The sequence below is a fragment of the Cyprinodon tularosa genome, unplaced genomic scaffold (genome assembly GCF_016077235.1).
Source record: "Cyprinodon tularosa strain WSP-4 unplaced genomic scaffold, ASM1607723v1 ctg282, whole genome shotgun sequence".
NCBI classification, from domain to species: Eukaryota; Metazoa; Chordata; class Actinopteri; order Cyprinodontiformes; family Cyprinodontidae; genus Cyprinodon; species Cyprinodon tularosa.
In genome coordinates, this window is record NW_024038988.1 from 433646 (window position 1) to 555092 (window position 121447).

Consider the following 121447-nt stretch of genomic DNA (forward strand, 5'->3'; position numbering starts at 1 on the left):
TCATGCTCAGGTACAGATAAAGGGATTGTGATTAACTCTGTTTGACATGTTTGAGGAGAGAAAACGGTAACTTTCAGATTTTAAAGCTGCGTATGATGAGCAAAGACAGTAGTTAGTGTTTTTCTCCAGTTCACCAAACCATTGTTCATAAAACAGATGTAAATATCAATTACTGCATTTATAAAGTTGATTTGTAAAGACAATTTAAAGTTGTGTACATGAAAAGAAAAGTACATATCAGCAACATAGGGGCAAATAATTAAAAAGGAATTAGTGAAATAAGATGATTATATTGAATAAAGATGAAATATTTGAGAGAAATTGAAAGGAAGGTTGGAATCTAAACTTAAATAATGTTTACATAGCACAGTCAAAGGATTGGATTCAAAGCAGATGAAGGTTTCAGCAGTTTTATAGATTTCTGGGAGTTTTTTACAGATTAGTGGGACAAAAGATCTACAAGCTGCTTCTCCAAGTTTGGTTCAGTTTATGCAGAATAGACCGTAGAGGTCTGGCTGTTGATCCAATGACAACAATGTCTGTAACTTATTTTGGAGCGAAGCCATTCAGTGATTTATAGACCTACAGATGTATCTTAAAGTATATTCTCCGAGATACAGTACAGAGAGCCTGAGGAAGAACCACAGAAAATCAGGTTGGATGATGTTCTCACTTTCTTAGTTCTAGTGAGGACGCAGGCAGCAGCTCCCTGCTGGCAGATCCTCTTTTTAAGTGAAGAAGTTCCTGCTGAGTCCATCACTACACTGAGATTTAGAGCCTGATTGGTGGTTTCTAGCTTGGTTAACTGAAGCTGTGGGCTTTCAAATGCATATTTGGTCCAGAAATGATTACTTTACTTTAGTTTTGATTCAGGTAAAGAAATTGTTGTCCCATCTGTGCATTGATTTCTTCTCTGCATTTTTCCAGCACTTCCAGTGCTGCCAACATTTCCTGATGCATCATGTTTATTTAGATAGAACCAAACTCTTCAGAATGATAGAATAAATCAACCGTTGCGTTAGAAAAATTTGGCTTCCTGTGGCCTGAGGCATCCTCAAGAAACTTTCTGCTGCACATCCTTGTCAGGCACTAAACAGTCAGGCAAAGGACAAAGGCGCAGTAAAAATATTTATTTATTCTTCCATAGTTCAGAATAAATGGGCCCAAAAGAAGATATACCAAGGATAACGGACCAGAACTGACCTATTACAACGAACACGGGGATATTTAAACACATAAGCTAGCCTACAAGTAATAACTACGACACAAATATGAAACTAAGACATTCAAACACAAAAATGCATTTTAAAACAGTGAATCTTTGAGTTGACAGCTTCTCCAGATTTAAGTCCCCCAGTGTCAGCTGCTTGTTGGATTCCTCCACTTCCTGGTGTTACACCATACTTGATCCCCCAGCTAGTTCTGTCAACCTCAGCATAAGAAAGACAGTTAGTGATCTTCAAATAATGTTCATAGGGTGTTTACTAAACGTATGCGTCCATATTAGCAAACATCCTAAAATAGATTTGCTGTGTGAAAGAAACATTAAAATACTGACACTGAAACACAAGTCATCTCAAGACACTTTACAGTTCACCTGATCATACAGTCAAATTGATTCAAAGTTTTTTTTTTATCTAAGTAAAACCAGTTGATTGCATTGACTCAAACTAAGCATTCTTGTAGCGACAGTGGAGAGGAAAAAGCTTTTAACAGGAAGAAACCTCCAGCAGAACCAGGCTCAGTGTGAGCGGCCATCTGCTGAGGCCGACTGGGGTTCAAGGAGACAGAAGCAGAGACACAACAAGCAGCTGTAAAAGGCGGCCCCGTCCAGGAAACACACAGCCAGGCAGACAAGCTCCGAGCCAGCTTCCATGTCAGAGGATGAAGAGAGCACATCCAGTTAGTCACAGCCAGAGAAACAATGACTTCACTGAAAAACAGGCCAAGCTCCAACATCTAGAAACAAAGGTGTTGATGGCAGCAGCACAGCTGATATTTCTCTCCAGGATGGAGTCACAGCCAAACAGGAACAGACCAGATGAAGCTACTATGAGAAAAAGCAGAACGTTAGAGATTGAACTAACGGATTCTGCAGAGTGGGAGAATAGAGATAGAATGAAGCAGAATGATGAAAAAGGGGTCCCTATGTCCTCCGGCAGTCTAAGCCTTTAGCAGCATAACTACAGAGGTAGCTCAGGATGGTTGGAGGAACCTCCACAATCCTTATTCATCTACTGAAGCATTGTCTTTACTCTTTTGATTTCCTCCTTCATCTCTTCTATCTATGTCAGGTATAGAATTGACCAATCAGTGTTTGCTCTTAATAAAAATGTCCAAGCAGGACGTAAATACAGTAGAAAAGTGAAAACGGTCAGATGGGTCGCAATAGAAAGATAATTTCTGACTTAATGGATCAATTCTTCATTGAGTTAGATAAAACAAAATGAAACCAGAAGCAGGCGGGGAAAATAAGATGATTTTTGAAGCTTTGGGTTTAGTTCAATCAGTGCTTCTATAATTCTCAGTGATCTCACTCTCAGCACCACAGAAAGGTTTTGTTTTTTTGCTTGGTTTTGACAATTATTTGTTTAATTATGATTACATTTAGTGACGATATCTGTATTGTTACATTTAATTCGGTTTCAGTCATTAAGCTGAGTTAAAATGCAGAAAAACGATATTTTAATTCAGTCTCACAGGTTTCAACATAATTCTCTTTTTAACTACCCGCTAATCTGAGGTCCGTCTTTTCTGCAGATCTCGGACCAAAACAGTCCATGACAGGATCTCTTTAGCTGGTATCAGCCAGCTGCCCAGTGTGCCTCAGATTGCAAAGGTAAAACAACCCTTTTTCTAATCTTTGCATTATTTCTTATTATTAGTGAAGCTAGAAAATTATAAACGCACCTATTGTTACATTAAAGTGTTATTGGAACGGTCCTGTTTTCCTATCCTCTGACACGGCGATAGAAACATCTTTGTTTAGCTCATTAGGACCCATTATGCATACTTGAGCTATATTTAATTAAAAGAAATACAAGATATAGCAGTAATTTATAAAGAAAATACAACAGAGGAAATTATAAAGACTAACCAATCAATAAAACATTGTTTCTACTTTCTTTTGAAGAAAATAGAAACAGTTGGCAATACCTGTTGGCAATAGAAAAAACAACAACATTGTTTAATCTAATTAATAAATCGATCAATCTTCATTTGCACAGAACTTTTTATCCAAATTGTTTAACATAAGGTGCTTTGTATATATTACAACAGATGGAGAGATAAATATGTCAAACAAAATCTAGACTGATGCTTGGAAGCTGTTTTGAGAATTTAAAGAAACCACTAAGGAACAGAGACATGAAGACAAACCAAGGACCTGATGGAAACCGACAGCAAACTAAAGCTAAATGGGGGGCTCGTTAAACAACAAACACATAAGGAGACACAGGGGAAAGGAATCTGCTAATTAACAAAAGGATATGATTGAGATAAAAATGATTAAACAAGGAAAAACACAAGAAACAAACCAAGGAGAATGTAACCCATGTCTGACTGTTTCAATGCGGTCAGGTCCCTCCTTATGTGGTGCTAAATCAAAAGGTGTCAAAAGTATTAACGTTTACAACTCAGGGGGAAGTATAAATCCTACTGTTTTTAATCTAAAAGTGTAAAAGAACCATTGTTGGAACTACTAAAAGTTTAAAAGTTAAGTAAGGACAGAAGCTTTACCGCACTACACTATTAAAGGAACATTCATCTTCAATTCTGGATGTGACTTCCTTATGGTTAACCTCTTAACATCCACTACATTTTGGATAACCCTCACCTATTTTGCATACCCAAATGGAAAAGCAAATAATTTAGGAACTGTACGCCCAAATTTCATGTGCAATACATTATTTGAAAGCTAACACCCTCCAATTCCCTAATATATAAATTAAATTGAGTGACTAGAACAGAGACCAACCTCCATCAGTTCAAACATGACTCAAAGTTGTTTTTTTTATTCTCAGAAATGATACGTCTTTTTGAACAGCAGTAATAAAGACATTCTTGAGTTAAGGCAGGTTTTATTGTATCATATTTGTTCTACATCATGTCAACCACAACTGCAGAAAATTTCAGACCTCTAGCTATAACAGTTCCAGAGCTGTGGGGTTTTGGAACTTTTGGTGTCAGCTTGGAGCTGCGCACAATGGCTCCACCAACCGGGTTGCCGGCGACCCGGTTGGTTTTTAGAGGTAAATTTTTTTTTGTTTTATAATTAATGGTAACGAAGTCAAATTTAACTTTGCATCGTCTAGAAAAACTATTTATTTTGATATGTGGTGAACAACAAGTTGGGGCAGCACCAAGTTTAACCACAAAGAAATTGTTTAGATGAAAGAAATAATTTTGATGGTTTTTACTTTTTTTTAAATACCAACAGTCCAAAATGAAAATGAGCTTAAATGAAACAAAACTAACAAGTCTACTTTTAAACTAAATATAAAAATAATAATTTAACTTAATTGATCTCAAATTTTAGAAATGTATGCCTGCATTTAACCCATCCCCTTGGGGAGCAGTGATCTGCCATTGTGTGACGCCCGGGGAGCAGTGTGGGGTTAAGGGTCTTCCTCAGGGACCCAGAGTGGCAGTCTGTGGGAGTGGGGCTCGAACTCAGAACCTCTGGATTCCAAGCGCAATGCCCCAACCACTAGCCGCCTCTCCCTCAAAGCAGGCATTAGCATGAAGAGTCTTCCCAGCGTTCCTTTTTGCAGGACAGGCGACTTACTTCTTGAGCTAGCCAGCCGCTATTTAAAATATAAGGAGTAAGGAGTAAAATTGATTATTGCAAGAAAGTATAGCCAACATTTCTTCTTATGTAACATGACAAAGTATTTGTACTTTTTTACTTTTATACCTCTGTGAAGCAAATACATGTCTGATAACTTGTTTGAAGGTCATTTCATATTATCATCCATGCTCTGACTTCTCAAAAAAAACATGAAGTTACCTGCATGACCAGACAAAAGCATTCTAATGTAATCCATTTGAGTTCAATTAATAAAAATACTTGAAATTATTATTGTTTGCCTAATTATTAGCTATTTGAGGAGGAAAAACTTTTATTTATCATTTTATTTATTACTTTATTATTTGCATAACTTTATTAAGGTTCGGTTCAGAAATAACTGCATAGGTCTATATTACAGCAGGTCTGTGTGCCTCTGATGGCAGACATTTTTTAAGTCCTTTGAAGCGGATGCTCATTGGCGTGCACTATGGGATTTTATGAAGGGTCTCTTTTTGTATCATAAAATAAACCATTATCACTAATTATTAACATAACTTAAAGATTTAAATATTTGTTATAAATGATTTGAAAGATATAACTACGGAAGAGGATTAGGGCCAGTGGAGAAAAAAAAAGTTAGCTGATTTTTAAATTTTATTTCAGTTTAGTAAGGAAAAAAGTCAAAATTCTGACTTATTTCTTAGAATTCTGACTTTAATCTCAGAATTCTGACTTTTTTATGATCAGAATTCTGAGAAAAAAGTCAGAATTTTCCCGTACTAAACTGAAATAAAATGTAAAAATCAGTTAACTTTTTTTTTTTTCCCACTGGCCCTAATCCTCTTCCATAGTTATATCTTTCAAATAATTTATAACAAATTTAAATCTTTCAGTTATGTTAATAATTAGTGATAATGGTTTATTTTATGATACACAAAGAGACCCTTACGGAAGAGGATTAGGGCCAGTGGAAAAAAAAAAAGTTAAGTGATTTTTACATTTTATTTCAGTTTAGTACGGGAGAATTCTGACTTTTTTCTCAGAATTCTGACTTTAATCTCAGAGTTTGAACTTTTTTCTCAGAATTCTGACTTTTTTATATCAGAATTCAGTCAGAATTCTGAGAAAAAAGTCAGAATTCTGAGATTAAAGTCAGAATTTTGAGAAAGAATTCAGAGAAAAAATTCAGAATTCTGAGAAAAAAGTCAGAATTCTTCCTTTTTTTTTCCAGTGGCCCTAATCCTCTTCCATATATAACAACTGTTTAAGTCCAAGAAAAAAAAGAAAGAATGACGATGTTATGTCACATTTTTATATTTAGAGCATCTATTTAGTAAAAAGAGGTTAAATTGCACTAAAAGTGGGAACAGATATACATTTTTTTACGGGCAGAATATTTATGAGCTTCATTTGAAGACGGTGATATTTGTTTATTTCAGCTGCTATGTGACGACGCCACAGGACTGAAGTTTAACCCCGTCCTCTACCCTCGGGTGAGTTTATCCTCTTAAACACAACTTTCACCTTCAAATTTTTTTCCTTTTTTTAGATGTTAATATTTAACATAAGTATTTCTACCTTTAACTATAACCCCTCACTGACCACATCACTTTATCTGACCCATTATCAGCTTGTTGTTTCACTTGCTCTACCAATAACCCTCCTCATCCACTCTTAAGTTGATGATAAAAGTAACAACTTATGTTGAAACGACTCGACATGATGGATGTGCTGCTCCTACTGTGTTCCCGGTGATGGAGCATGCTTTCAGCCTGCACCTCAGGGGAGGAAAATAAGCCATCTGTGTCTCTGTATGCAACAGATAGAGCTTTTTCCGCCACTGGGAGCCAATGAGGTTTGTCACATGTTGGCCCTTATGTAACATGGAGCCCATAAAGTTGCCCCAGAGGCACATTGGAGCAGAGGAAAATATGCTGTCCTGCTGGCTTCAGGACGCAAAAAGTGTCTCACAAGTTAAAAGAAAAGTCATATAGACGTCTGTTTTTGTTTTGTTTTTTATATCCTTGCCCAGGCCTCCCAGCTGATAGTTGCCTATGACGAGCATGAGGTGAACAACACGTTTAAATTTGGAGTCATCTACCAAAAATTTGGACAGGTGAGTAGTTTCTCTCCAAGGCAACTTTATTTAAGTACCTGTTGGCAAAAAGCACCTCAAATTGCTTAATTTAGATAATTGGATTAATTGGATTAATCATGATGAATTTGTTATTGAAAAAATCATCAAATAATTTAGTAATAGATTAATATTTAGCATGAGTGATGGACTCTAAAACATGCCTTTAGCAGACATTCAGCAACCTATTTAGAGCAGTAATTATTTTGCATTTAAGATAAAAAAAAAAACATTTTCTTCTGTCAATATGCTCTATCCAGAACTCCTAAAGTGGAAAAGTTTTAGTTTTTAGCTGGTTTGATTTTGTATCCACTTATTAATTGATCAAAAAAACAATCGTCAGATTTTGCTAAATAATTATTAGATGCAGCCCTACTAGATACAAATACATAGAAGTTCAACATACCATTTATTACCTTACCTTTATAGAGATAATTCGGTCAGATCATACAGTCTAATTTGTTCAAGGTTTTCGATCTAAGTTCCAAAAAAAGAAAATTAATAACAATCCAGTGGACTTTGTTTCCAAGTTTGAAGACATTTCGCTTCCCATCCAGGAAGCTTTTTTAATTCAGAATTTTAGGAATAGAGATGATCATCATTGCAGCCCCAGGCCCTGTACAGGACAGCGGAGGACCTCGCCTATTCAGCCAGGCCAACAATTCCCTTTAACGACCCCCCTTTCAGAGACATAGACAGGTATGGAGTATTGCAGGCTAACAAAAGAAGCCAAACAACCCCCATTCCAAAGGGGTGGACCCGTTAGTCCGTTTCTATTTGCATGTTTTCAAAACAAAAACAAGGTTTTGTTGGGCTACTATATAAAACCTCAAACTCAACATTATTCCTGACATTTTGAATTGAAAAGCTTCCTGGATGGGAAGCAAAACGTCTTCAAACTCGAAAACAAATTCCAGTGGATTGATTTTAATTTTCTTTTTTTGGAATCACTATGACCTGGATGACTGATAATCTTCATCAGCATATTATTCTATCTAAGGAAAACCAGCTGATTGCATCGACTCATTGACTCAACAGCAATTCCTCACAATAAGCATGCTTGTAGCGACAGTGGAGAGAAAAAAAACCCCTTTTAACAAGAAGACCTTCAACCTCTCAGTGTAAGCAGCCATCGGCTGAGACCGACTGGGGTTCAAGGAGACAGAAGCAGACTAAGAAAAATAACATAGAATCACTGATTTATAAATGTTTTATATGTTAGAAAAGTCAACATAAACTAGTTCCACAAGGGGCTCTGTCTGGGTAAGAAACAATTAAGCAGACAAGCTACAGTATGTGCTGGTTTTCATGTCTTAGGGGTGAAAGGGGGGACATCCAGTTTGTATCAGTAAAAGCTGAGCCCATAATGTCTAGGAAAAAAACAGGACTGAACACTAGAAATCAGGCTCAACCGTATCATCGCTATTCCAAAGAGAAGACAGCAGCAGCCCAGCTGATATTTCTCTCCAGGATGGAGTTACAGTCAAACAGGAACAGACCGATGAAGCTACTATGACAAGGAAAAAGAAGAGCGAACATAAAGTTATGAGTCAAACTAAAAAAATTATGAAGCAGACTTATGAAAAGTTGTCTGTATGTCCTCCAGCAGCCTAAGTCTATAGCAGCATATCCAAAGAGATAACTTGTGATAACCTGAGCCACCTTAACTATAAGCTTTATCAAAAAGGAAAGTTTAAGCCAACCCTTAAAAGTAGACAGGGTGTCTGCCTCAAAGACTAAAACCGGTAGTTGGTTCCAGACTTTACAACTTTTAATCCAAGAACTTGGAAAAATCAACTTATATTTAAATGGTTTTTATCCTTATTTCAGAATGGGAGTAGTTCTGCAGTGTTTCAGGAAACTTATTATAGTTTTTTGGAGCATAGTTTTCTGCTTCACTGTGTTTTGTTCAAAGATTGACTTAGTGTATCTAAAAGGTCTTGATGGTTTGTAGCTGTGGAGAGGATCAAAGATGTAACGATGGCTTTAGCGAGTGCTGTTTATACCATTAATGAGATTTGGAGCTCTATTCGCTGAGTTACAGGCATAGTTAGGCAAAGTACCCAAGCATTTTACTCAAGTAAGAGTAACACTTATTTCACCTTCTTTATGGTACCCTCAGAAGAATATTGATTAATTATGTGGTCTTTAAAATGAATGAAATAGTTTTTTTAAGATTTAGATACTGGTGCATGACACCTCAAGATTTCTAACCTTGTCGGAGGTTTCCATGTCAACAGACTGAAGATGGAAACTGATTTTTAATTTTTGTTCCTTTGTTCCAAGAACTAATACTTCAGTTTTATTTTCAACTGAAGAAAATTTGCTCACATCCATGGCTTAATTTTTTCAGCCCATTCAATAAGTGACTGAAAGTTACTGTGGTCTGAAAGAAAACCACTAATATACATCTGTGTGTCATCAGCGTAACCATGGTAATCCATTTCGTTACTATGTAGAAAAAGAGTAACCTGACTCCGCCAGATGGATTTGCTCCGCATATCCATCTGGAAACCTTCCGTTGAAGTAATTTTGGGAAGTGGCGAAAATACTGGTTAGCTGATTGGCCTATGTTGGTGATAGACGGGCCAAATAAACCAATCAGATCAACGAAGCATATGACGTACTAACAGAGCGACGACGAAAACACAACCACAAGCCAGGGTGCTCTTGCCGAAACCAGTCGGGAGAAGAGCAAAAACATCTTTTCCTCTGAGAAAAGCCTCCAGAGCAGTGTTTTGCTCTTCTTTCAGTGAAGAAATACTCTGTAATTCCGATAAAACTTGCTCGATAGCCACGCTAACGCTAGTTTCATCGGCTGAAGCCGCCATGTTCTTTAGACTGAACTGTCGCGCTTCTCGTTGCGTCACACCTCAACCCGCCTCAAAGCCAACGCTGATTGGACGTTCGTTTGGTGAACGGCTCCAAATTTTCTTTAACGGAGAGTCTCCAGACTGATTAGCGAGTGAAACCTTGAAAGCTCGCGAGATCAGGATGGTCTCACGAGGCTAGAAAAAGAGTGGAAGCATGTAAATATTGAAGAGGTGAGGACCAAGGATGGAACCTTGGGGAACACCACGCATAGATTTATCTATTTTTTTTTGTTTTGTTATTATACACAAACATTTCAATCAGAGTGACCTGATTTAAGCCATCTGAGCACTGAACCAGAGGGCTGGTCATACTTGGTCTTTACTGACATCAAGTAGCTCCAGTAAAAGATCAATACTTTCCAGAGAACAGTTTCAATACCCTGATGTTCACAAAAGCCAAACAATACAGCCTTTTCCCTCAACCGAACGTCTGAACATGCTGCCTATGCATATGTCCTCATCTACTTTCTTTTTTCATGTTTTGTGTTTGGACCACTCAGACATCGGAGGAAGAGTTATTTGGGAACAACGAGGAGACCCCCGCTTTCAAGGAGTTCCTCAGCGTCTTAGGAGACACGATTGAGCTGCAGGATTTTAAAGGGTAAGAGCTGGTTTAAATTAGGACGAGAGTAAAACTGATATTATTATAGCAAATAAACAGTAGAAAGAGAAAAGGTAGTGTTAGGATAGAAAGGAATAGCAGGATTTAATTACTGTAATCTTGTCCTGCTGTTTCAGACTCAGCAGGCAAAAAGGGTAGAAGTGCTTAGTGAAACTGATCTGAGGAAAAAAGTGCCACATGGACATGAAACTGGAGCTTTGGATATTTTTTTTTTGCACAGATAATTTCTTACTGGTCTAAAGTATACTCTTACACCTTTTTTAAAGGCTTAGTCAGCATTACACAAGAATATAACAAGTAGATGACAGTTTATCAAAGGGATGGTTCAGGATTTTCTTTTTTGCAAAATTGAAACATTTTAAGCAGTTAATAATTCACCCACTTTTGGTAATTCGCTTATTTATTTAGTGTAAATCTGTATTATTTGGTTCCAGAAGCAGAAGATAATCCTCAACCTGACAGGGGCAGAGACGTGCAAACAACTGTCTCACAAATAGTCCAAGCAGTTCATGTAAAAGCTGCTTCAGAACCTCTAATCCACTGTTGTTTGCAGTGGCTGCTTTTCTGAAACGTGTTTAAAACGTGTGATGCAGTCATCCAGATCTTTGAAAGAGGTTAAAAAGAGAAATAAAACCTCACTTCAAACAAAGGAGGGTTCAGATTTCCGTTTTGTAAAACAAAGAGTTCAGCATTAAATCTGATGCACAGTCAGTTTTAACCAATTCAAACCTAAGAAAACATCTGTTGGTGCAATCTGTGGGTGAAGTCCATCTGCAGAACAGCACATTTAAAACATTCCTCTATGGGTCTGCAAATGAAACATTTTCAGTATCAAAATGGAAAAATCCAGATGTTTTATTTTTATTTTTCAGCCTTTTATGGAGCAAATATAGTGGATTAAGGGCCTGACCTTCAAATATTCTCAATAAGGAAAGCTAAATTGCATAAGCAATTGTTTTTATTATGCGCCACAGTATAAATAGGAGTTGCAGGTATTCCACAAAAATTGCTGCACAACAGACGTGGATAATCGAGGCACAGAGAGTAAAAACTCTGCCCAGTTTTCCTTCATCCTGTCCACTTAATCAGGTTGTTAGCCCTCAGTCTGTGTTTTAGAGCTGGAAATGCTACAGGTGCTGGTCATAAAATTAGAATATCATGAAAAAGTAGATTGATTTCAGTAATTCCATTTAAAAAGTGAAACTTGTATATTATATTCATACATTACATACAAACTCATATATTTCAGATGTTTATTTTGTTTAATTTTGATGATTACAAATGACAACAAATGAAAATCTCAAATTCATCATATCAGAAAATTAGAATATTGTGAAAAGGTTCAAAATTGATGGCCCCTGGTGCCACACTCTAATCAGCTAATTAACTCAAACCACCTGCAAAAGCCTTTAAATGGTCTTTCAGTCTAGTTCTATAGGCTACACAATCATGGGGAAGACTGCTGACTTGACAGTTGTCCAAAAGACGACCATCGACACCTTGCACAAGGAGGGCAAGACACAAAAGGTCATCGCTAAAGAGGCTGGCTGTTCACAGAGCTCAGTGTCCAAGCACATTAATAGAGAGGCGAAGGGAAGGAAAAGATGTGGTCGAAAAAAGTGTACAAGCAAGAGAGATAACCGCACCCTGGAGAGGATTGTGAAACAAAACCCATTCAAAAATGTGGGGGAGATTCACAAAGAGTGGACTGCAGCTGGAGTGAGTGCTTCAAGAACCACCACACACAGACGTATGAAAGACATGGGTTTCTGCTGTCGCATTCCTTGTGTCAAGCCACTCTTGAACCACAGACAGCGTCAGAAGCGTCTAAAGAGAAACAGGACTGGACTGCTGGTGAGTGGTCCAAAGTCATGTTCTCTGATGAAAGTAAATTTTGCATTTCCTTTGGAAATCAAGGTCCCAGAGTCTGGAGGAAAAGAAGAGAGGCACTTCATCCACGTTGCTTGAAGTCCAGTGTAAAGTTTCCACAGTCAGTGATGGTTTGGGGTGCCATGTCATCTGCTGGTGTTGGTCCATTGTGTTTTCTGAGGTCCAGGGTCAACGCAGCCACATACCAGGAAGTTTTAGAGCACTTCATGCTTCCTGCAGCTGACCAACTTTTTGGAGATGCAGATTTCATTTTCCAACAGGACTTGGCACCTGCACACAGTGCCAAAGCTACCAGTACCTGGTTGAAGGACCATGGTATCCCTGTTCTTAATTGGCCAGCAAACTCTCCTGACCTTAACCCCATAGAAAATCTATGGGGTATTGTGAAGAAGAAGATGCAATACACCAGACCCAACAATTCAGGAGAGCTAAAAGCCACTATTAGAGCAACCTGGGCTATCATAACACCTGAGCAGTGCCACAGACTGATCGACTCCATGCCACGCCGCATTGCTGCAGTAATACAGGCCAAAGGAGGCCCAACTAAATACTGAGTGCTGTACATGCTCATACTTTTCATGTTCATACTTTTCAGTTGGCCAACATTTCTATAAATCCTTTGTTTTTATTGGTCTTCAGTAATATTCTAATTTTCTGATATGATGAATTTGAGATTTTCATTTGTTGTCATTTGTAATCATCAAAATTAAACAAAATAAACATCTGAAATATATGAGTTTGTATGTAATGTATGGATATAATATACAAGTTTCACTTTTTAAATGGAATTACTGAAATCAATCTACTTTTTCATGATATTCTAATTTTATGACCAGCACCTGTAATTGTTGGTACTAATCTTTAAAGAGAAATTTGACTTTCTGGAGCTGTATTATCCACCTCTGCTGCACAGATGCTAAGATGTGCAAACTGATTTTGTTCTGCCCATTAGAATATTGTTCTACTTGAAGTTTGATAGCGGCTATGAAAGGAAGATGAGGTTCAAAGCCATGGAGATGAAGGTAATAATTATAAATATATTAAACCAAATAACACTAGATAGTATTTGAATAATGTCTCAGAGTGCTACAAAAACAAAAGTACAACAAAATAACAATTTTGTTACATCAACATTTTTTTAAACATTTCATTAAATAAATGGAAGTGTGAGGGACCAAACTTGAATAAGGACAAAAGGTGTTCAAAAATAAAAAATAAAAACTTTCATTTAATAGTGTCAAAAATATTTAACAAAGGCTCAAAAGGAATAGAAATTAGCTTAAATAACAAATAACATGGATTTAGGCCCAACTCAACTGAGATCAACTGAACAGAAACTAACTCAAACAAAAACTGACCTACTGATAAAGAACAGAGGCGGCTTAAATAGGGATGGAATAACCTAAACGTGCCACATGAGGGAGGCACAATAACAGAGAAGCAATAAATACCAAAAATTTTAAAAAGTCCATACAAAGCTAAAACATTAATTTAAAAAAAATTCTTCTTCTCACAAATAATTGAATATGAAGGTGAGAGAATAACTAAAGTAAACTTCCCCACTAAAAGCCCCCCCTCAGTTCTTGGAAAGTGGTTTGTTCCTGGATGCTTCCACCTCCTGCTGATCTGAATTTGCAGAACCTCAAAGAAAAGAACAAGTGTGAGTTTAATCATTCGGACATTATTAAAGTTTGCACCTATTAGAAAAATATACATCTAAATAAAATACCAAAGTAAATGTGGAACTAAATACGAACTATGAAACTATACAAACACTTTTTGGTGGATGTAGAAGGATCAACCACAGGAGGAAAAAACTTATTGTGACTGGATTCACTCCCCCATGTCTTTTTGCCCCTTTTAATATAGTATTTTTTTTTTTTTTGCTTTTTTATAAACACAGCACAGTATTGACATTCAGTCATTTTTGTCTAATTGTACAAACATTGCCTATCATCCAGCAAAATGAATTTCTGCTCGCCTGCATAGACGGTTTTTCATTATCAATGTTCTTCTGCTATTGTTATTTTTAACTGTCTCATCATGTTTACATGCACAAAGAATGGCTCTCCATCCTCAGGCATTGTACCAATGCCTCCTCTGTGTAATTATATGGATCTTTTTCAAGTCAGAGGACTTCTCAGTGCTTTAAACGACATTCTGTCATTCACCCATTCACTCACTGGTGGTGGCAGGCCACATTGTAGCCACAGCTGCCCAGAGAAAGGGCTGCCGTACTGGAAATAACTGGGGTTCAAACCACAGAATCTCAGGTGGAAGGGCGAACTCACAAATCCTACACCGCTGTTGTAACAATGGCCGCCGATATTTTTGTTTCTCAGTTTATTTTACTTTTGAAAATACTAAAAAAAAAAAAAAAAAAAAAACACTTTTGATTTGGAAAATAACTTACACAAAGTAAATATTAACATTTGCACATCCTCCACCCATGAAAATGTGCAGTTAGAGTATGATCTGCATATTTAATAAGGCACACACGGCTAAAAAGCTGCAAATACCAATCCATTTGCACCGTCTATGAAGATCTGTGCTGCAAGCACAGATATGTTAGCGCCTGTTTTAATTCAGGTAAACCTGTTGAGGATTAGGCACTGATTAAGCAATTACATTTTTTTTATTGCATGCATTTATTTTTAATTATTTGCTCTGTTTGTGATTTCCCGGTTTTCTGTCCATGTCTCACAGGAAAATCATTTTTGTTGAGCCAATTCCCACCTCAGTTTCCAATGCAAATAAGATGCTAATATAGTGAAAGTTTTAAGTTTAAGAAAATATATGAGAAATAAATTTCTGCTTTTCAATTAATGGCTAAAAAATATGAACAGAACCTAACTTAGAGATTTCTGAGCGATTCCTTTAAGAACAAACTTTATGGAGGCAGATTGATGACTGAATGTTGGATACAACACAAAACACGAGCTTTGATGGTGTTCCAGGTTCCGCGGTGGGTTGGACGTCTCCCATGGACAGACGGGATCTGAATCCGTCTACACCGTCTTCAGACAAAGAGAGATTATGTTCCATGTATCCACTAAGCTCCCCTTCACAGAGGGAGACGTGCAGCAGGTACAAGGCTGGAATACCGGCTCTAACTTCTATCTCAGCTCTTTCAATAAACTTTCTGTTTTAATAAAGAAATGATCTAGGTGAAAAGTAAAAAATAGTTTTTTATTGATCAAATCCTCTTTAGCTCCAAAGGAAAAGACACATCGGAAACGACATTGTGGCTGCAGTCTTCCAGGAAGAGCCCACGCCATTCGTTCCAGACATGATCGCATCCAACTTCCTGCACTCTTATGTTCTGGTGCAGGCTGAGAACCCCTGTACCGACCACACAACCTACAAGGTAAAGGGTCGGGTTCGGGTTTGGACTTTGATTGCAACACCTTCGCTCTGTTTTCATTTCCCATTCTGTTACGGGTTTGCTGCTTTGGACTGTTGCATTACTGATGACCCAGTTTCTGCCAAGCCTTAGCTGGCTGACAGGTAGCCTTATGTTGAGGACGAGAATACCTGGTGGTACACGGGGGAGTTCATGGTCGGTGAAATCAGGATGCATCTTTCACTAAACAGCTGCTGAAGCAGGCCCTTTACAACTGACAGAAATGTAACTTAGAAAATGCAGCATAGAGCTAGAGCTTACAGATTAAAAGTCAGCTTTAATTGTACATCTATCTATACTTTTCTATGCTATCTTTGTGTTCTTCAAGCCTGTTAGTAAATCGAGAGAAGGGTGAGGATAACAACAGTGTTCACTAATGACACACTCAACACCTCCAGTTGAACTAGTTTAAATTACCATCACCGATATTTATTATATCAGACACTAATAACTAAAATAGCTGTAATATGTAGGATTAAAATGGTGTTATGTCGCTCAAAATCCCTCTGAGATCTGTCTGCTTTGTTAACCATGAAAAAAAACCTTTTCACTATAAAAAAAATTGGCCAGTTTTCTTCCCTGACGTCACGTTAAAGCTTTTAATGAGGACCTGCAGCATTTTTTATCCCAGTATAGTGATGCGTTTCTATTCTGTTTCTCCTCAGGTGTCGGTTACAGCGAGGGAAGATGTTCCTCCGTTTGGGCCCCCCCTCCCCAACCCGGCCATCTTCAAGAAGGTGAGGAGTTGATTTTAGCATTGATGTTTTTCCTTCAATACAGAAAATGTTAAATATCAGTTGCACCAAACACTTTTACCGCCAAGTAACTTTAGAAAGAGTACAGCTCGGCTTGCCTTTATGGTCACCACCATGGTGGAGCCATTTCTGTGAACCGACCAGACAGGAAGACAAACTGTTTGTTTCATTACTCACATCAAACTCAGAGTGACCTCAGTATGTAGAACCAGGGAGGTTTTCCTCTCTGTGTTCCCGGCTCGTCAGAGAGACATCAATCTAGAAAGAACTCAAAACTTAAACATTTTACGCTCTAATGTAATTTTGTGGGAAATTACTCCGCATTAGTTCTGCAGCATTAACTATAAGATGGGGAAGCTTTTTGAAGTGTAATTGAAGTGTAAAGTATAAATAACCATTATTTAAATGAGGAAGAGTGACAGTTTATAATTGAGGAGTCAATCGAGCCACATTAACATTTTTTAACAGTTTTAGAATCACAGTTTGCTCCAAAGCGAGCCTTCTTCTGTTTAGCCTTTAGCTGAAATGCTCTACAGCGTCTCTTGGTGGTTAAAACAGAATCAAATTATCCTACAAATAGAATCAAATATCTTAAAGGGAACCTTGATTTTATGTTGGCTTTGGTTCATTTAAGGTCATTTATTCTAAATATAAATTGAAAAAAAGGAGTTTGACTCCCTAGTAGACAATTATCTTAGAGTAACTAAATATTATTTTTTTCAGTGTATTGAGATTAGGATCTCATAATTAATTCAATTAAATTCAATTCAGTTTATTTATATAGAGCCAAATTCACAACACACGTCATCTCAAGGCACTTTACAGTTCAACCAGATCGTCCAGTCAAATTGATTCAAAGTTTTCTATCTAAGGAAAACCAGCTGATTGCATCGACTCATTGACTCGAAATCAATCCCTAGCGACAGTGGAGAGGAAAAACTCCAATTTAACAGGAAGAAACCTCCAGCAGAACCAGGCTCAGTGTGAGCGGCCATCTGCTGAGGCCGACTGGGGTTCAAGGAGACAGAAGCAGCTGTAAAAGGCGGCCCCGTCCAGGAAACACACAGCCAGGCAGACAAGCTCCGAGCAAGCTCCCATGCCAGAGGATGAAGAGAGCACATCCAGCCAGTCACGGGCAGAGAAACAGGACCGCACTGGAAAACAGGCCGATCTCCAACATCTATAAACAAAGGTGTTGATGGAAGCAGCACAGCTGATATTTCTCTCTAGGATGGAGTCACAGCCAAACAGGAACAGACGAGGAAATGCTACTCTGAGGAAAAGCAGAGAGATTGAACTAACAGATTCTGCAGAGTGGGAGAATAGAGATAGAATGAAGCAGAATGATGAAATGGGGGTCCCTATGTCCTCCAGCAGTCTAAGCCTATAGCAGCATAACTATAGAGATAGCTCAGGAATAATGAATTAATTATTTAATTAATTAATAATTAATTGTAATTACGAGATACCGATCTTGTTATTATGATATAAGCTGTCTGATATTTTTTTTTTTTTTTTTTTTGGTGAATGCAATGTGCTTCTGTATTGTTCTTTTGGTGATGTTTTGCTAATGTTTTCATCAACATCTTTTTTTCTATATTAATTGATCATTTCTATTCATTTTAGCTGATGTGTCTCAAATGTTTGTTGTTCTGTAAAGGAAGAAGACAGGATATGGGATTGTGTTCTAGAAAAAGAGGATTTTAGGATTCAGGAACTCACTAAGACATGAGATTTATTGTAACCGCGCTGATAAAGGTCACATTTCTTCATTCCTTCCTCAAAATGTTTCTGTTTTTTCTGAATCTTCCAATCAGGGTCCTGAGTTTCGTGAATTCCTGCTAACAAAGCTGATCAACGCTGAGAACGCCTGCTACAAATCGGATAAATTTGCCAAACTGGAGGTAACGCACGCCACACACTCAGCACACCTTCGATTACACCCCGCCGCCCGGCAGCCGGAGACCCTTCATCTAATCTCTGTGTGTGGCTGATGTGATTGCAGGGACGCACCCGAGCTGCCCTGCTGGACAACCTGCACGATGAGCTGCACAGACAGAGCCACGCGGTGCTGGGGCTCGAGCAGGTGGGGGAGGAGGACAAGCTGGAGAACGGCGGCCATGGGGGTCTGCTGGAATCGTTCAAGGTGAACAAGAAAAAAAAAAGGCAATCTTTTCACAGCCGTGTGACATTTCTTTAACACCATCATTACAGCACCAGGTCACATAAATGCCAAAGTAAGGTGTGAAACTCTCAGTATCGCCACTACTTCTGCTTTCCTGAGTCCTCAGACTCAGAGGAAATCAGAGCCAATCTAACATCCTGAAATGTTCTTATTTCCTTTCTTTGTTGCCTCGGTTTTCCAGACGGATGCGGAGATGACAAAATGGTGTGAACGCTGTGATGATTTGGCTCTCTTCTACTTTTTGCAGGAATTGTGGACAGGTGCTTTGCAGTTTCTGCAGACAGTCCCAGGAGGGGCTCTCCTCATTGCTTTCATTGCACTGGCAGTTTATCACCTCTCTGTATCACTGTGAATGAATGAGAAGATATGTCACAATAAAGCAAAAGATCGTCCTGTGAGGTGTTGTTTGTGTTCATGCTTTCTAAATATATGAGAGGAAAGATGAAAACATGAAAGAAATATTTGTTTGAAATATTGATATATCAGAAAATCAGAAGATTAGCTATTAAGATTGGAAGTTTACAATAAAATCAACTAGATTTAAAAAAAATAAAACCTATGCTTCCAACTATTCTACGCACTACATCTTCCATGGTGAATGCTGCCCTCTAGTGGACTTAATTTCTAACTACATGGATTTCAAAAAAGTAAAAAAAAAAAAAAAAACAATCTACTGGACTTTGTTTCCAAGTTTGAAGATATATTACAGAAATAGAGTTCGAGGCTTTATACAGTAGCCCAACAAGCCCTTGTTTTTCTTTAGAAAATATGCAAATTGAAACGGACGAACGGGTCCTCCCCTTGGAACGGGGGTAATTTGGCTTCTCTTGCTGGACTACTGCACAAAGCCTCGAACTCAACTCTTAATTCTGACATTTTGAATTAAAAAAACCTTCCTGATGGGAAGCAAAATGTCTTCAAACTTGGATGCAAAGTCTATTGGATTGTTTTTTTAAACTCTTTTGGAATGACTCTGAGAATCTTCACCAGCGCCTAACTACATGCAGAGTATTTCACACCTAATCAGATAAAATTTCCTTTTCGGTTTTTCAGTCACAGTTTTCCTGTCCCTTTTCTTCTCTCCCTTCCAACACCTTTTGTCCTCTAACATTCCTCTCTTTTCACTCCCTCTTGCTGATTCACTCGTTATTCGCCTCCTTTCTCCTAACCCAGAGGGCCATGCGTGTCAGGAGCCACTCCATGGAGACGGTGGTGGCTTCCCATCGTCACCGGAGCCCCGGGGTGGAAGGTGGGGTCCCTGCCAGCCTCAGCGGAGGGGGGCTACCACAGAGCACCAGTGAATGCACAAAGAGCACCTTCACTGTAAGTTGCCTGGACTAATTAGGCAGAGAGAGAAGAGGAAATAAATACGTTTCTAGCTTTTCTTAAGCTTTCATTCTCAGACTTTTATGTGTTTATATTGCAAACATCTTTTGGATATGAGTTAGACCAAATAAGAGACTTTAATTAGAAAGAAAGAAGTCCTAATCTGCCATCTTGGATCTTTAGCCTCCTGCTCTGTCAGCCAAGTCTCCTCTAAAGAGTCCAGTGAAACGGCGCTCAGGCCTCTTTCCACGTCTCCACTCCAGCACAGACACCCCGTCAGACAAACACACGCGCAGGTCAGTTCTTTATGCTTTTAATGGGTGTGTTCGATTTCAAAGGCTGCGTCCTCCAAGGACCCGGTCTATCTGGACTCGATCCTTTGAGCTCCGTGAAAATAAGACCGGAAGAGTTCTGGCTGTGGATTCAAACAGGACCAGCCTTCCGTGGCTTTTACCACCGTACGATCTGTCGCCTAGCAACCATGAGAGTTGACACACAAAGCAGGAAAAGAATGAATACTGAACTTCTCACTGTTCCGGGTGTTAATAACATTTTCAAGGAGCTTCAACAGCAGTACCGTACCAGAAATAATAGTCCCCACACTGCAGATATATTAGAATCTGTCCTTAAATATCAGCCAAACCCATTTACACAGGGACGGATTAAAACCTTTCAATAAACCAAACATTACCAGCCACATATCTGACTCAATAACTAGTTAAAACAACTATTTTCATGCATTTCAGACAGAAATATTCACATACTTATTCACCACTGTTTGGAGCTAAGTAGGCCTATATTTTCCCTTTTGAGCACAGAGCAGCCGGCTTGCTTGAACTCGCAGTGAATCATGGGATACCCAAGGCTACGTAGGAAACCCCAGACCTGTCCTTTACAGCAGGCAAAAGGAAGGCTGCATTTATCAGCCGCATAACGAGGAGTCTTCCAATCCAAACAGACTGCGGTGTCATGTTATGACGCAATCAGCCAACGAATCTGGCATTCAGACTCTACATACTTCTCATTTTAGCCTTCCTATTCCAATCATTTGAATGCCCGCTGTTTACTGTTATTAGAGCATAAACTCTTTTGAAATATCTCTACCGGTTTTGAGACAAATGAGAAATCATGTAGGGACGTTTTTTTTTAAACTCGACACAGACTGATAGTTGGTATTAAGTTCGGACTTTAATCCCTTTCCACAGATTAATCTCCTGACAGCCACATGTTTTACTCCTCCCGGCCACTAAGTGGCGCACTCGCTTTCCCCTCTCTGTTTGCCAGCCGGTTGCTAGGCCTGCTAAAGCTAAAAACATTAAACTCTGTTTTTAAAAATGTCAGAAAAATGAATACTTCAGATGGGTTTTATTAGTTTTTATTTTTGAAAAAATTGTTGCTGTTTGATAAAAAAAAAAAGTTTTTCCTGAAGACCTGAAATCGGTATGGCCATAATATAAGAATAGACCCCGCATGGACTGTCGTGGCGCAGGAATTACGGGCGCCATCTTGGGGAGGTCGACCTGCTCATAGATATCCTACCCTAATCAGCTGGTTTAAGCAGAACAGAAGAAGGATACCTCAGCATTACAACGTATTTTTGTTTAATTCAACAGACTGTGAACATCAAGGCTCAAAAGGATAACTTTGTGAAGGCATCAAAGCTTTGTAAGACATTGCTAAATAAACAGCAGATATACACTACATAGAATAGAAACTCCCTTCAGTGTCCCACAGTGGAGAAATTGTGGTGCTGCAGCAGCAAAAGATCGCAGCAAGAGTGTTCACACAAATCTGGACCTTGAAAAGTGTATAAAAATATTAGAATAAGTGACAGATTTAAAGAAAATTTCAAACCTATTTTATTTGTTAACAACCACGGCTGACCGAAGTGCTGTAAAGAAAAATAAATAAGTAAAACATAAAACAGTATAAATAAAAAACAAAACAGCTAAAACATGCATTTACATAAAATGCAAAATATAAATAAAAAAAAAAGTAAAAAAAAAAAAAAAATATATATATATATATAAACGTATTCATTAATGTCTCAATGTATTATTTAATTTCTGCCTATATTTATTTGTTTATTGTATTTTTGGGGGCAATTAATTGTATGCTTATTTTTTATTGAGCATTTATTTATTTACGTATTTATTTTTATATATGGCAGAGTTGGTCCTCCATATATGATATATGTTTACATTTCTTATTGGCTGCATCTAAAACTATGAAAGATATTTTCAATTTAAACTTGGATATGAAATAATACAATATAACCTACAATAAGTTTAATTATATCAGTGAACTAGGTCATCAAATCAATTCAGTTTAGTCTGTCCAATAAGCTGCCTGTAGTGTCTTTAAATGTCCAGCAGGTGTCAGTATTCTCTGAGACAGTATCAATGCAGCGTCAATAAAGTTTGGCAAAGTGTGGAAAACATTTAAGATGCCTCATTAACTCATCACTAGTATATATATATATATATGAATAAAAGAATTATAAAAATGTATGATTGGCTGCGATTTGCAACATGCATAGATCCTATCAGAATAATTTATTACTCTTAACCCCTTTAAGAAAATGTAAATACACTGAACCATTTGTTTGTTTTCAGCAAAAATAAAAAAAAATAAACTGTGAAAATTAGTTAAATATTCAGAACTTTAAAGTTGATTAAAATTGATTCTGTTCCTATTGAACAAATTACTCTTAGGTGAAAGTGATCGATGCGGCGTCTACTCTTATATTATGTCTATGGATATATCTGCAGCCTGGAGACCTCCTATGTCATAGTGCTCACCTCATGATGCTCATCTGGTGAAAATGTATTAAAAAGAGTTTATTTACTCATAATTTGGGCATGTAAATAAGATGATCTGCCAATGGAATAAGTGGTTTACCTTAAAATAGGATAATTAGATATTCTGCATTTGAAATAAGAGAAAGAAGCTGTTTTTTTTTATGTAAATAGTCTTATTCCATTGGCAAAGTGTCTCAAATTCCTGTTCATTTATAAAAAAAAATGCACTTAGTTAGATTTCAACCTTTTGTTTTTGAATTAGAATTTTTCACAAATTTAAAACAAAAAAAAATCTTAATCCGTTTCCTTTCACTTCATAATAATACACGCTTGTTAGTAAACATATTGATTTTGTTTTTCGTATGTGACATGTTGAAAGTTTTGAGCCATGTGAGTAGAGCGTTGTATCTGCTAATAGGAGCAGAGTTTGATCTCCTTCATGTTTTGTCTGCAGCGACCATAAACCAGCAGAGATCTGTTCGCATTCCCAAGAAGTAAGATCAGAGACGTCGTCCAATCCCAGCTCACCTGAGATCTGCCCCAACAAAGAAAGGTCACCTGCAAGTTACTGCATTCACTTAGCAAAAATACATATCAATTACTTTGCAGCTTCAGATCATTATCTCAACATGTTTGTCCTGCTATTGTTCTTCCATCAACAGGCTGTTTATTAAGCACAAGGAGTGCAGCAGCGGCAGCAGCTGCAGACCCAACATCTCGCGCTCTTCGTCAAGCACCAGCAGCTTCAGCAGCACCACGGGAGAAACGGAAGCTCTGGAGGAGCTGGAGACGGTGGGTTTGATTTTAGCCCGCTTTATTGACAGGGAACACGGGGGAGGAATTTGGAAAAGGGATCAGAGAGATCAGACGAAGGACACACATTCAGTTAATAGCATTGGAAAAAAGCCCATAATTGCAAAGGTTTGTATAACAGTGGAAAAAGTCGCCATATGTAGGGAGGAATGCTCTCACTCCTATATTGAAGACACCAAACAGTAATTACAAAAACATGGAGCAAGATTCAGCTGGATACCTTTAACGTAAAAGAAGACACACCTTTAATGACCAGAATGTTACGATTTTGGACAGAGAGGACAGATGGTTTAAAAGAGGAGTGAAGGAAGCTATCTTTGTTAAAAGAGAAAGAAACGGGCATGCAGGTGGCGCAGTGGTTAGTGCGTACGGCCCATGTACGGAGGCCTTGGTCCTAGATGCATCCTTTGTTGCATTTCTCTCCTCCCTCTCTCATACCCCCTTTCCTGTCAGCCTACTGTCAGAAAAATGAGCAACTAGTGCTGTCAAAACTCAAAAATTAAAGAAAGTACAATTGTAAAAACTACTTAAAGTATTAAAGTAAAAGTAATGCAGGACAAAATGTTAAGGACAGAAGCTTTACTGCTCTATTAAAGGAACATTTTTCTACAATTCTGGATGATAATTTCCTTAGTCTTCATTGTCTTATCACTAACAGTGTAAAATTAAACTTTGCATCATCTTGAAAAATGACTTATTTTGGTATATGGTGAAAAAGTTAGTGCAGCACCGAGTCCAACCACAAACAAATTGTTTGGATGAAACAAATTATTTTGATGTTTTTTTGTTTTTCATACTAACTGGCCATAATGAAAATGAGCTTAACTGAAACAAAACTAACAAGTCTATTTTTAAAACGTAAGGAGTAGAAGTATAGATAATTGCAGAAAAAGAAATTTTAGGAGTAGAAGTAAAAAGTTGTCTAAAAATAATTACTCCACACTGCAAAAATATAGAAATAAGTCCAAATGTCTTAAATTAATTGTATTTATCCTAAATGTGAGAAGGTAAATAAGATGATTTGCCAATGGAATGAGGATTTTTACTCTTAAAATAAGGCAATTAGATAATATACACTTGAAATAAGACAATGAAATAGTCTTTTGTAATTTTAAATGTAAATTGTCTTGTTCCATTGGCAAAGTTTCTCACTTATTTCCTCAATTCAAGGAAAAATGCACTTATTTAAAAAAAAAATGACTGATCTAGATATAGATTTTTTACAGTACAGTAAAGTATAGATACCCATCATTTTTACTGTGAGTGTTATTTGACTCCTCCGGTTTTAACTCTCACTTTGCCTGCAGGATGTTTGTTTCAGCCAAAAGCTGCAGCCGCCTCTCATCAGACTAATTCCTGGTTTTGCTATTTTCTGATAGGCCAGCCATCCGTCCATCACATCCTCCTCTGCCTTCAGCCCCGCCCTCAGCATTGACAGCCAGGGTTCGGGTACGCCTGTTATCATGTGCCGCAGTCCAACAGGTCAAATGCTTGTATTGGATCTTCGTACGAGTTTGAAAAAGAAATAAAAGGGCTTTTCTTCTGGTTGTTGTTTTTGGTTTAATCTTGACACCTTCTCTTGTGTCCTGCAGATGGGAAAGGCAAAACATCACCCAGGTCCAACTTGAAGTTTCGCTTTGACAAAATGAGCCACTCATCCACAGCTGTGAGTCTGATTCTGCTTCCCTGGACTGGCGATTTGTTTATCAATGTGTAACTTAGAGGAACTTTCTGTCTTTCTCTTCTTTCTTTTAGTCTGAGTAGATCTGAAGGAAGGAAAAGCAGCAGACTTTCTTGATGAAGACGCAGTGAAAGCTGAAGAAATCACAACAATCACCAGAAAAAGGAGGAAAAAAAATCCTTCTTTTTTTTCTCATAACCATAAGCAAAAGGCTAATCTGACTATAGCTGCACCGGAGACCCCGCACACTATAAACGTACTGATATAACTGTGAGTGGAAGTGAAGGGAGGCGGTATGACTGATTGTTCTGATCACTTGAAGGTCTCAGCATGGCTGTAAAACTGTGAGCGTAGACCCGGCTGTAGACTCCGCCGCAGCTTTTCATCTTCCGTATAAATGTAGAAGTTTATGGCCGAACTGTTAGTCCTCGTCCAGTCGAGCACTTTGTGGAAGATCTACAGAGAGCAGCAGGTTCCTTTTACCTTTACCCTTCAATGGTACGTCTGCAAACCGTTCCTCTTCTGCATAGGCTGCATTCACACTGCAGGCCTTAATGCTCAATTCCAATTTTTATTTGTGAAATCCCATTTTTTTGCGGTAATATATGCGACTTGTATGTGATCTCCTGTTTGAACTGCATTCATACAGCTTAAGTGTCCCGCATGCGCAGTAGAGGCACTACGGCGTCACAAGCAAGCGTGCTCCAGAGCATGTGAACGGAGCGCAATTCCTGCTCAGGAGGATGTTCGCTCATTGGCTCCACTGCTCAAAGTTGCGCTAGGACGTTCAGCTCAAAATCCGATCAACTTAAATTTCCTGCAGCTGCGGCGAAATCGCTCCACGTCCGCTAAAATTTTCAGGAGATGGCATTTTCTGACATTTTTTCTACATGTAAATGATTCCAGGGCCCTGGGACACACGGCGTTTGATTTAATGATGTGACCGATACATGTGGATTGTCTTATTTAACTGGCTGTTAAATTATCGCCCTGTTTCCCAGCTGTGAACACCTCGCTCCATTCATGTTGCCCAGGGTTTCCTATCTAATTATTAATTGTCGAAAAAATCACACACAAATTGAAAACCACTCTGCGCTAGCTCCACGCTCCGCTCACATGCTCTGTGTTTACAGAAGTAAACATGGATGGCAGTGCTTGGGAGCATTGTCGCTGTCACTATCCGATCCGTCCTGGAAACGTGATGCGTTCTGGCCATCCAGATATATATCCGTGTTTCCAAAAATAATGTAACTATGGTACTAAAATTACTTTTTCTATCCTTAACTCTATAGAATGCTAATAGACATCTTTAAAGAATGTTTTATGACTTTTGTGTGACCATTTTGATGCTTTTTACATTTCGTTCGTTAAACTGCTTCTGTGATGTCATCACGGGACATGCTCAGAGCAGTCACAGTAATGTCCGAAAGGCTATTTAAGTGGGTTTTTTAATGTATTCGTTTTTGTTTTTGTTTTTAGAATATGCAATATTTCGAAAGGAAATCCCCCGCCCGAAAAAGACAAAAGAATTAAAAAAAAAAGGATGAAAAACAAAGTATTGCTTACCCGGATGTTATTCTGTTAGCAAATGCGCAGGACGGGTCGTGATTCCGGGACGGATCGGGTAGCGACAAGCATTTAGCGATCTTTCCCAACCTTAAAAATTCAATCTTTTAAAGATGGTTAAACATAAATACTGCTCTCCGCATCATTTTCCGCCATGGTTGTTGTTTTTCTTGCCGCTTCTGTGTAGCAAGATGCAGAATATTGGCCTATGTCGGCTAGTAATGGCGCATGACCTGGCTGTTCAGACACAGGTCGCATTTGAAAAGATCAGATTCGCATCGGATTCAGGACCACATGGCCAAGTGGCCTGGGTCCCATTGGAAAAAATCGGATCTATTTTGTTCGGACTGCCATGATAAGGTCAGATACAGGTCGCATATGGGCAAAAAAATCGGATGTTGGTCACTTCAGGCTGCTGTGTGAACGTAGCTTTAAGAAGGCTCTCTACAAACCTAATGTACAGTCTGCTTAGAGTAGCTCTGCCTTCAGGATGGCAACACTGGAACTGTGGAAATGTCTTTATTGCTTTTTCTTTTAGGAAACGGCTTTGATTTCTGGAGACGCTTTTGTAACCTCGTTAGCCGCTGCCTTGTGTTCACAGCACTCTTAAAATGTCTCCCAGCAGAACATTTCTATATCCGTAGGGGTGACCCCGGTTAGACACAGTAGGAGACACTGCCAGCACATTTTAGCCACAAGCTTCATTTAGCCAAAGCTGCGCCTTACAATCTCTCCAAAGCCCTTTTTGTCTGCTAGCACTTTCAGTCTCTCACTGTGTGAGAGGAAGTGAGGTTCCTGGATCTGGTTACACATTTACACATTTACTAAGGGTACTGGTGTCATGTGGGTCAAAATGAGTAGGTCAAAAGTACTTGAAGGCCAAAAAGATCTAATGTGATTAAATAAAAATCAAATTACAAACAGAAATAATATATAGTGAACAATAAACTAATAATTTATTATTTGATTCAATAAATGAATCTATGTTTTTTCTTAAAGGATGTTTGTAAATCATTGTAGGTCCAAAGCATAAAAAGGTTTTATTATGAAATAAAAGCATCCTGTTTTGAAATTTGTTCAGGCTTGATTAAAATAACCCCAAAGCAAAATGAAATGTAATCAATTCTCAGCAATAATAACTCAGTTTGGATCACATGCTGTGTTTATTAAAGTTTAATCCATTGATTAAAAGCAGATTTGGGTAAAAGTCGCTGGATAGATGTGGTCCTATAGACTGCAATTAAAGGGGCATAGTGTCGTGATATGACTTTTCAAATTTAATTAAATCAATTCAGTTTATTTCTAGCGCCAATTCACAACACATGTCATCTCAAGGCACTTTACAGTTCAACCAGATCATCCAGTCAAATTGATTCAAAGTTTTCTATCTAAGGAAAACCAGTTGATTGCATCGACTCATTGACTCAAATACAATCCCTCACACTAAGCAAGCTTGTAGTGACAGTGGAGAGGAAAAACTCCCTTTTAACAGAGAGAAAACCTCCAGCAGAACCAGGCTCAGTGTGAGCGGCCATCTGCCGAGGCCGACTGGGGTATATATTTATATGCCAGTTAGCTCGTTCTGTTAGCATGCAATGTTTTTCTAAAGAATTACCATGTCCTGCTGCTGCATAATTTGTTGTCTTTTGGTTTTAATCTTTGGTTTTGTCAAGTTTGTAAGGCCTCTGTCACATCTTGCCGATTTAGCCAGTGTATGTCCAACGTCCCAGAATCTCTTAAAACGCTGGCCTACGCTGAACTTTCTATGTATATTTCTTAATGTTGGGCGTATAGAGTATTCATAACGAGTCTAGAACTTATGTACAGCGACAGCCTAACTTCTGCATAACGCACAGCAGCATAATGCCCATGATCTGATGTTCAAGCCAGTGTCCTGACGGGGGCAGCGATGCACCCGGTTTGCATAAAAAGATTTATTTGTTTGCGGAATTAACCTAGCCGAGATTTGCCAAAAAAAAAAAAAAAAAAAGAATAAAGAAAAAGAAAGAACAAAGGTTTTCAGTCTCAGCAGATTCAGCGTCATGCCTGCTAGGAAGTTTGTTGGTGGGCGTGAACCTGGGAGGATCCGTCACTCACCTTCTGGCTCCCCCTATGATGAGGATGAAGTCTGGATGAGAACTGATAGTTCTGGAAGTTCTTGATAAGTTACACATCAGTTATGCACACGTTACTCATAGGTTTTGGATAAGCTAGACGCCACAAGTAACTTACACTTAAAGGTATACTATGCAACTGGTGTTTATTTTCCAGCGAGGCTCCCCCCAGAGGGCGAAAGTAAAAGTGCACTGTCGTAAATATGCTCAGCTGTTCTCCTGGTTTCTCCGTCAAGCCAGGCGCGGTTGTTTTGAGCTTAGCAGACAGGAGAACGCAACAAATCACCATGTCTACTGCGGGCTTTCGCTGTTTTCTCGCTGGTTCCGCCATGATAACTGCACAAATATCGCCACTGCGCTAGCAACGAGCATGCCTTTCACTGGGGGCGTGTAGCAGTTCTCGCCGTAAAGCAAGACCGACTCTCGCGAGACTTCTGAGCCTGTGGGTGCGGGCTGAGGGCTCCTGCAATTAGAAGTACGGTATTTCCCCTAAAGACCACCTGGGCGGCCGAGAAAACCTTTGTTCGACTTGAAATGACTCATTTAATCATCCAAAACGTTATGGAACACATTAATTAACTGAAAAATGTTGCATAGTATGCCTTTAGCGTATGTCAACGATCAGATAACTTACCTGTAACTTATGACATAGGCTGGCATACGACACACAATTATGCCGTATGTCGATGTGTTCCAGCGTGCTCATAAGTTATACAAAATGCACCCATAACTTATCCAACGTATGTCAGCATTTTTGCCAGATTTTGACCTGGTCTAAATCGTCAAGATGTGACTGGCCCTATATTAAAAAAAGCCCTTCTGAATATATTTACCATAACAAAACTGCTTTACCAGAGGTAAGACGTTGCAGATGTGTGCTTTGGGTAAACAAGGAAATGTTTGGGCTGAGCAAGGCAGCCATTACTGAGGAGGAGTAAAAATAAAGAGAAATCCAAGCAGAGGTGGATAATCCAGGTGCAAAAAGTAAAAGGCCTGTATAGACATCATAGAGATCTCCAAAATGCAGATTAATCACCTGAGGGACTAATTATCTTGTTAAGTGAACAAGATGAAGGAAAAAAAGGGGTGATTTTTACTTTCTGGACCTGGATTTTCCACCTCTGGATCCAAGATCCAGTGTATAAAAGCACAGAAAATATTTGATTCCAACAGGGAAAAGACTTTAAGAGCTTAGACTACAGTCTGAACGTTGGTTTTCTTTGTTTCTATAGTCTAAGTAAAAACGACATTACAAATGGATTGACTGGCTTTTACCTCGATGCTGCGTCCCTGTTTGCTTTTGGTAGGAAAAGGATTTTTCTTTGTTTTTTGTCCTAATGTTCTGCTAAGAGTCTCTAGATTCACTACAGCTGCTTTAGCTGGGCTGGTCTTAGACCTTGCTGTTGCATTACCATGAGGCTCTCCAAAAAAGTTAAAAAACAATCCACTGGACTTTGTTTCCAAGTTTAAAAACATTTCGCTTGCCATCCAGGAAACTTTTTCAATCTAAAATGTCAGGAATAGCGTTGAGTTCAAGTCTTTATACAGTAGCACAACAAAGCCTGGTTTTTGCTTGGTAAACATGCAAATAGAAACGGACAAACGGGTCCACCCCTTTGGAATGGGGGTCGTGTGGCTGCTTTGTTAGCCTGCAATGCCCCATACCTGTCTATGTCTATGAAAGGGGTGTCGTTAAAGGGAATTGTCGGCCTGGCTGAATAGGCGAGGTCTGTTCTCTCATGGCGTTACTGCCATCAGATGCCGCACTCGTCTGTTAATGACAGTTTAGGGTAAAAAAGGAATAAGCTTGATGTTGTAAATACTCTTATTTTATTGTTTTCTTGTTATTTTTTAGTAGACATATAACTTGACTATGCCCCTTTAAAGAGGACACAAGAAGCCCTGGTTTTTAAAAAACAAATGTTTCAAATGTAACATGCTAACATGTTTCAAATGTAAAAATTTTATTTGATAGAAATAAAAAAGTGTCCCACTTTTTAAAACACTATTCTTAAATTGCAGTCGGGGGGGCATACAAAATCATTGTTTGGGCACAAAATCAATGTTTGGGCAACCTGTAGCCCCCGGGCCACAATTTAGACACTTCTGGCTGAAATAATGGTGAAGCCCTGAAAAAAATCCCACACGGGGCCTTTGAACCACCATTTGATGAAAACACTTTGAATTTGAATTTCAGTCTTTTCACCTGCTCTTTCATGACATGTTAGCTCTGGTTACAAAGTCAAGTTGCAAAGCTATTTTCTCCCAAGCACAACAAGGCCCTTCTCCTGCAATGGTTAGCTAGATGACAAATTAGCATTAGGTGCAAATCCTTCCTCTTTCACAGCTCAGTGTGACCAAATTAGATTTTACTGCACAGGAAACTATTATTGAAGATGACGTTGTACATTCAAGTTTTACAGTTGACCCACATTGCACACATCATCTGTCACTGATCGTTAACATTCTGGGAAGTCGCGCATAAAACAGTTACTTGAAAAGAACCATTTTGATATACCTAGACTAGCACAACGAAGCAGAAAGGTCTGTTTATTGTTCGGTTTTTAGAGGTATTGGCCAAAAATGCCCTGCAGCCTTTTTTCTCTGTTGACATGCTTAATTTGTTATATTTACTTCTTTTGCATTGATGTGATGTACAAAAAACATACTGCAGAATATGCTATTTAAGTAAAACCATTAAAGGAAAATATAATTTAAGAGATGTCTAAATAACGTATATGTATATTTGGTTATGTAATGTGCCACTGAGAATTTATTCTACAATAAAATGTTGTATTTTGTGCCATATGTGTTTTCAATTCTTCCAAACTGTGTACAGAACATGTTTCTATAAAAACACGTTTTCATTCAGAGTTGGAATATGTTACAAGAAACTAAACATCAAGTTAAAGGAATAGTACCCCCAAAACATGATTAGCCTTCATTTTCTACTCACCCCCATGCTGAACAACACTCTGGAGTACTTTTTTGATATCTCAAATGCATCTGGAGATCTGGGAGGCTTCTTGCTGTCTGCTGACATTCAAATAATGGAGGTCTATGGCGCCCGAGACAGAAAGGTCCATAAAAGTCCACAAAAAACGTGTCAATATTCCTCCATACTGCTCGTCCAATGTATTCCAAGTGTCCTGAGTGGGTAGCGTCCAGTATTTACTCGAAACTAAGTCATTTAGAATGTTTTTAGAGCATAAACAGTAGTGTATAGGACTTCCTCAAAGCGCGCGCATGCGAGTTCACGAGTCTACGGAAACCGCGGCAGACTTAACCAGATGAAAGTGCGCATTCAGCGTCTGCTCTGCCGATAATGCAAGCGTAGAAGAAGAAATGTGCTGTTTACCTGTGCAAAGAAAGAAACAACGAAAGAAGAATGTCTGAGGACTTCATTGTTGAGGAAGAGCATGAGTTCTTTGCCGAGCTGAATGCGCACTTTCATCTGGTTTGGTCTGCCGCGGTTTCCGTAGAGTCAATTCAATTCAATTCAGTTTATTTATATAGCGCCAAATTCACAACACATGTCATCTCAAGGCACTTTACAGTTCAACCAGATCATACAGTCAAATTGATACAAAGTTTTCTATCTAAGGAAAACCAGTTGATTGCATCGACTCAAATACAATCCCTCACACTAAGCATGCTCGTAGCGACAGTGGAGAGGAAAAACTCCCTTTTAACAGGAAGAAACCTCCAGCAGAACCAGGCTCAGTGTGAGAAGCCATCTGCCGAGGCCGACTGGGGTTCAAGGAGACAGAAGCAGAGATACAAAAAGCAGCTGTAAAAGGCGGCCCCGTCCAGGAAACACACAGCCAGACAGACAAGCTCCAAGGCAGCTCCCATGCCAGAGGACGAAGAGAGCACATCCAGCCAGTCACGGTCAGACTCGTGAACTCGCATGCGCACGCTTTTAGGAAATCCTATACACTACTGTTTATGCTCTAAAAACATTCTAAATGACTTAGTTTCGAGTAAATTATGGACGCTACCCACTCAGGACACTTGGAATACATTGGACGAGCAGTATGGAGGAATATTGACACGTTTTTTGTGGACTTTTATGGACCTTTCTGCCTCGGGCGCCATAGACCTCCATTATTTGAATGTCAGCAGACAGCAAGAAGCCTCCCAGATCTCCAGATGCATTTGAGATATCAAAAAAGTACTCCAGAGTGTTGTTCAGCATGGGGGTGAGTAGAAAATGAAGGCTAATCATGTTTTGGGTGTACTATTCCTTTAAGCAAAATCAGTAACTTTGGATAGGATTGCAGTACACATACAGATGTTACAGTACATAATACTACAGCCAGTTGGTTTGAAACGTCTCTTTGATATCAGTGCTGATACTCTCTGCCATTCGTATTTTTTCAGTGAAAAGAAATCATACAACAGCATTAGGGTTTTTATTCTGTAAAGGGTTTAATCTGTGAGGGCTGTAAAAATCAACCCTTTTGAAGAAGCTAACCACAACCTGTGTTTCTAAATAAAACTTTAGCTGAAGAATATAATGGATTTATGCTAAACTTGGATTATCTCTCATTCCTAGAATGTTAGAATTATACAAATATATACAAGCTCTAATATTCATTAAAATGTCCTTTAGAAGACGCATTTCACTTTTCTTACTAGAACTGGAATTGTTCTGTTAAAATGAGCTTGATTCCAATTAAAGGGAGTCTATAATCAACTTATTTTATTTATACCCTAATGTATTTAGATGTGAGTTTGGGATCCTGGTCCTGCTAAAGCACCCTGCTGTGTTTCAAAATATATCCGCCAGTGTTGCCAACTCCTCAGTAAGGAAAGTAGCTATTGGCTGTGCTACAAGTCGCTAGAAGTCGCTGAATGACTTCATTGCCTAATTTGCAAAAACTTGTAAAAACTTCTTATTTTTTCCCTTGTGGTCCACAAAGGAGCTTAAAAAGCATGGTAAAACATGAACATTTTCAACCATACATTTTTTTTTACATTATATTAACAACAACAAAATCTAAATGGAACAAAAAAAGACTGCAAAGAATTAATGACAATGTGAGCAAGTAATTGTAATTATTATTATTTTTTAAACTAACTAGATTTCCCTCCACACATACAGGCTGTGCTTGCCTGCTCACAGAAATACACTATATTGCCAAAAGTATTTGCTCACCTGCCTTGACTCACATATGAGCTTAAGTGACATCCCGTTCCTAATCCATAGGGTTCAATATGACGTCGGTCCACCCTTTGCAGCTAGAACAGCTTCAACTCTTCTGGGAAGGCTGTCCACAAGGTTTAGGAGTGTGTTTATGGGAATTTTTGACCATTCTTCCAGAAGCGCATTTGTGAGGTTGCACACTGATGTTGGACGAGAAGGCCTGGCTCTCAGTCTCCGCTCTAATTCATCCCAAAGGTGTTCTATCGGGTTGAGGTCAGGACTCTGTGCAGGCCAGTCAAGTTCATCCACACCAGACTCTGTCATCCATGTCTTTATGGACCTTGCTTTGTGCACTGGTGCACAGTCATGTTGGAAGAGGAAGGGGCCAGCTCCAAACTGTTCCCACAAAGTTGGGAGCATGGAATTGTCCAAAATGTCTTGGGATGCTGAAGCATTCAGAGTTCCTTTCACTGGAACTAAGGGGCCAAGCCCAGCTCCTGAAAAACAACCCCACACCATAATCCCCCCTCCAACAAACTTTACACTTGGCACAATGCAGTCAGACAAGTACCGTTCTCCTGGCAACCGCCAAACCCAGACCCGTCCATCAGATTGCCAGATGGAGAAGCGCGATTCGTCACTCCAGAGAACGCGTCTCCACTGCTCTAGAGTCCAGTGGCGGCGTGCTTTACACCACCGCATCCGACGCTTTGCATTGCACTTGGTGATGTATGGCTTGGATGCAGCTGCTCGACCATGGAAACCCATTCCATGAAGCTCTCTGCGCACTGTTCTTGAGCTAATCTGAAGGCCACATGAAGTTTGGAGGTCTGTAGTGATTGACTCTGCAGAAAGTTGGCGACCTCTTCGCACTATGCGCGTCAGCATCCGCTGACCCCGCTCCGTCAGTTTACGTGGCCTACCACTTCGTGGCTGAGTTGCTGTCGTTCCCAAACACTTCCATTTTCTTATAATACAGCTGACAGTTGACTGTGGAATATTTAGGAGCGAGGAAATTTCACGACTGGATTTGTTGCACAGGTGGCATCCTATCACAGTTCCACGCTGGAATTCACTGAGCTCCTGAGAGCGACCCATTCTTTCACAAATGTTTGTAAAAACAGTCTGCATGCCTAGGTGCTTGAATTTATACACCTGTGGCCATGGAAGTGATTGGAACACCTGATTCCAATAATTTGGATGGGTGAGCAAATACTTTTGGCAATATAGTGTATATGGCAGGTTCAGCAACTGAGGGAGCTGACTCAAGCGTGATCAACCTGCACTGTCAACCCGGCGCATACGCGTGGTTCATTTGCAGTCAGGAAGCTGAGGGAAAACATGCTGTGGCTCTGAATCCATAGCCTGGGTGCCATTCCGAACTTAGTTGATGGGACAGGTGTTGTTAGCGCGAGTATGCTAGCACAATATCTGGCGGGCCAATCAAATTGTCAGGGCGGGCTTTATACGATGATGGACAGATGATCAACAGTAACGTAATCAACCACGTCACCAAAGCGCGCATGGATGACAACAACAATGGCTGCCGCTGCAGAGCTGCGGTGTGTAGATTCTGCTATTAGGTCTGTTCTAGAAGATATAGACACAAAATTTATTTTAAAAGAGGAACAGAGAAACCCGATCAAGGCTCATCGTCTTATTCTAGGCGTGCAACTGCACGCTTTGATTTTTGTTGACAACAAGTGTGCCTGGCTTAACATATGTCACGCACTCCATTGCTCTTATTGGTTGTAGGTCTATCCAATTGAGTGCAGAGGCATTTTTTTTCCTGGTTCGTTCGAAACACGCCCCATAATCACAGCTCCATGGAGCAGCATCAGACTCATATTCTGACTAGAATTGAGTAGGACTACGTCAGGCTACTGAATCCAGCGCTGAGAGGGACTCCTGTGGAAGTGGGGGAACGGGGTTTGGAAGGGGGAGGCGCCCCACGGCAGACACCAGAAAAGTCGCCAGATTTGTCTCTAGTTGCTTTTTTTTAAAAGAGTCACTGGAGGGTTCTGAAAAGTCGCTAATTATAGCTACAATGTCGCTGAGTTGGCAACACTGATATCCACAACTTTCTCCCCCAGAAGAAAGGCAGATTGGATATTTGGCACCAATCACCAAGTCTCTATTATTAAAAGGTACGGTGGAGGATTTTTGCAAAATTTTGTAAAGACCCGCCCTTTGCACGTTAAAAAAGGAAAATTCATGTGCACAGCCCCGTACCCACTCCTGAGAGGGAACGTCTATTAAATGCCTGCGAGGGCATGCACAAGCCCATTTCTCCTCGCGCACGCTCTGTTTAAAAATTTCAGTTTGCCACTCTCAAAAAAAAACACACTTTCTAAAAGAATATTGGCAATTTGGCTCACCTGCACAGAAAAAGATTAGCCTGACATAGTCCTACTCAATTCTAGTCAGAATATGAGTCTGATGCTGCTCCATAGAGCTGTGATTATGGGGCGTGTTTCGAACGAACCAGGAGAAAAAATGCCTCTACAACCAATTGGATAGACCTACAACCAATAAGAGCAACGGAGTGCGTGATGCATGTTAAGCCACGCATAGTTGTTGTCAACAAAAATCAAAGCGTGCAGTTGGACGCCTAGAATAAGAAGATGAGCCTTGATCGCTTTTCTCTGTTCCTCTTTTAAAATTAATTTGCTGTCGATATCTTCTAGAACAGACCTAATAGCAGAATCGACTCACCTCAACTCTCCAGCGGCAGCCATTGTTGTTGTCACCCAAGCGCGCTTTGGTGACGTGGTTGACTACGTTACTGTTGATCATCTGTCCATCATCGTATAAAGCCCGCCCTGACAATTTGATTGGCCCGCCAGATATTGTGCGAGCATACTCGCGCTACTGTTAAGCAATGCCAGACCGAACTTCCCGACCTCAAACGTTGTGGGCGGGACTAAGTTCGGAATGGCACCCAGGCTAGAAAAAGATAGCCATCTAGGGACAAGCATGTAGGATGGCCTTACGTAAATATATCACCAGGATGATTGACAATTAGGAGGACCACTTATTTAGATGTTCCACCCGGAAAAAGAAAATCCTCCACTATACCTTTAGAGAAGGAGATGAAGATAATAATAATAATATTTAATAACAATAATGATACGTTTTATTTAAAAAGGCACCTTTCTGGACACTCAAGGTCACCGTACAAAAGCATAAAAAACACAGTATCAGAAACAAAATAAAAACATAAAAAAAATACAGAGGCTGTGACAGTGAAATTGATATTGAAAGATAATACACAATCTCAAACAGTTTTAAGCAGAGGTGGAAAGAGTACTAAAAAATTGTAATTGAGTAAAAGTATCTTTACTTTGCCTAAATTCTACTCAGGGTAAAAGTAAAGTTACCCATCTAAAAAGTTACTCAAGTAAAAGTACAAAATTACTTCATTTAAAATGTAATTTGAGTAAAAGTTACTTAGTTACTTTGAGTTATTTAATGCAAAAAGAAAGGATGAGTCATGAATCGAATTGAGCACAAGGTGTTTTAATCGATTTCAAGGCGTATTTCAGTGACATCCACACTGGAAAAAGATCAGCTGGGCTAAAGAACATACTTCCTCACAGCAGGACAGTCACAACCTGAACCATAAAGTGCAAATTATTTTCAATCCTACTGTCCAACAGGCAACACCATGATAGGAATAAAGAAATTTGAAGTACGTTTTCAAGTTTTCAAAATGCACACAAAATTAAATGCCCAAAAGATACCAGAAATCAAACTAAAACGCAACAGGATGCCACTGTTATTAACAAGCTCCTCATTTAATGATTTTAACTGACACGTGTTTTACTTTAAGAGTGATTTTTAACTGACACTTGTTTTACTTTAATAGTGATTTTTAACTGACACTTGTTTCACTTTAATAGTGATTTTTAACTGACACTTGTTTTACTTTAATAGTGATTTTTAACTGACACCTGTTTTACTTTAATAGTGATTTTACCTGACACGTGTTTTACTTTAAGAGTGATTTTTAACTGACACTTGTTTTACTTTAAGAGTGATTTTTAACTGACACTTGTTTTACTTTAATAGTGATTTTTACCTGACACCTGTTTTACTTTAATAGTGATTTTTACCTGACACGTGTTTTACTTTAAGAGTGATTTTTAACTGACACTTGTTTTACTTTAAGAGTGATTTTTAACTGACACTTGTTTTACTTTAATAGTGATTTTTACCTGACACCTGTTTTACTTTAATAGTGATTTTTACCTGACACGTGTTTTACTTTAAGAGTGATTTTTAACTGACACTTGTTTTACTTTAAGAGTGATTTTTAACTGACACTTGTTTTACTTTAATAGTGATTTTTAACTGACACTTGTTTTACTTTAATAGTGATTTTTAACTGACACCTGTTTTACTTTAATAGTGATTTTTACCTGACACGTGTTTTACTTTAAGAGTGATTTTTAACTGACACTTGTTTTACTTTAATAGTGATTTTTAACTGACACCTGTTTTACTTTAATAGTGATTTTACCTGACACGTGTTTTACTTTAAGAGTGATTTTTAACTGACACATGTTTTACTTTAATAGTGATTTTAACTGACGCTTGTTTCACTTTAATAGTGATTTTTAACTGACACTTGTTTTACTTTAATAGTGATTTTTAACTGACACTTGTTTTTATATCAATTGCTTATATGTTTGAATTGTGTAAATAAAGTGCTGTTAAAAGTCAAAAGTCTTCTTCTATTTTTTAATGGCGATTGAGTGTCGGTTCCGTGACACAGGGGTTTAAATTTCCGGCCGCATTTAATTTTTTCACTATCAGTATTTTATTTAAAAAGGCACCTTTCTGGACACTCAAGGTCACCGTACAAAAGCATAAAAAACACAGTATCAGAAACAAAATAAAAACATAAAAAAAATACAGAGGCTGTGACAGTGAAATTGATGTTTTACTTTAACAGTGATTTTAACTGACGCTTGTTTCACTTTAATAGTGATTTTTAACTGACACTTGTTTTACTTTAATAGTGATTTTTAACTGACACTTGTTTTTATATCAATTGCTTATATGTTTGAATTGTGTAAATAAAGTGCTGTTAAAAGTCAAAAGTCTTCTTCTATTTTTTAATGGCGATTGAGTGTCGGTTCCGTGACACAGGGGTTTAAATTTCCGGCCGCATTTAATTTTTTCACTATCAGTATTTTATTTAAAAAGGCACCTTTCTGGACACTCAAGGTCACCGTACAAAAGCATAAAAAACACAGTATCTATATTTTTTTTTTTTACTGAGTAACGTGAGGGGGTTTTAAATGTAGCAAAGTAAAACTACTTAGGTTCAAATTTACTCGAGTTAAAGTATAAATTACATATTTCAAAAACTACTCAGAAAATTACAAATTACTCATAAAAAGTACTAGATTACAATAACGTGAGTAAATGTAATTCGTTACTTTCCACCCCTGGTTTTGAGTTGCATTTTAAAATGGAGAACTGAGTCCGTGTTTCGAAGTTGGGGTGGTAGAGAGTTCCAGAGGTGGGAGGGCAGAGCGGCTGAAAGCTCTGCTCCCCATGGTAGTGAGACGGGCGGAAGGGACAGACAGGTGTAAAGCAGATGAGGATCTAAGAGCACGGGAGGGGGTGGGAACATGCAGGAGGTCTGACGGATATGGGGGGGGAAAGGTGGTGAAGTGCCTTGAATGTCACCATGATAATTTTGAATTGAATGCGGAACTGTACGGGGAGCCAGTGGAGCTGTCGACTGAGGACCGGAGTGATGTGGTGGATAGAGGGAGTTCTTGTATTGATGCAAGCAGCTGAGTTCTGGACCAGTTGTAGTTTGTGGAGTGATTTCTGAGGAAGTCCAAAGAGGAGGGAGTTGCAGTAATCTAGTCGGGAGGTGACAAGGCTACGCACAAGTATGGCAGTAGTGTGTGGGGTAAGGGAGGGACGGAGGCGGTTGATGTTTCTTAAGTGGAAATAGGCAGATAGTGTGCTATCGAGGATGACACCCAGACTCTTAACCTGGGGGGAGGGTGAGATGGAGGAACTATCAATAGTAACTTGGAAACTGTCGGTTTTGGAAAGAGTTGATTTGGTGCCAATGAGGAGCAACTCAGTTTTACTTCTGTTTAATTGAAGGAAGTTGTTGGTGAACCAGGCTTTTAATTCACAGTTGCAATTTGTGAGGTAGGCGGGCGGAAGAGATGACGATGGTTGCATGGTGAGGTAGAGCTGGGTGTCATCGGCATAGCAATGGAAGCGGATGTTAAATTTGCGGAAGATATTGCCAAGGGGAAGGAGATAGATGATGAAGGACAGGGGCCCCAGGACAGAGCGCTGGGGCACACATGAGGTGTTGGGGGAGGGGGTGGATTTGAGAGTCTTCAGTTGAATGAACTGAGTGCGGTCAGAGATTTTTCAATATCAGCACTAACATAAATCTAAACACAGCATCAGGGGCTAAGAAGGGAGGTCGCAGCATCATTTCGTGGGTTTGTTTGTCTTACAGTTCACAATGTCCATCAGTTTGCCTTTGTTTCGACTGTTTTTGTGCTGGCTGGCTGCTGTTACTCCTGGTTCTGCCACTGATAATTGGAGAAAATAGACACACCTCCTACTTTATTCCTTCCAGCTGTTATCCTGCCTAATCATACCTGCCTCTCAAAGTCAGTCTCTGCCAGATTGTCTTGTTACCTGTATGAGGTTTATTCCCAGTGTTTGTGTACACCTCCTGTATTCCTGACCTCACTGGGTTATTGTCTGCTTTTGACTTTGGTCACAACTTTGCCTGACAGCAGCCTGTTCAGCCATCCTTTACATTTTCAGGCCTCTCGCCTGCTGGTTAGGCAATCACCCAACTTACCAAGCCCGTCACCAGCCTGTTCCAAAACGAACCGGCCTCTGTGCTGCACTATGACCTAATCGGCCGAAGAATCTGGCCTTCAGAGGACGCAGCCACTAAACTCAAACTCAGCATCAGTAACTTTCATACAAGGAATCAGTGCTAACTGTGATAGCTCAGTGAAAAATACAAACTTTGGACCCACTTAACTCTCTTTTATCAGTGAACAGCCCTCCCTCTCATTGATCTAGACAGTCAGAAATTTGGTTACACTAATACTAAGCTGATCCATTGGCCCCCAAAGCTTGTTACTTTTGACAATATGTGGACCTATAATTAAAACTTGACTAAAAACAAGGAAACTATTCAGTTTAAATAAGCTACTATTGCTAATGAGAGGTTTTATATCAAGTCAGTTAAATGCCAAGACCCTTGCTGATGGCTCAGTTTTGTGGTACATGATTATTCCACCATGGCACAGCAAGTTAGAGTGGATTATTGAAAGGCCTAAATTATTCAGGCCATAAGTTAATAGACTGATTTGAATATGATAGCTTCATATCTCTTTCTTTCTTTCAGTGGGAAAACCTGACGGATGAGTAGATAGTGGGCTGAAGTGGCTCTCTCCCAGCCTTTTGTATCCTCAGGGCATCCTGAGAAATAACTGCATACAACAACTGTAATATAGGATGAAATACAAGTTAGGAAAATATTTACAGGATCAAATGCCCTTAGGACAGAGATCTTCAACGTTTTTCAGGCCAAGGACCCCTAAACTGATGATGAGATGGAGCGGGGACCCCCTAATTATATATATTGTATGAAATTGTGTTATATCAAACTTGTCCTATAGTCTCTCTGTTACAGATGGAGTCATGTAACGAAAGTTATTTAGCCCTGGGATAATTAAAGTATTTCTGATACAGATTCCTGGTTGATGGGACAGGTGTTGTGAATGAAACGGTGCCCAGCTTGAAAGAGCTCCTGTGTGTCGCTGAATGTGTGCATTGATGACTGAAAGACATCTTCTGCCTCCATTTATCTGTTTAATACAGTGTGTTTAATTCATGTTTATGTGTATTTAAAGACTTTTCAATTAGTGGAAAAAATTGCAGGGGGGGGAATATAAAAAAAGTCTAATGAACCAAAACTTTCGCGACCCCCATGCAGTACCTCCATGAACCCCCTAGGGGTCGCGGACCCCCGTTGAAGACCTCTGCCTTAAGACAAAATTCTAATGCAGTACGTTACAAAAGAAGGAGTTCTACTAACCTCAGATTTCTGTTGTGATCCAGAGGGAGCTGAAAAAGTTAAAGCAATAAAAAAGGTTAAGCTCTGACAACATGAAAGGCTCACCTGCTCTGTGATTAAAAGAAATATTAAATACCTTTTTGAGGAGGAGTGTTACGCTTCTTCGGTACTGGACGTCGGGGTAGAGGCTGCGGAGGCTGATGTGATCTATCTTTGTGTACGGCTTCATATAACACCTTTTTCCTGGGATGTGCCTGGGGCTTGACCTCTGAACTCAGGCAGCGAGCCAGTCCCAGAATTACAGGAAGACAAAGAAAGGCACCAGCGCAGACCAGAACCCTGTGCCAGGCTTTCCTCTGAGATTCAACACCTAAAGATGCACAAACACAGACGTCTAAAATATGTCAGATGCACATTTGTTCAGCACAGGTAACTTAGTATATACCTTTTGTGACGTTCACTTCCATCCAGTGGCCTGAGTCCTCTTCATTATTCCACCATTTCACTTTACATGCATAAGAGCCTTCATCTGCCTGGATAACACTGGCAATCTTTAAAGATACTTTGGTCTTATTGGTGTTGAGTGGGACGTCGGTCAAAAAGTGTCTTGCACTTTTTTCAACAGTGCTGGTTGCCCCTGTTGCATTAAGCCATGTCCAGCTGCTATCCCAGGAGTTTCCACAGTGTTGAACCACACAGGACAGAGACAAACTGCTCCCTGCAGGCACGAAGAACGTACCACGTTCCCCAATTACACTCCAATCACAAGCAGAACAAACACCTGGAGGACAGAAGATTTACATGGATTATTGCGTGTTGGTTTGACGGTATTACTGCCAGTATTAAAGTAGGAAATCAAGCAGTTGGTGGCGGTAATGCACCAAAAGTTGTTTGCCAACCGCCATAAAACACAAAAAGAAGAAAACGAAGAAGGAGGGAATCAGGCAAATCAAAATGGCGGCGCCCGTCACATTCAGAAAGTTATGCTTGATTATTATTGCTGTACTTCGGTGTTATTATTTAAAATCCCATTATTTAAAATGTTGCGTGGAGAAGATTTCGATTGTTGTTTATAGTTGAAGAAGAAGTTGTTCTTCTGTTTCTGGAGGGGCATTACCGCCAACTACTGGAATGGAGTGTGAATCGGGATGTGCAGCCAGACGGAGATGACGCGTTCTGCTCATGCGCTCTTGTTATCAGAGAACTGGTCTGCAGTTAGCTTGGTTCGGTTATGTCCAGCTCGGTTCAGTTCAGTTTGCTTTCCATTTACACACGATAAGTTATCTCAGTTACTGAGCTCGGACCGGTCTCGGCACGGTTTTTCAAGGGTAGTGTAAACGGGGTATATATGTACTAGGGGTCCAGGAGGGGGCCAGTGTGTTTTCATGGGGAACAGAAAAGCATAAAATCAAATACAGGGAAGGGATTAAAATAAAGTAAGATAGCTGCATGAAGTGAAATTTCTATTCAATTAGGTTTAATTAAAATTTTATGTCTTATTAGGTCAATTTACATTCATAATTTAGGAATTTTACATATTTCTGACTTAATTTAAGTTTTTTTTTATTTGTTTAAAAACAAAACATTTAGCAGATGAAAACTGGGATCCTATTTCAATACCACAGAAGCTATCACCTTATTGTTCTTAAATGATTAGTAAAACAGAATTTGTAAAGAAGAAATAGATCAGTAACTATGTCTGTTCCAGTGCATATCATCATCAGAATTTCTTTGAGTATTATGTCTTCAGTACAGGTTCCAGGACATGACCTACAGGGGAACTGACCACCGTTGACCCCCTGTCTAGAACCGCCCATGGTCTGAGGTGTGCCAGGTGTTGTGGACGACGCTACAGCCAGAGATTCTGCCATTAGGTACCAAACAGAAAATGTGCATAGTGTAGCAAGGATGTAGAATTAACCAATCAGAGACCTCCTTTCTCTCCTGCCTGCAACGCTATCTGCGGCCCTGTTTGCAGCCATCTACAATTTTGGGGAGGGGGCATATCTGCTTTAACTGCGACACACGCAGACGACCTGGTTTCTGAGCATAAACCAGGCTTTAGTGTAATTTTACAGCAGTGCCAGCAGCTGCACGGCTTTCTACTAGGACAGCACTGCCAAGAGAGTGCAATAAGGCAGAGATAGTGATGGTGTTAGTTGTTCCCTAAATAATGGTCTTATTGACCATCGGCAGGTCTTCTAAATGGGAAAGATTTTAAGTTATGGTCTCAGTTGTAGCTTAAGAATCGGTTTCTCAAGGATTTCTTCATTTCAGCTCAATTTTGTTGAGTTGGTGTCACCCATGATATGAAGCAGAATGACAGTAATTCTGGAGGTTGTCCATAGCAGTTTAGATATGCGATAAAAGACTTGTTAGGAAGAGCAAAATATTCAGAGAATTAATTAATTTATAGTTAAACTATATGAATAAAATAAACCTTAAATAAGATACTAAATTATTGCATTGGGCCTTTAATGATGCAAAAACAGGCGCTAGGTCTAATATTTACTCAAACCAAGACTTATCGTCATAATTTACTTCTGCCTATGATTTTAAAACAATATATTTTGACTTTTTGAATCCTTTTGTTGCAAATATGCAACAAAAAGTTTTATAACACACACAGCCAAGATGGCGGCTGCACAGAGCTGCCGAATCTCCGGTTTTGGTTGTGAAAATACTGCATTTTAGCCCCTTATCCCATATTATCAGTCTCCCATTGGTTTCCCATTCTAGTTTTATTATAAAGTTAGATTTAAGGAAGAAAATTTGATCTGCTTGTTCAAAAAGAACTATCAGCTGCAGTCAATCAAAATTCCAATAATGATGAATACAATTGGTTAACAGGTGTTTATTTAAGATTTCTGGTGCATATGTTTTGAAATATAACCGATACAGAAGCTTGACTGGATTAGTCGATAAAATTTCCCTTATTTTCAAACTGCAAACGCGTGTGCATAAACCATTACACATTCATTGCAGACCTAAAAACATTTGGCAAGTTTTTTTTTCCAGTGTGACTGCTCCTTGACTGTGAAAGAGTCACCATCATAACTTTAGCAAACTTGTTACATGTATATATTTCTAAGTTTTTTTTCTTCAGGTAAAAATTTCAGTTTGGCAAATACTTAAAGGAAATTTACAACATTTTTAAATGCATATAAATTCAGGGGCAAAGGAATTAAATTAATGATGTTTCAAAATGGTTCTTAAAGATTATTAACAAAGCATATGCAGGACATTTAGGTTTAAACTCATTTCAGGATTATATACAGACTTAAAGAGGCAAAAAAAAAGTAAAAAGGAATAATATTAAACAAAAACTAGAAAAGAAGCAATTCATTTAATTTTTCAGTAGATAATCCACAGTTTGAAAACATGGAGATATTTTGGATGGAAGGTTGATGTTTCTTACTTTTATTTTACCAGAATAGATTTTAAACCAGTTAGAAGAACAGGGCAAAGAAGGAGTAAAGCAGTATTGTAATGTCTTGTTTATGCCCATTAATACAACGCTTTTAGATGAAGCTTCCAATTAAATTGAAAATAATTTTGAATTTTTACAAAACTATAAATGAGGATGATTTATTATCTGCTGTGATAAGACATAAAATCTTTGTTCGGCATGTTGAGTTTGACAGAACGGTAACAAATTGCTAAAAAAAAAATGCAATAATTCTGTATTTCCCAACCTGTATGATGGTATAATCTTGTTTAGAGTATTCAGTATATACTGAATATACTTTTCGTATTTCAAATGAACAATTTTGATCAAATTCAGTAGAAATGGAGAACATCCCTTCTTCATATTTATTTCTTGCTTCTTTTATTATTTGATCTTTTTTGCTTTGTCTCTTTTTTTATCTCTTCAGTATAAAGTTGAATAATCCAATTAAAATCTCTGTTTTTCCATTCATAGAACAATAGTTTTTAAAAGTTTAGACTAAGAATTTAACTCAGGGGAGCGTTTATACCAGACATTACGGCATTTAATAACCCAGCTGTTAACCTCAAGCAGCTTTAGCTTCTGGCCGAGGCCCCAAGAACCAAAATATGTAAAGAAAAATATACTTCTAGATTTTTTTTTCTTGTTTTATTCCTTCTCATGTTAGTCTACAATATGAACTAACACATTTTTAACTTTACTTTAGATTTTCAACAACCAAACTTTGGAAAAACTGTTGATAAGAACAGAAAACATTTTCAGTTTTAAATCCCCATTAACACATTATTACAAGTTATAGTTTTGAATAACGAATAAAGCAAATATTATGTGGTGATGAGAAAAATTTATAATCTTTTACAATTGTTTTGCATATTTATGATTATTCTTGCTTTTCTTCCAGTTTACTAAGGCCTCCTTAGTCCCCCCCCCCCCACTTTCCAGAACACTAAAGGAGAGATGATCAGTTATTAAATTGTACCAAAAACAATAGAGTACAAATGCTACACTGAAAAAAAATAATGCAGTTTTTGGCATTTACTTAATCATATTTAATTACTTTAACACTATTGTTTTATGCTAACATGAAACAGTTAAAGTAACTAAATATGATGCATTATTTTTTTCAGTGTACTTTCCCCTCAAACCTCAGTGTCACACCTGGCAAAAAAAGTTTCAGCTCTTTAAAACCTAAGAAATACATCAACATTTAATGAACTATAATCTAAAATACATCAGAAAATCTAACTATTACTTAGGAAAGTCACCCAGTTTTATAAGCAGACGATTTTGTAGCAAAGTTTTCAGATTTGGTCTAGTGAAAACTTGATCTTACCTCCCTGAAGAAAGCAGAGACAGACGATCGCTCGCAACAGAAACTCAAACATCTCTGGTGTTTTTCAGTAGAACTAAGTTTTCCTGTAAAGCTTAAGTCTCCATGTTAAAGTGTGTTACAGAAAACCGTCCCTGTTTGAACAAAAAACCCACATAGTTTCTCTTTCTGTGACCATCGGCGAACACTCTCACTTTTTCTTTTTTCTGCCTGTTTTTTTTTTTTTTTTAGGGGGAGTTAGAGGAAGGAAGTTACCATTAATCTAATTTATCCTAACAAAACACGAACACCAGGAGGTTTATTCACAGGAAAGCGTTGATTTTATGAGCAGAAACACTGACTTTGAAACAGGAAAGGGAATTCCCTTCCCTTTCCTGTTCTCACTTCTTAAAGGAAGTGAAATATCCAGTCACAAAGGAGATCTTAGCAACTGAACTGTTCTTTGCATTCACTGTAGTTCAGCTGATCGTTTATTCATATATTCATGTTTAGCTGCAGTTAATGTTAGTAGATTTTAGTAAAGACTCTTGTCCAGATCACATAAGAATATGAAAAGAATGCAAGTACATAAAAAAAGAGGATTCCAAAAAAGTAAAAAAAAAAACACTGGACTTGTTTCTCAAAGTTTGAAGACGTTTCAATTCAATTCAATTCAGTTTATTTATATAGCGCCAAATTCACAACACGTAATCTCAAGGCACTTTACAGTTCAACCAGATCATACAGTCAAATTTCTATCTAAGGAAAACCAGTTGATTGCATCGACTCAATGACTCAAATACAATCCCTCACACTAAGCATGCTTGTAGCGACAGTGAAGAGGAAAAACTCCCTTTTAACAGGAAGAAACTTCCAGCAGAACCAGGCTCAGTGTGAGCGGCCATCTGCTGAGGCCGACTGGGGTTCAAGGAGACGGAAGCAGAGACACAAAAGTAGCTGTAAAATCTCCCATCCAGGAAACACACAGCCAGGCAGACGAGCTCCAAGGCAGCTCCCATGCCAGAGGACGAAGAGAGCACATCCACTCAGTCACGGTCAGAGAAACAGGACCGCACTGGAAAACAGGCCGATCTCCAGCATCTATAAACAAAGGTGTTGATGGCAGCAGCACAGCTGATGTTTCTCTCCAGGATGGAGTCACAGCCAGTTCCATTTCCCATCCAGAAAGCTTTTTCAATTCTAAATGTCTAGACCTGTTTTTCTGTTCAATTTGCATGTTTTCTAAGCTAAAACAAGGCTTTTGTTGGACTATTATAAAAAGCCTGGAACTCAATGCTACTCCAGACATTTGGAACTGAGAAAGCTTTCTGGATGGGAAGCAAAAAACGTGAAAAACAAGTCTGCTTTCAAACTTTTTTGGAATGACTATGACCTGGAGGTTTGGCTGTTCAGTGTCGTAGTGGGTAGCACTGCTGCCTTGCAGCAAGAAGGTTCCAGGTTTGATGGGTTCTCTCCGGGTACTCCTGCTTCCTCCCATAGTCCAATAAAATGACTGTTAGGTTAACTAGCTTCTCTAAATTCTCCTTAGGTGTGAGTGTGTGCTTGAATGGTTGTTCGTCTCTGTGTTGCCCTGCGATGTACTGGCCCAGGCGACCCCAGCAGGGATAAAGCCTCCTCCTCTAATCTTCCTAATATTTCCAATATACAGACATGTATCTTACCCCACTATATTTAATGTTAATAAACAGTTGGATCAATATTTTATTAGACTCATTTAGTCAACAAAAAATGTGTACAGAAGTTTCTTTAAAGCATCCAGAAAAGAGATGAGACACAAACAGCTGACTGCTCCCTCTGGGCTTCTTCAACAAAAGTCTTAATGCGTCTTTATTGGCCTCCTTCAATCTCTGAAGGCTGGATGTTTTATGACTGCACCAAAAGTTTGCAATCTGATATAAACAAGTTCAGTTTAACTTAAAGGAAAAGTCCGGTCATATTCAGAATTCAAACTTCTGAAAATACTTTAAATATGAAATTATTACATGCTGTTCAATAAACGATAAGTGTTTTTAATTAAGAATAATTTTTATTTAAATGTGCTTTACTGGAGGCATCCATGTTTGTCAAAGAACACTACTGCCACCTACTGGTTAGTGACGTCAGGGTGCGGTATCGGCTGTTGATCAAGTCCCAGTGCTGTATCTGGTGTTTGTCACAACGCGCTATTATCCAAGTCATCTTGAAAACATTCTTCTTCCAAATGTTGGCTACATATTACGGGTTTTTTTCTCTGGTCAGAAGTTCGATGGCAAATCCTCCCTCTTCAAGTTGGCGATCCAACGACCAACCCGTCCGTGGAGGATCAGGAATCAGAAAGGTGGAATAACTCATTTTCTTTCACTTTTACCAGATTTATTTCAACATCCAGCTGCCATGCACGTGGGCATTGTCAGTTTCACTATAGCTCTGGTGAATTTCAATGGTGAAGTCCTCTGGAAATCTTCAATAATTGTTGTTGATTGCAGATGTGTCTAGTAGTTCCCATTGATTTAGCTTGTAAAGCAGGGAGAATGGCGCTAGGCTAACCGCACCGTGACGTCACTGCTGGAAGATGGCAGGAGGGAGGGGCTACTATATTTGGGTAAAAATGGCCGCTCCCAGACTCAGTGTTTGCAACGAAATATTTATTTATTTATTTTTTTTACTGATTAATGCTAAATTCTTTAAATCACCACAAACATATTAGATTTAGGTATAAATCCTTCCTGACTGGACTATTCTTTTAATTGGACAATATAGGTCCTCATCATCGGATAGACGGTCTGTCAGCACATGACCAAGATATTTCACATTACTTAAGATGTTCAGTAAGATCCCAGACAGCTTTAAATTGGCAAAAGATTGTGTTTGTCTTCTTTAGTGCGACATATCAGAATTACACTTTTTGATGAGTTGAATTTAACATCATGAAGTAGCAGCTTCTGAAGACCAGCTGAGCTTAGACTGAAAACCACCATCATCACACAGAAAGTATTTACTACTGTGTTTCCAGACAGTTTTACAAATATTTACCTGTGTGAAAAGGTTGTTCATATAAATATTGAACAGGGGAGATGATTCCTCCTTGTCTGACTCCATTACTGACCCTGAAAGGTGAAGAAACACAGTTGTCCCCCTTGACCTGCATGCTTTGGCCAATATACCAATAAAACACACGTCTCACTTTATATTGAGGCTCATCAGCTTGACTCTATTTCAGAAATAGCTTAATGTGGTTTACCCAGCAAAGGCCTTTGTGGCGTCTAAGAATAAAAAACAGATCGAAGAGTTCTTGATGTTTCATTTGCTCAGTATTTCCTTTAGCATTTATATTCACAGATCCGTGACATTTTTAGATTTAAACCCAAATCAATTACCTGTACACAGTACTATATTTCTAAAATCTTGGCAAAATAATTAACTCAATATTTTAGGTGTTTTACTCACCCAATTTTTATGACATGCAAATATTCTGAAAAAAAAAATAATAATAATATATATATATATATATATATATATATATATATATATATATATACAGTGGGGCAAAAAAGTATTTAGTCAGCCACCAATAGTGCAAGTTCTCCCACTTAAAAAGATGAGAGAGGCCGGTAATTTTCATCATAGATATACCTCAACTATGAGAGACAAAATGAGAAAAAAAAATCCAGAAAATCACATTGTCTGATTTTGAAAGAATTTATTTGCAAAATATGGTGGTAAATAAGTATTTGGTCAATAACAAAAGTTCATCTCAATACTTTGTTATATACCCTCTGTTGGCAATGACAGAGAGCAAACGTTTTCTGTAAGTCTTCACAAGGTTTTCACACACTGTTGCTGGTATTTTGGCCCATTCCTCCATGCAGATCTCCTCTAGAGCAGTGATGTTCTGGGGCTGTCGCTGGGCAACACGGACTTTCAACTCCCTCCAAAGATTTTCTATGGGGTTGAGATCTGGAGACTGGCTAGGCCACTCCAGGACCTTGAAATGCTTCTTACGAAGCCACTCCTTCGTTACCCGGGCGGTGTGTTTGGGATCATTGTCATGCTGAAAGACCCAGCCACGTTTCATCTTCAATGCCCTTGCTGATGGAAGGAGGTTTTCACTCAAAATTTGACGATACATGGCCCCATTCATTCTTTCCTTCACAAAGATCAGTCGTCCTGGTCCCTTAGCAGAAAAACAGCCCCAAAGCATGATGTTTCCACCCCCATGCTTCACTGTAGGTATGATGTTCTTTGGATGCAACTCAGCATTCTCTCTCCTCCAAACACGACGAGTAGAGTTTTTACCAAAAAGTTCTATTTTGGTTTCATCTGACCATATGATATTCTCCCAGTCATCGTCTGGATCATCCAAATGCTCTCTAGCAAACTTGAGACGGGCCTTGACATGTACTGGCTTAAGCAGGGGGACACGTCTGGCACGGCAGGATTTGAGTCCCTGGTGGCGTAGTGTGTTACTGATGGTAGCCTTTGTTACTTTGGTCCCAGCTCTCTGCAGGTCATTCACTGAGTCCCCCCGTGTGGTTCTGGGATTTTTACTCACCGTTCTTGTGATCATTTTGACCCCACGGGGGGAGATCTTGCATGGAGCCCCAGATCGAGGAAGATTATCAGTGGTCTTGTATGTTTTCCATTTTCTAATAATTGATCCCACAGTTGATTTCTTCACACCAAGCTGTTTACCTATTGCAGATTCAGACTTCCCAGCCTGGTGCAGGTCTATAATTTTGTTTCGGGTGTCCTTTGACAGCTCTCTAGTTTTGGCCATGGTGGAGTTTACAGTGTGACTGTCTGAGGTTGTGGACAGGTGTCTTTTATACTGATAACGGGTTCAAACAGGTGCCATTAATGAAGGTAACGAGTGGAGGACAGAGGAGCCTCTTACAGAAGAAGTTACAGGTCTGTGAGAGCCAGAAATCTTGCTTGTTTGTAACTGACCAAATACTTATTTTCCACCATATTTTGCAAATAAATTCTTTAAAAATCAGACAATGTGATTTTCTGGATTTTTTTTTCTCATTTTGTCTCTCCTAGTTGAGGTATATCTATGATGAAAATTACCGGCCTCTCTCATCTTTTTGAGTGGGAGAACTTGCACTATTGGTGGCTGACTAAATACTTTTTTGCCCCACTGTATATATAAAGTTAACTGATTTTTTAATTTTATTTCAGTTTAGAATGGGAAAAAAGTCAGATTTCTGACTTTTTTATTGTCAGAATTCAGTCAGAATTCTGAGATTAAAGTCAGATTAAAGTCAGAATTCTGAGAAAAAAGTCAGAATTCTGAGAAAAGAGTCAGAATTCTGACATTTTTCCCCATGTTAAACTGAAATCAAATTTAAAAATCAGTTAACTTTTTTTTTTTTTTTCAGTGGCCCTAATCCTCTTCCGTAGAAACAAGACGGTGTTCGCTTTCAAATAATGTATCACACATGTTATTTGGGCTTACAGTTCCTAAGTTATTTGCTTTTCCATTTGGGTATGCAAAATAGGCGATAATTTCCCAAAAAATTAGGTGGAGATTAAGAGGTTAAAGAGTCTGGAATAAAGACATGCAGCATAAAACAGTGTAGCGCAAAGCAAGAAGAAGAAGAGCTAACCTTGTACAGAAATAAGATCCATTCCAGTAGATTTATTTGCAGACAAATTTTGAATTGCTTGATAGAACTCATTAGTTGTGATAGCTTCTACAAAATGAAAATTGACAACCTGGCTGGGTCTTTTAATGTAAATAAGTTGTTATAGTGTTGTTGCCTATTATCAACATTAAGATTCACACCAAATTAAAGGAAAAGTCCAGTCAGCAAGGAATGATCAATGGATCATTATTGATAACTAAATCTAATACGTTTGTGGTGATTTAATGAATTTATTGTTAATCAGTAAAAAAGTACAAATAATTTTCATTGCGATCACTGAGTCGGAACGGCCATTTTTACCCAAATATAGTAACCCCTCCCTCCTGCCATCTTCCAGCAGTGACGTCACGGTGCGGTAAGCCTAGCGCCATTCTCCCCGCTTTACAAGCTAAATCAATGGGAACTACTAGACACATCTGCAATCAACAACAATTATTGAAGATTTCCAGAGGACTTCACCATTGAAATTCACCAGAGCTATAGTGAAACTGACAATGCCCATGTGCATGGCAGCTGGATGTTGGAATACATCGGGTAAAAGTGAAAAAAAAAGTTATTCCACCTTTCTGATTCCTGATCCTCCACGGACGGGTTGGTCGTTGGATTGCCAACTTGAAGAGGGAGGATTTGCCATCGAACTTCTGTAATATGTAGCCTTCCTGTCAATTTCTCAGTTTGCATTAAAGAACTAATAAAAGCAAGCCTACTGAGATATTCATCCTCATTATGTAGACCATTAACAGGATTGTACACATTCAATATAACGATAATTTGTTATGCTGTGGTACATATACCAGTCTACACCAAGTCTAATGACATTTATCACTCAGTCCATGTGTTTTTCCACACTATAGCCGCTCCTCCTGGAATCCTTCATCGTAATTCCCAAACTGAAGTCGGCATCAGACTCTCCCGCACCAAAGAAACTATCATAAACAGAGTTTAATCCTTTTAAGTCTTGCTTTGGCTTGGGAAAAAATCTATGTAAAGCGGCATCTGAAAATTTAGATTTCTATTCATTTGTTCTTTATATATTCATGTATGCTATTTACTCTCTAAAAAATGTTTTTAACTCAGTTTGCTTCACCTTCAAGGCCACGAAATGTCTGAGTCGGGGGTGGTTTTAGACAAAACATACTTATTCCCATAACAAGCCAAATTATCTAATAACTTATCTCATATTTACTCATTTCTAATAACGTTTCTACTTTTATACTGAAATATCTATTTGTATGCAATCACCCCAGAGTGGCCTTTGTTCTCATTTCTGTGCTGAGTGTCTTTGCAGAAGTGGGGCAGTGAAACTGCACCTGTTGGCTCACCCCAGAGAAGTGGGCTGTGTTTTAATAAATTTAGAGAAGTGTGAACCAAAACCACAAGTCTGCGTTTGAGGCAGAAGGAGCGGTTCCTGGAACCACAAGATAGTGATGTGCTTTTGATCCCAGGATGAACCCTTTAGAAACTGCTTATGCTTGTTTATTTAGATAACGTTAGTGCTACTTCCCCAATCCTTTAGAGCAGTAATTTTCATCTAACTGGGACTCCCAGTATGAAATAAAAAGAGAGAGCTGGGCGGAGTGTGCTTCAGAGCGGTGGCAGATTATACCTGAATACCGGTACATATAAGTGTAAAAATAATCTAATGCTCTTGTCTTTCTTCCCTAGATTGTTTGATAAATGTTGTTCTTTTCTTGTAACAGCAAGGTGTCAGTGCTGCAACAACTGATTAACAACAAAACAATGAGCTTTATCATCTGCTCTCTGACCTAAGAAATAACTTTGATATTCATAGCAGACTTATTCCTTTTCGCCACTGAGATCTACAGCCGATAGGTCAGGAATAACAATGTCAAGCAGATCTAGATAGAGCTTTATTAACCAACCATTCATTAGGTGACTGGGTTAGAATAGAATAGAATAGAATAGAAAATCCCTTTATTGTCCCACAATGGGGAAATTCTGGTGTTTACAGAAGCAAAAATATTATAGAAGAAATGGTCTCACAAGTGTAGACCTTAGAAAAATGTATGAGAAAAACATAATAGTGAAGAGTTAAGAGATAAACAATATAATACTGTACTGTTAAATGTTTTAACAATATTAATAATTGTGGTTAAAAACTGGTCAAATGAACTCAAGGAAAACTATTTTTGTAAACCCACTGGGAATACTGAATACTGTTAAGTTCTATTGAACCTCAAACCAAATCAACAGTCCATGTTATTTGAAGGGACATTGGAACAATTTCTCTTTTTCACTGCCTGAATTTGATTATTTGATGTAATTGGTGTATTATTACCTCCACTAATTATCAGATGCATGCGGTGAAGATGTTCATAAATAATTATACACAAGGCTGGCCACCTATTTGTGAAGCGCCATGACAGTCTGCCATATTGAAAGTACAGATGGTGGCACGGCATAAGCAATGCGAGATAAGCAATGCGGGATAAGCAATGCGGAATAACGACGCGTTTTCCCGTTGCTGGCAGTTCAGTGCGACTGAGAGGCGTCATTGAAGATCTTTTGGAGATGCTAACCCAACAACTTAAAGTTTGCTCTACTGCAGCACAATGCAGGACTGTGCAAATGCAGCAGCGGCACAAGAAATCCTACAGCGTATGTCGGACAGAGTAAGCCAGACATACACTGTATGAATTTCTGCCCTTTTTGGGTCGATTCTCCAGTCGTGCTTGAATTTTTCGATCAAGCCGAATTTCAGCCTGATCATGCGTCGTGTAGTGTAGAGGGGGGAACGAGGGGCGATCAGCCTCTCACGACCACCTCTCCATCAGGAATAATACGGTCGGCCGTCATAAGGTCACATCAGACCGTCGGGTCGCACAGTGTGCATCATGAGCTGTAAACTTTTAAATCCTGCAGTGTTGCATAGTAACGAAGTAAAAATACTTCACTACTGTACTTAAGTATATTTTGGAGTACTTTATACTTTCCAAGAGTATACATTTTTTTGAGAACTTTCACTTTTACTTCACTACATTTACAAACTTAATTGCATACTTTTACTCCGATACATTTTCAATGTTTGGTTTAGTTACTAAAGTAAAAAAAAAAAAAAAACGAGCCAGAGAGCGAGAGAAACGCAAATATTTTGACCCACCTACTGACTACAAAGTCTGGTCTTGCCTGGGCTTGTTCATCAACACCAATAGGATACACCTGTTTCGCAAAGCTAGTCTAAATTTATCCTACACTTGGTTTTGTATATCATTATAAGTGAATTTAACCTTCAAAGTTTACCAAAATGTATATATGTATATTCAACCTGCACTTACTTTTTACTTATACTTTTCACTACATTACTTCAGTACATCTATTTTTACAGTAATTCTTATACTTAAGTACAAGCCATTTCAGATACTTTAAGACTTTTACTCAAGTAACATTTTAGTCAGTGACTTGGACCTTAACCAAAGTCATATTTTGGAGAGGTACTTATACTTTTACTTGACTCCGAGATTTCAGTACTTTATACAACACTGAAACCCTGTGGTTTCATAGAAAATCTAGCAGTAGATCCTGCAAACACATACTGATCTCATTGGGAATGATATGTAGGCTTACGAGGGTTTAGTAGCTTCCAAAGCCATGGTGAACGCTGGCTTTATGTCACAGTAAATAACAGCTTTTAGAGACTTCACTTCTGATGATACTTTTTGATACATGGTGGCTACTGTTACCACAATACGTGTTTGAGACAGTTACACACCAGGGTGTAGTGTTCGTTTGAGTAAAATGTCCCCCGTTTCACCACTAGATGGCAGTTATTCCTATACATTACCTCTTTAAAGTTTAGCTTTAAGCTATATTTGTGGTATTTTGAGTTTCTTCCTAGAGAAATATTTACCTTATATCGTATGAATTTGCGCAATAGGTTTTTATGAGAAAAGTTTAATGAGTGTTATTAGAAATAATTCAAATCTGTTACCTAACTATTGTTATAAGTTAGGTTTAGGTTTGTTTTTCGTATAGAAGTTCATACCACTGCTGTGGAGTCAGGAGTTTTCAGTTCCTCTGTCTTTTGGCTGAGCTGACTCACTTTTGTTTCCAGCATTTTGTAAGCGTTGCATGGAAGTTATTTTTATTTCCAATTCTGCTTTTGTTTTATACATATCAAAGGAGGAAACTCAGGCCACCGACTTTAAAACAATACAGACAGTAAAGGAATACGTGGAATGCCATAACCAAGTGGCTGGTACTGTGTACAGAAACATCTGTGCAGAATATAAACTGAAGGTCCCCAGGTCACTATAGGAGCCACCTCTCAAGGTGGTGGAGAATGACACAGCTAAGATCCTTTCACAGTGTTAGGAGTCCTGTCTGTGTGTTTTGTGTGTTTGTCTTCCTTCCTCCACCAGGCGGCGCCTGGTCCTGATTTCACCTCCTCACACATCTGCTGATGGTTTCCTCGTTAACGGACTGCTATTAAGCTGCTGACTGCCACTACCTCGATGCCAGATTGTTTGCCAGTTTTGGGTACTCTAGCCAAGCTGAGTTTCGCTGGGTCTGAGTTGTTGAGTTTTGAGTTTTAATCTTGCTATTTTTGTCTTTGCCTCTTGGCAGGAAGTCATTCTGCAAACTGGACTTTTCTGACCTTCTCTCCCTGGAAGGATCTACTGAGCCTTTAGGTGAGCTGGGGATTCAAACTGGAGGTTTGGATCCACTTTTCTCCAAGGGATCGTTTGAGTTTCACACTGAGCAAGGGATTCATCTGCACCACAGTCCGTTTAAGTACCGCAGGAAATCTGAGTGGCAGTCAGCATCTCTGTTCTCCTACAAACAACCGCATTCTGGGTAAACCCTGTCCGCCCTCCCCCGAATGAGACAAACACTGGAACACCCCACACCGACTGGAGTCAAAGAGTCAACAACTTTTCTGAAAACGTGAGTCTGCAAACCTTTTCTCCTCTTCAAGTTCGAGAATCTATTTTCCCATTGAACCTGAACTAAGCGCAGGGTCTTCCCCTCACCTTTCAGTTCTGGTTGAGCAGTGTTCAGAGCAACACTGGAATCTCCACAAGCTTCTCAATAAACCTGTTAAACTTTTTCCCTGGTCTCTCTGTAATGGTTTCTCTGCATTTGGATCTGATCTTTAGTTAAATCATGACACACAGACAACCTCACCCGGACTATAAACACCACCTCACTGGTCAAAACGGCACAAAAGCACATGTACTTCCTGCGGAGGATGAGGAGAGCTCACCTGCCCCCACCCATCCTCACCACCTTCTACAGAAGCACCAAAGAGAGCGTTCTGACCAGCTGTCTCACTGTGTGGTGTGGAGGCTGCAGCGCCTCAGACTGGAAGAAGGTGAGAAGAGTGGGGAGAACAGCAGAGAGGATCATGGGGGCTCCTCCTTCCTCCATTAAAGACATTTCATCCCAGCGCTGCGTGTCCCAAGCCCGTAGGATCATCAATGACCCCTCACCCCCCCACCATGGACTGTTCTCCCTGTTGCCCTCTGGGAAGAGGCTTCGCAGCATTCAATGCAGGTCCAGCAGATTCCAAAACAGCTTCTTCCCCACCGCCATCAGACTGCTGAATGTTGAAACAACTCTAAATCATATCGCAGACTCTGCATTACACTGATAACACCAAAACCAAAAATACTGCATATTTGCACCATATATATATATATATATATATATATATAAATGTATTAATGCTCTGAACTTCCATATGCATTTTTTCTCCCAAACTGTCTACGTTTGATCACTGCTGCACTTTATGGAATGGAAATGTTCATTTACTGTCTGAAAGCAGTACTAATATACACTCTGTATACAAAATTACAATAAAAGTTGTCTAAGTCTAATCGTGTGGGACTTCCAGATACAAGCAAACAAAATGGAATAATAATGCCTGTGGTCATCAGAGATTTTTCCCAAATATATTTAAAAATGATTATTTTTCAGTTATATGCTAATTAAACTTGTCTTGGATGTCCCTGGAAATTTCCTTAGGCTATATTAGGCAGATTAGGCAGAAATGGCCATAAAAGTCCACAATAAATGTGTCAATATTCCTCCATACTGTTCGTCCAATGTATTCCAAGTGTCCTGAGTGGGTAGCGTCCATAATTTACTCGAAACGAAGTCATTTAGAATGTTTTTAGAGCATAAACAGTAGTGTATAGGATTTCCTAAAAGCACGTTCACGAGTCTACGGAAACCGCGGCAGACCAAACCAGATGAAAGTGCGCATTCAGCTCGGCAAAGAACTCATGCTCTTCCTCAACACTGAAGTCCTCAGGTAAACAGCACATTTCTTCTTCTACGCTTGCATTATCGGCAGAGCAGACGCTGAATGCGCACTTTCATCTGGTTTGGTCTGCCGCGGTTTCCGTAGACTCGTGAACGCGCTTTTAGGAAATCCTATACACTACTGTTTATGCTCTAAAAACATTCTAAATGACTTCGTTTCGAGTAAATTCTGGACGCTACCCACTCAGGACACTTGGAATACATTGGACGAGCAGTATGGAGGAATATTGACACGTTTTTTGTGGACTTTTATGGACCTTTCTGCCTCGGGCGCCATAGACCTCCATTATTTGAATGTCAGCAGACAGCAAGAAGCCTCCCAGATCTCCAGATGCATTTGAGATATCAAAAAAAGTACTCCAGAGTGTTGTTCAGTATGGGGGTGAGTAGAAAATGAAGGGTAATCATGTTTAGGGTGTACTATTCCTTTAAGCTATTTATTTTAAAAATATAAATGGTAACGTCATATTAAATGTTGCATTAGAAGGCTAAAGAAGCCTATTTCCGTCACTCTGTAAAAGCATAAAATAAAGTATCTCATTATAATGAGATAGTAACTCAAAATAATGAGATATTATCTAATTATAATAAGATAGTAACAAAAAAAATAATAAGATAGTGTTAGTTATTTTGAGACAGTAGCTCATTATAATGAGATAATATAATTGACTTTATTTAACAGAGTGGCAGAAATGTATGGAAGAGGATTAGGGCCACTGGGGGGAAAAAAAGTTAACTGATTTTTAAATAATATTTCAGTTTAATATAGGAAAAAAGTCAGAATATGGACTTTAATCTCAGAATTCGGACTTTTTTCTCAGGATTTGAACTTTAATCTCAGAATTTTGACTTTAATCTCAAAATTCTGACTTTAATCTCAGAATTATGGATCTTAATGTAGATGGGCACCATGAAGTAAGAGATGTGGAAGCACTAAGTTTCACTGGCAAAGATGTGAGTTGTTTGGGAGGAACAGTGACACATTGATGGAAAATGACGGAGTTAGGCGACTTTCTACGTCCCTGAGGGGTTTCCGGTGATGCCATTTCATTAATTAATGAAAGGAGCAGAAGGGGATTAAAACAAGAGAGCTCGTCTCTAAAACAGACATGGCTAACATGCTAACATGGTTTTTAGCTGTCAGAATTAATTTAGAATTGTGAGATTAAAGTCAGAATTCTGAGATTAAAGTCAGAATTCTGAGAAAAAGTCAGAATTGTGAGATTTAAGTCAGAATTATGACTTTTTTTCTCATGTTATACTGAAACAAATAAAAAAAAAATAAGTTTTTTATTTTTGTTTTTCAATTTTTTTCAGTGGCCCTAATCCTCTTCCGTAGAAATGGGCTTCCAAAGACGACTCTTCAGGTTTAGGAATGAATTTTCCCTAACCCCGCCCAAACGCCACGTCAAAAATCGAACCCGTGCGCACAAACGAGCGCACCCCGTGAACACACCGACTCTCCGCCTGTGAATGAAATAAACAAAGAGCCGGCCACTTTTTGGGACTATAGCCACCGATTCACGAGCTTCTTGGAAACATGGACACCGGTAGGTTGGAGGCATTTTGTCCCACTCCTGTCGTGTTGGTGTTCTTTCTCCAACTCGCCAAAACAAGCGCCTCTGTCGCATATGAACTGTGGCCAGTGAGGGAGCTAACAGGCTAAGTTAGCTTCAGTCCGCTAGCAGCATGCCGGGGCAGTGACTAGCTAGACTCTACCTAGTTCCTAGTTCTGGCTGCGGAGCTGACAGCTAATTTAATCAACCACCAAGAATGGTACAAACATCCAGACCGCAGTTATAAGCAGCTAATTAGACTTAAACTCAATGTTTGGAGTTAACAGCTACAGGAAATGCAATGCTATCCGCCAAACAAGCTAGTCCAAAATGGACCTGTCAAACTCTTTGAACTTCTCATGTATTTCACAAGGTTTGTCTTTATAGTGAAAATGTGCTTATTTATATTTTATCAGTGGTTTTTTTATGTTTTAGTATAAAAAAATCAAATTGATTAAAATCTTTTAGATTATTTTTTTAAATTTATGGATACTTCGTTGTGTAACTGACCAATAATGCTTTCCTCTTTTAAACACCTTTTCATCTCCGTTTTACTGCTTGATTTTAGTGATCTGCCCTTTGTGATGGGCGGCATCATAAACTGTTCAGCTATAAAACCTTTTGATGTGTGAATTTTGCAAGTCGCTCCTGGCTGCCAGTGCTTTATTATTATTTTAATTCACATGAAAAGCCAGTTTGCTGCCAGCACTCATCATTCTTACATTCGTTTGTTGAATAACAGGTTAACCAACCTTACCAGCAAACTAACTGGTTCACTGTTAGATTTCTCCCCATAGAGTCAGCCTAGTTTCAATATAAACAGTTGTAACTTTAAGCTGTGTTTTTATTTTATGAATGGATGCTGTCATATCTACTATTTTCCCACCTTATCTGCCAGTTGTAATCAGGTTCCATGTTTACATCCATTCATACATACTCCTCAGAGGCAGAGGAAGATATTTTCTCCCTCAGGTCTGTGTTTTATTAGAGAATTGTGGATTTAAGTTGATGAATTTTTGACATTATTCTTCTGGTCGCTGCCTTTCAGCTTTTATGTCGACAGAAAATGGCCTTATGCAGCCGATGGAGGGTGGAATCCTGGGGGGCATGCATGACAAAGCAATGTCCCGTTCAGTGTTTAATTACTCTGCACTATTATTGGACAAGACTGCAAACCCCAACCTGGTGCTAGTTCGATTCAGTCAGTGTGTTTGTTGCCTGAACTCCTTAGTTTCCCGTCCAGCAGGAACCAGACCGGCTTCCCACTGTGTTCCTCCTACAGATGGGGCTCAGGAACGGTTCGGGGGCCACCTCTGATTGGCTTGTCTCTCCAACTATCTCTGCTATCCTTTCAGAGCTTCACTTTTATGTAGGTTTTGTTTGCCCAGTGGTTCCCAAAGTGGGAGCGGGGCCAGTAGGGGGGGACCCACGTGTAATTGGTTGCGTTTCCATCAATATTATTCTAAAGTATTGCATCAGAAAAGCTTGAAGGAAGAGGAAAAATTTGAAAAAAAAAACAACTCTTAAATTTGGTTAATAATAAAGGGTTAAATCGCAAAACAAGGAGAAGACACCAAAATGAAGGCAGCATTTTTGTTATTTAAAAAAGATTTTAGTGTATTTAATTAGTTGAGATATTTTTAGTGCAAATGACTTTTTTTTGGGTCGGCTGCTGAAAAGGTTGGGGAGAGTACGAAAGAGGATGGAAAAAAAAAAAGTTAACTGATTTTTAAATTTTATTTCAGTTTAGTATGGGAAAAAAGTCAGAATTCTGACTTTTTCTCAGAATTCTGACTCTTTTTCTCAGAATTCAGACTTTTTTTCTCAGAATTCAGACTTTAATCTCAGAATTCAGACTTTAATCTCAGAATTCAGACTTTTTTCCTTTTTTCTCTGAATTCTGACTTTTTTCTCTGAATTCTGACTTTTTTCTCTGAATTCTGACTTTTTTCTCTGAATTCTGACGTTAATCTCAGAATTCTGACTTTTTTCTCTGAATTCTGACTTTTTTTCTCTGAATTCTGACTTTTTTTCTCTGAATTCTGACTTTTTTTCTCTGAATTCTGACTTTTTTTCTCTGAATTCTGACTTTTTTTCTCTGAATTCTGACTTTTTTTCTCTGAATTCTGACTTTTTTTCTCTGAATTCTGACTTTTTTTCTCTGAATTCTGACTTTAATCTCAGAATTCAGACTTTAATCTCAGAATTCAGACTTTTTTCCTTTTTTCTCTGAATTCTGACTTTTTTCTCTGAATTCTGACTTTTTTCTCAGAATTCAGACGTTAATCTCAGAATTCAGACTTTAATCTCAGAATTCAGACTTTTTTCCTTTTTTCTCTGAATTCGGACTTTTTTCTCTGAATTCTGACTTTTTTCTCAGAATTCAGACGTTAATCTCAGAATTCAGACGTTAATCTCAGAATTCAGACGTTAATCTCAGAATTCAGACGTTAATCTCAGAATTCAGACTTTAATCTCAGAATTCAGACTTTTTTCCTTTTTTCTCTGAATTCTGACTTTTTTCTCTGAATTCTGACTTTTTTTCTCTGAATTCTGACTTTTTTTCTCTCAATTCTGACTTTTTTTCTCTGAATTCTGACTTTTTTTCTCTGAATTCTGACTTTTTTTCTCTGAATTCTGACTTTTTTTCTCTGAATTCAGACTTTAATCTCAGAATTCTGACTTTTTTTCTCTGAATTCTGACTTTTTTTCTCTGAATTCTGACTTTTTTTCTCTGAATTCTGACTTTTTTTCTCTGAATTCTGACTTTTTTTCTCTGAATTCTGACTTTTTTTCTCTGAATTCTGACTTTTTTTCTCTGAATTCTGACTTTTTTCTCTGAATTCTGACAATAAAAAAAGTAAGAATTCTGAGATTAAAGTCTGAATTCTGACTTTTTTCCCATACTAAACTGAAATAAAATTTAAAAATCAGTTTTTTCAGTAGCCTCTTTTTTCAGTCCTCTTCTGTAGGGAAAGGGAGTTGGTAATCAGGGGGATGTGAAAAATATAAACATATTTTAATATTTTAAACAAAGAGGGGGCTAACTTGGATCTAGATATCTGCAAATCCTGATATTTTTCTTAAACCACCTCTGATTGCTTTGATTTGATCATAATTTATGCTAATTCTTTTTTTTTATTTTTTATTTTTTCAAAGAAACTGTCAAAAACTCCAAAAAAAAAACAAGCCTGATATGTATAAATTCGACAAGGTAGCTTCAGGTAAGTAAAAGATCAGAAAAGGAGGCCATAAACACAATGAAGCAGTAAATCATGTTATGGGATAAATTCGCCCCAAAGAAATATCAGTTGTAAGGCTTCAGACCGACTGTATTTAATACATCAAAGACAGCTGAACTTAAAGGGTACATTTTTCATTTAACTTTGATTATTTTAGAAACAGACAGAATAGATCAGCCCCTATGGATTAGGTGCGTATCTATCCCAAAGAGGCATTTCTGTTGTTATGTCAGGTGGAGAATGTGTGGGCAGCAGTGTTGCGTCAAAGAGGTGTGGATTTCCAGCTATTGATCCAATGTTTTCCAGGAATGATTGTGGCCTCAGTCGGTGAGTGCTTTTAAGTTGGATCTCAAATGGGAAGAGTGTTTAGCCTAAAGTGCGCCGACGAGTTTCAAAGACGAGAAGTTCCATCTCTGCTTAAACAGTCTTATTCTCTAATGACTCAATCAACTTTTCCCTTCCTCCCTCCTGCTTTCAGTGCCGTCGGCCAATCCTGACTTTCCGTCTCTTTTTTTTTTTTTTTTATTGAAGGTTTGAGTCCAGAAAAAGTGGCCAGCTTTACAAAGCGCCTGCGCTCTGAACCACGCTACCTGTTGGCCCAGAATGTGTCCACCTGCATCGACCCTTTGGAGGTTTGTTTGCACCGACAGACCGTCCAGGATACAGTGCATATCTTTCAGCACTCCATTCCCACGGAAGGCAAGCCTATCACCAACCAGAAAAGCTCAGGTAAGACGCTAACGTTACCTGCCCCATGCAAACCCGACACAGCATGGATAACAGAATTCCAAAAGACGACTACGGTATGTGTGTAAGGTTATTTTCTGTGTTTTATTTATTTATAGTTTATGTGAAAGTTCACATAATATATGACTTATCAAGAAGTGGGGGAAAAAAACATGATACATGATTTTCCCTTTTATAAAAAAAACAAACTCAAATGTTTTGAGTATTTTGTGTTTAGCTTCTCTGTACTGTGATAGCTGTTCTCAGAGTATAGCTGTGTGTCATTTAATATCTGTATAAAATAAGATAAAATAGTTGTATTTTTCTCACAGTGGAGAAATTCACACCTTTCAGAAGGGTAGCACATAAGTCGAATCAAAGAACAACAAAGTAAATGTGCTAAAAACAAGGGTGAATTAATCTTTCAATAGAAACCCAGATATGTTTGATCTGCTGTGTAGTAAATGGTTCAGATGTGTTTAGTTTGTCTCTTGTTTAACCCAACCCCCACCTTTAACCTGATGATGTCACATCCTTGTTGGGATGTGACTTACAGCTAGCTCAAGTTTGTAGTAAGTGGTAAGTCACCTTAGCCTCATGAGACCATCCTGATCTCGCCAGCTTTCAAGGTTTCACTCGCTAATCAGTCTGGCTACTCTCCGTTAAAGAAAATTTGGAGCCGTTCACCAAACGAACGTCCAATCAGCGTTGGCTTTGAGGCGGGTTGAGGTGTAACGCAACGAGAAGCGCGACAGTTCAGTCTAAAGAACATGGCGGCTTCAGCCGATGAAACTAGCGTTAGCGTGGCTATCGAGCAAGTTTTATCGGAATTACAGAGTATTTCTTCACTGAAAGAAGAGCAAAACACTGCTCTGGAGGCTTTTCTCAGAGGAAAAGATGTTTTTGCTCTTCTCCCGACTGGTTTCGGCAAGAGTAGCCTGGCTTGTGGTTGTGTTTTCGTCGTCGCTCTGTTAGTACGTCATATGCTTCGTTGATCTGATTGGTTTATTCGGCCCGTCTATCACCAACACAGGCCAATCAGCTAACCAGTATTTTCGCCCCTTCCCAAAATTACTTCAACGGAAGGTTTCCAGATGGATATGCGGAGCAAATTCATCTGGCGGAGTCAGGTTAAAGTCACCTGTCCTGCAAACAGGAAGCCTGGGTTCATATCCCAGCTGTGGGAATGAGCTGCCAGTGTGGTTTTAAAGGCTTATTTATACTCTGAAACCAGGTCGTCTGCTTGTGTTACAGTTAACACAGATATGCCCCGCCCCTTCCGCGGACACTCTGCTGCACCTCTCCAAAATTGTAGGTGACCGCAGACAGTGCCGCAGACAGGAGGCTTCTGATTGGTCAAATCTACATCCACTCCACACTATGCGTATTTCCTGTTTGGTACCTTACCAGCTTGTTTTGTTTGTATGACCGCCATTGTGGAAAACGACTCGTGAAGTTGGACCAGCTAGAAGAGCGAGGTGCAAGAGAACGCTGGGACCCTTTTCCCACCTGGATTCCCGCTCTTTCTCCCCCTCATGTCCCTCCGTTGTCACACAAACTTGCCCCCACTTCCTCACCGCCTCGGCCGTATCTAGACCCACGGCTAGTTCCTGATTGTCCCTCTTGCGTTGTGGCGTGGAATAACATAGCGCAGACCACGCTTCAATATTGGGCATAAATCAAAATATCTGCGACACACTGCTGCAGGAGGATAACCAGCCCTTTAGTCAAGACCCTTCACGCTAATGCCTGCTTTGGGGAGTGGCGGCCTAGTGGTTAGGATATTGTGCTTGCAATCCTGAGGTTGTGAGTTCAAGCCCCGTTCCCACAGGCTGCCACTCGAGGTCCCTGAGCAAGACCCTTAACCCACTGCTCCCCAAGGTTTTGGGTTAAATGCAGCAAGTTAATTTAGTTGCTCTATACTTGTGACAGCGTAATGACAATATAACACTGGAAAAAATAAAAAATAACGGAGCTAACCATTGCGAATGCATCCGACGGGTCACCCCAATGGTTCACAGATAGATTAGGACAAGAGACTGTTGCTGTTCAGATGACCTGAGCGCTGAGGCAACATGAGCAGCAGCCCGTGGTCTGTTCTAGCAGATTCCTGTCAGGTCCGCACTAACTGCTTTACTGTTGTCTTTTAATAACAGGGAGATGTTGGATCTTCTCGTGCCTCAACGTCATGCGACTTCCCTTCATGAAGAAGTTTAATGTAGAGGAGTTTGAGTTTAGTCAGTCCTACCTCTTTTTCTGGGACAAGGTAATGTACACAATAACATCTCATTATTATTACTGCTACTTAGGGTGTAAATGCAGATTTTTCACATTGCTTTTGGGTTTTTTTTCCCCAGAAACCATCTGCCTGTATAGCAAACTGTTGTAACATCTAATAAGCTAGTTTAACTATCTGGAACTACCATCATAGATACCATAATGACTAATCCAAACTACTGTTACAGATGTATGTAATGTGAATCCAGCTGTTTGGAGCATATGGGCTGTAAATCTCACTGTGACTCCCTCTCTGTGGGGGCGGTGAGAGGTGTGGGGGGGTCAATGAGCAGACAAAGACTATATTTCATGATATTTCTTACTTTTGCCGAGGAGACTGAAGCCCCGTGCCAAGCTTGGATCGGTTAATCGTGCCGAACTCGGTTCCTTACGTCCTACACCACGCTAGCACGGGTCCCGTTCTCCTAGTGTCAATCTATAGTACTACTGCCCTCTAGAGGTAAACAAGCAAATCAACATGGCGGCGTCTGTAACATTCAGGAAGTTTGTGGACAGTCAGGCGAAGAAGGCAGCCTTTGGTGAATTTACTTGACAGAGTCGGCATTTGGGAAGTGGATACGACAAACAATATGCAGGAAACGACAGGAGTTGAGGTTCATCACACTGCTAAGCAGAATCCTCACTGGGAACCATGTGGCACGTAGGGAAACTAGTATTTTTATGTCTGAAATTTCATGATTAAGGAGGATGGCTGTAAGGAGATGACGTGGTCTTCTCATTTGCTCTTTCTTATCTGAAAACTTAGCTAGAATTTAACAGCGCCAAACCCGACTGATGAGCTAGTTCCATGTTAGTGTGGGTCGGTTGTGTCGGGCGCAGTCCGGTTCAGTTTTGCATGCCATTTACACTCAACAGTTATCTCGATTAATGTGCTTGGACCAATCGCAGCACAGTTTCAAAAAGGTAGTGTAAATGGGGCTTATGTCTTTAGGAGAGTTTGTGTGTTTGTTTTTCTGTGTGTAGGAGAGTTTAACGTTTTGTTTTTTTTAATCAGAGGTGTCCCTCATGCCAAAGGAAAAAAAAATCCATAAAATGTTGGTACTGATACAGATTATGATCTGGATACTGGATTTTTTCTTTTATTTTTTTTGTAAAGATGCTCTAACATTGTAAAGGGATAGTTTGTCAGAACAGGCAGTTCCCCACTAAACCAGAGGGTGGCAGCAGTAACTTTTGACAGCTTCAGCATTACTACAGACAAAAACACAAAGAAAGGTAACGTAGTTGGTTTTGTTTGCAGAGTCAACTTATGAACTGATTTTTACTGACATATTTTTACCAGTGCAGTACATCATGGCAGCGAACGATTCATTTAAATGTGGTAATGATCCAAATCATGTGTGCATTTTATCTATAGGTTTAAGTCACAATATGGGGCAAAAGTTGCTGCTTGGCGGAGGTCTGTGTCTCCAAGTGCTTTTTTGTCAATAAATGAACTTAAATTTGATTGATCTTACCAATCAAGTAACAATTAATAAATTTTTATTACTTACAATCTGAGTTAACATGAGTGGCTTAGTATGTTTCTTTTTTTAACAATATGCTAAAGGAATAAATGGTACATCATTGCATTTTACCAATTTATTGTACCAGCTGTATTAAAAACTCACTAAATAAACAAAAAAACTTTCTTGCACAATATTGAACTAGACAGAAGATAACAAAAAAGCAACCTATTAGGTTACTGAATAAAATAAAAAAATAACTAAACAAGTGAACATTTCTGATTTTTTAATTTAATTTTGTCGCTCCAACACACTGTCATGGATGCTAACTGCGATGAAACTCTCTTTTGTGTAATTCAGCAAACAGTGCTGGCAAATATACTTTTAACAGCGCCTTTAAGCGGGTGGTTTGGTTTCTCTCAGAGGAATGTTTGCTTCATGAAGTGCATTAATGCACAAAAGCCTTTCCTGTCTCCTGTGCTTATTGTTAGCATGACATTTTCTATCACATTCCCAATGTTTTGCGTATTTGTCTCCACTTTTCTTTAATCATACAACCATTAAGCACGGTAGAGAATTTGGAGTAGCTTTGCTGTGCAGCACAGCTAAATGGAGGCTATTTAGTAGGGATGCACGATATAATCGGCCCCCTATCGGTATCGTCCTTAAAACTGAATATCGGACATCGGCCACCCCACCGATATTTAACCCAATATTTGATCAGCTTCTGAGTTTCTAAAGTCTAAAAAATAAAAAATAAATACTACTTCCTCAAAAACTTCTTTTTTACAGACTTAAAAACTTCTAAAGACGAGGGAAAAAATATTGATACATTAAAATATCACAATATCTTCATATGCTGATATATTGCCATTTAAAAACACCATATCAATCTCTTTTACTAATGAAATATTGCTATATGTCATCGTTATGCTACAAAATCCCCCGAAAATTCACGAAATTTTGCCATATTTTTATATGTTGATATATTGACGCGGTATCGATCTATTTTACTGACAAAATCTCACAAGAATTTGCAAAATATCACGAGTTTTTAACAGAATGAAGAAATTTCACGAAATTTTGAAAGTAAAATAGATCGATACCGCGTTTTTAAAAATCAATTTGATATCAGCATATGAAAATATATTTGAGTATATTATTTTTCAGTGTCAGAAATGGATAACAAAACTGCTATTTTCAATGACTACTTATTTTTGTCCAGCTTTAACATCGGTATCGATATCGGTTATCGGCTACATGAGTTTTAAAATATCGGCATATCGGATATCGGCCAAAATCCCAATATCGTGCATCCCTACTATTTAGATTACTTTAATGAGTTTATCAAATGTTTGTATGTCGCCTTTAAAGGAAAAGTCCGGTCAGCAAGGAATGATCAATGGATCATTATTTATACCTAAAATGAATACGTTCACGTTTTTTTTATAAATTTAGCGTTAATCAGTAAAAAAAAAATAATAATAATAATAATTTTTGTCACCATCACTGAGTCTGGAAGCTTTAATAAATGGATAAACATATTTTTTATTTCTTTGTTGCAGATTGAGCGTTGCTACTACTTCCTCCATGCGTGTGTGGAGACGGCACAGAGGAAGGAGCCGGTAGACGGGCGCCTGGTCCAGTTTCTTCTCTCCAACCCGACCAATGATGGAGGACAATGGGACATGCTGGTCAATCTCATTGGTCAGACATAAATGAACACATTAATAAGAACGCATTAGAGATTAACGATACCAGTCTAACTGATCCTTCATGTTTGCTGCTGATATTTCTTGGTCCGATTCTTGCAACTCTTATTGCTTTTTATTCCTCCATTTAAATGATAAAACATGTTTTTAACAGTCTCAGTTTAAACAAAGAAAATCAAACCAAAATACTAGCAATTGGTAGCAGATTGAGGGAGCCGTCATTCATGGGCTTCCCATGATGTTAATGCATTGCTGCTGAATGCACTGTTGAATCGGTTAACGGATGCACATACAGACCAATACAAGGAATTAAAACACTAATATCAGCTAAAAGTATCGTCTGTCTGATGCACGGTCTATTTCTAAAACTATAATCTGTCTCTGACCCGATGCTGATTCTGTACCGGTTTGTTGTGTTCAGAGAAGTACGGCGTCATTCCAAAGAAGTGCTTCCCAGAGTCCCACAGCTCAGAGGCCTCGCGCAGAATGAACGACATCCTCAACCATAAGGTGGGATTTGCACGTTTCACTCGGTTTTCTGTTGGAATCAGATGATGGAACCTTCCAGTAAGTTTCCACTTCAATAAGACGGCTGTGCTTTGCTTCAGCTGAGGGAATACTGTTTGAGACTGAGGAACATGGTGGCCAGCGACGCTACGAAGACCGAACTGTCTGAGGCTATCGACACCATGATAGAAGAGGTGAGGCTCTCTCTTGTTTTTTTTGTTTCCTCTTCATGCTGATCGGTTCATAAGGAAATGAGGAATTGGGGTTTGTCTGTCTGGGGAAGTACAGACTCCATGTGGTTGCAGATCAGCCTGCATCGCAAAACACTCCTACCTTAATGTTTAACAGAAACAAATCATTGAAGCTGTGTGTCTGTTTTCTGCTGCTGATTTGTGTTTTACACAGCGTTTCTGATACATTGTTAAACCATATTTATAAAGAAAAAAACTGAGATTTATATGAACATTTGTTCATCTTAAAGGAATAGTACACCCAAAACATGATTAGCCTCCATTTTCTACTCACCCCCATGCTGAACAACACTCTGGAGTACTTTTTTGATATCTCAAATGCATCTGGAGATCTGGGAGGCTTCTTGCTGTCTGCTGACATTCAAATAATGGAGGTCTATGGCGCCCGAGGCAGAAAGGTCCATAAAAGTCCACAAAAAACGTGTCAATATTCCTCCATACTGCTCGTCCAATGTATTCCAAGTGTCCTGAGTGGGTAGCGTCCATAATTTACTTGAAACGAAGTCATTTAGAATGTTTTTAGAGCATAAACAGTAGTGTATAGGATTTCCTGAAAGCGCGCGCCTGCGAGTTCACGACGCTACGGAAGCCGGCAGACCAAACCAGATGAAAGTGCGCATTCAGCGTCTGCTCTGCCGATAATGCAAGCGTAGAAGAAGAAATGTGCTGTTTACCTGTGCAAAGAAAGAAACAACGAAAGAAAAATGTTTGAGGACTTCAGTGTTGAGGAAGAGCATGAGTTCTTTGCCGAGCTGAATGCGCACTTTCATCTGGTTTGGTCTGCCGGCTTCCGTAGACTCGTAAACGCGCTTTTAGGAAATCCTATGCACTACTGTTTATGCTCTAAAAACATTCTAAATGACTTTGTTTCGAGTAAATTCTGGATGCTACCCACTCAGGACACTTGGAATACATTGGACGAGCAGTATGGAGGAATATTGACACGTTTTTTGTGGACTTTTATGGACCTTTCTGCCTCGGGCGCCATAGACCTCCATTATTTGAATGTCAGCAGACAGCAAGAAGCCTCCCAGATCTCCAGATGCATTTGAGATATCATTGTTTGGGTCGAAATTACAAGTTTATTCAGATTTTCTCATCGTTAGTTCACGATGAGAACTAACGGTGATTTCTTGTTCTAATCTGCGTTGGTTCTGAAAGGAATATCAGAATGAGTTTTAGTTGATTTTAGACGTCAGACGGAAATCTGCTGGGACCGTTTTTATCTGGTTCGCTCTCTAGATATTTAAACTATAGCTGTTTCTCAATTCACAAGAACGCGAGTATGGACTCGTGTCCTCGCCAAGTATGTTCTTGACGAGAACACAGTAAAGTCTGGACTCTGGAAGAACGGGAGCACGCAGCATACAGTGCGGGAAATAAGTATTTGTCCCCTTACTGCTTTTGCAGGTTTGCCCACTTAGAAAGAATGCAACAATCTACAATTTTAATCATATGTACGTTCTAACAGTGAAAGACAGAATCCCAAAGAAAATTCCAGAAATTCACATCATATGAATTTATTAAAATTGATAACCATCTGATGAGGAAAAACAAGTATTTGAACCCCTGGACAAACAGCATGTTAATCAGCAAGGGGTCAAATACTTATTTCCCACACTGTAAATCTGGGCCAATTGGAACATAAGCATACTGATGACATCACCACATTCTCGGCTCGTCTAGAGCTGCATTTCACCTCCTGTTCTTAATCGTCTCTAGATAATAATAAATTCTTATTTTTTTCATTTAGTGGGGAAATAATAATGAACAGACCGATAAACACAAATCAAATGAACATTTTACCAAATAAAACAAAAAACTCGCAATCAGAGCCAGCGGTGCAGACAGAGTGCTGCTGCAGACGGGCTTACATTAGCCCTGGCTGCTGTTAGCCTCGGAGGTCTGCTAGTTGCCGCGGTCCTCTCAATTTCGGAATATTTTCTTTTTCAATATGCACTAAATCAATAAATGGGCCATATAGTGATGCTTAAAAGTATAATATTCTCACCTCAAATGATCTTAAAACATGCTTTTATTGAATAACAGCAACAGAAAAAAGTACTTTAAACTTCATACTCTGAGCTCTGCGAGCGCTCCATTGAAAGCTGCTGCTGCCGCAATGCATGCTGGGACAGCTGTAAATCTCAAGAACGGACAAGTCTGCTCTGATGCATGCTGGGTAAAGAGGGAGGGGCTAGAACGACATCCGTTCTCAGTCTGCTGTTCTTGTGAATTAGAACAGTACTAGGGCTGAGGCTGATGACGTTTCACGAGGACACGAGCATATGAGAACACATATTGAGAAATGGCCTATCCCTGTTCACATTCTTATGATCTAGTTTGATTTGTTTTTTATGTTTTACTCCTTTTTCTGAGGAGTCCAGTTTAGTCACGTTCGCAAATGTTTTGTCTAACAAATGTCTGGTTGATATGGAGTTAGTCTCAATTTTCACAAATACACATATGTGATTCATACATGCACAGGATGGAGGATGTGGGATCTGGGGGTCATTCTATATGGCTTACCTTCTTGTGATTTCTTGTGACAAGGGAGCTTTTGGCATTCCCTGCATAAAAAAATGCATTTGTGTATCGAGGCACGTCAGACGAGTTTCAAAAATCCACACACAAACACAGTTAAGTTTAAAGTCCTCTGTACTTTGTTAGTTAATTTATAATTGTTTATGGACCAGAAATACTTTGGTGAATCTTGTTCTGTGTATGTATAAATCACATATGTGTCTTTGTGAACGACGACTAGACTGCATTTTCTGGCGATGTAGATTATTTGCTCACATTTACGGAAGGAGACCTGAATTAAAATGGAAGCGTTTTCTTGGCTTAATAGAGAGTTTGAGCAGAGGAAGAAATGCCAGATTTTAAACATTTTAAACAAACCAAAGCAGGAATATTAAACATGCATTTCAGTAACCAGAGTGGATTTCATGATGGGAGAAATGGATGGTATGAGTTCATAAAGGCAGTTCATAGGCCTGTCATGATAACACATTTTACTGGATGATAAATTGTCTGAGAAATTAACCCAATAAACAATATCATATTTTCCATTGGGTTGAATCCAGAGTTCTCCCACTTACATTCGGCTTTGAAACCAAATCCATCTCTGTTTTTGTAGCATTCATTTGGCTCGCTGCTCCTCAGTCATGGGGCTCTTACGCTGCAGCCGCTACGCTAAGGAAACAATAAGTAGAGGGGTGAGTGAAAGCTGATGCTCCGCAGGGAAACCAGTCATCCAGACTCTTTAGAAGAAAAAGAGGAAGATCCAAACAGACAAGCACTCATTTAAATTTAGCTTGTGAATAAATTGGTTTTAGTTCTAGTATCTGAACATTTATCTAAATCTAGATAAGGGGCTCAGAGGCTGCAGGTTGCAGATTTAGTTTGATTGAAGCTAATATTGCATTTTAATAAATTGCATATTAATATTCAGATCAGTCTGATGTCACAAAAAGAAAATATTGGTATATCCCTTCCTAGAGCTAAGATGTCTGAAATCAAACATAACATTAACGATGGAAAATCAATGGGGGTGCATCAGTGCATGCGCACCATGCAACCCCAAGACAGGGCTGCTAAATGCAGTGAGGAATCTGCGAATGCATGCACCTATCAGCCAAACCCAATACAGGGAAGAAAAACACTGTAAAATGTTTCCAAGTTTGAAGACATTTTGCTTCCCATCAAGGAAGCTTGTTCGATTCAAAAAGTTAGAAATAGTAAGTTGAGTTCAAGGCTTTATACAGCCGCCCAACAAAGCTTCGGTTTTGTTTTAATGACAAGCAAATTGAGACAGATGAAGGGGTCCACCCCTTTGGAATGGGGGTGGTTTAGCTTCTTTTTTTAGCCTGCAATGCCCCATACCTTTCCGTATTTTCACGACCATAAGGCGCACCGTACTAAAAGGCGCAGTCTCAGTTATGTGTGCCATTTCTGTATTTAACACACACATAAGGTGCACCGGATTATAGGGCGCGTTTTTTATATACTGTTACATATCCTCTACTACGTTTAAATAGCTCTACTGCGTATTTAAAAATAGAGCGGGAGCAAAACTGAGGATGACTGTGCTTTATTCATGTATTTATTACAAAGTATTAATCAAACCCTTCAAAGTCATCATCCTCTGTTTCTGAATTAAACAGCTGTGCTAAATCAGACATGCCAATTTCCCCTTCTTCGCTGTCAGTCACTTTCTGTGCCGTACGGCTCCCCGGAAATGATGCCGGCTTTTGCGAAAGCTGGAACAACAGAGCAAGCAGACACGTTAGTCCAAGCATCAACAATCCATCCGCAAACTGTGGCGTAATTTGCCCGGCGCTGCCTTCCACTTTTTGTGAAACTGTGCTCTCCGTCGGTCATCCATCGCTCCCACGCCGCTCGCAGCCTTACTTTGAACGGCCGCTTCACACCGATGTGGAGCGGTTGAAGTTCCTTTGTCAGACCTCCCGGGATAACGGCGAGCACAGCGTTCATTTGATTCACCTTTTTTTTCACATCGGTTGTGAGATGGGCACGCATGGAGTCACAGATTAACAGCGATGGTGATGAGTGGAAAAAACCACCTGGTCTCCTTACATACACCTCCCTCAGCCACGCTTTCATCATCTCCTCATCCACCCAGGCCTTTTCATTTCCCTTAATAACGACTCCAGCTGGAAAAGTCTCTTTAGGCAAAGTCTTTCGCTTAAAAATCACAGTGGATTGTCTATAAAAGCACATACCTTTTCTTTTATAGACAATCCACGCCCACACTTCCCCCTTTAACGTTCTCATGGCGGTCTCAACAACGTCCGCAGTAACAACACACATAGGGCACAGCGCCCTATAGGGCGCGCCGCACATTTTGAGGGAAAAAAGACGTTTATATGCGCCTTATAGTCGCGAAAATACAGTATTTGCATGTTTTCTAAGCCAAAACAAGGCTTTTGTTTTTGGTCCACTTTGTAAAGCCTCAAATTCAACGCTAATTCTGACATGTTGAATTGAAAAAGCTTCCTGGATGGGAAGCGAAACGTCTTCAAACTTGGAAACAAAGTCCACTGGACTGTTTTTAACTTTTTTTGGAATTTAAAACAAGTTCTCTGTTATTGAGGTTTGACCTCTAGACTTCTATGATTTCTCTTACATATTTTTCAGTCACTTATGAATAATAAAAACTGCTAAATATAAACACATGCTGCTTCAATGAACAACAATCTTTTTTTTTTTTTTTGGCGTTTTACTCTTAAAAGTCACATGACTGCTCTGCTCCAGCTGTTTGCTCCCCAAGCGTAGCTCTGGTTTAGCAAAAGGAAGCAGAGGTAATAATTGTGTCCATGTGGGAATGTGATCCTTTGAGCGTTAGAGAGAAGTCAGAATGTTTTGGTCCTAAAGACCTGCTTCTCTCAGGGAACACAGAGACCGGCCGCAAAGCATGACGTCCATGTTGCTCAATACAGTGTCGAGCTTTTCTACCCCACATTTAGTGAAACAGCAGTTTTACTAGCTTTAAAATTCCTGCTCAAAGTTCAAGTATCACTATGAAGGGCTGACGTGTGAAGGACTCTGAGTTATGTCACTATAGTGGTCAATTGTTTACCACATTGTGTGGAGAGAAGGGGAAGCTTTTAGAAGCTTCTAGATCAGGGATCTGCAACCTTTCAAATCCAAAGAGCCATTTTGCCCTCAGTGCAGCTGAATAAAAATTGTTTAGAGCTGCATATGTCACATTACCTGTTTATAAAAGACCACTCAGTATTATTCTTAAATATCTAAATATATTTTATTGAATTTTTCTCTTTTAAGGTACAATAAACTTACAAACAAACTTAACATTGCAGACATGAACTTCTGCACACTGGCATTCAATCATGCACTCACCATTCAAACCTGCATTTGTTCTGAAATATACAAAACTCTTTAGATTATGACAGAAAAATAACAACACAATATGGAAATAAAAACTGTATTCAAGACATCCATTTAATAAGCTCCGCCTTCAGTCTCTATGATCCTCATATATGGCTAAAGAACCAAGGTTTAATTTGTGTTTTTCAGGTTTTGGAATATAGAGCAGGGGTAAAAATCATTTGGGTCCAAATAAAGAAAATCAACAACCAGTAAAGGTCCAGAGTTATTTTTAATTCTAACCTGTTACTTTAAACAGAATTTAACACTGAAATAAATTAGGTGTTTATGCATCCATGTTACATATTGAATCTTTAAAATCTAAATAGTTTTTGAAGTAGAGAACAACAATCTTTCTATTTTGTTATATAGACAATTTCCTGACTCACTTTTTTTTTTAATAAAACACTTTAGGCTGCCCGTCAAGGCTTTAAACCTGGGTTTAACCGGAGACTAAGCCATTCTCAAGCACAGATCAAGGTGCTCATTCTGAGCCTGGATCCAGATTTATTGTTGATTCTGTTCATGGTGGAGAATCCTGCTTCACAGCAGCAGGTTGAGCCAAACATCCTCTAAATGTGCAGGGTCATCTTTGAGCACGCCATTTCACTTTTCTTTCACCAGTTCACCGCAGTTCTTCCAGCAGTCCACACTTTCTCTGCTCTCTTTTTCTCATCGTCTTCTCCTTCTTTCCCATCACCCGGCTTGCCACAGGTTTGCCTGCTGTGTCTAAAAGTAGCAGCAGCAGCAACCCAGACTGACAGCTCATTGGCTCATTTGGATCACACTGCAAAAATGATCTAGAAATAAGTAAAAATTTCTTAAATTAAGTGTATTTACCCTTAATTTGAGTAGGTAAATGAGATAGTTTGCCAACGGAATTAGTATTTTTACTCTTAAAATAAGATAATTGGATAACATGCACTTGAAATAGGACAATGCGATTGTGTTTTCTTATTTGAAGTGTAAATTGTCTTGTTCCATTGCCAAAATGTCTCTTTTACCTCCTCAATCCAAGAACGAATCCACTTATTTTAAGAAAAAAAGACTTATCTAGATTTCGATTTTTTTTCCAGTGCACCTGTAGCCTGGCCCTGCATGCTCCAGACGGCTTTACCATATTAACAGGAGAAGCGGCGCAAGTGAGATTAGACACTGTCGTAATTTACATGCGGTAATTTATAAATGTTTAAAATCAGGTTGGGTCCAGATTAGATAGCACGTGGATCCGGACCGTGGTCCGCTAATCTGTGAGTTCTGCTATAGAGAAACGTACAACTCTTGCATTAAAGAGGAAACATTGATTTTCTGATTGTTAATATCTGTGGAAATTATGTATAACAAGGCACATAGTATCTAAGCTAATGAACGGAAATAGAATAGCAAATATTAAAACTCTTTAGTTTTTAAATACATTCTGTTTTGGATTACAAAATAGATAAAAAAAAAACAATCCACTGGACTTGGTTTCCAAGTTTGAAGACGTTTCGCTTCCCATCCAGGAAGCTTTTTCAATTCAAAATGTCAGAAATAGCGTTGAGTTCGAGGCTTTATAGAGTGGATCAAAATCCGTCAGATTGTTTTTTAACTTTTTTGGAAAAACTATGACCTGAATGACTGAGAATCTTCACCAGCATTCTGCTGTGGAAATAATTCAATTTCATTTTACTTTGAGAAAACTTCTAAAGCTTCTAAAACTTGCATCTGTTATTATGCTGTTACTTAGTTATTTTATATTTATAGCTACGATTCAAAAGCCTTTTGTAGAAGGTTCAAAGCAAATCTAGATTCTGCATTAATGGATACGTTTAAAGAAGAACTTAGAGGAAGGTTGTGTTGTAAAACAAATGGGTTCCCGTTTCACCAGCAGAGTGCGCTGTCTAACAGGGCATGGCTGAGCAGAGCAATGTCTGAGGTGACAGCAGTTACAGGCAAAGGTGTTTAATAAGCATCTGTGAGGCTGCAGGTCTAATTCAGAGTTGGAGGTTTGGGATTTGCTAGAAAATAAAAACAGATTATAAGTCAGTTCTACTCTAAATAAAACTTTCTAACTTAACATCCATTTTTTTTCAGTTGAAACTAAGCTCTCCTCTGTTGTACCTATAAGGACGCCGTTATAGAACCCACTAATACTTGAATGTTATTAATCTCACATTGGAGAAATAAACTCTCTGCATTTAACCCCCCGGGGTTTGGCTCTTAACATGCAAACGTCATCGCTGATCCTGCAACTGTAGGCGATAGGGATCTTGTTTATGGAACAGTCGGCGATCTGTCTCAGCTCAGTGCTACGCTGCGACCCAGTTGATGCGTGTAAACAAACACAGGCTCCACGAGCGTAACACGTGTTAGGTGCCCCTCGGTTTGTGTGTTCTGTGTACAGCGCAGGTTTAACGCCTGATTGGCTCTTCCTGTGTGGGTGGGTAAGGGGGGGGAGGCCAGTCAATCAATCTCCCGTGGGCCTGGTTAAACAGCTTTTTGTTGTCGGCTGTTAGGTAGCTTTGTGTTGCTGACTGTTTCTTTGTTTAAACAGTTGTTTGCTCCCCCCCCCATGGATGCCCTCTCATCGCCACGCAGACAGATACGCCGATCAGATGCATGTGTTGCGCAAAAGCCGGGTCCCCTCGCGCTCCTCTCCTCCGCGGTGTCGTGGGAAGTGATGGAGGATTGTTTTTGTGTTTGTCCACCTGCTGTCAGTTTTGTTACACTGCTGACGGCCGGCCATGCGGGATCCTCTCCGGTTGGACACAAACGGAGCCCAGATTTTGCTCAGATGTTTCTAAAGGAGAAACTTACAACATAGGATATAAACCGACAGGGAGAATTTAATCTTTATTCCGAATGCAGAGAGATGCGTGATGAGCAATAATGACGCGCCAATGTTTTTATCAGAAACTTTAGTAAGTATATGAACGACATGCGGCGTTCTCATCCTCCTCTCTGAGCTTCCTGATCCAAATCAGATGTGAATCTAAGGGACGGTGGAGCAGCTCCTCAGTGGCAACAGGTTATTTGCAAGCAGATTTAATTTAAAGCGCATAACTGCTAGAAATAGTATCCAAGCAGTCCTCTGTGGTCACAATATTCCTCACAGATCCCGCGGTAGTTTTAGGTCTATTCATTGATGTAGTTCTTGTCTATAATGGAGAAAAATTATTGGTAGTCATGATAAAAAGAACTTTAAATGATCTGCTTCCAGTATTTGACTTTGTATCTCTGCAGATCCTAAAGCTTTTCCAAAACCAGAGCTTTGTTTGCTTTAAGGTTGAAAGAATGTAATAAACTGCTCTTTAGAAGAAGGTTTATGAATTAATATGCATATAAGGCAAATTGTTGTTAGTATGAGGTCAAAATAGCCCCATTTACACTACCCTTGAAGAACCGATCCATGCAGAGACCGGTCCGAGCTCGGATCAGTTAACCAGGCCGAGCTCGGTTCTGACGACCGTTTACACATCACGCTATCTCTGTCCCTCGCCTCCTAGTGACGATCTGCGGTATTACTGCCAGTATTGAAGGAGGAAATCAAGCAGTTGGTGGCGGTAATGCACCAAAAGTTTGCCAACCGCCATAAAACACAAGAAGAAGAAGATGAAGAAGGAGGGAATCAAGCAAATCAAAATGGCGGCGTCCGTCACATTCAGAAAGTTATGCTTGATTATTATTGCTGTACTTCGGTGTTATTATTTAAAATGCTGCGTGGAGAAGATTTCGATTGTTTATAGTTGAAGAAGTTGTTCTTCTTCTGTTTCTGGAGGGCCATTACCGGGCATTACAGTTTAGTTCCACCCTTGTCTCTGCAACGCCTCCACTTATCACCAAATCAGACATACTAAGAAAACCATACAAAGAAAAATAGCTGCAAAAAAGACTTAGCACTGGTTATGTTGGGGCTTTAAAACTGATTTGTTTTGTTTCCTGCCAAAACAAAGTTTGTGAATTCAGTTAAATAATTGTTAAAATATATCTGTCATTTGTGTGTTTTTAGCTTTCTTCCTGTATGGGAAGCTTTTCACAATTTGAAACATTAGTGCTGTGGTTTATGTTAAAATAAACCTTTGGGTTAAGTTTTCCCAAGCGGGTTTTTTGTTTTTTTGGTCTTAAATTTTTATTTCAAGTGGCATTAAAAAGTCTCAAAAAGTCTTGAATTTAACTTGCCTTATGCTGTAGGAACCCTGATGCAATTTCAGACAAAAATTGCTCCTAAAACCTCTGAACGTAAGGAGTTTTAGAGGTAAAGGCTATCTCCAAGCAGCTTGATGTTCCTCTGACTACAGCTGGACTTATTATTGAGAAATCAAAGCTTCATGGACTGTAGCTAACCTCACTGGACGTGGCTGCAGCAGGAAAATTGATGACAAATCCAAGAGATGGATAATGAGAATGTTAACTGAAGAGCCCTGAAAAAGAGATTAAATGTGAACTTCAACGTTTTCTTTTCCATTCTCTTCAACAAAATTCTTTTTTTTTTCAACTGGGGTTGAAGAAAGAACTGAAATAAAACACCCTGCAGGGATTTCTAGCAGGAATATCCAGCTTTGGATTCAGATTAGCTCAGCTTGTTTTAATTAATAAACATTTTACAGAATTTCAACCAATCTGCAATTTAAAATCTAGGTTTTAAAGGGGAAGGGAGATTTTCTTTTTGTCTCTTAGTAAAACACAATGATGACTGGATTCTTATTTAGGTTTACAAACAGACTGCTGGTTCCTACTGTAAGATTAATGCTCTCAAGTCCTGATCGCTGAGCAGCACCTGCTCTGTTTGCGTTCTCGGATCTGTTGCTCTTAATTTTCTCCTGCAAGTCGGGGAAACTAGTTTTACCTCTGCTTGCTCGCATGCGTTAAACCCGGGATCAAAGCGCCTTGTCAGACCTACTTTCATGTGTGTGGAAGTGATGATGTCCAACTGGCCTTTGCAGAGTCTCTGATTGCGTTCCTGGTTTTCATCAAATCAGGCCCCACGCACAGCGCCGTGTCAGCCTATAGGGGTCAGCAACTCTGCTTCCACTTAAAAGACCAGATCTGAATGAATATATCTGCGTGTCACGAACCCATTCTTATTGTTGCGGCTGGTCGGGAGCGTTCAAACAAAGTCATTGACGTCGATTTTAAAACCTGAGCTGATGGCTATTGGACTAAAGTATGACAACACCTCCGTGTAGAAATGATGGTATCTGAGGCTCAGATGATGACTGATTGTCCGACGGTCTGACTTCAAAGAGTCTGCACATACATACTGTGAAATAGAGGAGAAAAAAAACAATCACTGGTTTTCACTCTGCTTCGCACACATAAAGAAATACCCAGATGGTATCCCTCACGCCACAGCCGTAGCCTCTCGGTGCTCCATTGCGTCATGGAATCAGACACACCATGTGCATCCCTGATCTTGGCTCAGAACATGCAAAGTGCGATTCCTGAGACGGCCGTCGGCTCAGAGAGCGCCTCCCCTCTGTTACTCAGAGGCCCGGCGCGGCGAGCCGTCCACCACGTGGGTGGGTTGCTGCGTATGTGTCGCTGTTTCAGGTTGCAGGAGACCACAGCCTCGTCGGCTCACTTTCTTTTCTTTCTTTTTTTTACGACTTTCTCCGCACCATCGCCAGATTTTAACCATGAACACATGTGATGACTGTTTACAAAACATGGAAGTTTAATCAAAACCTCTTTCAATTTTATCCAAACTGTTTGCATGGTGTCATTTGCTTATACTCACAAGCCCGGCCTCTAGACAATGGTTATACATTTTTTTCTAAGGAGCAATTAGGAGCGTGGTTTACCTCATTTTGACATTTAGTTTGGTGAGAATGCATTTTAAAGCTAAAGTTTGCTGGCCGCCATATGTACAACAAGAAATTACCTCTTTTTCTTTTTTTCTATAAAGCTTTATTACACCACATACACAATAGGCTCCTAATCAAAATATGAAGCGGTTGTCTTCCTTTTTGCTTTGTATATATAGCCCCAGATTTAAGAATGTGACCTTTCTCCTAATTTGTTTCATTATTTAATTTTAGTGAAACGCAGACGGTCACAAGCTTAAATCGTCTCTGCTCAAAGAAACCCCAAAGGAAGGCTTTTTGCTTTTGTGTTTGTATCTATGGATACAAACATTCAGGCAACATTTATTGACTCCCTTGGTTCAGATGTGTAAAAAGCCTTAAAGGAAGCATATTAGTTAATTTAATAACGGTAGAATAAAATCAAACTAGAGCTCAAATTATTTTTCAGTCAGTACCAGTTTAATTGTCATCCTTTTTTGCAGTTTTTTTTTCCAAGAAAACAATAAAACCAATAAAAGTTTGCCAACTTCTTTCATAGAAATTTCATAAGTTTTAAGGGTAATAACCGGGTGGATTAATTAGGCTATTAACAGCTCGGCAAAGGATCACCTGTTGGCTTGATTAGTCTAGAATGACTCAAGATGTTAAGAAGAAAATGTCTGATATGGTGACTCCTTGTTAACAGGAAAAACTTCCAGTAGAACCAGAACCAGGCTCAGAGTGAGCAGCCATCTGCCGAGGCCTAATGGGGGTTTAAAGAGACAGAAGCAGTCATAGAAAAGAAGTGATCTATAAAAACCTGTCTATGTTAGAAATGGTAATGGAAGAATGAAACAGTTAGGCAGATGAGGTCTGAGCCAGTTTTCATGTCAGACGGATGAAAGGCAGCACATACTATTACAGGGTTCCCGCGGGTCCTTAAAAAGTCTTAAAAGGCATTGAATTCTTCAAAATAAAACTAAGGCCTTAATTGGTATTAAAATGTCTTAAATAAGTCTTTCGTAGGTCTTAATAAAAAAAAAAATCATAAATAGGATCATTTTTATTAAGATTTATTTTTGTAATCTAAATAAAACGTTAAAATTGACAATTTTTCGTTTTTTTTAATAACGACTCGCCATTATTGGTTCCGTCCCGATAGCGGAACCAATATAAGCGTTGTTGCAGCCGGGACATTTGGGAGATGCACCATTTACTTTTTTCTGGAAAATATGAGCAAGTGTAAATGTAACGAAAATTGTCTCCAGCCAAGAGTTTTCTCCATGGATAAAACCAGGGAACATACATGAGGCTCAGTGGATTTAGTCATTCAAGCTCAGAACGATGCGAAATAAGGCAGTGGAGTCGCACATGCGAAGCGCGAAACACAAAGCTTCAAAATGGAGTTACCGAGAAACAGCCGGTATTTCTCAGTTTAGTTCCACCCTTGTCTCTGCAACTTATCACCAAATCAAACATACTAAGAAAACCATACAAAGAAAAATAGCTGCAAAAAAAGACTTAGCACTGGTTATGTTGTGGCTTTAAAACTGATTTGTTTTGTTCCCTGCTAAAACAAAATTTGTGAATTCAGTTAAATAATTGTTAAAATATATCTGTCATTTGTGTGTTTTTAGCTTTCTTCCTGTGTGGGAAGCTTTTCAAAATTTGAAACATTAGTGCAGTGGTTTATGATAAAATAAACCTTTGGGTTAAGTTGTAGCAAGCGGGTTTTTCTTGTGTTTCTCATGAATTTGGTCTTAAATTTTTATTTCAAGTGGCATTAAAAAGTCTTGAATTTAACTTTCCTTATGCTGTAGGAAGCCTGTAAAAGCTGAACCACAGGTATGTCTAGGAGAGAAACAGGACTATCATCTATGATTGAAGGTGTATTTCCCTCCAGGGTGGAATCGCAGCCATTAAAAAGCAGAGTATAAAGTAGAGTTAGAACTAAAATTCTGCAGAATTGGAGATAAAAGCCCCCATGTCCTCCAGCAGGCTAAGTCTATAGCAGCAAAACTATAGTTAGGTCAGGATAACGTCTATTTTAAGTTTTATTGGAGGGACTGTGCTACTGTGAGCCCTTTTTACCTTAATTAACCACTTTTAACATTTTTGGATTATATGACATCATGGATTCTTGGAAATATCAGGGAGTATTAGATCGTAACCAATGTGGTAAATAGGATCGTCAGTGGTCGTCCAAAACCGACCAACTGACCAAATCAGCCCAGAAATGCTTCATCAGGGCAACAGCCAGATGGCTTCTCTCTAAATGCCCCAACCTTTTGAAATGTAATCTATGTTTAAACCTGAACAGAGAGCTTCTACAAAAAAGTACAACTTATTTAGATGGGATTTCCTTATTCTTTATTGCCAAGTCAAAATATATGAACCTAAGTTAAAGGTTTGGTCTTTCTCAATATTATGGTACCGCAAGACACATTTGGTTTCAGGGTTTTTACACCATTGCTCTATCTGTGTCAGCAAGTATGCGGGGGATTGTATGGTGTCATTCATTGTTGGTCTGCTGTTTATAAGAAGTTTCACTCTTACCTTCAGACGACCTGTTTGTTTTGGTCACACACAGCATCTAAATATGTAAGGTGGGCGTCAGCCAGCAGTAAACACAGGAAACAGATCTTATCAGCCTTTGGCCACAGTTGGCGTCAGTGGCGTGCAGTCAGTCCGTCATTGTTTACAGCTAGACATGCAAACTAGCTGTGACAGACCCAGGGTGGATTTTTGTTAAGATGATGAGGTTTAAAACAAAGGGCTGCAAAATAACTAATCCCCACAGACTAAGTGTAAAACGATGGTCTGATATCAGATGATTATGATTCCATTGTTTCGTAAATAATGTAAAATAAACAAAAGGGTTTCTGTTAATGCCGAAAACAAAACGGGACCGAGTTGTTGTGTTGCGTTATCAGCACCTCTGCGTCTTCCTCTTGTTGTATTTTTGTGTCACTCAGTGATGCGACAGGTGTTCCAACATCGGCCCTGCTCACATGTCACCGCGGCTCTTTATTCTCTGCCGTTTCTCTCTGTCAGCCTGACCTCAAACTCACACCCCCTCTATTTACCTGACCAGGTGTGATGAGTGGGCACAAGGCTGATGCCAAAGCACTCAACCCCTTAATCGACACTACAGTGTGCTTTAATGTGCTCTAGGTACTCGAGGTAGTTTGTTATCAAGAAGTAAAATGAAAATCTTACTTTATTTATATTCTTACAATAAAAATCCTAAATAAGTAGCTCGTGTTTGTCTTTAGTCCTATAATGTTTTTTCCCCAGACCTCCTTAAAGACAATATATTGATTTTCTCCCTCTCTTCCTGTGTAGTTCGGCCAATAGCAGTTTTCATACCTGTTTCTGAAACTTTAAAGGTATACTATGCAACAGGTGTTGATTTTCCAGCGAGGCTCCCCCTGGAGGGCGAAAGTAAAAGTGCACTGTCATAAATATGCTCAGCTGTTCTCCTGGTTTCTCCGTCAAGCCAGGCACGGTTGTTTTGAGCTTAGCAGACAGGCGAACGCAACGAATCACCATGTCTACTGCGGTAGAGAGCCCTTTTCCTCTTTCTTGCCTGCTCCAACATGGGCTTTTGCTGTTTTCTCGCTGGTTCCGCCATGATAACTGCACAAATATCGCCACTGCGCTAGCAACGAGCATGCCTTTCACTGGGGGCGTGTAGCAGTTCTCGCCGTAAAGCAAGACCGACTCTCGCGATGCACGAGATTTCTGAGCCTGTGGGTGCGGGCCGAGGGCTCCTGCAACTGCAGGTACGGAATTTCCCCAACAGACCACCAGGGCGGCCGACAAAAACCTTTGTTCGACCTGAAATGACTCATTTAATCATCCAAAACGTTATGGAACACATTAATTAACTGAAAAATGTTGCATAGTATGCCTTTAAAAGCCAAGTGCGATTTTACTTCAGCATCTCTTCTGTAACGGGATCATGTCTCGGTTGGATGAGTCCGACCTGCTGGCACAGGTATAATCGTCTTTTCCACAAAACAATAACACAGCCTCATATATCAGTTATTTTATTGGCAGATATTTAGTTTTAAAGCCAATATCAGTGGATACCAATAGAGTAAAAATAGCTCCTCTTTATTTAGTTTAACATCAATCTGAATCTGAGGCTCATTAGAGAACATGGATGAGCAAAAGGCAGAATTAAGACCAAGAAAAACAGGACGGACCCAGGAGGAAGCCTAAATTCGAATGCTGTGACAACTAATCTTTAATAAAATGCCAAAGATCGGTGCTCACAGATCCAGTTCCTGAGGTTTGTCAGGGTAAGATGGTGTTAAGCTCAGAGGCCAAAATATTATGTAGACTTGTTAGTGGATGACCAAGTTACGGAGGAGGATTAAGGCCACTGAAAAAAAAAAGGTTAACGAATTTTTAAATTTTATTTCAGTTTAACATGGGAGGAAAAAAATTAGAATTCTGACTTTTTTCTCAGAATTCTGACCTTAATCTCGGAATTCTGACTTTTTTCTAAGAATTCTGACTTTTTTCTAAGAATTCTGACTTTTTTTCTTAGAATTCTGACTTTTTTTTCTCAGAATTCTGACGTTTTTTAATCAGAATTCTTACTTTAATCTCAGAATTCTGACTTTTTTCTCAGAATTCTGAAGTTAAACTCAGAATTCTGACTTTATTCTCAGAATTCTGAGTTTAATCTCAGAATTCTGACTTTTTTAATCAGAATTTTGGATCTTAATGTAGATGGGCACCATGAAGGAAGAGATGTGGGAGCACTCAGCTTCACTGACAAAGATGTGAGTTGTTTGAGGTGGCCAGTGACACATTGGTGGAAAATGACGGAATTAGGCAACTTTTTACGTGCCCGAGGCGTCCCCTCATTAATAGAGGAGCAGAAGGTCATTAAAACAAGAGAGCTAGTCTCTAAAACAGACATGGCTATGGCTTGATGCTAACATGTTTGTTATCTGTCAGAATTCTGAGATTAAAGTCAGAATTCTGAGAAAAAAGTCAGAATTCTGACTTTTTTCCCATATTAAACTGAAATAAAATTTAAAAATCAACAAAAAAAGGAGTACAAACAATTAAAACTCTTAAAGTAAACTAGAATTCTTTGTGAAGAATTGTTTAACTTTCTGCTCCACACTCAACTTTATTGATAAAGCTTTTAAAACAACAGCAGCTCCCACAAAGGACTTTACATATCAGGTCAAGGTAAAATTCTATAAATGAATAAAACAAATGTGATAAAATTAATTAATTAAAACGATTAAAACCATATAAAAAAGAAAAATAAAACAAACCACAAATGCAAAAACAGGGATGCACAAAGCGTTTTTGTTTCCAGATAAAACTATGTGGGGAGTGATGGCCCAGTGCAGGGGTAGCTAATTAAAAATAAAGAAAATCAACAACCAGTAAAGGTCCGGAGTTATTTTTAATCATAATCTCTTACTTTAATTAGAATTTAACGCTGAAATAAAATGAGGTTTTTTGATGCATCCATGTTATACATTGAATTTTTAAATAGAAAATATAAAAAATGGAACGTTTTACCATTTTAAAATCTAAATTGTTTTTGAAGTGGAGAACAACAATCTTTCAGTTCGGTGTATATAGACAATTTCATGATTTACATATTTTATGAACCACCTGAACTGTCCGTTTGTTTTTTCTTTTTTCTGTCTTAATGTTGGCAGTGGGCTTTAGGCTGCCCTGCAAGGCTTTAAACCTGGGTTTAAATGGAGACTAAGCCATTCTCAAGCACATATCAAGGTGCTCATTCTGAGCCTGGATCCAGATTTATTTTTGATTCTGTTCATGGTGGAGAATCCTGCTTCACAGCAGCAGGTTGAGCCAAACATCCTCTAAATGTGCAGGGTCATCTTTGAGCACGCCATTTCACTTTTCTTTCACCTGTTCACCGCAGTTCTTCCAGCAGTCCACACTTTCTCTGCTTTCTCATCGTCTTCTCCTTCTTTCCCATCGCCCGGCTTGCCACAGGTTTGCCTGCTGTGTCTAAAAGTAGCAGCAGCAGCAACCCAGACTGACAGCTCATTGGCTCATTTGGATCACGTGCAGCCTGGAGCCGGACGCTCCCCAGGGCTTTACCGTATTAACAGGAGAAGCGACTCAAGTGAAATTAGACACTTGACGTCGGACAACATGCAGTAATTTATAAATGTTTTAAATCAAGCTGGGTCTGGATCTGAACCCTGGCCCGTTAATCCGTGACCTCTGGTCTAGTGGTTAGAGCAGTGCGCTTGTGCTGAGAAGGTTGCAAGTACCCGGTTCGATCCCAGTAGCCTGCACTCTCTGAGCAAGACCCGCATTTCACTTTTCCTCAGCGGGATGGGTTAAATGCAGTGGTAAATTTCTCCAGTGTGAGATCAATAAAGTTCATTATTATTATTCAAATATTATTATTATCATAAAGTCCCCATAAATTGCAGCAAGTATAATTATGGGTATGAACGCTTTAGCAATGCTGATGATGACGTAGCGTTCTGTGGTGGAGGGAAAACATCGATTTTAAGTTATTGAGGGTCAAACATTACCAGAAAATAAATATTGGTAACGAAAGACGGAGAGGAATGAAGGCGGACGTCAAGGGACAGACGGGAAGATGGACATGTTGGCTTCGATATGGCCCATAAGGCAGTATAAACAACACTTTGGAACAGAGATGAAGGCCGCTCCGAGGCCTTTGTTGACTCACTATGTCTGTGTATTTTGGTTTTTGTCTGTTTTGTTTGAGACTTCACGCTTTGCCGTGCCGAAAAAGACAAGTGTTTCAGAAAAGCAGGGCTAAATCTCATAACTTCTTCGTCCGTTTGTGGAAGAATGACCTTTTTAAGAGTTGGAACTCGAACAAATACAAGAAGCATTCTGCACCTCATCTATTCTTCCTTCGTCATTCTTTGTTTTATTTCATCGAAAGAATCATATGTTCAGTTCTAAGAGGGTTGAGCAGATTATCGGAGAAGGGAAAGGCCCAGAAAAAGGGGAAATTCCAGAGATAACTTTATCCAAGGTTGGAAGGGCCAGATTGACAGGCGGCTCAGTCCAAACAGCTCGATTTAGCCCACAGGAACTCAGTCTGAACTTCTGCACTGCAGGAAGACACACAGGAGAGGGAGTGTGAGGGGTGGAGGACATCTAAAGGTGCAAACACTGTACTCAGCCGAAAATAAATAGAGTTTAAGTTTTTTTCTTCAGGAATAAAGTGAAACAAGCCAAAGAAATCTGAATTTTCATGCTGCTGCTCCAACATTCTCAGTCAGGTAACCGTTTCCTGGGGTCTAGAACAGTTTGTGACGGGAGCTCCTGTTTGTACCGCTCTGCAGGTGTTTCGTGTGGCCAGCGTTTGTCTAGGCAGCCCTCCAGACACCATCTGCTGGGAGTACCGGGACAAGGACAAGAACTTCCACCGCTTGGGACCCCTCAGCCCCCAGGAGTTCTACAGGCAACATGTCAAACCGCTTTACAACATTCAGGACAAAGTACGCACCACATCAAACAGACCACAAAAACTTGAGCTACATTCTTTTAAAGCTGTTGAGTCTCTAAACTGAGGCGTCTCCTCCTCATCCTCAGGTCTGCCTCGTAAACGACCCCCGACCGCAGAACCCTTACGGGAAGCTGTACAGCGTGGAGTTCCTGGGGAACATGGTCGGAGGCCGCAGCACCCTGTACAACAACCAACCCATCCAGCTGCTTAAGAAGGCCGCTGCAGACTCCATTAAGGATGGAGAGGTGCGTGGGGACGGGCCGATATGAAAAAGCTTCAATGTTTGGAAATGTAAAAAATAAAATGTTTTTTTCTGTCTTCCTACTTTTCTCAGGCCGTGTGGTTCGGGTGTGACGTCGGAAAACATTTCCACAGCAAACTGGGCATTAATGATATGAATGTGTAAGTAGAATTAAAGGATGGCTCTCATTAAAGTAGAATAGAATAGAAAATCCCTTTATTGTCCCACAATGGGGAAACCCCAGTGTTTACAGCAGCAAAAAATCTTAGATTTAAATAAAAGTCCATTTTTGATTTAGATTTTCTTTACAAATAAAAATGGCAAATTTTTGCTTTTTATTTTGTTTATTCTGTTTTTACTTCCCCTATTCTTTATAAAATGGAGCTGAAGCTCGATGTGTTTGACCTCAGTCATCAGTTTTCATTTCTTCTGTGTTCTATCTTGACTCTCACTGTATTAGGGCTGCAACAACGAATTGATAAAATCGATAAAAATCGACATTCAAAAGCGTTGGCAACGAATTTCATCATCGATTAGTTGTGTCACACGATTAATGCGTCATCCGCCGCCGTCGTCATCACTGCCACTTGATTGAAACGCTCTCTATTGACCGATACCACAAACGCAAGCTGCGTCTCAATTCGCAGACAGCCTGCGCTTTGTAAAGCGAAAAAAGTCGTAACATTCAACTTTTGTAAAAACAAATGAACATGGCACAGAAGCACCACTGTTATGATGCAGCACCTGAAAAGAAAACATGCTGGAGCCTTCGATGGCAGTGAAGAGAGCTGATCAGCAGGGTGAGCGGCCATGTTTGTTTGGTTTTAAAGTGGGGAAACGTAACGTTAGTTTCTCAGGTAGCTCATCTGATGCTTTCCTTACCGTGTTAGTAGGTTACAGACAGTGATAAGGTTGGCTACTTATTTTCCTTTTAATTTCATTTGAATTAGCTTAAGCAGCGTTTATATTTTCTTTATAAAGAAATTAACTTGCAAATTATGAGGGCAAGGCTTTTAAAGTTTAAATCTTCTGGCAAAGATAAAGTAAAAAGTTCCTGCAGTTTATGGAAGTAAAGCAGAATAAAATCCAGCAAGATCAGTAATATGTCAATTAATTATATGCCACATTCCCTTGTAAATATCTGTCTTTGGAGGATGTGTTTTTTAGCACCCCTAGTTCTCTCATTTTTATTCCAAATTAGGGCTGGGCGATATAGAAAAAAAGCTTATCGATAAAAAAAAAATGCATATCGATCGATATCGATAATTATTGAAAAGATTTGAAACCATATTTTATGTGCAGCTCTGCCTGGACTTTTTATAATATTGCTAAATGATTCAATTTTTATAAAAAACACAAACACAGACTTCGAATTAAATCTTTATTTAACCAACTTTTTTAATCATAACTACGGAAGAGGATTAGGGCCGCTGGAAAAAAAAAAAAAGTTAACTGATTTTTTTTTTTTTATTTCAGTATAGTATGGGGAAAAAAGTCAGAATTCTGACCTTTTTCTCAGAATTCTGACTTTTTTCTCAGAATTCTGACTTTTTTCTCAGAATTCTGACTGAATTCTGACAATAAAAAAAAGTCAGAATTCTGAGATTAAAGTCAGAATTCTGACTTTAATCTCAGAATTCTGACTTTTTTCCCATGTTAAACTGAAATAAAATTTAAAAATCAGTTTACTTTTTTTTTTTTTTTCCAGTGGCCCTAATCCTCTTCCGTACATAACAGAATTGTTTTAAAGAAAAATAACTTAAGAGACCTGAGTTGTTATTAAATACTGACAAAGAATAAACTAAAGTGACCAGAAAAGTGACCAAAATAAATATAACAAATAAATAAATGCCCCCCTACCGTCGCCCCCATTTCCTGCTTTAATCTGAGTTATTAGTTTGAAGTTTCTGGCCCCTCAGCATTTTTCTCTCAATTGTTAAAACTACGTGGGAAACTGCCCAGAACTGAAAATATATATATATTTTCCCGAAATTCCCGAAGATTCCTCGGAGGAGAGCCGCGCTGAGGCCTACACAGCTCGTACTCCTGCCGCTGTGAGCGGCGGAGATGATAAAAAAAAAAAAAAAAAGTTGGTTGTGTTATCAGACTGGTTTCACTGGTTCCCGACACATTTTCCAGATGACTGTGGTTTGTTTTTTGTCCGACTTGCCATGACCGAAATACTGCCAGACTGCCGAACTACAAAAACCCTTCTTTGGAACAATTTCCTCCGCCTCTCCTTGCTGCGACATCTTCATGTGCTCTGTGTTGTGGTTTAAGAGGGCGGCGCTTGGTGACGGCGTGCCTGGGTCCGCAATTGTGATTGGTTGGGAGGAAGCAGTGACTAGCATAAACCTACATGCTAGGCTACAATGAGAAGGAAGGAAAACTGCGTTTCTTTTTTATCGAACTTTTATCGACCCTCTTTTTTTCTATTGCGCCACATGTCTATCGATCGATATATATCGTTATTGAATTATCGCCCAGCCCTATTCCAAATACTATTTATAATTTGAATCACAGGGCTATTTTTATCTCTATGGTTCAGTATTTTCTCAAGTAGCAACTTTAACTGCTATACTTTCCTGTCTTAAAAGGCAGAACTCTTCTAGTCTAAAAAAACCTCATTTGTTGAAATGGGGGGGCCTATTATTTATTTTAAAAACAAAAATGTCTTTTTTTGCGCTTTATGAAACAAAGTACCCTATATTTTGTGGATGTACAGCTACATTTCTCATGTAAGTTTGAGTAGTTTTAAGACAAACATTTATTTTTCATATTGCACCAGTACAGTTAATGAGCAACCTGTACTTGTGTGCTTGTTTGTTCTGTCTAAAATGTTTATTTTGGAATAAAGAGGTTAATATAAAAAATATTTTTTGTCCGATTCATCGATTAATCGAAAAAATAATCGGCCGATTCATCGATTTTTAAAATAATCGTTAGTTGCAGCCCTACACTGTAGCTCACTGTACTGATTTCCCTTCCTCCCCGTCACGTTTGATGAGCTTTAGGGTGAATATGCAGTTTTTAGTCTCTTACAAGAAAAAGTTTTTCCACCATTTGTTTATTTTGTTAACTATGAACTAACCCTCAAAAAAACCTAAATACAAGAAAGTCAAATAGGTGTATTTTCCCTTTTTTGAGCAGGTAGGTAAGACAATTTCCCAATAATTTCAGATTATTCATATTCAAAAATATTATTTTAATTGCATAACATACAAATATCCTATTTTAAGTGCAGATCATGTTATTTATCTGCAAAACTTAAGAAGACAAATATGCATAATAAGAAATTAATACTAATCTTTAGGTCAGATTTAGCCGTGCAGAGAAAAAGAGTTAAATCTAAGACTAAACTGAGAATACGTTCCTTAAAATAGGTGTATTTACCCTTAAATTGATCAGGACCATAAAATAAGATATTATGCAGTTTAAATAATAATAATTTGGTTGATAAATCAGCTTATGACACTGGAAAACGATCTAGAAATAAGTAAAAATGTCTTAACTTAAGTGTTTTTCCCTTAATTTGAGTAGGCTAATGAGAAGGTTTGCCAATGGAATGAGTATTTTTAGTCTTATAATTAGATAATTAGATAATATGCACTTAAATAAAACAATGCAATTGTATTTTCTCATTTTAAATGTAAATTGTCTTGTTCTATTGGCAAAGTGTCTCTTTTACCTCCCCAATCTAAGAACAAATGCACTTATTTTAACAAAAAAATGAGTTATCTAGATTTCAGTTTCAAGTTAGGTGAAACAGGTTTATTTTAAGAAAAATGAGCTTCTATTTTATTGTTTGCAGTGTTCCTATCATGGCTGTAAAATGTTCAATAAACAGTTCTAGACTGGTGCTTCAAATCCAAACGAAATATATTCAGGTTTGTGGTTTTAAACTGAAAAGAAAATAGTTTTGCAAGACTCGGTATAAGCTGTCAATCCCTCCTCGGAGGAAACGCGGCTCATCTGTCTGAGTTGCTGGCGCCAGGCTTAAATCCCCCCCCCCCCCTCAAACTAAACCTGCGTGGTGCCTGAACAGCTGCTCTGATCTCTGCTGAAGTTCATCTTTCAGGTAGATCAGCTTTAGTGTCTGGACTTGGTGCCTAACGTAGCTTAGTTTCCTCATTCATGCTCCAGATTTGGAGAAACGGAGATGAGCTTAGCTAATCTCAGATCTCAGACTTGTGCTTTCGTCTTCTCCCTTAATCCTAGAAGAATAGGTTGAAGGATTACTTTGAAGATGATCATATGACAAGATGATATTAGTGCTGTGAGGAAGCCACCCGTGAGTTTGGACCGTAAACTCTCCTGGTTCCTCTGCAGGTTCAACCATGAGCTGGTGTTTGGAGTGTCTGTAAAGAACCTTTCAAAGGCAGAGAGGCTGATATACGGCGACTCCCTCATGACGCACGCCATGATCCTCACTGCTGTTACGGACAAGGTACACTCCCACAATCCTACGCTCCAGGAATGTGACAAACTCGTACGTGCAGCACAGACTAACCACAAGGGATACACACACATTGAGAATTTCCCGAGGTTTTACTGTTTGTTTACTCTGCTCTAATCTGCAGCAGTTTTATTTTTTTTTTTCATAATTCTGTCAGTTTCCTCCGTTGTAAGCAACCCCAGCTGTCCGGTCACTCTCTCCCCTTCTCACTCTCATCTCCCCCTCTCTTCTGTCTCCCTCTCAGGATGAGAAAGGTTTTGAAAAATGGCGGGTGGAGAACTCCTGGGGCGATGACCGTGGAAACAAAGGTAAAAACCCAAAGTCTCGATCGATCCTCTGAAATGTGTTGGAAACGGAAACTCCTCCTTTCTCCAGAACGCGGCCCAGTAACGCAATTTTCCAGCAAAGTCGTCCGTTCCGATACCGACCCATGATTCTCCTGTTTATACGTATTCAATTAAAACCTGTTACAGCGCATTTGGGCTAATAAAATAAAAAAACAAACCAACAGATGTACATTTCTGTGGGATTCTTCCTGTTTTTTGTACAGAAAGCATTTTATAAAGTCGGATCAGCTGCATTACGCAAGAGGCCACATGCGTTGAGCCGTAGCTGGATGATTGTTTAACGCTGCTTTGGAAATTGGATTTGGGAACGGGGAATGTAAATATCCGTGGTCTCTGATCAAAATCTGAATTTCAGACCACGGTTCAGGCGCAGACATGGAGGCTTGGAGCAGCTTTGTTTTTCTAAACTCGTTTGTGATTTTGATGTTTCTTTTGTTCCGCTGCAATATTAGTGAGAGATCTTCAAGCAAAGAGGGAGAAGAAATTAAGAAAAAAAAGTAATGTTTTGTTTTTTTCTCATTAGAATCATCCAATTAGCTTTATTATCAGACAAAAATAACCTTGGTAAATACAACAGAGCATTTGTTTTGCTTTTAGGTTTGATTTGTTAATATTTTTTTTTTTTTTTTTGTTTAAGCTGAGAGTCATGAAATATTTGTTATGAAAATAACATCAGCTTCAAAAATTGGAGCACGTCACAGATTAGTTAGACTGATAAAGATAATCAGGACTGGGATTACCGTAATTTCCGTGACTTTTTCCCCATTTTTCGACAATTTTTCAACCTTGCGGCTTATATAACAATGCGGCCTATCTATGGACTTTTACAGCTAACGGCCACTAGGGTAATACGGTGCCTAAATCTATGGATTTTACCATCCACCATGCTGATGTCACATTTGCTTCAACACACAAGTAGCCGTGCGCGCAGGAATGTGGACGTCCACCGGAAGCAGACTCCGAGAAAGACGGACATTGCGAGCACAAGACAGTTTGTGTGACACCCTCATAATGGAAAACAAACGTTGAAATGCGTATGATGCAGCTTTTAAGTTAAAGGCAGTCGATTTGGCAGTAAACGAAGGAAATAGAACAGCTGCACGTAACCTTGGAATCAACGAGTCAATGGTGAGGTGTTGGAGACGCCAGCAGGAAGAATTGTCTCAATTCAAATGTGTTGAAATGTTAATAAATAGGCGCTTCCCCAAACAGTTGCCTCTTTCCCGACAATCCTCTCTGTGCACGAACCATATGGTAATTAAACATAAAAAACCTGCAGCTTATAGTCCGGTGTGGCTTGTATATGTACAAATCATGCAATTTAGCTTCTGCGGCTTATATTCAGGTGCGGCTTATAGTCCGAAAATTACGGTAACTTAAAATAACTTTGTCAGTCAATCTCTCGTGTCATTATGGGAATTCATTTAAAGGTAAAGTCCGGTCAGGAAGGAAAAATCAATGGATCATTATCTGTACCTAAATGAATTTAGCGTTAATTGGTAAAAAAAAATAAAAAGTAAAAATAATTTCCGTCACAACCACTGAGTCTGAGAGCGGCCATTTTTGCCCAAATATAGAAACCCCTCCCTCCTGCCATCTTCCAGCAGTGACGTCACGGTGCGGTAAGCCTAGCGCCATTCTCCCCATTTACAAGCAAAATCAATGGGAACAACTAGACACATCTGCAATCAACAACAATTATTGAAGATTTCCAGAGGACTTCACCATTGAATTTCCCCAGAGCTATAGTGAAACTGACAATGCCCACGTGCATGGCAGCCGAACAAGACAATTTACATTTAAAATAAAAAAAAACAATGATTGCATTGTCTTATTTGAATTGCATATTATCTTATTTTAAGGTTGAAAATACTCATTTTGTCAAATCATTATATATCTACTCAAATCAAGGGTAAAAACCCTTAATTTAAGAATGTTTTACTTGTTTCTAGATTGTTTTTGCAGTGTGGCTGCTGAGAATTTCTAGTCAAATTAAGGAACAATTTACACTGCAAAAACGATCTAGAGATAAGTCAACATGTCTTAAATTAAGTGTATTTACCCTTAATTTGAGTAGAAAAATGAGATGATTTGTCAATGGAATGAGGATATTTACTCTTAGAATAAGATAATTAGATAATATGCACTTGAAATAAGACACTGCAATTGTTTTTTTTTCTTATTTTAAATGTAAATTGTCTTGTTCCATTGGCAAGGTTTCACACTTACCTCCTCAATTCAAGGAAAAATGCACTTATTTTAAGAAAAAAAATGACTTTTGAGTTTTTTCCAGTGTTGCCAATGAACTGATATTATTGCACCACTTCAACAGTAAATGTATATTTTTGGGTTAAATCAGTTTTTGCAAAAGTAAGGTAAAAAGATTTTTCCTTTAAATGTAAAAGTTGAAGCTACTTTTAACTTTGTTTTATCAGTAATATTACATGCTGTGCTTTAATCTCTTTCTTTATCCTTTGATCCCCCGACCCCACGTGCGTCGAAGCTTCTTTATACATCAGTAATCACCTGTACCGTCTCGCGCTGACAGTCAGACAGCCGTGGCTTTTTTTTCCTTCGTTTTGTTTCAGTCCAGTTGCACAGAAACTTTTTTTTAAGTTAATCCTTCAGTGAAAACAAACCCTGATCCAGAGCTTTAAGTCAAAGCTGGATAGTAATTATAGTCTTCTGTCTCTTAGATATCTTTACGGTAATGTGTGCCTTACCGATGGCAATAAATCAACAAAAATGGAGCAAAAGCAGAACAAAAACAATTGACTATTCTTTAAATCACAGGAGGAGGAATAACGATAAATGAAACGGGTTGAACTCGGTTCTGTTAGTGTTCCAGCTATTTTTCATTATTATTCCAGCAGTTTCTTCATCTCCCACCGCCTCTTATCTCCATCTCTGGCCTCTAAAACTATGAAGTATATCAGGTTAGCCGTGCATGGATGGCTAACACACACATGTAAGTGTTTAGTATATTCAGTACTGTACTTAATATTAGCTGGAGCCCAGAACTATGACTATGGGGGAAACATTTGAAGGCTCCCTGTCAAATCAGATTTCTATCATGCAGATCTTATCCATAAACACCATAGAAGACAGCAGGAAAACGACTACGCCCCCAGCTAAAGAGAGTTATCTATCGAGGCTGTAGCTTATGGGAATAGGAGCTGATGTGGGGAAACTTGTTTCTTCTTGAGGAGAAAGAGAAGAAGCGTATAGCTGGTTGGAAAATAAAAAGTTCAGGCCGAGGTTGAAGTAAAAACAAAAGCCTGTAGATTTGGTGGTGATTTAGGAACAATGGCAGAGGAAAAAAAATCCCATTTATTTAGAGGTTCAGGGTGAGGAAGGAGAAGTTCCAGAGAGGGGAGCGTTTTCTAAAACCTAATGCCTCCCCTGAGGTCTCTGGATTTTCCTGCTGGCCCTGAAGGGGTCTCTCATGAGAGATTTAGATTTCTGTTCCTTCGTCTCAGATGCTATAACGGCTCCTCTCTCTCTCCACAACTCATTTTTACTCCGCTTTCAGACACATTATTGGCCGTTAGCGCCGTCGGGTTTTATTTTACAATTTAAAAACAACCTTTGGCCGAGTAGGGTCTAGCACATTTAATCATTTCTCCCATCGTAGCCTTTAAATTCTTTGACAGATAAAGAGGAAGTCTTAATTTCCTCCCAGCGCTGCTCTGTTGTTAAATAAACACTGGATAAATGGTGAATTTTCATTAGCGTACCAGTATGTTCTCAGTCCATCACTGTTGTTCTCATCCAGTTATCTGTCCCTGCTCCTCAAATTAAAGGCCTACTTTCATTTCCTTTAAAATAGCACATGGAACTGTTGGCATTAAAGCCCCAACATTAGGAGCTTAGCACCACCTGCCTCATGCTGTGCAAGTCACCTTCATTTCCTCCAAGGCAGGCTGTAGCCAATGGGTGCGCGGCAGTGTTAATTTCGTCATTTAGACTAAGACTTAGTCAAATTTTAGTCATTTTAGTCAAGACCGTACACTGGAAAAAATTGAAATCTAAATGAGTCATTTTTTCTTGAAATAAGTGCCTTTTGTCTTGGATTGAGGAGGTAAAAGAGAGATTTTGCCAATGGAACAAGACAACTTCCACTTAAAATAAGAAAACACAATTGCATTGTCTTATTTCAAGTGCATTTAATCCAATTATCTTATTTTAAGAGTATAAATACTCATTCCACTGGCATTCTATCTGATTTACCTACTCAAATTAAGGGTAAATACACTTAATTTAGGAAATTTTAACTTATTTCTAGATTGTTTTTCCCGTGTAAATAATAGAACTTCTCCACACACAGCTTCTGTTTTTCTCTATTTTATTTTTATAACACTGCAGAATAGAACTTTACACACTGATTCTCTTTTTAACATACACTCACCTGTCACTTTATTAGGTACACCTGTCCAACTGCTCGTTAACACTCAATTTCTAAGCAGCCAATCACATGGCGGCAGCTCAGTGCATTTAGGCATGTAGACATGGTCAAGACAATCTCCTGCAGTTCAAACCGAGCATCAGTATGGGGAAGAAAGGTGATTTGAGTGACTTTGAACGTGGCTTGATTGTTGGTGCCAGAAGGGCTGGTCTGAGTATTTCAGAAACTGCTGATCTACTGGGATTTTCACGCACAACCATCTCTAGGGTTTACAGAGAATGGTCTGAAAAAGAAAAAACATCCAGTGAGCGGCAGTTCTGTGGGCGGAAATGCCTTGTTGATGCCAGAGGTCATAGGAGAATGGCCAGACTGGTTGGAGCTGATAGAAGGGCAACAGTGACTCAAATAACCACCCGTTACAACCAAGGTGGGCAGAAGAGCATCTCTGAAGGCACAGTACGTGGAACTTTGAGGCAGATGGGCTACAGCAGCAGAAGACCACACCGGGTGCCACTCCTTTCAGCTAAGAACAGGAAACTGAGGCTACAATTTGCACAAGCTCATCGAAATTGGACAATAGAAGATTGGAAAAACGTTGCCTGGTCTGATGAGTCTCGATTTCTGCTGCGACATTTGGATGGTAGGGTCAGAATTTGGCGTCTACAACATGAAAGCATGGATCCATCCTGCCTTGTATCAACGGTTCAGGCTGGTGGTGGTGGTGTCATGGTGTGGGGAATATTTTCTTGGCACTCTTTGGGCCCCTTGGTACCAATTGAGCATCGTTGCAACGCCACAGCCTACCTGAGTATTGTTGCTGACCATGTCCATCCCTTTATGACCACAATGTACCCAACTTCTGATGGCTACTTTCAGCAGGATAATGCGACATGTCATAAAGCTGGAATCATCTCAGACTGGTTTCTTGAACATGACAATGAGTTCACTGATCTCAATCCAATAGAGCATCTTTGGGATGTCGTGGAACGGGAGATAAGCATCATAGATGTGCAGCCGACAAATCTGCGGCAACTGTGTGATGCCATCATGTCAATATGGACCAAACTCCCTGAGGAATGCTTCCAGCACCTTGTTGAATCTATGCCACCAAGAATTGAGGCAGTTCTGAAGGCAAAAGGGGGTCCAACCCGTTACTAGCATGGGGTGCCTTATAAAGTGGCCGGTGAGTGTATATCACACTGTACGCATTCAACCTTTTGTCAGCTTGTTTCATCATATCCACAAATTCCCTTCCGTCCCCAACCTCTGATTTTGCTGTGGTGTCTGTGTGTCAGGTATCTAGTTGGGAGGAAGAAATTTAGACGATTACATTGCAAAAACGATCTAGAAATATGTAAACATTTCTTAAATTAAGTGTATTTATCCTTATTCTAAGTAGGTAAATGAGATGGTTTGCCAATGGAATGAGTATTTTTACTCTTAAAATGAGATAATTAGATAATATGCACTTGAAATATGAGAATGCAATTGTGTTTTCTTATTTTAAGTATAAATTGTCTTGAGCCTTTGGCAAGATGTCTCTTTTACCTCTTCAATCCAAGAGCAAATGCACTTATTTTAAGAAAAAATTACTTATCTAGATTTCGATTTTTCTCCAGTGTAATATCCAGCGTTTCAGTAGAACGTCTTTCTTCTATGACAGAGAGACGGACAGATACAGGCACAGGAAGGCACACGCACACATTCACATGCGTGTGCGCCCGCACGCACACACACGTTCCTTACCTTCTTCCATATGGCAGCATGTTGGCACCTCAGATGTCGCTTGAGATTCGTTGTGTTCTTCCCTGCCATTTTGAAGCCGCAGACTCTTTGGTGGCGTCATTCCTCCGTTTTTGTCCTTCACGTTCCTCCAACAAACCGCACAGCGGTATCCGAGTGTGAGGGACCAAACTTAAATAAGGACAAAAGGTGTTCAAAATTTGAAAAAGTGCTTTCATTTAATTGTGTCAAAAATGGTCAACAAAGGCTCAAAAGCAATACAATATAACTTAAATACAACATAACATGAATCAACTGAGGATCCAACTCAAACAAAAAAAACTGACCTGCAAACAAAGAACTGAAGGCTGCTTAAAAAGGGATGGAGTAACCCAAGTCTACCACATGAGGGCGGCACAACATAACAAAAGAACCAATAAATACAAAACTAAACATTCTCTGAAACAAATAAAGCAAAACTAACTTTAACTTAGCAGAGACAATAAGTGAGTATTTAAGTGACAAACTAATTGAAAACAACTTGAAACAAATCTCCCCCGTCAGTCTTTCAAAAATTGTACGCTCCAGGTTTCCTCCTCCAGCTGGTTTGCATCAGCAGCACCTCAAAAAAAAGAACAAGTGTAAATAAACCATTCAGACAGACATTAACTAAAGTGTGCACACATTAGAAAATACCTGTCTAAAAGAAATAACCAACTTAAACATAAATTCTAATATAAAGCAAGAAAAAGAATACTAACACGATGTTGTGGTGGGAGGATCATCCACCACACCGAGCGTCACCCAATGATTGCGAAGTTGAGCTAGGAGTATAAGCCTTCTACTACTACTGAATGAGCGGCGTGGGGCACTGTGGGACAGGCGCCATGTAGGGACAAACAGCGCAACGACGCGTAATTTTCTATGACGCTCAAAAAACACTTATATTAACAATTACAAATTACTTATAAAAAATTTGATTTCTTAATGTCCATTCGTCAATTTCGTCTGGTCTTAGTCTCAATAACGAAAATTATTTTTTATTTTCGGCATATTTTTATTTTCTGGAAACAGCGTACCGTATTTTCACGACCATAAGGCGCACCGTACTAAAAGGCGCAGTCTCAGTTATGTGTGCCAATTCTGTATTTAACACACACATAAGGCGCACCGGACTATAGGGCGCGTTTTTATATACAGGTACATGTCCTCTACTACGTTTAAATACCTCTACTGCGTATTTAAAAATAGAGCGGGAGCAAAACTGAGTATGTTTGTGCTTTATTCATGTATTTATTACAATGTATTAATCAAACCTGGGAGCTGGCCGTGAGACAGACACATCGCTGATGACACAGAGCGCTGTGATCACTCCTCTGAAACAGTTTATTGATGCATAAATTAACTTAAAATGCAGAAATCTGCCGGCAGAAAATGTTCGCTTTTATTATCCTGGTGCCTGCAGTTTAGATTGTACCAGTTAGTTCTGATAGCTTTGCTGTGTGCCTGACGCGCGTTGGGCGGAGCTACTCTATCCTTTCTTTGCCTTGCAGCTATATTTGCTGTGATCAGTGGGAATAAAGTAGTTTTAATATGTTTTTAAGTGGGAAAATCCACCTGAAAACTTAATTCAACAGCAGCCTCTGGCCGGGTCGCCTCCTCGCGGTTCACCGCGGCGGCTGGTAGGTGTTTTTCATCTAAATAATCCAAACTGCAGGCACCAGGATAATAAAAGCCAACATATTCTGTTGGCAGGTTTCAGCATTTTAAGTCAATTTATGCGTCAATAAACTGTTTCAGAGGAGTGATCACAGCGCTCTGTGTCATCAGCGATGTGTCTGTCTCACGGCCAGCTCCCAGATCAGCTTCTCTGATTGGTTGATGCGGCGCGTCAAGCAGCAAAAGTTCAATTTTTCCATCTCGAGCAGCAGCGCGGCGCGGGCGTCAGATGCTTAAATGCTCCTGACGCGCTGCTTCAGCTGCTCAGACGCGCTGCGCCTGCTGCTCAAAACGCGCCGCGGGACCTTTTGCTGCGCCTTGACGTGCGTCAACCATTGACTTTGCATGTAAACTCGCTGCTTCTGCCGCGTCCGGTGTGAACGTAACATTATGGAATGTAGATGATTTTCAGTTTTTTTTTTCCTTTAAAGCCTTTTAAAAGTTTTTGATATTAATTATATGTGCTTAACTGTGAGTGAAGAAAATATCCAGAAAATCTAATTGGTTTTTTTTTTGTAAGTGACTTGCATTTGAATTTAATGACTTAATACTTGGGGCAGAAAGTTTCCATCATAATCAGCTGATTTTAACACTATTGATAATCAACGGTTGGACTTTAAAAAGAGAAATATTGGATATAAACACAAATGAGTTGAAGCCCTTTGCCAATCGAGGAGTGGACTGAACCCCTGCCAAAAGCAGATTTTTGACTATGAATTAAATTAGCATTAACTTGGTACTAAAGATGTGTCTCATGGGTTAAATAATTTAATTGCAGGACAGAAATGCATGCCAGCTGTTCTGCACTTCTACCGCATCAATCTGTCCTTTAGTCTGTCAGTTGAAAGGCAAATAACACCCAACGTTTCCACACACACCCCATGCCACCCAACATGTGGGTTCCAGGAAGCTCACAGAGGAATACCGCAGCGGGAACCAGGCAACGTGCCATACGAGACATGCGTACTTGGAAGAACGTCAATACGCAACACATGCAATCTCGGATGCGTTGTTTTGAACTGTGGCACATTCTTGCAGTCAGCCTGCAGCCTTGATGAGTGCGTTTGACAGCGAGAGTGTTTACTCAGCTCTCTGCACACGGGAAGAGACTTTCCTTCCTCCAGGAAGGTTGATGAATTCGGTTTTTAACAGGATTACGACTGTTCCCAGGCTTTATTTTCAATTCTAGTAAAGGTAAATTAGAAAAGCTAAGCAGCAGTTGGACAAACATTTAAATTTGGTTTTTAGCTTTTGGTGTGAAGCTTTGATTCTAAGCTACTGAATGCATGAACCCTGAAGGGGGAGGCATGAAGAGCACCTACGTACAACCTATTAAAAATCACTCACTGGTCTTATTACTGCTCGCATAAATGCTTATTAATAAAGTATTTGTTTTTTCAATACTTTTTACTTTTCTCACTCTATTTGAACACTAATATCCAGCTCAGTAGACGGCTTCCAACACAGTGGGCAAAGGAGGGAAATGAACCTCTTTTCTGCACATAGAACCATTTTTGTAAAGTTTTTACATAAATAAAATGTTATACATGTATTTTTTTATGTAGGTAAAGAAATTCAAGTGGGACTTTTTCCTCTTATGTCTTTTTTTGTTGTTTGTTTACGCTGGAATCTGTGTTTTTACTCAATTAAAGAGTACTTATGACACTTCTGTTAATGTTACCCTGAAGAAATAAAGCTGTAAATGTTTTTTTTTTTCTTTCTTTAGCAAAGAGTAAATGAATCTGTCTGCACAGGACCATGTTAAGACGGGTTGGATAACATTCCCATGATGCTGCGTACTCGTGCTAACTGAGCTGTGCTGTAATGAAAAGCTCATGAAAGAGATAATGGGTTAAATCGTCCATGCTAATGGGACAAACACAACTTTAGCGGTTAAAAAAAAAAAATGAGTTAACACTGCTGGTTTGTTTTGATCAAAAGTCATCTTAAGAAAATACAGCAATTATTGGCTTTTGTTTAGACCTTAGCTCCACCGCCATAACTGTTCAGACAGATTTCATACAAGCTTTTTATAGATGTTGTTTTTGGAACTTTAAATAAGGAAGCATGGGGAGGGAGCGGGAGGAAAACAAAAGAAAATCTTAAGGAATGCACAATTTAGATATTTAGATTCAATTGCATCCTCTGTGTTTTATAGTAACCTGTGATCACCAAGGGTGTGTTTGATTTCAGACGCTGCGTCCTCCAAAATAAGGAGGCCGGAAGAGTTCATAGATCCAGCCTTCTCTGGCTTTCTCCACCCGTGCGCTTTGTTGACTAGCAACTGTGACAGTTGACACACTAAGCAGACATTTTTCTCAATTCACAAGACACGATTACGGACTCGTGTACTCGTCAAGTATGTTCTTGAGAAGAACACGGATAAATAAAACAAAAAAACTCGCCATCAGAGCCAGCGGTCCTTCACACACCTCTATGCTGATAAAGGGCTGCTGCAGATGGGCTGACGTTAGCGCTGGCTGCGGTTAGCCTCTGAGGTCTGCTGGTTGCCGCGGTCCTCTCAACTTCTGAAATTGTTTTTAAAATTAAGTAATAAATTAGTAAATGGGCCATATAGTGACGCTTAAAAATATAATGTTCTCGCCTGAAATGATCTTAAAACGTACTTTTACACTGGGATGCACGATATTGGGATTTTGGCCGATATCCGATATGCCGATATTTTAAAACTCATGTAGCCGATAACCGATATCGATACTGATGTTAAAGCTGGACAAAAATAAGTACCGGTAGTCATTGAAAATAGCAGTTTTGTTATCCATTTCTTACACAAATGATGTACTCAAATATATTTTCATACGCTGATATCAAATTGATTTTTAAAAACGCGGTATCGATCTATTTTACTTTCAAAATCTCGTGAAATTTTGCAAATTCTTGTGAGATTTTGTTAGTAAAATAGATCGATACCGCATAAATATATCAACATATAAAAATATGGCAAAATTTCGTGAATTTTCGGGGGATTTCGTAGCATAACGATTACATATAGCAATATTTCATTAGTAAAAGAGATTGATATGGTGTTTTTAAATGGCAATATACAGGTGCTGGTCATAAAATTAGAATATCATGAAAAAGTAGATTGATTTCAGTAATTCCATTTAAAAAGTGAAACCTGTATATTATATTCATACATTACATACAAACTCATATATTTCAGATGTTTATTTTGTTTAATTTTGATGATTACAAATGACAACAAATGAAAATCTCAAATTCATCATATCAGAAAATTAGAATATTGTGAAAAGGTTCAAAATTGATGGCCCCTGGTGCCACACTCTAATCAGCTAATTAACTCAAACCACCTGCAAAAGCCTTTAAATGGTCTTTCAGTCTAGTTCTATAGGCTACACAATCATGGGGAAGACTGCTGACTTGACAGTTGTCCAAAAGACGACCATCGACACCTTGCACAAGGAGGGCAAGACACAAAAGGTCATCGCTAAAGAGGCTGGCTGTTCACAGAGCTCAGTGTCCAAGCACATTAATAGAGAGGCGAAGGGAAGGAAAAGATGTGGTCGAAAAAAGTGTACAAGCAAGAGAGATAACCGCACCCTGGAGAGGATTGTGAAACAAAACCCATTCAAAAATGTGGGGGAGATTCACAAAGAGTGGACTGCAGCTGGAGTGAGTGCTTCAAGAACCACCACACACAGACGTATGAAAGACATGGGTTTCTGCTGTCGCATTCCTTGTGTCAAGCCACTCTTGAACCACAGACAGCGTCAGAAGCGTCTTGCCTGGGCTAAAGAGAAACAGGACTGGATTGCTGGTGAGTGGTCCAAAGTCATGTTCTCTGATGAAAGTAAATTTTGCATTTCCTTTGGAAATCAAGGTCCCAGAGTCTGGAGGAAAAGAAGAGAGGCACTTCATCCACGTTGCTTGAAGTCCAGTGTAAAGTTTCCACAGTCAGTGATGGTTTGGGGTGCCATGTCATCTGCTGGCGTTGGTCCATTGTGTTTTCTGAGGTCCAGGGTCAACGCAGCCACATAGCAGGAAGTTTTAGAGCACTTCATGCTTCCTGCAGCTGACCAACTTTTTGGAGATGCAGATTTCATTTTCCAACAGGACTTGGCACCTGCACACAGTGCCAAAGCTACCAGTACCTGGTTGAAGGACCATGGTATCCCTGTTCTTAATTGGCCAGCAAACTCTCCTGACCTTAACCCCATAGAAAATCTATGGGGTATTGTGAAGAAGAAGATGCAATACACCAGACCCAACCATTCAGAAGAGCTAAAAGCCACTATTAGAGCAACCTGGGCTATCATAACACCTGAGCAGTGCCACAGACTGATCGACTCCATGCCACGCCGCATTGCTGCAGTAATACAGGCCAAAGGAGGCCCAACTAAATACTGAGTGCTGTACATGCTCATACTTTTCATGTTCATACTTTTCAGTTGGCCAACATTTCTATAAATCCTTTGTTTTTATTGGTCTTCAGTAATATTCTAATTTTCTGATATGATGAATTTGAGATTTTCATTTGTTGTCATTTGTAATCATCAAAATTAAACAAAATGAACATCTGAAATATATGAGTTTGTATGTAATGTATGAATATAATATACAAGTTTCACTTTTTAAATGGAATTACTGAAATCAATCTACTTTTTCATGATATTCTAATTTTATGACCAGCACCTGTATCAGCATGTGAAGATATTGGGATATTTTAATGTATCTATATTTTTTCCCTCGTCTTTAGAAGTTTTTAAGTCTGTAAAAAAAGTTTTTGAGGAAGAACAAGAAGTAGGATTTTTTTTAAATTTTTTTTTTAGACTTTAGAAACTCAGAAGCTGATCAAATATCGGGTTAAATATCGGTGTGGTGGCCGATGTCTGATATTCAGTTTTAAGGCCGATACCGATAGGGGGCCGATTATATCGTGCATCCCTATTTTACACAACAACGGCAACAGAAAAGAGAACTTTTAACTTAATACTGAGCTCTGTGAGCGCTAACCTGGAAGCTGCTGCTGCCGCCGTGCATGCTGGGATGGCTGTCAATCTCAAGAACAAACAAGTCTGCTCTGATGCATGCTGGGTAAAAAGGGAGGGGCGAGAACAACATCCGGGGACTTTGTCCGACAAAACTTTGCTAAAAGGTTGCATACAGAATGGGCAAATGATGGAGAAGTATGTAAAGAAAGATGAGGGAAGTGGGGGGGGGGGGGTTGACTTAATCGATTGATTTAAAAAGAAGAGAAAAACAATTTTCAAATATTTTTTTCCAAACAGGTGGAAGCTTCTTTTGTTTCCTGCAGGCTAATGGGTTCCTCCCATTCTCCACAGGTTACCTGATCATGACGGACGACTGGTTCTCAGAGTACGTCTACGAGGTGGTGGTGGACAAGAAGTTCCTCTCCGATGATGTCATGCAAGTGATGCAACAGGAGCCCGTTGTACTTCCTGCGTGGGACCCAATGGGAGCGTTGGCATAAAAATCACAAATGCAGGTTTTAGCCCCACCCCCTGGTCTAATTGACTCCACCCTCTTCCTCAGCTGCTTTTAAGTCCAATGGTTTCCTCATGCCGCCTATAAAAGAGCTTGTTCTTATAGGAAAAATAAAAACGTTTCTTTTTTACTCAACTGCCTTCGTTTGTTGTCTTTATCCTAAGTACAATGTTTCTTTAATTTTCCTCACCGTTAGTATGTCATGGTTGTGAAATCAGCTAAATTTTTTGATGAATATCAGCCAAATAAATCTAATTTTGTTATTGCTTTAGATAAAAATATCCTTTCTCACATTTAGTAAATTAAACTCCTCCTGTGCTGCTGAACTGAACTCAAAGAAAGAATGAATGTTTGCAACTTTCGGGGTCTTTATCTTCATCGCCGCAGCGATTTAGACTTAAAAATGGAGTCAGGGTTACTGTGTTTGTTACTAAGGGAAAACTTCAACACCTCTTGTTGCTACATAATCTAAGTATAAAACAACAACGCAACAAAATGCTAAACACAACCTCCAGTTAGCTAATAGCATGCAGGTTTTTAACTCTTTAACTTGGATGCAACCAGCTCAATCCAAGGAAGCAGCAATGTGTCCGCCGTCGCCATGATAAATGCTGGCCATCAGGAAGGAGCTAGAAGCAGGGAGCAGGATGCTTTCTAATGCTAAGTAGGTTTTTTTTTTTCTTTTTTTGGACAAAAGTAAAAATCCATCCTTTATTTTCCAAACAATTACAATTGAGCTAAAACAACCTGAAAGCAAAAAGTGAATCTTGATTCAATTCCAGCTTTTATTTTCAGTTTATTTGTATATCGCCAATTCACAACACCTGTCATCTCAAGGTACTTTCCAGTTCACCAGATCACCCAGTCAAAATGATTCAAAGTTTTCTATCTAAGGAAAACCAGTTGATTGCATCGACTTTTCCAGAACCTTCTGATGGATCTAAATCCGTCCAGTTATGATGACCCTTTTGAGGCGGCTGCTTATAGCTATGACCTCCACCAAGGAGGTTATGTTTTCATCGCCGTCAGTTTGTTTTCAAAATAACTGAAAGAATTTAAAAAAAAAATGTGCAACAGATTATTACATTTTGGTGAGGATTCAGATCCTACGGAAGAGGATTAGGGATACTGAAAAAAAAAAAAAAAGTTAACTGATTTTTTAATTTTATTTCAATTTAGTATTGGAAAAAAGTCAGAATTCTGACTTTTTTTCTCAGAATTCTGACTTTTTTTTCTCAGAATTTTGACTTTAATATCAGAATTCTTGCTTAATCTCAGAATTCTGGCAGATAGCAAACATGTTAGCATCAAGCCATAGCCATGTCTTTTTTAGTGACTAGCTCTCTTGTTTTAATGACCTTCTGCTCTTCTATTAATGAGGGGACCCCTCGGACACGTAAAAAGTTGCCTAATTCCGTCAATTTCCACCAATGTGTCACTGGCCACTAGAGATGGCAAAAGTACTCACTTTCCGTACTTTAGTAAAAGTACAGATACTTGTGTTAAAAAATACTCTGGTAAAAGTGGAAGTACTGATTACTCAAGTAAAAGTAACAAAGTACAGGCTTGTAAATTTACTTAAAGTATAAAAGTAAAAGTAGAAACCACTTTTTTCATGCCGTTGCCTACATTTTAAATGGATGTCTGCCAATAGGACTAGATCTCCGTTGTGTTCATTTTCAATCATCTCGTCGTCCATGCTACTATGCTAACGCTACCGCCACCAAGCTGCAATGATTTGCCGCGAATGAATACCGCCGAATCTGTCGATTCATCTTGTAGTGGTGCGTCAAATGCAACGTAGATTCCCATCCAATTAGATTGAATTTGGTATTGATGACGTGAAAAATAATAATGGTAAATCCATTGAAATGATTCAAAACTAAAGTAACGAGCCAATTTTTTAAAATGTAAGGAGTAGAAAGTACAGATATTTGTGTAAAAATGTAAGGAGTAGAAGTAAAAAGTCGCAATAAAAATAAGTAGTAAAGTAAAGTAAAAATATCAGAAAAATCTACTTGAGTACAGTAACAAAGTATTTGTACTTTGTTACTTCCCATCTCTGCTGGCCACCTCAAACAATTCACATCTTTGTCAGTGAAGCTGAGTGCTCCACATCTCTGCCTTCAGGGTGCCCAACTACATTAAGATCCAAAATTCTAAGAAAAAGTCAGAATTCTGACTTTTTTCCATTACTAAATTGAAATAAAATTTAAAAATCTGTAAACTTTTTTTTTTTTTTTCAGTGGCCCTAATCCTCTTCCGTAAGATCCCCATCTGGATCCAGGAACTTTTGTTTTAAAAGACAATATGTCTTGCTGGAGGTCTGTTTTCAGAGTGCTTCTCTAGTTTTTAATTCTTATTGAGTTCTTGGTACCTTTTCATAATAAGACCAACCCAGCTACCAAAACCTTCCTATGGTGTAAAATGAAGCCCAATTAGGACTTAAGGTTTTGTCATTAACAGCAGAATCTGATCACTCACGGTGGTGGTAAGTGTGCCGTGTATTGAACAGTCAGATTTTCACTAATCTTGACTGATACTTTGTTGCCCCTTTCAACTGGGTGAATGGCAGAGATATATATATTTTTTATATTAATCAGATACATCATATGCCAGAGGTTCCCTGTTTTCCCAGAGATAAATCATCATGTCCTAAACTATTAACTTAGAATAGTGAATAGAATTCATCTTTATTGTTATTACATTGTCGCAAGTACAAAGCAATGAAATTCACCTCAGCATTAACCGATCCCCTTGGGGCGCAGTGGGATGCCATATTGCGGTGCCTGGGGAGCAGTTTGGGGTAAAGTGTCTTGCTCAGGGACCCAGAGTGGCAGTCAGTAAGTGTGTTGCTTAACCTCAGAATCTCTGGTAACTGCGACAAGCCTGGTTTATGCTCAGAAACCAGGTTGAATGTGTTTGTGTCGCAGTTAACGCAGAAACCGGTGCACCTCCCCAAAATTGTAGGTGATCACAGACAGTGATGGCGTCACAGGGAGGAGAGAAAGAAGGCCTCTGGTCAATTCTACCTTCTGCCTGGCGCACCTTGGACACTATCCCAGACACCGTATAGGACGCTAGTTGCAGCTCTGAGCCACGGTCTTTTGGTTTGCACCCGAAACTAAAACACGCATCGCCATGGCGAGTCATTAGGGAACACTCACGCTGAACTGTGTTGTTGTAGTTGTAGATGGCGAACAAGCTTGTCAAACTGACTCATGGACACCCCCAATCCTAGCTAGTTTGTGATTGTCCCTCTTGCATTGTGGCGTGGAGTAACATAGCGCAAACCACGCTTCAAAATTGGGCATAAATCAAAGATATCTATCATACCTGCGACAAGCTAATGCTACACACTGCTGCTGAAGTATGCACAGCTATTAGCTTCTTGTGCTGTTTGACTAAAAGCCACTCATCAGGCTCAGCCCTGCAGAGAGTTGGCACTGGTCACAGTCGTCTATCCGAGAGTAAAGTCAGAGAAGAAGAAGAATTTGCTTTTCTGCACGTGCGCGAGGTTCAAATTTGGCTCGTAGCTCTGCTTCAAAAGCAGGATTCGCCATTGAACACGTCACGAGGGCCGACTGAATTTCAAACCTGTTGGATTTTCTCCTGGCCTTACGATTACTGGTCAGGAGCTGCTTGTGAAAGGCTAATTCCCCCTGTACACTACACAACAGAGGGCGCACCATGAGGCTGAAACCCGGCCCGATCCAAAAAATCTGCACACATTTAGAGAATTGGTCCAAAAAGGGCAAAAACTCGTTTACTATATATACCCGCCCTGGTCTGTACCAGCGCTAAAACTTGACTGATGCTTACTCTTTTTTTTTTTTTTTTCCTCAGTTTCCTTTTTGATTTGTTTTTAGGCTTAATTGAGGGAAAGAAGAATCTGTTTCTAAGCTCTATCATTGAGCTTCTAGGATCTGAGCTTTATATCAAATGACTGAACTGTAAAGTGCCTTAAGATGAAATGTGTTGTGAATTTGGCGCTATATAAATAAACTGAATTGAATTGAAATGACTCCAACCGAGAGATTCATAAAATTCATATATTTTGGACCCGTCAAAATTTTTGCAACAGTTATTTATGTTCAATTCTTCCTTTCTTTTCAAAATTAATACTTTACTTTTGCACCAGTCTAAACGTTCTTTGGAGGGATTTTTTTAAATAATTTTTATGAAAAAGTTGTAGCTTTGACCTTTAAAGTCGTAGGGTAGCGGCCGTTCCAACCATTGCATTTCTGAATTCTCCCCAAGTGGTGCCCGAATTTACACAGGAGAATAAAGTGAATATGATTGGTCATTTATCAAGAGGGCGGGATTGTTGTGGCTGAAGGTTCACACAAGCAAGTTTGATTGTGGCCGGCCTCTCGGAAGCATCTTGCTAACCAGTTAGCACCTTATTGCTAGTAGGTTCCCAATGGGAAATTCCATTGGGACCAAGTAGCACTAAATTAGTGACTTAGAAACGACGCTGTCAATGAACGCTATGGACAGCGGAAACATGCAAGAGGAGGAGAGTTTTGTGTCGGAGGTCGTGGATGAGTCTCCTCCGTCATCCATTTTTTATTTAGAGGAGGAAAGCGGGGACGAAGATGTTGTGGAAGAGGACGCCAGGGCGGCAGAAGCTTGGTTTGGTGTAGAAGGCTTCCAGCCGTACATGTTTGAGCCCTTGCCTCGCAACGCTGCCAGTTCTGTTAGCTCTACGCCTGCTGAAGACACAGACGTCCATCCCCGTGAACACTGGGACGGAACTCAATGGGAAGGAAAGGATTCTGATTTCAACCGTTGCGTATATTAGCTGCGACACATGAATCAAGATGCTATGACCGAAAACAATTGATTGACAGATGACCTTTCATATATGATTGGCCGAATTTAGGTGTAGAAGCTGACGTATAACGAGGTAAGATTTTAAGACAGGATTTTTTTTTTTTAATAGAAATTTTCTACATTTTGGAACAATATCATCTGATAAAGAGTAGATTTATATACATGTTTAAGCCAGAATTATTTGACATTTAGATATGATTTCCCTATGACTTTAAAGGTGGAAATTTACTAAAAAAAATGTATCATGACTTTATGTTTGTATCACAGAAACCTGGCAAATGAACTGGAAAGTGCTCAGATCCAAGATTTACTTTTAATACTGATGATTGTGGATGTCAATCTCTACGCATATCCTGCTGTCTTCTTCACGTCTAGCTATGCACGTCCGCCCAAGAAGGCCGGTTTTTGAAACACGTTCGGGTGCAGAACAAAGCCTCACGTGAACCCACAAACGTTTGCAATTGGACCTTCCGTGTTCTAATGTCAAAAATAATTCGTACAATAGCTCCCAAGTAGCAGCTCCTTGTGTCTAATGGGGGGAACGAGTCAATACCTGAATTATAAAGGACGGGTCCTCGTAACAGTCTCTCTCTCTCTACTCTGCCCCCTCTCTGTTGTTTGTGTGTGTCTGCAGCAACAAGGATTAACCTAGAGCTTGGCTGATGCTGATTGGAATGGCGGTCAACGCTGGGGAGACAAAGAAGGAGGACTTGCTGATTTCAGTGTAATATTATAGGCACTGTTCTCTTGGTCAGCCCCTGATGGGGTCTCTCTCCCCTTCTCTCTGCTTCTTATCCACAAACACAAAATAAAGGCTAAGTTGACCCACTGCGCTCCTGTACCTGGCAGGTCGCCACCTGGCACTGAAGGTTGCAGGTGGCTGGAAAAGGGTTAGTAAGAATAACAGCTTTAGAGTTTTAAGTTTGCATCTTTTCTAGTTTTGTCTGGATTTTTCCCAGATGTTTTGACCTTTGCTGTGTTCAGATCCAACACCTTTTCATCCAGTTTTGCGAATATGCAATAAGACGTCCTGGATTAGGGGCAAGGATCTTGTTTTAAAGCTCTGCGTGGGGGTGTGTGTATGTGCTAGAGGAAATCATGCACTCACACACACACGCTTGTAAGCCCGACCGAGCAGAATACGGCCTGCTGTAAGCCCAGGCATGTGGGATTTGTGTGATTGGGTTTAGTCAACGCTGATAGGCGACGTCTTGTGCTCCGGATGACCAGACACTACTCGGACGACACAGTCTGCTCTGCTAAACAGATCAAGGTAAGAGCTCACAGTAACCCTGGCTGGACTCATTACCTGCAGCCTCATCGTTATCAGTTAAGCTAGAAATTTAATGTAGATCCTGCTGGACCTACGGTGGTTTTTATATCTGTTTTCTTTATTTAAAAACATCTCAAATCCTAATAAACAACTGTAACTATTGTTAACATGTCAGATCTTTACCGTGGATTGTTTTGGAAACTGTAAAGTTGAACAGAGATTTAAAACTCTGAGTGTTGAGGTAAACTACTCAAGAACTCTTGTTTTTGCTCGTCTGAATGAACTTGTTATGACCCAGCTCTGCCTGGGCATCCAGCCTTTATGGATATTAAAAGCTTTTTTAATTTTTGAGGAACTCCCATCATAGTTGACACAAATCCGGTTGTAACCTTTAAGCGCCTCTAGGTTGGGCCTCTGCCACTTTTTATGGCGAATTCTCCACGGAGCAGCACTTCAGATTTTAACCTCAGGAATCTTGCGGGAATGGAAACGTCAACATGGGGTCACTGGAGTGTTTTGATCTCGTTAGAGCAGGGAAGGATGTGTCGGACATCTACGGGCAAAATAACGCCTCATGTGAACAACGAGGGTTTGAGGTTTATGGTGTGACTCCTGCCTTGCAGTCACATTACTCCTCTAAGTTCATTAGTCCTTTGCACCTGGAGGAAAATCCGATTTTGCTGTTTTATTAAACTAAACAACAACAGCTTTGCTTGTTAAGTCTTTGAAGTCACTGCTTTTTTTTGTTTTACTAGGGTGACCAAACGTCCGTATTTCCCGGGACATATCCGTATTTCACGTCCTGTCCCGGGCGTCCCGGGTTTTTTTTAGAAAGTAAGGAAATGTCCTGATTTCACTGCGCACGACGCTCCGTGTGACGTAATCCCTGAGCCGCGTCAGTGCGGGCGGCCCTGTTCTTAATCAGAGGCTCTGTTCGAAAACCTGGGCTGCATCCTCCAAGGACGCGGTCTACCTAGACTGGATCCTTCGAAGTCCTTGAAAATAAGGAGGCCGGAAGAGTTTTGGCTGTAAATTCGAACAGGTCCACCCTTCGGCGGGTTTTACCGCCGTATGCTCTGTTGCTTAGCAACCGTGAAAGGTGACACACAAAGCAGGAAAAGAATGAATACCGAGGTTTTCAAAACTGTTTGTTTATTTATTTATTTTTTTAAAAGTTAAAGTGAAGAAAGACTACACTCACAAGAATCCAGAGTGGAATAAAGGTTCCAACCAGCGGGAGCATGAACAAATCAAATCAAATGAAATGATAGAAACCTTAGTCAGTTAAATAACCTGCTGCTGTCATTCTGCACATCTCTGATGTTGCTGCTATTTTCAAATATCCATTACTGTAAAAATGTCCATAGCTGCATATTGGTTATTAATTCTCCAGTTTTATATTGTTAAAACACTTTACAGAATTTTATTTTTTATATTTTAACTCTTCCCTATTATGTTATTCTTGTACATTTTTCTAAGGTCCTCATTTGTGTGACCATTTTCAATAATCTTTCTACTGCTGTAAATTTGCCCATTGTGGGACAATAAAGGGATTTTCTATTCTATTCTATAAAAGGGGTAGAGAGATGTAAGTAAATCTAAACAATGTATCTGCAAAATCTCTAATATTCAACAACAAAAAATACTTAGTTAAGCATATTGTGCAAAACAACAATAAAAAAATTAAACTCCTATCAGATTTATAGTTCCCACTCTGCAGATTTCTTAGAATCTGTCCTTAAATTACAGCCAAAGCCATTTACATTGTAACAGATAAAAACCTTTAGATAAATCAAACATTACCGCCACATATCTGACTCTATAACCATTAATACAACTAGTAACAAGTAACATTTCCTCTCATCACGGAGCAAATCCCGATGATGAGACATTTGTTCTTTCAATCAAACCCCCCCCCAAGCTCCATGGTGTCCTGGTTTTCCCAAATGAAAATATGGTCACCCTAGTTTTACTTCATATAATATGATGTTTTCTATGTTTTTGAACTGAAGCTTTTTAATCGGTAAAATCCAGTAAAGTGTTCGTCCCTACGTGACAAAATGAACAACTGAAAAAACTCCAAGTTTAACTTATGCCAGCCAGGAAGTGATGCTCTCACACTCACCTGCTTTCCATACTGTTTTCCAACCAGGTGCTAGTTATGTTAATGCTAACTTTTGGTAAGCATGAGCTGACATTGACCTCACCTGTCTAGAAAGGAAAATACTAATGCTAACTTTTGGTAAGCATCAGCTGACATTGACCTTACCTGTACATAAGGAAAGAATGCTAATGCTAAGTTTTGGTAGGCATTAGCTGACATTGACCTCACCTGTCCAGATGGGAAAAGGCTAATGCTAACTTTTGGTAACATCAGCTGACATTGACCTTACCTGAACATAAGGAAGGAATGCTAATGCTAATGCTAACTTTTGATAAGGGTTTGCTGACACTGACCTTACCTCTCAAAAAGGAAAGAATGCTAAAGCTAACTTTTGGTAAGCACTAGCTTACACTGGCCTTCCCTGTCCAGAAGGAAGGAATGCTAATGCTAACTTTTGCAAGCATTAGCTGACATTGACCTCTACTGTCCAGAAGGAAGGAATGCTAATGCTAACTTTTGCAAGCATTAGCTGACATTCACCTCACCTGTCCAGATGGAAAGAACGCTAATGCTAACTTTTGGTAGGCATTAGCTGACATTGACCTCACCTGTCCTGAAGGAAAGAATGCTAATGCTAACTTGTGGTAGGCATTAACTGACATTGACCTCACCTGTCCTGAATGAAAGAATGCTAATGCTAACTTGTGATAGGCATTAGCCGACATTGACCTCACCTGTCCAGATGGAAAGAATGCTAACGCTAACTTTTGGTAGACATTAGCTGACATTGACCTCACCTGTCCAGAAGGAAAGAACGCTAATGCTAACTTTTGGTAGGCATTAGCTGACATTGACCTCACCTGTCCTGAATGAAAGAATGCTAATGCTAACTTGTGATAGGCATTAGCTGACATTGACCTTACCTGTCCAGAAGGAAAGTGGCATCCTCCACGTGGTTAATTATCTTCTTTGCTTCTTAATGTTTGACTGATGTTCATCCTCGTTTTGCTTCATTTCTGTTTATTTTTTGGCTTCAATCTTAGAAATCTAATTCCAAGAAGAAGCCATTTCTCACCTCTTTCATAAAGATATTAGCATATGGCAACACCTGAGCTCTATTTCACGAGTTTAACCTACTATCCTAATGTTGCATTGTTCCTTAAATATAAGGATTGGCATGGTAACCAGAAGCAAATATTTAAACATTTCGGACCTGTCAAATTTATACACCAAATATTTATAGACAATATTTTTATTATTGTTGATCAACTTCAACTTAAAGTCGTATTAACCTTAAGCAATGACTAACATAAGTCTTTACCGAAGGTGGGACCAAGTCATTGTTTTCCAAGTCTCAAGTAAAGACAGGTCATTCTTAATTAAGGTCTAAATGTTCACATTTTGAGTCCTGTCCAATCTGTTTTTTGTTTTATTTTACAAAGTTAAAATATATGTTACATATAAATGATTGGCAATATTTTAATTAATTAATTAATCTGTTTTTATCTCAGCATGGGATGAAACCTGTGGAATCTGAACATTTGCTGACAAGATTAAGTTAATTTAAGCCTGCAATGTCATCGTAGCAGAAGAAAAATAACTAATACTATTATTTATGAAACTTTAAATGTCAGAAAAGGTTGAAAGTTGTTCCATCTCTGGCTGTCATTCTCTTCTTGTGTGTTTTATATAATCCATCATTTTTTTACATTGAGTAATTAGAAGTTTTTTTGCTAGAAAGAAATTATATTTGGGAGCATTTTTGCATTATTATTATTTTTTTAAATAACTTGTAAATTTGATTGGCTGAGGTGGATGGTTTGAGTTTGAAAATGCGGTGGTGAGTTAAATGCACTGAGAATGCATAAGTTTTTATAAATAAAAGGTGTTTTGAACTTTAAATTGAGGGTAAAATCAAATATTTTCAAGTAAGCAGGTTTAAGCCAAATTAGAATCACTCCTCTGACCAATTTACTGCAAGAAATGAAACTAAATGTGAATAAAATCTTGAATTAAGCATATTTGCATTTAATTTAAAATCCTGATCTGCTCTTAAGATGAAACAAAAAAGTGCTGAAAATGTTATTATCCAATTTTAGAGTAAAAAAATAACTCCATTAATACATAACTTTAATTACCTGCTGAGATAGAGGGCAAATATACTTATTGTAAGATTGTTTATTTTTAGATCAGGTTTTGCTGATCTAAACTCTGGTATTTACACCCATAAACTTTTTTTTTTGCATCATTTTTCACATTGCAACCACAGATTAAAAAAAATACATGTTGCACCAATAAACTTTATGTTAAACACATCAAGTATAAAACAGTAGTCTGTTGAAATTTCAGTCATTACCATTTACTTTTTTCCTCTGGGAAAAAAAGCACAAATAGTCCACATTATTAAATTTTAGGATAAACCAAGCTGCTTCCTGACGGCCTCTGAGGTTTGTTAGAAAACACACTGGAAAAAATCTAAATCTAGATAAGTCAATTTTTCTTAAATGAAGTGCATTTGTTCTTGAATTTAGGAGGTAAGTGAGACACTTTGCCAATGGAACAAGACAATTACATTTAAAATCAGAAAAAAACAATTGCATTGTCTTATTTCAAGTGCATATAATCTAATTATCTTGTTATATGAGTGAAATTGCTCATTCCATTGGCTAAACATCTTAATTACCGACTCAAATTAAGGGTAAATACACTTAATTTAATACATTTTCACTTATTCTAGATAGTTTTTGCAGTGCAGTGGTGAACAAACAGCATGAAGACCAACAGACACGGTAGAAAGGTCATCTGTGCTGAGGTTTAAAGCAGGCAGAGTTTATAAAACAATATTCCAAGCATCTCCTCGACAAGTCTGCTCAGTCCATCATCTGGAAATGGAAAGAGTTTGACAAGACTTCAAACCTAGCAAAACATGGGTGTCCACCCGAGCTGATATACTTGGCAAAGAAATCGTTAATCAAAGCAGCAACCTAAAGGTCAGCAGTATTTCTGCACAGATCCACAGCTCAGGTAATCTGCACGCCAGATAGCTGCTAGTTCTGCTCTCCATAAATCTGGGCTTTATAAAAAAAATTCTGTTTATAGTTGGCCATGGAACATAGCAAAAATGTGAGAGAAATAAAGCCGTTTTCCTTGAACAAAACTCTTGAATTTCACCCAAAAAAAATACGCAATCCTTTGCCTATCCTTTCCACTGTGGAACATAGCAGTGGCAGTATAATGCTGAGAGGTTTTCATTGATAGGAACAATAAATTCAGAGAGAGTTGGAAGATGAAACGAGATAAACGCAGCAAAATCCTGGAGGAAGAAAACCTGGCAGATGCTGCAAAAGACGAGGCTGAGATGGAAGCAGCAAACTTATAGAGGGTCAGATTTAAAACACACCACTGCTTTCAGATTTCCATTTGATAAAATGGCGGACTCCTACCTCTAAGTTATGCAGGACTTTAGAAGGTGTGTTTATTAGAATAATAATGAATCAAATCAACAAAGGGCAGTACAGGCGACTAATCAGCCCTTCATTAGAAAGACTCTAATGCTACGTTCAGACCACAAGCAGCAGGAGCAGCAAAAACGCGCGTGCTGCTTCATTTTTGATGCTTGTATAAGTTTATTTCTGACGTGCGGCTGAAGCATCTCTGCTGCTCTAGCTGCGCAGTGGAAAAAATGGGTCTGATGCGGGTTAGGCGGAGCTACCCTATCCTTTCTTTGCCTGTAACAATGGCAGCTATATACAGAAGAGGATTAGGGCCAATGGAAAAAAAAAAAGGTAGCTGATTTTAAATTTTATTTCAGTTTAGTATTCTGAGAAAAAAGTCAGAATTCTGACGTTAATCTCACAATTCTAACTTTTTTTCTCAGAATTTTGACTTTAATCTCAGAATTCTGACTTTTTTCTCAGAATTTTGGATCTTAATGTAGATGGGCACCATGAAGGAAGAGATGTCAGCTTCACTGACAAAGATGTGAGTTGCTTGAGGTGGCCAGTGACACATTGGTGGAAAATGATGGAATTAGGCAACTTTTTACGTGCCTGAGGAGTCCCCTCGTTAATAGAGGAGCAGAAGGTCATTAAAACAAGAGAGTCTCTAAAACAGACATGGCTATGGCTTGATGCTAACATGTTTGTTAGCTGTCAGAATTCTGAGAAAAAAGTCAGAATTCTGAGATTAAAGTCAGAATTCTGAGAAGAAAGTCAGAATTCTGAGATTAAAGTCAGAATTCTGAGAAAAAAGTCAGAATTCTGAGATTAAAGTCAGAATTCTGAGATTAAAGTCAGAATTCTGAGATTAAAGTCAGAATTCTGGGATGAAAGTCAGAATTCTGGGATTAAATTCAGAATTCTGAGAAGAAAGTCAGAATTCTGAGATTAAAGTCAGAATCCTGAGAAAAAAGTCAGAATTCTGAGATTAAAGTCAGAATCCTGAGAAAAAAGTCAGAATTCTGAGAAAAAAGTCAGAATTCTGGGATTAAAGTCAGAATCCTGAGAAAAAAGTCAGAATTCTGAGAAAAAAGTCAGAATTCTGAGATTAAAGTCAGAATTCTGGGATTAAAGTCAGAATCCTGAGAAAAAAATCAGAATCCTGAGAAAAAAGTCAGAATCCTGAGAAAAAAGTCAGAATTCTGAGAAAAAAGTCAGAATTCTGAGATTAAAGTCAGAATTCTGGGATTAAAGTCAGAATCCTGAGAAAAAAATCAGAATCCTGAGAAAAAAGTCAGAATCCTGAGAAAAAAGTCAGAATTCTGAGATTAAAGTCAGAATTCTGAGAAAAAAGTCAGATTTCTGAGATTAAAGTCAGAATTCTGAGAAAAAAGTCAGATTTCTGAGATTAAAGTCAGAATTCTGAGAAAAAAGTCAGAATCCTGAGATTAAAGTCAGAATTCTGGGGAAAAAGTCAGAATTCTGACTTTTATTCCCATGTTAAACTGAAATAAAATTTAAAAATCAGTTAACTTTTTTTTTTCAGTGGGCCTAATCCTCTTCCGTAGCTATATTTGCTGTGATCAGTGGGTAAAAAGTAGTTTTAATTTTTTCAAGTGAG

General features: G+C 39.1%; 3 protein-coding genes across 11 annotated transcripts in view; 2 read left to right on the plus strand and 1 right to left on the minus strand.

Moving 5' to 3' along the window:
- The window catches only part of rap1gap2a (RAP1 GTPase activating protein 2a), a 176958-nt gene extending 151516 nt beyond the window's left edge, over window positions 1-25442 (plus strand). For 7 of the 9 annotated variants that reach the window (XM_038290503.1, XM_038290499.1, XM_038290501.1 and 4 more), the window contains 17 exons: window positions 1-10; window positions 2761-2839; window positions 6229-6282; window positions 6822-6905; window positions 10297-10397; window positions 15266-15395; window positions 15520-15675; window positions 16377-16448; window positions 18284-18370; window positions 18472-18612; window positions 19825-19974; window positions 20161-20273; window positions 23233-23331; window positions 23441-23570; window positions 24971-25073; window positions 25184-25257; window positions 25347-25442. The exon at window positions 1-10 is cut by the window's left edge and continues 94 nt beyond it. In XM_038290503.1, coding sequence (XP_038146431.1) covers window positions 1-10; window positions 2761-2839; window positions 6229-6282; window positions 6822-6905; window positions 10297-10397; window positions 15266-15395; window positions 15520-15675; window positions 16377-16448; window positions 18284-18370; window positions 18472-18612; window positions 19825-19974; window positions 20161-20273; window positions 23233-23331; window positions 23441-23570; window positions 24971-25073; window positions 25184-25257; window positions 25347-25355 — 1592 coding nt within the window. In that variant the 3' untranslated portion in view covers window positions 25356-25442. Of the gene's footprint in view, window positions 11-2760; window positions 2840-6228; window positions 6283-6821; window positions 6906-10296; window positions 10398-15265; window positions 15396-15519; window positions 15676-16376; window positions 16449-18283; window positions 18371-18471; window positions 18613-18898; window positions 19050-19824; window positions 19975-20160; window positions 20274-23232; window positions 23332-23440; window positions 23571-24970; window positions 25074-25183; window positions 25258-25346 lie in introns of those variants that run through there. The other 2 variants (XM_038290502.1, XM_038290508.1) reach the window with 2 other exon arrangements.
- A 14677-nt stretch (window positions 25443-40119) lies between these two features.
- On the minus strand, window positions 40120-47192 carry LOC119786921. Its single transcript, XM_038290509.1, has 5 exons — window positions 46972-47192; window positions 42636-42971; window positions 42327-42560; window positions 42212-42240; window positions 40120-41616 (listed from the first exon to the last, which is right to left on the minus strand). Exons 1-5 carry the CDS (start codon window positions 47021-47023, stop codon window positions 41515-41517), a joined length of 753 nt encoding a protein of 250 aa, XP_038146437.1. The 5' UTR covers window positions 47024-47192; the 3' UTR covers window positions 40120-41514.
- Window positions 47193-60274: 13082 nt separating this feature from the next.
- On the plus strand, window positions 60275-108311 carry blmh (bleomycin hydrolase). The gene is made up of 12 exons (XM_038290514.1): window positions 60275-60430; window positions 64210-64407; window positions 66561-66670; window positions 69713-69854; window positions 70281-70369; window positions 70468-70560; window positions 89636-89791; window positions 89886-90044; window positions 90134-90201; window positions 94370-94487; window positions 94741-94804; window positions 108014-108311. Exons 1-12 carry the CDS (start codon window positions 60421-60423, stop codon window positions 108160-108162), a joined length of 1356 nt encoding a protein of 451 aa, XP_038146442.1. The 5' UTR covers window positions 60275-60420; the 3' UTR covers window positions 108163-108311.
- The last annotated feature ends 13136 nt before the right edge of the window (window positions 108312-121447 follow it).

Coding starts and splice junctions, on each gene's coding strand:
- LOC119786921 (XM_038290509.1), bottom strand. CDS start 47,023: ATGTTTGAGTTTCTGTTGCGAGCGATCGTCTGTCTCTGCTTTCTTCAG. Junction 42,972..46,971: donor TCTCTGCTTTCTTCAGGGAG/GTAAGATCAAGT, acceptor TCTGTCCTCCAG/GTGTTTGTTCTGCTTGTGAT. Junction 42,561..42,635: donor GGAAGTGAACGTCACAAAAG/GTATATACTAAG, acceptor GTGCATCTTTAG/GTGTTGAATCTCAGAGGAAA.
- blmh (XM_038290514.1), top strand. Junction 70,370..70,467: donor ACGACATCCTCAACCATAAG/GTGGGATTTGCA, acceptor GCTTTGCTTCAG/CTGAGGGAATACTGTTTGAG. Junction 90,045..90,133: donor ACTCCATTAAGGATGGAGAG/GTGCGTGGGGAC, acceptor TACTTTTCTCAG/GCCGTGTGGTTCGGGTGTGA.